Consider the following 123,360-nt stretch of genomic DNA (forward strand, 5'->3'; position numbering starts at 1 on the left):
GGAGAGAGAAATGAAATGGAATATAAGGTGGAAGAAAGGAGATCTGACCCTTATCAAGATGATGAAAAATGGGGACCATGGGCTTCACCAGACTGTCAAAGAAATCTGCAACAAAAAAGGTGGGTGGGAATGGTTTCAGCAACTCCTGTCCTGATTGTCTCAATAATTTTTCTTACTTACCTTTTTCTTGTCATCTACTTCTCCTTATACTTGAATCTACCTCTTTTTAAGTATTACTCTAATGCTTCTTGATCCACATTAATAACTTCTGAAATTGTTCTTTATCCTATTTCTCTTATAACCCAGAGGTAAAATCTGGACCATTTTTTTTGGCTTGGAGATTATGCTTCAAAATTTTCTCAGTTTCTTCCAAATTTGGCTAAATTTCTCTTCTTTAATTTCAGCCTCTGACCTACTCCATTAGCAGACCTGTTCAATTCATCTACACCATATTTTTCTTTTTTCTTCTTTGGTTTAAGTCCTTCTCTCCTCTCCCATTCTTATTATACAATCTTCTGCCACAGAAGCTGGGAATAGAAAGATTCAGTAAGAATTACAAAGACAGAGGAGAAATTCTCTTATGTATGCAAAAAATATTTTCAGCAGCACTTTTTTGTAATAGCAAAGGTCTGGAAACAAAGTGAATACCCATTGGGAATATTAGGGAATAATTGAAAAAAAAACCCACTATCAGTAAATAAATGTAATGGAATATTATTGTTCTGTAAGAAATGATGAAAATTAATTTTGAGAGAATTAGGAAAATGTGTATGAATTAGTATAAACTAAACAGAATCAGAGTAATAATTTATAGAAAAACCATAATAATATAAAATAAAACAATTCTGAAATGCAACAGAACTCTAATCAGTGCAGTCACCAATCATATCTTTTTTTTTTTTTTTTTAATTTTATAATTATAACATTTTTTGACAGTACATATGCATGGGTAATTTTTTACAATATTATCCCTTGCACTTACTTCTATTCAGATTTTTTCCCTTCCTCCCCCAACCCCCTCCCCCAGATGGCAAGCAGTCTTATATATGTTAAATATATTACAGTATAATTTAGATACAATATATGTGTGTAGAACCGAATTTTTTGTTGCACAGGAAGAATTGGATTCAGAAGGTAAAAATAACAGTTTACATTCATTTCCCAGTGTTACCAATCATATCTTTAGATGACTAAAAGAGAAAACTGCTTCCCTCTTCTCAGCAAAAAAGGTGGTAAATTTTAGACTCTGAATGAAACACACATTGTCCCAGCATTTAGCACATTGCCTACTTAGCACAAAGTAAGCCCTTAATAAATTGCTTATTCGTTCAGCATACTAATTGGTTTGGCTTAATTGTAGCTTTTTTTGCTACAAAGGAAATTTTCATTGGGAAGAAGAAAGGAAAGGAGGAAAGAATCATTAAAAATAACAGTGAAATTAAAGAAATGACATCAATAAAACTTTTTTTTTTCAAAAAGGCTTAGAAGCCAGGCTTATTATATTTTCACATTACAAGAAGCTAAAAGGGCTAGCTAATATAGAGTCAAGTTTCAAAAGGATCTTGATGACCTAAATTGATGGACTAAATCTAATGAGATAAATTTAATGTAAATTTAGCATTTAAAAAAGTTAAATATTTTTATTATGACTTTTTGTTGAAAGAACATATGCATGGGTAATTTTTTACAACATTATCCCTTGCACTCACTTCTGTTCTGACTTTTCCCTTCTCTCTCTCCATGCCCTCCCTAGATGGCAGGCAGTCTTATACATGTTAAATATGTTAGACTATCTCCTAGATACAATATATGTGTGCAGAACCATACAATTCTCTTGTTGCACAAGAAGACTTGGATTCAAAAGGTAAAAATAACCTGGGAAGAAAAACAAAAATTCAAATAGTCCACATTCATTTTCCAGTGTTCCTTCTCGGGTATAGCTGATTCTGTCCATTAGTGATCAATTGGAACTGAACTGGATCTTCTCTTTGTCAAAGATAACCACTTCCATCAGAATACAACCTCATATAGTATTGTTGCTGAAGTGCATAATGATCTCCTAGTACTGCTCATTTCACTCAGCATCAATTCATGTAAGTTTTTCCAAGATTCTCTGTATTCATCCTGCTGGCCACTTCTTACAGAACAATAATATTCCATAACATTCATATACCACAATTAATCAACTATTCTCCAATTGATGGACATCCATTCATTTTCCAGTTTCTAGCCACTACAAAAAGGGCTGCCACAAACATTTTGGCACCTACAGGTCCCTTTTCCTTCTTTAGTGTCTCTTTGGGATATAAACCCAGAGGAACACTGCTGGATCAAAGGGTAAGCACAGTTTGATAACTTTTGTGGCATAATTCCAGATTGCTCTCCCGAATAGCTGGATTCGTTTACAACTGCATCAGTGCCCCAGTTTTCCTCATGTCTTCCAACATTCATCATTATTTTTTCCTGTCATCTTAGCCAATCTGACAGGTGTGTAGTGGTATCTCAGAGTTGTCTTAATTTGCATTTCTCTGCTCAATGGTGATTTGGAACACCCTTTCCTATGAGTAGAAATAGTTTCAGATTCATCTTCTGAAAATTGTCTGTTGATATCCTTTGACCATTTATCAACTGGAGAATGGCTTGATTTCTTATAAATTAGAGTCAAATCTCTATATATTTTGGAAATGAGCGCTTTATCAGAACCTTTAACTATAAAAATGTTTTCCCAATTTATTGCTTCCCTTCTTTTTTTTTATAAATTTTATAATTATAACATTTTTGACAGTACATATGCATAGGTAATTTTTTATAACATTATCCCTTGTACTCCCTTCTGTTCCAAATTTTCCCCTCTTTCCCTCCACCTCTTCCCTTAGATGGCAGGCATTCCCATACATATTAAATATCTTATAGTATATCCTAGGTACAATATATATGTGCAGAACCGAATTTTAATGTTGTTGTTGTTGCAAAAGAAGAATTAGATTCGGAAAGGTAAAAATAACCTAGGAAGAAAACCAAAAAATGCTAAGTTTACACTTATTTCCCAGTGTTTCTTCTCTGGGTATAGCTGATTTTGTCCATCATTGATCAATTGGAATTAGATTAGCTCTTCTCTATGTTGAAGATATCCACTTCCATCAGAATACATCCTCATATAGTATTGTTGTTGAAGTGTATAATGATCTCCTAGTTCTGCTCATTTCACTCAGCATCAGTTGATGTAAGTCTCTCCAAGCCTCTTTGTATTCATCCTGCTAGTCATTTCTTACAAAAAAATAATATTCCATATACCATAATTTACCCAACCATTCTCTAATTGATGGGCATCCATTCATTTTCCAATTTCTAGCCACTACAAAAAGGGCTGCCACAAACATTTTGGCACATACAGGTCCCTTTCCCTTCTTTAGTATTTCCTTGGGATATAAGCCCAGTAGTAGCACTGCTGGATCAAAGGGTATGCACAGTTTGATAACTTTTGGGGCATAATTCCAGATTGCTCTCCAGAATGGTTGGATTCTTTCACAACTCCACCAACAATGCATCAGTGTCCCAGTTTTCCCACATCCCTTCCAACAGTCATCATTATTTGTTCCTGTCATCTTAGCCAATCTGACAAGTGTGTAATGATATCTCAGAGTTGTCTTAATTTGCATTTCTCTGATCAATAGTGATTTGGAACACTCTTTCATATGAGTGGAAATAGTTTCAATTTCATCATCCGAAAATTGTCTGTTCATATCCTTTGACCATTTATCAATTGGAGAATGGCTTGATTTCTTATAAATTAGAGTCAATTCTCTGTATATTTTGGAGATGAGGGCTTTATCAGAACTTTTAACTATAAAAATGTTTTCCCAATTTATTGCTTCCCTTCATCTTGTTTGCATTGGTTTTGTTTGAATAAAGGCTTTTTAATTTGATATAATTAAAATTTTTTATTTTGTGATCAATAATGAGCTCTAGTTCTCCTTTGGTCACAAATTCCTTCCTCCTCCACAAGTCTGAGAGGTAAATTATCCTATGTTCCTCTAATTTATTCATAACCTCTCTATGCCTAAATCATGGATGCATTTTGATTTTATCTGGTGTATGTTGTTAAGTGTGGGTCCATGCCTAGTTTCTGCCATACTAATTTCCAGTTTTCCCAGCAGTTTTTGTCAAATAGTGAATTCTTATCCCAAAAGTTGGAATCTTTGGGTTTGTCAAACACTAGATTGCTATAGTTATTGACTATTTTGTCCTATCAACCTAACGTATTCCATTGATCAACTAATCTATTTCTTAGACAATACCAAACGGTTTTGGTGACTACTGCTTTATAATGTAGTTTTAGATCAGGTATAGCTAGGCCACCTTCGTTTATTTTTTTTTCATTAATTCCCTTGAAATTCTTGACCTTTTATTCTTCCATGTGAATTTTGTTGCTATTTTTTCTAAGTCATTAAAATAGTTTCTTGGGAATCTGATTGGTATAGCACTAAATAAATAAATTAGTTTAGGTAGTATTGTCATCTTTATTAGATTTGCTCAGCCTATCCAAGACCAATTAATATTTTTCCAATTATTTAAATCTGACTTTATTTGTGTGGAAAGTGTTTTGTAATTTTGCTCATATAATTCTTGACTTTTCTTTGGTAGATAGATTCTCAAATATTTTTTGCTATTGATAGTTATTTTGAATGGAATTTTTCTTTTTATCTCTTGCTGTTGGATTTTCTTGGTGATGTACAAAAATGTTGAGGATTTATCTGGATTTATTTTGTATCCTGCAACTTTGCTAAAGTTGTGAATTATTTCTAAAAACTCTTTATTAGAATCTCTGGGGTTCTCTAAATGTACCATCATATCATCTGCAAAGAGTGATAATTTGGTTTCCTCATTACCTACTCTAATTCCTTTACTCTCTTTCTCAACTTTTATTGCTGAGGCTAGCATTTCTAATACAATATTGAATAATAATAGTGATAGTGGGCAACCTTGTTTCACTCCTGATCTTACTGGAAATGGTTCCAGTTTATCCCCATTACATATGATGCTTACTGACAGTTTTAAATATATTCTCTTGACTATTTTAAGGAAAAGTCCATTTATTCCTATATTCTCAAGTGTTTGTATTAGGAATAGATGTTGGATTTTATCAAATGCTTTTTCTGCATCTATTGAGATGATCATATGATTTTTGTTAATTTGGTTATTTATATAGTCTATTATGCTAATAGTTTTCCTAATATTGAACCAGCCCTGCATTCCTGGTATAAATCCTATTTGGTCATATTGTATTATCCTGGGAATGATTTTCTGTAATCTTTTTGCTAATATTTTATTTAAGATTTTAACATCAATATTCATTAGATTGGTCTATAATTTTCTTTCTCTGTTTTCAATCTTCCTGGTTTAAGTATCAATACCATGTCAGTGTCATAAAAGGAATTTGGCAGGGCTCCTTCAATCCCTTTTCTTTTTTCTCAAATAGTTTATATAGCATTGGAGTTAATTGTTCTTTAAATATTTGGTAGAATTCACATGTAAATCCATCTGGTCCTGGGGATTTTTCCCTAAGGAGTAGATTAACAACTTGTTCTATATCTTTTTCTAAGATGGGACTGTTTAACCCATTTACTTCTTCTGTTAATCTGGGCAAGCTATATTTTTGAAGGTATTCTTCCATTTTATTTAAATTATCGAATTTATTGGCATAAAGTTGGGCAAAGTAACTCTTAATTATTGGTCTAATTTCCTCTTCATTAGTGGCAAGTTCTCCTTTTCATTTTTAAGACTAACAATTTGATTTTCCTCTTTCATTTTTTTAATCAGATTTACTAAGGGTTTATCTATTTTGTTGGGTTTTTTCATAGAACCAACTCTTAGCTTTATTAATTAATTCAATAGGCTTTTTTACTTTCAATTTTATTAATTTCTCCTTTTATTTTTAGAATTTCAAATTTAGTGTTTGGGGGTTTTAAATTTGTTCCTTTTCTAGCATTTTAGTTGCAAGCCCAAATCTTCTCTTTCTCTATTTTATGCAAGTAGGCCTCTAGAGATATAAAATTTCCCCTTATTACCACTTTGGCTGCATCCCACACCTTTTGGTATGACGTCTCATTATTGTCATTTTCTTGGGTGAAGTTATTAATTATGTCTATGATTTGCTGTTTCACCCCATCATTCTTTAGTAGGAGATTATCTAGTCTCCAATTATTTTTTGGTCTATTTTCCCTGAATTTTTATTGAATATAATTTTCATTGCATCATGGTCTGAAAAGGACACATTTACTATTTCTGCCTTACTCCATTTGAATTTGAGGTTTTTATGTCCTAATTTTTGGTCAGCTTTTGTATTGGTTCCATGAACTGCTGAGGAGAAAGTGTACTCCTTTCTGTCTCCATTTAGTTTTCTCCAATGATCTACCATACCTAACTTTTCTAGTATTCTATTTACTTCTTTGTCTTCTTATTTATTTTGCGGTTTGATTTATCTAATTCTGAGAGTGCAAAGTTGAGATCTTCCACTATTATAATTTTTCTGTCTATTTCTTCTTGCAGCTCTTTTAATTTCTCTTTTAAGAATTTAGATGCTACACCACTTGGTGCATATATGTTTAATATTGATATTGCTTCATTATCTATGCTATACTTTAGCAAGATATAGTGCCCTTCCTTTTCTCTCTAAATTAAATCAATTTTTGCTTTTGCTTGATCTGAGATTAGGATGGCTACCCCTGCTATTTTTTTACTTTACCTGAAGCATAGTAGATTCTGTTCCAACTTTTTACCTTTACTCTGTATGTATTGCCCTGGTTCAAGTATGTTTCCTGTAAACAACATATTGTAGGATTCTGGTTTTTAATCCAGTCTACTAACTGTTTCCTCTTTATGGGGGAGTTTACTCCATTCACATTTATGGTTAAAATGACTGTTCTGTATTATTAGCCATCTTGTTAACCTCTGTTTTTCTTCCCCCTTTCCTTATCCCTTATCCCCTTCTCCAGTATTAAACTTGTGATCACCACTTGCTTCTCATAGACCTCCCTTTTTAGGATCCCTCCCCCTGCCTTAGAGTTCCTCTCCCTTTCTTACCCCTTTTCCTCACAATTTCTGTATTCCCTTCCGCTTAGTTTACTCCTTCCCTTTTCACTTTCCCCCTCCCACTTTTCAATGAGGTGGGAAAAGTTTCACTATAAATCGAATATGTCTAATATTTGTCTCTTTAAGCCAATTCTGATGGCAATAAGATATGCAGTATGTTCATGCCCCTCCATTCTTTCTCTCAGATATAATAGGTTTCCTTTGCCTCTTTGTGAGATGTAGTACCCCCACTTTACCTTTTTCCAGGTACAATTTCCTTTCTACCTCTAGTTTCTAGAACAAAGTATACATGTGTTCTTTATATATCTTTATAAAAGAAATATAGTTCCCAAGATTTCTTTTTACCTTTTCAGGTTTCTCTTTAGTTCTTATTTGTAGATCAAACTTTTTTTTTTAGTTCCATTTTTTTCATCAGAAATAGATGAAATTCATCTATTTCATTGAATGTCCATCTTCTTCCCTGGGAAAAATGCTCTTTTTGGCTGGGTAAATTATTCTTGGCTTCATACCAAATTCCTTAGCCTTTTGGAATATTAGATTCCAGGCCCTGTTCCTTCTTGGGTATAGCTGATTCTGTCCATAATTGATCAATTGAAACTGAACTGGATCTTCTCTTTGTTGAAGATATCCACTTCCATCAGAATAAATCCTCATAAAGTATTGTTGTTAAGGTATATAATGATCTCCTGGTTCTGCTTATTTCACTCAGCATCAGTTGATGTAAGTCTCTCTAAGCCTCTTTGTATTCATCCTACTGGTCATTTCTTACAGAACAATAATATTCCATAACATTCATATACCACAATTTACCCAACCATTCTCCAATTGATGGACATCCATTCATTTTCCAATTTCTAGCCACTACAAAAAGGGCTGCTACAAACCTTTTGGCACCTACTGGTCCCTTTTCTTTCTTTAGTATCTCTTTGGGATATAAGCCCAGAGTAACACTGCCGAATCAAAGGGTATGCACAGTTTGATAACTTTTTAGACATAATTCCAGATTGCTCTCCAGAATGGTTGGATTCGTTCACAACTCTGCCAACAATGCATCAGTGTCCCAGTTTTCCCTCATCCCCTCCAGCATTCATCATTATTCTTTCCTGTCATCTTAGCCAATCTGACAGGTATGTAGTGGTATCTCAGAGTTGTCTTAATTTGCATTTCTCTGATAAATAAGTGATTTGGAACACCCTTTCATATGAATAGAAATAATTATACTAGGGAATTTCAAGAAAGTTATTACTCTTCCCATAAGTACTTCAGTCTTCTCAAATCCTATGACCTACTCTTTAATTCTACCTTAACCACACACAAAGATGGTCATACCCTGCCAATCAACATTAACTACAAGTGTTCTTCTTCCAAAACTTCCAAAACTCAACTCATATTGCTTTATTTGATAATAACTTTCTTTCATGTCTTACTCCTCCTAAACCTATTCTTTGTTTTCATTCTCATCTCCAATTTTTCCATTGCTTAGCACTTTCAGTGATTATTCCATCTGCTCTGACTTCATTTTTCTTCCTTTCCAATCTCTACCATAAATTTTAACCAATTCACTTACAATTCTTTTTTTTTTAATTAATTTTATAATTATACATTTTTTGACAGTACATATGCATGAGTAATGTTTTTTATAACATTATCCCTTGTATTTATTTTTCCAGATTTTCCCCTCCCTCCCTCTACTCCCTCCCTAGATGACAGGGAATCTCATACATTTTACATGTGTTACAGTATAACCTAGATATAATATATGTGTGTAAATCCAAGTTTCTTGTTGCATGTTAAGTATTGGATTCCAAAGGTATAAGTAACCTGGGTAGATAGACAGTAGTGCTAATATTTTACATTCAATTCCCAGTGTTCCTTCTCTGGGTGTAGTTGTTTCTGTCCATCATTGATCAGCTGGATGTGAGTTGGATCTTCTTTATGTTGAAGATATCCACTTCCATCAGAATACATCTTATACAGTATTGTTGTTGAAGTGTATAGTGATCTTCTGGTTCTGCTCATTTCACTCAGCATCAGTTCATGCAAGTCTCTCCAAGCCTTTCTGCAATTCACTTACAATTCAACTGCCCTTATAGTCTTGAATCTTTTATCCTCTTAACCTGTGGTCTTTCATTCTTTGTCAAACCCTAAGGCTGAATTATTCCATTAGGCTGACTCCCTTTCCTCTGATTCATTCAGATGTAGCTAAAGAGTTGGAGAAAATCATACAATTGTGCTGACTGGATAAATTGCATATGTATGTTATTTAACTTCAAGAGGACCTTCAAAAGGTTTCTCTCTTCTCTCCCTTTTCTATTTTCTCATCTGAACACTTCATTTCTTACTTATTGTGAATTCCCTTTTTTTCCCTCTTCATCATCAAAACCCTTTCAGGTCATCACTGACTCTTTCCTCCTCTATTCCAGTTTCTGTTAATGAGAGGGCCCTACCCTTTCTCAAAGTCAACTGCTCTAATCCCATATTTTTCCATTTATTCTAACAGATTTCCCCTTCAATTGTCTCTCCTCTCTCTAATTTTGGGCATATTTGAAGGCATACAAGAATAAACCAATGGAAATGGAAAGGTTGAAGATTAAATCTTCAATACACCTCACCATCTTCTTAAGCTTTCATCTTATTTTCCTTCTCCATGTCTTTGAAAAAGGTATGTATATGTTTATCCATTTTCTGTCTTCTCAGGAGTTCCTTAATATTTTGCAATTTAGCTTCAGTATCATTACTCAGTTGGATCACCCACACCAGGAATGTATTTCTTACTCATATTTACCTTATACTTTCCCTTTCTTTCTTTTAATATTCAGCTCAAGGATCATCTTCATTATGGAAGCTTTTCTGATATAATAGCCATATTTTTTACCAGAAATAACAAAATTTGGCAACTAATTGGATTTGCACTGTTGACAGATTATTACTTTAAATGCCTTTGCTTTGAATTGTTTCCCAACTTTCAAGTAAAAGTAAAAACATTAGGGGGCAGCTAGGTGGCACAGTGGATAGAGCACCAGCCCTGAATTCAGGAGGACTCGAGTTCAAATCTGGTCTCAGACACTTAACACTTCCTAGCTGTGTGACCCTGGGCAAGTCACTTAACCCAAGCCTCAGGGGGGAAAAATTTAAAAAAAAAAAAAAAAAGTAAAAACATTGATAGGGCTCATCAGTTATGAGGTTTCATATATACCCAGAGGGCACCATGGACCTGCAGGAGCTGTGGGTAGAAGAAACACATACATGAGATGAAGTATACTTTTCCCTCCCTAGATTCCAGGTATCCCAGGTACTACTATCATCAGTTTTCTAGGACCAAGTTTGATATATTGATATATTTCAAATGATGATCTCAGTTTAGGGAATAGCTTTAGAGAAATCATGTAGTAGAGGTGCTATTAGAAAATGACATCACATGGCAAGACTACAGAATAATGGACAGATAATTAAATACACTCTTGGCATGAAATTTAAAGAAGCCCAGAAAAAGGTTTCCAGAATTTGGGGTGAATTCTTTGTGGTGAACATCTGAAAAGACAAATAGACAAATTGTAAATCATGAAAAGGCATAGATAGTGTATAATCTATATTGATGGAAAATCTAAATTGATGAGAGCAGAGATCCATTAAGGTATTTAAGCAAGTAAGAAAAAAACACTTATAAACTACTGCAAGACTGAAAATATGACAAAATGATAAAGTCCATGCCCTAAAAGACCTTAAATTCTTCAGGCAGATCCAATTTTTATGGAGAGTGAGAGTAAGATAAATTTAGGAGGGAGAAAGCATTATAAACAAGAGGTATCCAGAATGGCTTCTGTAAGAAACAAAATATCTTACCAAGAACTCCACTGACTCACTGATGAATACAAGAAAGATTTATTTTATATTCTTGTAAGAATGGTACCTAGACGAGTAGACACTCCAAAGGCAACATTTTATTTCCTATTCTGAAGCACAAATCCGCCCCCTCCCCCTTTCCCCATTAATTGGATATTATAGAAATTACAGGACATGAATCTCCACCCTTCATCACATAGCTTGTCCCTATTCCCAAAGAGCTTACATTTAGAAGGAAGGAGGTAACAGAAGAGGGCAAGGGTCAAAGAACAAAAGATTCTTTTCAAATTTCAGGTCTCCACCTTTCATTACAAAAGTCAATCTCTGCCTCCAAGGAGCTTACATTCTTTTGGGGGAAGATACACTCCACCCTTGATGATTCCTTGATGTCCATATGAATTTCAGTTTTCTAATTTAAGTTTCATTTCTCCAATTTAATTTTCATAACTGTGGAAAACAAATGCCCATCCATTTCTCACAGTTCTTAAAGGAGACTGTACCTGAGCTAAGCCTTCAAGGAACAAAAGTATGCAAAGAAGCTGAGATAAGGAGAGAGTTCATTTTAAGGACAGAAGATACTTCCATGGGATCACAAAGGTAGGAAACAGAATCATGAACTCAGAATAATAAGTAAGCTGGTTGACTAGAACTTGTGAATGGAAATAATATGAAATTATATATATATATATATATATATATATATATATATATGTAGAAGTTAGACTATAAAGGGCTTTAAATAACAACTTGAGGAGTTCATATTTTACAGTAAAGGCAAGGAAGACCTACTAAAGAGCCCCTCTCCTCCATTTGGGAGTGGGCAATGGGGTAAGTGGCTTGCTCAGAGTCACATAGCTAGTAACTTTTGAAGGCCAGATTTGAATTCAGAATTTTTTTACTCCATGACTGTACTCTACTATATTTATAAAGTATATACTATATATATATATATCTTCTATACCATTTTGTTCAGGTCCATGCCTAGGTGAGAAGGCAGGTCAATTTTCCAAGAGCCTCCACAACTCTGAATCATAACAATTGAAGGAGTTGCAAATTAGCGTTTACTAACACAGATGTTGCTTGTAGGCTGGGAATGAAATAAATTGGAGGCAGAGGGAACAGGAGAAAAGTCAGACAATGCAATGCCCTCTCAATATCATCATCATCAGCTTACATGAAGAGATCTATTCTATAGGTCTAAGGTAGACCTCCAGCAGCCACTGGCAGGTGGCTCCTGTATCACAACACAACTTGGGTGTCCTGTTGTGGCCATCTTTTAAGAGCTCAAAGCATATGAACCCTTTGATCTCAGAGGCAAGATGAATGAAGCGGGAGACTCATAGAATGTGAAAAGAGCTCCAGTTTATTATGATGTACAGCCTTGTTGATATACATTTTTGCAAGCATGATCAGCGTGTGAATAGCAAATAATCCCCAATCACCACCATTCAGAGAAGCAGTTTGTGGACTTTGTGTATGCATGGCATCTACCAATGGGAGGAGAGACACTCCAGCAATTGAGTTGCTAAATTGCTGGATTTTAGCAACTCACTCACAGGAGAGAGGCCTTGTCAACTCATCCCTGCTCATGAGAAACTAGCTGTGACCCTTGACTTACTTGTTCCTGTGATCAGAAATTATTGCTCCTTGCTCAACAAGGGCCTTTCTGCAACATGGCAGAAAACTTATTGTGCACCGAAGGTTGAGGTGGCCTCGGGACTCCCTCTTGGTAGAGTCCCATAGCCTAGCAATTCCCCATTTTTAATTTTTAGATAAATTACTTTCTTGAGCTGAAACCTCTGAAAGGATGGTGGAGAAAGATCTATAAAAGCATCCAAATATTACAGGACAACAACAAAGCAGTAACAACATAACACACAGGGCAATCCATGATTCTAATTTTAACCACCATGAAGAGTTATTATCAAATCAATGTATGATTTTTTTCAACAGTTTTATCTGGATTCAAATCTTCATGAGTTTTCTCTATATCAGATGCAAATTTATATAAACTTTTTATGTCATCTTCAATTGTAGTATTGAGAAATAAGCCATCCAAATGCCTCTTGATACTGTCACAATCATAATTTTGACTTGTATGATTATACAGCAAAGGGGTTACACAAACCTTTGTATATCTGTAATCACAGATTGTAATTGAGCCTGGAGTTTCAGTAACTCCACTTTGCTCCTATTTCTAATGATACTTCTCTTAAATCTTTTATCATCTGATACAATTGTTCATTTATCTTAGCTTGTCGGGCAAAACCTACAGAGACATTCCTGGCTAGTTTCTCTCTATATATTTAGCTTGTACTGTTATTTTGTACATTAGATATGAACATTGCAAGAGAGACTGATAAAACTATAACAATTGACACACCTCTTTTTTTTTCTAATGGGTCTAAGGTCTGTTTCCTTCTTTTCTATTATGGTCTTGAACAAATGAACAGTCTTAGTATAATACTGTTTCTCACTTTTGACAGGAAGCATTGATACATGAGCTCTAGTAATCACATATACAGTCTGGTTTCAATTTCAGTATCCAAGCAATCACTAACTGTACAGTTCCAACAAGTAACATTGTAAAAATCTAATGTTTCTTTGGTAACAGTTACAGAGTCTCCCCATATAAATGCATATTTCCCTCCCAGACAGGGTTTAGTATAGAACTGGTATTCAATTCTTGTTCCATTTGTCCAAGAACCAGGGCCCAAGATGTTTTTCCATGTGTCAAATTGCCAGCCCAATTCTTGAGTGACAAGAATGTGCCCTATGGAGCCTTGTGCTTTCCATAAACCTTTCTAGACATTGCCTTTGTATAGAACCCAAATAGGTACTGGGAAACTGTCATAAGTCATCTTTTTAGCCTCATGCCATGATTGTAATGTCCAGTTTGCAATTGGTGGGGGGAATCCTGAAACTATCCTCTTTGAAACTGTCTTTCTTGACTTTTGGGGTGAGCCCTGAAACTCTCTTCTGACAGGGATTCACCCTTTGGGGCAGTTTAGTGGTTTCATTAAGATTAGTCCAGGACCATTCCCTACTTAGCTCATACTTAAGTAGTTTCATTTATCTGGAGATCCAGACCTGATATTTCTATTGAGTAACTGTAGACTCTATTGAGCCGAAAATTAGTCCAGGACCCCTCCTAGTTAGCTGGAACTTAAGTGGTCTTATTTAATTGGAAATCTAGGCCTGGGGGCAGTGACAACATTGAAATGATTTCATTCAATTGAAACTTCAGTCTCAGATTTCCTATTTAGGACAATTTTGGGCTCATTTTTTTTTTCAGAGGCCTAAAAGCAGGAATCATGCCATGCCAAGGGATCTCTCTTTGGCATAGCTTCCTGCCAGAGTCCCTGCCTGCTGTGAAGACATTCTCTTCTCAGCACTAACCCCTCTTTATCTCTCTGCTAGAATTTCTCTGGTAGACTTTTACTTTTCAGTCAGGATCTTGCCACTGAGGAAGTCAGTCTCCTAGCAAAAGGTGACTTCTAAGTGCCAATAAACTTCCTTTTGCCAGTCAAACTTTTTGGGTTTGTGAATTCTTTCACATTGGACCTGTGCTTACTAAAGAGGGGTTCCCACAACTCTCTGCACTGTCACTAGCTTCATCATTTGGTTCCCTGACCAGGAATGACCTCATCACAATCATATAACAAGTATGAGTATGGGTACGGCACATAGATATGAGGGGCCAACCTGATGACCCCTTTATGTAGACACACCAATGAAACCCTCCCTCATGGATGAGGGTATTGCTATGACAGGGCGTCTCCTGCAGGCCCAGCATGTGTGTCATATGATACCCCTTACCTGAAATTGGGATTTGTAGAGTCACATTCTTCACTTGTGCATAATAAGTACTATTCCTTCATGGCCAGACAAAGGAAGCCTATTTGCAAGTCCAACAAAGTTGTACTTTACTTTTGCCATAGTTCCATTGTATTTCTCAAGGTGAAATTCATACCTGATGGAGTTATGAAAGAATCCAACCATTCTGGAGAGCAATCTGGAATTATACCCAAAAAGTTATCAAAATGTGCATACCCTTTGACCCAGCAGTGCTACTACTGGGCTTATATCCCAAGGAAATATTAAAGAAGGGAAAGGGACCTGTATGTGCCAAAATGTTTGTGGCAGCCCTTTTTGTAATGGCCAGAAACTGGAAAATGAATGGATGTCCATCAATTGGAGAATGTGGGTAAATTATGGTATATGAAGGTTATGGAATGTTATTGTTCTGTAAGAAATGACCAGCAGGAGGAATACAGAGAGGTTTGGAGAGACTTAAATCAACTGTTGCTGAGTGAAATGAGCAGAACCAGAAGATCACTATACACTTCAACAACAATACTGTATGAGGATGTATTCTGATGGAAGTGGAAATCTTCAACATAAAGAAGATCCAACTCACTTCCAGTTGATCAATGATGGACAGAAATAACTATACCCAGAGAAGGAACACTGGGAAGCAAATGTAAATTGTTAGCACTACTGTCTATCTACCCAGGTTACTTATACCTTCGGAAGCTAATAATTAATGTGCAACAAGAAAAAAGTATTTACACACATATATTATATCTAGGTTATATTGTAACACATGTAAAATGTATGGGATTACCTGCCATCAGGGGGAGGGAGTGGAGGGAGGGAGGGGATAATTTGGAAAAATGAATTAAAAAAAAATTTTAAAAATTAAAAAAAAAGAAATGACCAGCAGGATGAATACAGAGAGGCTTGGAGAGACTTACATCAACTGATGCTGAGTGAAATGAGCAGAACTAGGAGATCATTATACACTTCAACAACAATATGGGATTTGGGGTCTCAAACTCTCCTCTACGAGGGGCACACCCTTCTACCCATAAAGGATAAGTAATCTCATTCAATTTTGAATTGAATTGAATTGAAAATCAGCCCCTCAGATTCATCCAGAGATTAGCTCCCCCCTCAATGGATTTGGGGTCTCAAACTCTCCTCTTATGAGAGGCACACCTCAATCAATGCTCGCAATCAAAGATCAAAGCAGCCCCAATATATCTAGCGCTATATGCCCAGAATCTTTGCAGAAATCCTAACAGGATTTTGCCCACTGATGAAGATATTTTCTTCTCAGTGTAAACACACCTTTGTTAATTCCCTAACAGGACCCTGCCAAGAAAGCTGTCTTCTTAGTGTAAATAAATCCCCTTTTGCCACAGACTTTGGGTTTGCAAATTCTATGGCAAGGGATCTGAGACATCGACCAAAGGGGATCTCTTACCCTCAATTCTTACACCTCATCAAAATCACTTAATACTAGAGAACATAAGCAAAACCCCAGAAGAGAGAGACCAATACCCTAATAGGCCATGACAGTTCCATCAGAAATACACAACACTAGGCAAAGTTCCCAACCAGAAAATTAGGATAGAAGATGAATAAACAAGCACACACACAAAAAGACTTGCACAATAAAAAATTATTGTGATGCTAGGGAATAACCTAAACACAAGCTTAGAGAAGAGAACAATTCTAAAACATCTATAAGCAAAGCTTCAAAAAAGAAAAAATCAACCTCAAAACAAAAACCGCCTGATCACAAGCTCAATTAGAATTCCTAGAAGAAATTAAGGAATAGGTTTTCCTTTTTAAGTTGTAAAAATAAAGATATAAATGAAATGAAAAAACTAAAGGGAAAAAATGGAAAAGAAATGAGAAATTTGGAAGATAGTCTTCTAAGATAATTAATAGCTTAGTACAAGAAATACAAAATGGTATCCAGTCAAAGAATTTTTGAAAATTAGGATGGACTAAAGCAAAGATTAGCAGAGTCTGCATCAATATATCACAAATATTTTATACTATGACTAGGTTAGGTTAGTGCTAGGAATTTGCAATTGATTCAATGTTATAATTGATCACAATAGCAAAAGAACAACAAAAACATGATTGTCTCATTAGGTATAGAAGAAGCTTTTGACAAAATGCAATATACATTTCTATTTTAAAAAAAATTCTTGAAATCAGGAATAAATGTACTTTTCCTTAATTTTCTAAATAATATCTATCTAAAATTGGTAGCCAACATTATATGTAACAAGGATGAATTAGAATTCTTTCCCATAATGTGGGGTAAAACAAAGATGTTCATTGTTAGCACTGTTGTTTTATTGCTAATTATAGCAATAAGTCAAAGGAAAAAAAATTGAATAAATACATAAGCCAAATGAAAAAAAAATTATTCACTGATATAATGGTTTACTTATGGACATTTAAAGAGTCAACTAAAAAACCAATTGAAACAATAACCAATAAGATATAAAATAAATTCATATAGTCATCATTTTTGGGTATTTCTAATAACCCCCCCAAAGAGATAGAAAAATAACTATAGAATACATAAAACACATGATATTCTAATAACCAATATACATACAGAAACAATACAATTGTAAAACACTATTTAAGTAAAGGCAGCTAAAAAATTGGAGAAATATTAATTGCTTAAAGGTAGGCTGAACCAATATAATAAAAAGACAATATTACATAAGTTAATTTACTTATTTAGTGCATGCAAAAAAAAATGTCAAAGGATAACTTTATAAAGCTAGAAAATAAATAACATTCATCTGGAGGAACAAAAAGTCAAGCATTTCAAGAAAAATAATGAAAAAACAATTGAAAAGGAAAGGGACCTAGCACTAGCAGATTTCAACTATACTATAATAGTAATCATTAAAATAATCTGGTGTTGGTTAAATAGAGAATTTGATTATAGTAGCAGATGAAATACATAAAATACCAAAGTAAATGAACCTAGTCAATTAGTTCAAAAAGCCCAAAGACCGCACTTACTAGGATAAAAACTTACTATCTAACCAAAACTGCTAAGAATAGTGGACTGGCAGAAATTAAAGTGAGACCAACACTTTATGCTTTATGGAAAAAGAATTTCTAAATAAATGCATGACCCAGCCATGAGGTTATTTTATACACAAATTAGAGAACCAGTTTTCAAATTTTTTGGCATCAAGATCTCTTTATATTTTTAAAAATTATTGAAGACGCCAAAGAGAATTTATTTTTATGGGTTATAACTTTTGATGTTTTTCATATTCAGAATTAAAACTGATAAAAATTTTAGATATCTGTTAATTTATTTAAAATAATAATAAACCCATTACATGTGAATATACATACTATATTTTTTAAAATTAAGATTTTTTCACACCCCCAAAAGATCAATGGGGAGAATGCCATTTTTTCCATATTTTTGCAAATCTCCTTTATGTTTAGCTTAACTGAAAACAATTGGATTCTCCTATCTGCTTGCAATATGTTATAATATATATAATGATTTGTAAAAATACATAAGAAAATCTGGCATCATATATATTGCTAGAAAAGGGAAGAATGCTTTAATAAGCAATTAACATCCTAATATTATTATGAAATTAGTTCTGACTCTCTGAAAGGGCCTCAGAGACCCTCCAGGGGTCCTCTGACTATACTTTGAGGAACAAGGAAGAAATTATTTTTCAAATCTATAGACAGGGAACAAGTTCAATTGATCAAATATGGTATAGAAATGATCAGAGAAGAAAATTTTGGTTACATAAAATTTAAATGTTTGTGCACAAACAAGCTCAATCCAACTAAGATTTGAAGGAAATTGTTAACTGGGGGAAAATGCTTTGCAACAAGTTTTTCTGATAACGATCTGATGTCTAAAAAAAAAAATATATATATATATATATATATATATATATATATATATATATGTACATATATATGTCAACATGCATACATCAGACTGACAAAGTTGGCATATGAGTATGCTTGTTGGTAGAATGGTAAATTGATCTAGTCATTCAGGAAAACAATTTGGAACAATGCTCTAAAAGTTATTCAACTGTGCACATTCTTTGATCCACTTATACCACTTTTAGGCAAATAACACTAAGGAGATCAGAGAAAGAGGAAAAAGTCATATATGTACAAAAATATTTATAACTGGTTTTTGTGGTAGCAAAGAACTGAAAGTAAGGGGGTGATTATTAGTTGGAGACTATTTGAACACATTATTGGTTATGAATGTTTTGAACTATAAAAAATAAAACTTAGGCAGAAACGTGAACTGATAATGAGTAAATAGCAAAAGAATAATTTATAATATCACATCAAATTTATAAAAATCAACAATTTTGAAAAACTTAAGAACTCTGAGCTAAACAATGATCAATCCTGATTCCAGAGACTGATGATGAAGAATGTTATTCATTTACTGACAGAAAGGTGATTGACTAACTATATAGAACAAGACATATATTAGTCTTGGTCAATATGGGAATTTGTTTTGCTTGACTATGCTTATTTGTTACAAGATTTGTTTTTCTTTTTCTTTGAGGGATTTGAGGGAAAGAAAAAATGCTTGACAATTGAAAAAATTAAGAATAAAAAAAATCCAACTTAACCTAAAGAATTGGATTGGAAAAAAGAACATGGATGCAAATTACGCTATCTTAAGGACCTGACCAAAAGAATCTGGAAACACTTTAGTCAGCATCCATCCAAGATTACAATTATTTTATAAAATTTTACAGAGAAGGATGTTGGAAGATTACAAGAGGGATTTCCACATAAAACCACAGGTAATAGAGGGAAAATAAAACAAAAACTTTAAAGCAAATTTTGTGAATAACTCAAATGAGCAAAAGGTTAGTATATATAGTTACAGATTTGAAATTTCTTTGAGGCTTTTAAGAGCATTTCCTCTTAAAGTCTTGCACATTCCATGTTGTAGGATTTTATTAAATGTCTATGGTATGCTTAATGAATTATTCTTGTGAATCAAAAAGAACTTTATCACACTAACAGGAAGCTGAATAGTATGTGATTTTAATCAGGAATCTTGGCACTTGAGATGAATTGCTTTTTCCTTGGAAATGGTGGACACATAGAAGCAGACCATTAGTATATTTTGTTCTACATGGTCCTGTGTCTTTTGCATTTTCTTCACTATGTTTCTTCATTACAATGGAAAGCCCATTATATCATGGGTAGGGATGGAATTCAGAGATTATTAATGAAATCAACATTACCTTTACTACTGTGAAAAGTTATGACAATATATGTGTATGTGTGTATACATGGGCGTATTTTTGAGATTAACATATAAAACAAGCATTTTCATAGACAAAGTAGAATTTTTTTTTTTAAAGATGATTTTTTCACATACAGTTTGTTTTTTCCTTTTGTAATAAATTCAACACGAAACTTTCAAAGCTCCCTTGTTTGCTATCTGTTTTGGCTATAACAATTTACTACCTCTGGATCTATTCAGAATCCTTGTAATTCTGATTTGTAGACTGCCTACACAGATGCTCCCTTCTCTGATCATCATGCCAAGTTCCTTTATACATCCTATCAGCCTATCTATCTTTCAAGTGTCCTTTTCTACTTTTCACTATGTCCTTTGGATATCCTCTGTTCTATTATTTTTTATTTTGTTAAATATTTCCCAGTTACATGTAAACAAAATTATTAGCAATTAATTTTTAAAATCTGAGTTTTAAATTATTTCTCCCTCTCATCCCATCCCTCTCCTTGAGAAGGCAAGCAATTTTATATCAATTATAGACATGAAGTCATACAAAGCATACTTCCATATTAGCCATGTTACAAGAGAAAACACACACACACAAAAATGAAACTAGAGAAATAAAGTTTAAAAAAAATATATGCTTCAATCTACATTCAAAGCTCATCAGTTCTTTTTCTGGTTGTGGGTAGCATTTTTCTTCATAGTCCTTTTTGACTTGTCTTGACTTACTGTCTTTTTCAAAATAATAATAGCTTTTTAATTTTCAAAATACCTGCAAAGATAGTTTTCAACATTGTAAAACCTTGTGTTTCAAATTTTTCTCTCTCACATTCTCTACCCTTCCTAATACAAGTAATCCAATATAAGTTAAACATGTACAATTTTTCTAAACATATTTCCACATTTATCATGCTGCACAAAAAAAAAAAAAATCAGATCAAAAGGAGAAAAAATGAGAAAGAAAAAAAAGCATCAAAGGTGAAAATACTATACTATGATCTACTTTCAGTCTCCATACTTCTATTTCTGTAAGTCTATTGGAATTGCCTTGAATCACCTCATTAATGAAAAGAGCCAAGTCCATCACAGCTAATCATCACATAATCTTGTTGTTGCTGTGTACAACATTCTCTTAATTTTACTCATTTCACTAAGCCTTAATTCCTGTTAGTCTTTCTAGGCTTTTCTGAAATCATTGGCTTATTGTGTTGATAAGAAAGAATCACCAAGTCTTTTACTGTTGCTCATTTTTAACAATATTGTTGTTACTGTTTATAATGTTTTCCTGGTTCCACTCACTTCATTTTGCTTCAATTTATATGTAATTTATGCATATTTTATACATAATTTATACATATTTTTCTGAAACCATGCTGTTAATTTCATCACATTCTTATTCTACATCTTATTTGGCCATTTTCCAAATGTGGAGCATTCCCTTTCTGTTCTAATATTAACAAACTTTCCTCCCTGTTAGACTTCTGTTCTATTCTGTGCCCCAAATAAGTTTATATATATATATATATATATATATTTCTATCTACTTAGATATGTGTACATTCGTTTTCCCCAAAAAGCATGTAAGCTAGATGGTATAGTGCAATGTTACTATCAAATAGAAACTATTAGATTCACATAAGATCCCTGCAGGCTACATATTGATACAGAAAATTTGATATTAACATTATCTACCCTCTATTGTGACAGCTAGGTTTCAGTATAGTGGATAGAGCACTGGACTTGGAGTCAAGAAGACTCATCTTGTGGATTTCAAACCTGGCCTCAGATACTATGTATCTATATTACCCCGAACAAATTACTTGAACTTGCTTGCCTTAGCTCTTCATCTGTAAAATAAGATACTGAAGCAAAAAGTGAGCCTGTCTAGTACCCTGCCAAGAAAATCCCAAATAGGATCGTGAAGAGTTAAACAACTGAACAACAATATTCTCTTATATTTTGCGTTAAATATGTCCCAGTTATATTATAATTTTGCTTGACTGGACTCTGACTGGAATGGCCTCATATTTGACATCTCTGAAGTGAATAGTGTTTGCTCTGCTATCAGGAGGACCCCCGTTCAAATCCTGAATCAGCCCTAGCTACCTACTTGGGCAAGCAGGAGCTTATTGGCTTAACTGCTCTAAGTTTCCTCACATGGAGATTAGGTGTACTAGAGTTGCTGTGAAAACAAAATGAGGTAATATATGCACAGCCTTAAATAATGATATAAGCACTACCTATTTATGTTAAAACAAACAAACAAAACTACTTGAAGCCTGGAACGAAATAATTTTGGTTTTGTATCTCAATTATCAAGCACAGAGTCTGACATAAAGAAGGTGCTTATTAAATTTTGGTGGAGATAAAATCTATTGAAATGACAGCAGTGTTTTTTTTTAAAAAGCATTAATAAAGTAAATGTTCATTAAAAAAGCAAAACAAAACAAACACTACCAATAAGGTTTTTAAAATCTTGGTATTTGGGAGCATCCAGGTTTTTCTGAGATTTGTGGGAAAGTCTTCGCTTCGAGAACGCATCTTAATAATCAATTCCTACGTCCTTTGGAGGGCCTCGGAGAAACTTTATGCGCACTCTCCCTTTAAACACAAACCAACTTTAGCTATTTAAGTGAAAAAGGGAAAACTTTACAGCATTTCCTAGCTCCAGTTGCAGGAAATTCTTCCCGGCTTTTAAAAAGAAAAAAAGGACACTTTCGCAAAGGACGCTAGGAGATGTAGTCCCGAGACGATGAGATTCGAAAGAGAGGTTCGATGCGTCGGACTCCAGTTCCGAAATGCCTAGCACCTGAGGCCGATGCCCGGAAGTGGAAGGAGCAAGTCGCCATCTTGCTTTGAGAGTCGAGACGCTGCCGGCCGTGGACGGAGCCCCAGGGGTTCACCCACAGCCGCCAGCCCGGAGAGCCGAGACCTCCCGGGTTTGCCTTTATTTTTCTCACACACAGGTTGGTTTCTAACTACGAGAGGGTTCTATTGGGAGGGGAAAGTTAACGCAAACTTTTAGGGCCCGGTAATAAGGCGTCCTAAGGTTAGTTAATGTGGCTTGTGTTCCGGCCTTTTTTCCTTTCATTGCCTTCCGCCATGGGCCTTTTGGGTTTATTCTGGCCTGGCAGTCAAAAAAAGTTTGGAGAAGGAAAATCTGGAAACCACTGACCTGAGGAGACCTCCGGGACTCCTAGAGAGGACCCGGAAACACCCTGGGGGGAGTGGGGGGAGAAGCCAATGACGTATCCTCGGTTCCTGTCTGTGAGAGTCCGGCATTCCTCAGGCCCTGACCTCCCATTCTCCCTCTTCCTGCCGATGTTTACTCTAGCGTTCTGGGTAAGGAGCTAAGCAGTGACTGAGCTGGTAAAAGTTCGGCGAATGGAGCTTTTGACAGGCGACATTCTGGATATCCCTTTTTCCTCCTCTGATGTATTGTGCCCCGGGGCGCAGTATTGGTATTTGTGTCCCTTCTGTTTATCTCTGGGTCTTTCAGGTGTGTGTGAGAAGGAGCCAGTAGCTCTTTGAGGGGCTTTCTTTATGCCAGCCTGAATTGGTTTCGTTCATTCAGTACATAGTTGTTCAGTAAGATTTTGAACACTCCATAGAATGCAAAATTGATGAAAACTTAAATTTTCCTTCAGGACTTTACCGGGTCGTTGGTAGAGTTAAGACAATTAAGTGGATTTTTAAGCCACAAGACAAAATAATAATGAGACTTGAGAGATTTTGTATAGGGAAGAAAACTAAAGAGGTCGTGGACTAGAGAGATGATGGGGAAAATTGGACAAAATTTTGAAGGGTTCATTGTCATCATCCCTTTCAGTATGACAGGCAATGATGAGAGAGAGAGGCAGAGTGCTTTCAGAATGTTTATCTTCCCATAAACTTTACCTCAGAGAAATCAAAGATTTCACCATGAAACAGATATCAGAATTGTAACTTACCGAAGGCAATAAGACTCACCAGGTGGTCTATTAAGTTCTTATTGCTGTTAAGTTCTGTATTTTGTGATTCTTCCATATGGTTTGGGGGCATGGTGGACTTTTGAAATATGGGCCAGACTGGACCCTCAAAGGAGATTGGTTGGAAGGAATACACATTGGAATGAGGTGAGAGATGGTATGTTTAGTTTAGGGTTCTCAGAGCATCAGATGGAAAATACATGTTGTAGGAAAATTACTTGAAGGAACCCCGTCTACTTTGGCTGAAAAAGAGAAGACTTAGTGGAGAACTAGTATTTGAAAGACAGTCACACAGGAGGAGTTAAACTATTGTGCCTCCAAAGGACAAGGGAACTAGCACAAATTGCAAAGAAGTAAAGTTGTTTAAAATGAACAAGTATTAGAGCTATCTGCAAGAAGCCTGCTTTAACAGGTAGTGGATTTTCCTTTCCCTGGAAGTATTCAAACAAAGGCTGATTGACCTACTTCTTGAGTATGTTGTTGGGTCATTTTGCTATTTAGATATGATTTGGACTAGAAGAGTCTCTGAAGCTTATTGAGAGACCTTGAGACTCAATGACAGGTGAAAAAAAAGGACAGTGTGATTCAAAAAGACAGCCATAAAATATTTTTTCCCCCTAAAGTATACACAGCCATCAAATATGAATGTGACTAAAAATAAAAATCAAACTATGTGTCTTTACTAAAGTTAAACATATTAAGTAAGTTAGCCAAATATCCATTTGTCTTTTTTTAGGATTTTGAATATGGCAACTGCCATGTTTTTTCCTTAACATATAATGTGTGTTATTTCATGTGCTACCAAAAAAAAAAAAAAAAAAACCAGCCCTGAGGTTTTGTATTAATTTGATTTGTAAACTAACTTTTTTAATACTTACTGCATAAGTTCTTTAAATAATTGGATTTCAGTTCTAACACTTAGGAACTGGAAAGGTCTTTGGCTAGTTGATTAGAACTTATGAATTTGTCATTACAGCTGTAAAATCATGCAGGTTTTTAAGTGGAAAAAAATGAGTTATGAAAGTTATCTAGAACATCTTTGGCAATAAAGACAAATTAAATCAGTGATATCATTACAGTTCTCGTAGATAAGTGTCTACATCATAAAGACCTTCATTGTTGGTACACATTTCGAATTTTGCTAATACTCTACTTTGAAAAAAAATAGTGAATTATGCTTCTAGACTGAAATTGACTCTCCATTTTGGGGTGAGAGATACTGAAAAAGAGGGGATCTTATAGAAATAATTTTCTGTTTAAAGAATATTCATGTATCTTTAATGAATTCTATTTTAAAAAGTGAAAATAATATTTAAATACAGACATTTACTAAATGTGATCTTTATCTTTTTTTTTTTTTTTTTTAGATTTTTGCTTATTAAAACTTTAGAGTTTAGATTTTTCTTTTAAAAATCAATTCTACAGTCAATAACATAGCTATTAATTGTATGAATTTTCCCTCTAGATGCCTTACTGTGAAAATTAAGCTAAGTCTTTGGGACATGGTTTAAAAAAATCTAGCAAGTGAAACATGCAATAAAAAACTGAAATCAAGAGAAGAAACTTATACCATATTCCATGATGGTGGTGACCATTTTCACAGATCCTAAGAGAAAACAGAAAATAACTGGATATCTTTATCCATCTCTGATTATAAGGAAAATGGAAAAACTCAGGAGAGCAAGACTGAAACTACAATTTTGTTGAAACTTTTAGGGGACATACATAATTCCTTATAAAAGGCCAGATATTATTGAATCATTTCATTCAGAAGATCTATCGCATGAAATTTCTACAGTAGGATCCATGAACATCAACGAAATATCTAGAAATAACTATACTTATGTTTCTGGAAATAGTAAAGAAATTAGAATGGAAAGAAATCACAACATAGCTATCCCAGTTAGTGGAGAGGAAGTGGAATATAGCACAAGCAAAGCATTCATAGGACCAATTTACAAAAGTCCTGAGGAAAATGAACGAGATGAAAGAAAACATCACACAGAAAAAGTCACTGGTGGATTAGAAAACAAACAGAACCCTTCTAATAAACTGGATATAGACAATGAGTTATCTCAGTTTTACAAAGAAATTCAGGAACTTGAGAGTGAAAAAGAAGATTTGGAAGGTAATTGTCAGGAATTTAAACCTCAGGAACAATTTAGTTTATATTATCAAGGTCATTCTAATGACGATTTAAAATCTGATGAAGAAAAGGAAGATACTTGGTTTAGTACTCTACATTCACTCCCAGGTGATGAGCAATATTTTAGTAATGAGCCAGTTGGTTGGAACACTGAATATGCAGTTAATGGACAAATGGAACCTATGTTTTTTAACAACCCAATTCCTACCTTTAGGCCCGAATGGCAACCAGTGGAATCCTCTTTAGTTCCTCATAGCCTTTTTCCTTCTGGGTTCAATTATCATTTAAATGTTCAAAGATTTAATCCCTCTCCATCTCCACCACCAAATGTTTTCCATGGTCAAGATGTTAAATTAGGTGAAATGTACAATGGATATAACATAACCAGTGTTAACACAAATTGGAATTGTCCAACATTTGATCAGACTAACAGATATTCTGATTGTGATGGGAGGAACAGTAGCATACAGCCCTTTAGAAATGGCCGCAATGAACAAGATGGACAAGAAAGTAATGGTTTTTGTGAAACAAGAGAAGAATCTTGGGAAGACCCTTCTTTATTCCAGATGGAGAAAACAGATAGGCTTTTGAACCAGCAATTCCAAGAAGAAAAGCTAAAGAGGCTGCTTATTCTTTTAAGAGGTCTGCCTGGCTCAGGGAAAACAACACTGTCTCGGTAGGTGAATAGTGAGTGATAATGGAATATTCAGTCATCTTAATGGTCTTAATAATAAAAATACTACTGTAATCAATAGCAGTATGCTCAACATTCCAAGTGTAATAAAACATGTCTCAACTGAGGAGGTGAGTTATAGACTATTTTAAGGAAATACAAATTTATTACTTTTAAGTACATAGAAAAACACTGCTGGTATGGGAAAAGGAGTTAGGTTTTATTTGAAAAGAATCTTAAGTCCTTAAAATAAATATGCTAAATGTAGCTAATTTTATGAATGGATATAATAAGGATGCTATACATTTTGGGCAAGATACTTAGCTAAACCTAGCTAAAAGCTAGAAAAACTAGATTTTAGTCATAGCTTTGCCAATTATTAGTTGTGTTATTTGGGACAATTCACTAAGCCTTCTTATTTTACAAAAGACTATTTGCCCAGTATTCTTATCGGTTAGTAAACATTTATTAAGCCCTTAGTATGTGTCAAGTGCTGTGCTAAGTTCTGGGAATACAAAGAAAAGCAAAAGACAGTCTTAAGGAGCTCACTATCCTGTAGGAGAGACATTGTGCAAACTATTATGTATAAACAAGCTATGTCTAGGAATCAATAGAGGGAAGGCTTATTCTCTCTGTTGGGGAGATCAAGAATTAAGAGGTATCAAAGGATGGATTGTAATGGAGTGAGACTCATGACATTGACAAAACCAGAAGACTATTGCAGTATAAGTCTGAGGAGAGAGTCTACTAACAGCATTGAAGGAGAGAAAGGGGGTAGATGTGAGAGATGTTAGGTAAATAAATTCAACATGACTTTAGCAACAGATTGGATAGAGTTGAAAAAGGAGGGGTTGTGGACACTTAGGTTGCCATCTCAGGGGAAAGAATGGTGATTCCCTGAATAATAATAGGGAAATTAGGAAGAGGGGAAGGTTTGGAGAGGAAAGTAATAAATTCACTTTTGAAAATGTTGAATTTAAGATGTTATGTCATACATGTCACTTATTTGAAGATATCCAATAGCCAGTTGGACGCATAAGACTAAAGATCAACAGAGAAGTATTAGGCTGAATAAGTAAATCTGAAAATCTTCTGCATAGAAATGATAATTAAATCCATTGTAACTAGTGAAATCACCAAATCAAAGAGAAAAGGGCCCAGGTCATTGTGGGACACCTACCTTTACTGGGCATGACCTGAATAAAGATCTAACAGGAATAAGAGTGGTCAATTAGATAGAGAACCAGGAGAAAAGTTCTGAAAATCTATAGAAAAGAGAGTTATCAGTGTTGTTAAAGGCTAAAAAGAATAATAAGATTTGAGAAAAGTTCTTTAGATTTGTCAGTGAAGGAATTGTTAGTAACTTTTGGAATGGTCGAATGATGCATTTGGATACCAGATTATAGTTAAAAAGAGAGTGAAAAGAACTAAAGAAACCTTTGTTAGATGGCTTTTTTTTTTTTAATAAATTTTTATTTACAAGATATATGCATGAGTAATTTTTCAGCATTGACAATTGCAAATTTTTCGCCTTCTTCCTCCCACCCTCTCCCCCAGATGTTGACCAATACATGTTAAATATGTTAATGTATATGTTAAATATGTTAATATATATGTTAAATATAATATATGTATACTTATCTATACAGTTATTTTGCTGCACAAGAAGAATCAGACTTTGAAATAATGTACAATTAACCTGTGAAGGAAATCAAAAATGCAGGTGGACAAAAATAGAGGGATTGGAAATGCTATGTAGTGGTTCACATTCATTTCCCAGAGTTCTTTCATTGCGTGTAGTTGATTCTATTCGTTCTTGAACAAATGGAACTGATTTGGTTCAGTTAGTTGGCTTTCTTAAGGAATTTATCCTTGACATAGGAGAGATGTGGAATGATCAGGGGATAGAGGGATCAAATCAGGATTTTTTGAGGGCGAGGAAGATAGGAGCATGATTGCAGCTGGAAGGTAGGAACAGACTAAGTAAGGGAGAGTATGGATGACTGGGAGTTTGCTACTGGAGAAGACTTGAGATTTTTAATGCAATTAGCTAGAGAAGGGCCATTTCAATACTTGAGATTGGACTGAAGGCAAAGATAATGGCAAAAGCTTCTGGGACTTATAAGTTAAGCAGTGGGGGAGAAAAATAAGTTGTAAGAAAATTGTGATCACTTTATGTAGGATCTTATTTGATCTGCATTACAACCCTATGAAATAAGTGCTATCATCCCCACTTGACAGATGAGAAAACTGGGGCACAGAGAAGTTTAAGGGACTTGCCTAAGGACTCCCAAGACCTTCACCAAACACTGAATAACCTAGCTACCTCAAATTAAATATATATATTTGCATAGTTCTGTAAGATTTGCAAAGCTCTCTATAAATATTGTCACTTGTTCCTCACAACAATCTTGTGAGAAAGGTGCTGTCATCCTTGTTTTAAAATTGACAGAGTTGAAAGTCAGATATAGCTACCTCCCAAAGATCACACAGTGAGAATGTTAATTCCTGTTACAAATGAGGATAAACTATGGAATTTCTTTAACTTTGATGCTTTTGTGGTGAATTTGTGAGTTTTGTGTCATAAATCGTATTGTAAAATTTTGTTTATTCTAAATATTGTTGTCTCAATTGTGTCCTGTTGTCTCAGTTGTGTCCCATTGAGTCTTCATAACTATTTGGGATTTTCTTGGCAAAGATACTTGAAGAGTTTGCCATTTATTTCTCCAGCTCATTTGACATCCAGAAATTGAGGTAAATTGGGTTAATTAACTTGTTTAGGGTCACACAATTAGTAAGTGTCTGGGGCCATATTTGAACTCAGATCTTCTGACTCGAGGCTTAGTGTATACTCCTGTGTATCCGTTGTATCATCTGCCCCATTTCCTAAGTAGTATGTTTGCTGAAATTAAATTTGAGTACATATTAATTACTGAAGGTTTTGTGATTTCAGCAGTGTTCATAAAAAGAATAAATTACCTAGCAAAGGCATTTTATGTTCTAGAACTCTAGAATCTTTAAAAAAAATTAATACTTTTTAAGTAGGAAATTTGATTAAGCAAATTGATTAAATTTACCTGAGCATAATGAATAATTATAGTTGGGAAAGATAAAAGGTTAGGTAAACTGGGAAAAAAAATAATGGATTATTTTAAAATTGAACATAAGTAGAAAGAAAAAATAGTGTTATACTTTGTTTCAAGTCTTTCATAGGCATTGTATGGGTGTGAGTATATGTGTACATCTCCCTTCCTCTACTTTGCCCCTCATCCCAGCATTGCTGCCAAAAAGTAGATTCCCTAATTGAAATTCTCCCTTCCCAGACAAGGTCTTAACTTCTTAAGGTATTTGCAAATAAAAATGAACTTCTACTCCACTATTAAGATTGTCAGGCTATGGAATTTAAGTAAAGGTCTTTGGTTTATCAAACAGAACAATATTGACAACTTTTCCTTCATCCTGGAGAAGCACCAAAAAAACCATTCAATCCCAGCAAAAGAAGTATTTGGGGAGGAGAGGTATATAAACATGCTAATTTTGGGTTCTCTGGTATCTCAGAGTTCTTCCCTGAACTTTGACTTAGTTTTCTATTTAGAAATTAATTTGACTTTTACTAAAGAAATTCAGACAAGGACACTTTATCCTTGCATGTTGTTATTGAGTCTTTCAGATTCTTCCTGACCACTTCAGGGGTTTTCTTGGTTATTGAAATGGTTTGCAGTTTTTTCCTTTAGCTCATTTTACAGATGAGGAACTGAGACAAAAAGTTAAGTGACATACCCAAGATCACATAGCTGTAAGTGTTTGAAATCAGAATTGAATTTATGAAGATGATTGCCCTGTACTCTATCTCCTGTTGCCACCTAACTGCCTTGCTATATATTGACAAAGCTTATTTCTTTCAGATGAGTCCCAAGACTCAAATGACTAGGATATGGAGAATATAGGATTTCTTATTATTTTTAAGAGAGACAAATAGAAGAATTTTAAGGGGGAAAAAGTTCGTCATAGGAAAGGATTCAAATTTATGAAGTTAAGAACCATTCCCCAACTGAGAAACGGTTAAAGTTTTTGAATAATTGTAGAGGGCCCAATATTGAATAAGTCCATGTACAGGAAGAGTCTGGTTCAGGTATTACTTGAGATCTGCTCTCTGTAAGATCGAGCAATTCCAAGCATTGGCTCATCACCTCTCAACAATCAATGAAAGACATACTTGAGATAAATTTTGGATAATCTTGATGGAGAATGCCCGAGACAGGAATAAGTTAGCACAACTATGCTATTTACAACTCTGTTTTGAGAAATATCTTGTTATTAATAGTTCCTATTATTTACAACCCTGTTATGATATAATCTTGTTATTGCTAGTTAAGATGGAACTGAAATGTCGAAGTATGATCTATACTTTAACCCTGGAATGTACATGGTGCCACCTGGAGGTAGGCTGGTGTTAATGCAACACTAGCTTAAGAGCATATAAACTCTGGCTCTCAGATTATAAACAAATTGCAAAGCAAATTTTTCTGCCTGGTTTTGTGGTATATTTGATTCAGATTTGCACTCTTGGTAGTCACTGAGCTGAACTCCCACAAATAGTCAATTTTTAGAAATCGAAGTTATTATTAATCCTACACTCTTAAATTGCTGTTAAAGAAATGCATGTAAAATAGCTCTTAGATAACCACCTTATTATGCCTGTCAGATTGGTTAAATTGATAAAAAAGAAAAATAATATATGTTGGAGAGAATGGGGAAATCAGTACAATAATATATTGTTGATACAGCTGCTAAGACTATATGCCAAGGGGGTGGGGGAATAGGTGGTAATTAAAATCCATTTACACCTCCCAAAATAGTAGCTTTTTCTAGGAGCTTCTTTGTAGGAAAGAATTATAAACTGAAGGGATATACCCATCATTTAGGAATGGCTGAATCAATTATATGTACAAATGTGATGGAATCCTATTATACTGTAAGAAATGCTGAAGGAGATTAGTTTCAAGAAAAATCTGGGAAGACATGTTAGGAATTCATGAAAAGCAAAGTGAGAAGAACCAGGAGAACAATGAGAACAGCAATAGTAATACTATAAACAAAATTGAAATTGAAAGTTCTGATCACCACTATAACCATCATATTTTCTAAGGACTAGTGAAGAAATATATTATCCACCTCCAGTTAAACAGTTAATGGACTTAAGAATGCATATTAAAACTAACTGTATGACCTTGGGTAAATCACTTTATCTTGTTTGCCTCAGTTTACTCATATATAAAATGAGCAGAGAAAAAAAATTACAAATTACTCCAATATCTTTGTCAAGAAAACCCCAAATGGGGTCATGAAAAGTCTTGACACTATTGGACTGTGGCAAAACATTTGTCATGGGTTTTCTTTTTCATGCCATCCACAATAGATGGGGGAGCATATGGAGGGAGGATCAAAGTTCAGAATGGAACATAAAATTGAATGAAGTAAATGAATGAATTGAATGAAAAAAAATCAGGACATTAGCAATTTTGAAGAAATGTGCACGTTATTCATAAATATTGACAGTATGCATTAGAAAAGCCATAATGTTAGTAGAACATTAATTATTATACAAAATAAATTTATTTGTATAAATATATAATTCTATTAAGTGTGAATATGGTTCAGTGAGCTTCTTTGGAAGAAAAGTTACTAGAGGAAGTTTGAGATGGTTTTTAAGAAGGAAGGTGGATTTTAAAGAAGGAAAAGACAGATTGAGAGGATTTCTAAATTATTTTTTAGAAATTAGAAGATAGTGATGTTTAATACTTACAAGTATGGGAATAAAGTTTGATTTTAACAAACACTATCCTACTCAGCATAGTACTAGGATAAAAGGAAACAAATTCAACCTTCAGAACATAAACATGAAGACATATAGCTATGATAAAATGTTGGAAAATGGTATGTACAAAGGAGACCAACTTAATGAGGTAAAGGAGGAGTAGAAAAATCGCTTTCAGCTTGAAGAATAAAAGCAAGAGTGAACTTTGTAAAAAAAAAAAAAAAAAAAGGTAGCAGCAGAATTTGGGCTTGAAGGAAAAGAACAGGAATCTTAGGTCTTTAGTGCAAGTGTTCCATTCATGACATGGGCAAAACCTGAGATGGAAAAGCAGTGAAAACATTCCTTATCTTCCCATCCCTATTTTCCTATCTTCTAGGTAGGCCCTGCCTGAAGTCTCTTGCTCTCCCAGAGACTTTCCTTCAAACTTCTGCCCATTTGGCACTAATATTGAAATTTTATATTTTATTTTTATGTTATTTTGGCTATCCAACTATAGAAAATAAGTTCTTTGAAGTTAAAACCTAAATTTTATCCTTACCACTTGTAGTACTTGCATTTAACACAGTTCCTTAGAATCATTAGATGTTTAGTAACTGCTTGTTAATAAAATAGATTATGAAGAGGGTTTTTAATGTGGGTAGATAGGAGATTGTTAGTATCTGAAATAAAATTTGGTCTCTAAGGCCTTGCATACAAGAAGGTCATCCATATGAAATTGGAAGTAGGACTGATAATTATGGTAAAAACATTTTGGTGTTTATCTTTCTTGCTAAAATTTTATTTAAAACTTAAATACAAAATAAGAAAAAATAAAATAGAAAAAAAGGGGAGAAAAAAACAGTCATGTGCCCAGCAGAACAGGGAGGACTTGAACAACTGTGATGGACTAAGCTCTTTTCAACAAAGAAGTGATTCAAACTAATTCCAATAGACTTGTGAAAAAGAAAAAGCTATCTGCATCTAAAGAGAGAACTATGGAGATTGAAAATGGATCAAAATACTTTGATTTGATGGTGGTAGTGTTTGTATTTTTTTCTCTTGTGTTTTCTTCCCTTTTGATCTTATTTTTCCTGCATAGCATTACAAATGTGGAAATATATTTAGAAGAGTTGCATACCTTTAATTTATAGTGGGTTTGCTTACAGTCTGGGAGAAGAGGGGAAGGAGAGAGGAAAATTTGGAACACAAGATTTTGCAATGGTGAATGCTGAAAACTACCTTCATAAGTGGATATCTTAAACATAGAGAAGATCTAATTCAGTTCCAGTTGATCAATGATAGACAGCTACACCTACACCTTGTGCTCCAAATTTTTTCTCACTTCCTTTCTCCTACCCCTTTACCTTAACAGCAAGCAGTCCAATATATGTTTAACATGTGCAATTCTTCCATGCATATTTCCATAATTATCATGCTGCATAAGAAAAGTCAGATAAAAAGGGGGGGGGGAGAAAACAAAAAGCAGGCATTCAACAATAAAAAAGGTGAAAATTCTATGTTGTGGTCCACATTCATTCCCCATAGTCCTCTTTCTGGATGCAGATGCTTCTCCATCACAAGTTGTTGCAATTGGCTTCAATCACCTCATTGTTGAAAAAAGGAGATGGCTTTTTCTATCCAAAGTTTATTGGGATTATAGTGGATCATTAAATTGCTGAGAAAGAACAAAGTCTTTCATGTTGATCATCACACAATCTTGCTGTTATGTACAATGTATCCCTGGTTCTGCTTGTTTCACTCAGTATCAGTTCATATAAATCTTTACAAGCCTTTCTAAAATTGGTTGTTCATCATTTTTTATAGAATAATAATTTTCCATAGTTTTCATACACCATAACTTATTCAGCCATTCCCCAATTCATGGGCATCTACTCATTTTCCAATTCTTTGCCACCACTACCAAAAAAAAAAAGTTTGTTGCTGCAAACATTTCCTTTTCCCTCCTTTATGATTTCCTTGGGATACAATCCCAGTAGTATTAATTCTGAATCAAAGGATCAAAGTTATAGACTATTGAGCATAATTTCAAATTGCTCTCCAGAATGATTTCGGCACTTCACAACTCCATCAACAATGTATCCCAGTTTTCCCACATCCCCTCCAACATTTATCATTATCTTTTGCTGTCTAATCAATCTGAGAGGTGTGAGTTGTTTCAATTTGCATTTCTTTAATCAGTAGTGATTTATAGTATTTTTTCATGAGTAAAGAAGGCTTTAATTTCATCATCTGAAAATTGTTCATATCCCTTGATGCTGATTTTAAATTACTTTTAAATTGCTTTAAAATTATTTTTCCCCCTTTTTTCTCTTCTCTTCCCCAAATTCCCCGAAGCAGGCTACAGATTTAAGCATGGGTATATTTATGTGTGTGTATACAGACACACATACATGCATGTAAACTAGTATTTGTAATGTTCTTTTGTCTAAATTGTAATCCTTCTCTTGGAGCAGATTTCTTAGGGAACTTCTGGAGGCAGCTTTAGTTTCAGTTCAGTTCAATAATCCCAAATGCAGCCAGGAGTTAAAGTCCAAATCCTTTATTGTCTCTTCCAAAATCTTATCTCCTTCTCTTGGGGCTCTGCTAGTTTTCTGGAGGCCTTCCTCTCTCCTTGGTTCCCCAGAGCCCTTGCTGCTAGTCCTTTGTCTCTGCCAGCGTCAGCCTCTCTTCTTCCCAATGTCTCCAGCCAGCACAAGGTGGAAGTGGGGATGAATCTTGACTCTGAATCTCCCAAAGTTCCCTTGAAGTTCTCCTGAAGTTCCCTGAAGTTCTGCGGAAGTTCTGAGAGCTTCTCACTTATATGTTGTTCCACACTGAGTATACACCAATCATTATATCACAAGGAAACCATTATTTGTTGTAGGATTAAATCAATGCTAAACTAGATTTAACCATTGTCTCCTAAATTCCACTCAGTATTTTGGTTCAAGTTCTGGCCCATAATATCTCCTTGTTGGGTCAGATCAATCATATTGAACCATGCTAAATTAGATAATTATTGTCTATTCATTCCAATGACTTAGTACCTTGTAAGAATACTAACAAGTATTAATATGGCTGACATAATGTAGCTTTCTCTTCTGATTGAGTCTTTAAATTTGATTTTTGAGATCAATGATTATTCCTACATTTTTTTCCTAATAAATTACACTCTTGATCATTGTTATTATGTTTGCGTATATATCTGTTATTTTCTGTTTCTTCTAACTCTTCTACTTTAGTTCTTTCTAGTCTTTAACTTGCCTTGGGCACATGTGCCTTTGCACCTGAGCCTGCATGTGTGTATACACTTAACAACCTTCCCCCTCCCATCCCTCCTTTATCTTCTCCAACCCCCCCCCCCCTTCCTTCTTTATGCCTTCCATTGTGGGGGAATAAACACTCAAATTAATCTAACTAACCTTCTATATTCTACCTGATCTTTTTCTCTCCCCCCTTATTTCTTTACAGATTTTAGTGAGTGCTGTATCTATCTTGGTTTGTATATGTTATTCTCTATTTAACAGATTCCTGATATGAATAGGTTTTCAGAACTATCATCCTTCCTCCCCATCAAAATATTCTATGGGATTCTTTCTTTCTACCTCATTTATATAGTATCATTAATATTTTTACCTTTTTCCAAACAGTTTTGCTTATTACAATTAGATTATACTCTGCTCTGCCTTATTCTTTCTTTTGGACTACTTAATCATTATTGTCAGTGGCTTAAATTTTCATATAAAAAACAATTTATCCTTACTGAGTTCATTTAAATTCATTTTTGATGTTGGCTCTTATATATTAAATTTTCTATTGAGTTCAGTTTGAGACAAAATCCTAAAAAATCTGAGAGTTCATTGAATGTCATTTTTCTTCCCGTACAATATTATCTTAATTTTGCTGGATACAATATTTTTTGCTGCAGGCCTAGTTCTTTTGATTGTGTGTGTATATATATATGTATATATATATATTTTTTAAAATATATTTTATTTATATGTAATAAATATAATAAAAATATAATATAATAAATATAATAAAATATAAATAAAATATTTTTATTGTAGCTGCTAATAATCCTATATAATTCTAATTGTAGCTTCAGGATATTTGATTTTTGTTTGTTTCTTGTAAAATTTTGTCTTTGATCATGGGTTTCAAAATTTAGCGGTAACATTTATTGTTTCCTTTGTAGATTTCTTTAAGATGGTGATCCATGGATTTTTTCCTATTTCTGTTGTGTCAAACCCAGCTAACCTCAGGCCTTGGTCTCTTGCTGTTTCTGTGGAGCTAGCTTGGAGGTGTTTACAATTCACACTTGTTAAACCTCCCTTTTCCCGAGGTTCTTATTCAGGTCTTATAAAGTTTTTCCAGGGAGACCCCTGCCCTAAGTTTTTCACCAGTTTACATTCACTTTGTTTACACTTACTCACTTTTGTTTGGTTTGCAAGGAAAATCTAGAGCACTTTGAATTTTCTAACTATCCTACCTTCTTCCCAGAGTCTTCCCCTCATGTTTACCTTTCTTACAGAAGAAGGAAGTAGAGGAAGGAAGCTGCCAATATATTGGCATTGAAGCTGCATTGAAGACATTATGAGGGCCCCTTCCCTTGTTCTTAATGCAGGGAATATATTTTTAAAACAGTTCATTGTGGCTCTTTTCAACAATGTGATGATCCAGGGCAGTTCCAATGGTCTTGTGATGAAAAGAGCCATCTGCAAACAGAGAGAGCACTATGGGAACTAAGTGTGGATCACAACATAGCATTTTCACTCTTTTTGTTGTTTGCTTGCACTTTCTTTTCTTTTTTTATTTGATTTTTCTTGTGCAGCACAATAATTGTATAAATATGTATGCATATATTGGATTTAACATTTTTACCTTGTTTAACATTTATTGCCATCTAGGGGAGTGGGTGAAGGAAGTCAGGGGAAAATTGGAATACAAGGTTTTGCAAGAGTTAATGTTGAGGGGCAGCTAGGTGGCTTAGTGGAGAGAGCACGAGCCCTAACGTCAGGAGGACCTAAGTTCAACTTTGCTCTCAGACACTTAACACTTCCTAGCTGTGTGAACCTGAGGAAGTCACTTGACCCCAATCGCCTCAGCAAAAATAAATAAAAGAATTAATGTTGGAAAATTATCCATATATTAATATTGAAAATTAAAAAGCTTTAATAAAAATAATTTTTAAAAAACATAGAAAATTACATCTGGTAATGTTTTAATTAGGCTTATTGAGCATGTTACTAAATTCATTACTTGTTTTTGGTATTGTAGTATTCATGTAAGGCTTCTGACAACATTTGATCAAAAGAACTTTGAAAAATTTTTGTTTTTCAAAAAGTACCTTCAATATTTAATTGAAATTCCTATTTGTTTTAGTTATTTTTGCTTAAAATGTTTAATTTTATATTCAATATCTTTAGAATATTTTATTCAAGTGCAAGAGCTCATTTTGTTCAATTTTTTTTATTTTTTTCATACCCAAAGGTACACCATTATTTTGGAGATTTTTAATTCAAAACATTTTAAAATGTTAGCTAAACATGTTTATTCTGCCCTCTGCTGGGGGGGGGGGGATCCTTGCTAAGCTAAAAAAAATAAATAAATAAAATAGAGGTGGTAAAATAAAATAGCTTATTTATTCTATTGTTAGCAATATTTATTAAGTACTTCTTGTGTGAACGCAATAATAAATGCTATGGGAGCAAATTAAATTACATAAGAACAACAAATAAATTATAAGATAGTTTATCATAAGCATATGAAAGTACTAAACAACTTTTATAAGCATTAAAGGAAGTGTGCATTAGGGTAATGAAATGTAGTCTAGATTTCTCAAGACACTTAACATTTGATTCTAATAGTTTCTGGTATTATATTTTCTTTTTGAAGTTTTCAAAAACCCTGTGAAAGAAAATTGCGGATTTTTCAAATGCAAGAAAAAAAGGTTTGGGACAAGAATCACTTCTTGAAGTTTTGGAAGTAAAAAACTCAAGACAGGACCTGTTTCATACATTTTGAGAGCTATTTAAAATAGATTTTTTTATTGTGTTACCAAATTGTAGCACGCTTATATTTCATTATTAGAAGTGAGTATATTGGTGATAATAAGATAAGAGTATTTTACTAGTCTAGTATTTTTTTAGGGAACTTATATCCTGTTACTTTTCTGTGATCTAAAGTGCAGGGAATGATGGTAGTTAGAGAAGAGAAGGAATCCAGGTCTTTGCCAATCATTCCCAGTATTCCTTCACCTCCTTTTTCTGCTATTGGCTATATAAAAGACTGATATATTCTCTATTTAGAACTTTGGAGTTCTGGGTATATTGTTAAATGAAATAAATTTCCTCCTTGTCTCCTAAGTGAAGTTTATTTAATTCCCTCCCCACTTACTCCCAACTGAATTCTATTTTAAAATTTTGTTCCATTTTAGGGGTTCAGATATTTTATGCCACAACCTCTAATCATGAAATTATTCTGCATGATATTGTTTTGTTATTTAGAGTTGTTTTGGATCAAATGTAGGATTCTTTAAAATAAATATTCCTATAGTGTTCATTTTCAGGTTATTAGTTCATTGAAGGTAAAGTCAAGGTGTCAAACTGTTACGGTTACTGACTTTTAATAGGCTTGAAAATATGGTTTTCCCTGATATGTTCAGTTTATTTTATTAAAGCCAGTAACATCTTAAAAGCAACATAAAAGTTCTTTGAAGTAGCCTGTGGCAATAGCAAAATATGACTGTGTTGAGACCCCGGATCTCAGAATCGGCAGGAATCAGGATAAGCAAAAGTCTTTATTCTTGGTCTTTTGCAGTCAGGGTCAGGAGATTAGATCTAGCAATCTCCACATCTCCTTCCTCTCTCTCCACCCCCAAGAGGATGAATCAATCTTCTTCTCCTCCTATTCCGCCTACTGATCTCACTTCCCCTTCTTTGTCCACATCCACCTATTGAGTCAGCCCAGAGTAGTTAAGTAGGGTCATCCTCCAAATTTGTGGTAGTAGAGAATTGTCCAATTGGTAATTAGCCTCAAGTGCCAGGTTACCCTGCATCTGCTCAGTTCTAGCCCTCTACATGACTGTTGACACCAAAGGAAGAAAAAAAATAGAGAATTGTGTGTTTGTAAGTATTTTGAAGAGGGAAGGACAATGCTAACTCAATTCAAGAACTCCTGATGGTGTTGCTGAAATATAGAATAGTTGATAATTTTTAATGAACTTGAAGGATTATGTTATGGTTATTTACTAAGACAAAGGTATGTGTAATTCATTGTAGAAATATTTCTATAAAATATATATTAATAAATATTCATTCCTCTGTGTTACCTCCTCTCCAAAAAAAAAAAAAAAAAAAAATTTTTTCTGATTTGTGAAGAGTTTAAAAAGTGACAGAAATATTGTGTATATTTAAATCCATCTTGGATTTTGACTTTAAACAGATAATATTTCTTCAATGAGGTGATGTGTCCAGAACTGAATTATCTCATTTCAGTATCATTTCAATTAAGTATAGCTAATATGATTTTGAGTGTTTTTAAAAATGTATTTCTAGATATGTAGAGATTTCTATGTATAACATTTATAATTTTTTTGCTTCTGTTGACAGCATTCTGCTCGATCAGAATCGTGGTGGCATCGTCTTCAGCACTGATGATTATTTTCGGCATCGAAATGGGTACTCATATAACGTTAGACAACTTGGTGATGCCCATGACTGGAACCAAAGCAGAGGTGTGATAACATTAGATGACGTCTCTCTGTTTTTTTAATAAATAAATAAAATACCTCTGTGTACCTGGTCAAATCAGCATAGAGATCCCAGCATATAGAATTTCAGAATTGGAAGGAATCTCAATAGTCAGTTAGTTTACCTCATTTCTGAACAGGAATCCTTTCTGTAGCATCTCTTCAAAATAATTATTCAGCATTTGCTTGAAATCATATAATGTAGGGGAAACCTGCCTCCTGAGGATCCTTTTCTTTATTAGATTTTCCCTTATATTCACCTAACAATCAAGAACTTAAATGTAAGAAGCTAGAACTATTTTTGTGTTTTCCCCTCCCCCTACCAGCACTTCCCAAATTCTTTTATTCTTCAAACTAAACAGCTTTATTTACATAATTGATCCTTGATCCTTTCTGCATATTGGTGTCTTGCCTCTGATCCTGTCTGATTCTTGGAAGAATAGAGGTGTCCAGTAGATAAGAATGTTATATTTGAAGTAAGGAAATTCAGGTCCTGTCTAAGGCACTTATTTAGTTCTGTGACCCTAATGAAGACATTCAATCTTTCAGCTTTCACTTCTTTATCTGTAAAATGGTTATAATAATACTACAGAACTTTAGACTATCAGGAGATCCAAATGAAATGATAGACAAAGGGAATCTGACACCTTCTTACCTTTCCTAATGGCTGCCTTGTTTCTTCTAAGCATCTTTGTTTTCCCCATTTTCCAGTACTTTCCCTTTGATCTTTGGCTGCCAAAAGCCCAATACTGTAGTACCACATTTATATCTGCCCTTTCTACTTCTGATTTATCTCTAAAAGAACTTCCCTTTAGAAAAGCATTTTGATCATCTGATTAACATAATATTCAATAAGTTGATAGGATCAAAAGATTTAAAGATCCTCCAAGTCTAGTCCTCTCTTTTTGAGATCCAAAGAAGTTAAATTGGTTTTTCCCAAGATTAATGATAGTGAGGAAGGAGGGAATAATTATTAAGTTTCACCCTCCCAGAATTACCTCCATTTCAGAGGTCTTCATTAAAATCTAGCCAACAAGCATTTATTAAGCATTTACTATGTGTCAAATCTTATGTTAAACAGTTGAGATACAGAAAATATGCAAATAGTAACAGATCAAAGTAAGGTAACTATATGTAGGATAAATAGAAAATACTCAACAAAAAGAAAAAAAAAAACTAGAATTAAGAGGGATTGGGAAAGACTTCCTATAGAAGGTAGGATTTTTAATTGGGCCTTGAAGCAAGCTAGGAGATAGTGATGAGGTAGAACATTACAGGTGTGGACAAATACCAATGAAAATACTTGATGTTAGGAGTGGAGGTTTTTGTTTGAAGAACTGCAGGGATGCCAGTGTCACTGGATCACAGAGTACATGGCAAGGAGTATATAAAGTATAAGGAGACTGAGAGGGTTAGCTTATTAACAGCATTGAACACTAAGCAGGAATTTTTAATTTGTTCTTAATATGTGATGAGAACAACTGGAGTTGATTGAGTAGGGCAATATGGTTTTACTGTGTTTTAGAAAAATCACTGCGTGGCTGAAATAAGAGTAGACTAAAATGGGGGAGGCTTTTGGATGAGGGGGTGCCAAAGTAGTGGCAATGGGGGGGAGGTATTTGAGAGATGTCACAAAAGTGAAATTGGCAAATGGGGTGTACAAAGTGAGATAGTGAGGCCTTAAAAGTGAAACTGCTCTTGGGAGACTAGGAAGTTGGTGGTACCTTTAGCAGTTATAGGGAAATTTGAAAAGGCTAGGGTTTAGGAGGGAAAATAATTCAGTATTCAACATGTTAAATTTTAATTGTCCAAAAGGCATTTGGAGATAGACTGGAAGTCAGCATAGAAGTTAGAGCCAGATAAGTCAATCTGAGAATTGTCTGCATAGGCATGATAACTGAATCTATAGGAGTTTATGGGATCACCAAAAGAAATAGTATAAAATGAAAAGAAAAAAAAAAAATAAGGGAAGTGATATGATCAGACTTATCACTTGGGATGAATAGAAGATAGATTAGAGTGACAAAGATGAGGCAGGGACACCAAGTCTTGGCATGAGGTGGTGGGGATTTATGCTAGGAAAATGATAGTATCAGTAAAGAGAAAGGGTCGTACATGAGAGAAATTACAAAGGTAAAATCAGCAAGAATTGATCACAGATTGGAAGTAAAAGAGGAGGAGTAACTTTTTTTTTTTGGTAGCTATTTTGGTATTTTTTTTTATTATAGCTTTTTATTGACAAAACATATGCATGGGTAATTTTTCAACATTCACCCTTGCAATCACTTCTTTCCCTTCCACCCCCTCTCCTAGATGGCAGGCAGTCTCATACATGTTAAAGTATATCTTAAATATAATATATGTGTACATATTTATACAGTTCTCTTGTTGCACAAGAAAAATTGGATTTAGAAAGGTAAAAATAACTGGAAAGAAAAACAAAAATGCAAGCAGTCCACACTCATTTCCCAGTGTTTTTTCACTGAGTATAGCTGGTTCTGTTCATCACTGATCAATTGGAACTGAATTGGATCCTCTCATTCCCAAAGACAGCACTTCTATCAGAATTGATCCTCATATGGTATTGTTGTTGAAATGTATAATCTCCTGATTCTGCTCATTTTACTTAGCATTAGTTCATATAAGTCTCTAGTTTATATAAGTCTCTCTATTCATCCTGCTGGTCATTTCTTACAGAATAATAATATTCCATAACATTGGTATACCATAATTTACTCAGCCATTTTTCAATTGATGGGCATCCATTCAATTTCCAGTTTCTAGCCATTACAAAGAGGGCTTTTTTTGCCCATACAAGCCCCTTTCCCTTCTTTAAGATCTCTTTGGTTTCTAAGCCCAGTAGTAGCACTGCAGGATCAAAGGGTATCCACAGTTTGATAACTTCTTGAGCATAGTTCCAAATTGTTCTCCAGAATGGTTGGATCTGCCCACAACTCCACCAACAATATACCTAGTGTCCCAGTGTTCCCACATTTCCTCAACAATTGTCATTTTCTTTTCCTGTCATCTTAGCCAATCTGACAGTTGTGTAGTAGTATCTCAGAGTTGTCTTAATTTGGATTTCTCTGACCAATAATGATTTGGAACACCCTTTCATATGAGTAGAAATAGTTTCAATTTCATCATCTGAAAATTGTTGATATCCTTTGACTATCAATTGGAGAATGGCTTGATTTCTTATAAATTAGAGTCAATTCTCTATATATTTTGGAAATGAGGTCTTTGTCAGAGCCTTTGACTGTAAAAATGTTTTCCCAGTTTATTGGGAAGAGTAACATCTTGATTGTGAACCTAATGCTAGAAGGATCACTGGGTCTTGACCTAAAATATCTCATGACCAGAATTTTCAGGAATAGGACATATATTTTAGACCTGAGGTGGTCTTTTTAGTGTTGCTACTTGAATTGATGGGTCCTTTCATTTTCCCTCAAAACACACTACAAGCATAGTAGTAGATTAGCCATCTGTTTCTGTGATAGGGTTTTTTAAAATTTTTCTGTCCTAAACCTTTTACTCTAGGCCATATTGGTAGATGTTGTAGTCATTTATATCGTTCTGATTTATTGATTAAGCCTATTCATAAATTATTTTGAAATTTTAGTTAGTATGGAAATAACCAGATTGACAAGTTCTTTTAAATACAAGTGCTTTATGTCATATTCTTCTTAAAGGAAGGCACATGCAAATATGTTGCTATATGACTCAAGTAGCTAAGTGTGAGATATACATAGAACTTTTTGGTCCCAATTACTTGGCTAAAACAACTGTAGCAAGCAAGCTAGTCAGAGTATATTCACAATTCTGCCTGTTTTAGAACAAAGAAATTCTTTTCTAGAAATTTTTAATAAAATGATTGCTTATTACCATTTAATTCTATGCGTATTTACTTTGTATTCCTGAAATGTTTTTATTGAAATTTGATTTTTCTTTCAGCAAAGAAAGCTATTGAGCAGGGAAGATCTCCAGTTATAATAGATAACACTAATACCCAAGCTTGGGAAATGAAACCTTATGTGGAAATGGTAAATATGAGTAATAGAAAATTTTGATCTAGTCCTTGTTTTCTGTCTGTACTTTCATTCACAAATACTAAAAATGTGGATGCTTTGATCTTTTTATTTCTTCCTGTTTCAGAAAAGATTATTTTAAAATTGTAAGTGATGATTCTCATGTAGCTGAAAGTAAATTTATCATGTCAATATTAATTAACAATTGAAATAAAGTAAATGAATGCCAAAGAAAAAAATTTTAATTTATTTTGTATAAAAATGTGAAATTTACAGTGTTTCTTGGGCATTTAAAGTGCCACTTAACATATATACAATGGTACAGCTTTTCTCATTTTAGGAAATCTAACTTCACTTTTAACTTGACTTTTTTGTAGGCTATAGGCAAAGGATACCGAGTAGAGTTTCACGAACCTGAAACATGGTGGAAATTTGATCCTGAGGAATTAGAAAAGTAAGAAAACACTTTTAAGTTCTCAAATTAGTATTTTTTTATGTTGCTAAGTCACTTGGCAATAATAGTTTATATTGATCTATACAATTTGTAAGGCCTTTTGCATACATTAGTTCTAAATTCTAACTTCTAATTTCTGAAGTAGGTGAATGTTACAAATGTTGAAAGACTTACTCAGTCACAAACTAATAATTGGGATTAGCATTAAGATTTTCAGATTAATTTAATACTTTTCTATTATATCTTGCTGCCTTTCTTAAATTGCTTTTCTCTCTCTCTCTCTCTCCCTCTCTCTCCCTCTCTCTCTCCTCTCTCTCTCTCTCTCTCTCTCCCTCTCTCTCTCCCTCTCTCTCTCTCTCTCTCTCTCTCTCTCTCTCTCTCTCTCTCTCTCTCTCTCTCTCTCTCTCTCTCTCTCTCTCTCTCTCTCTCTCTCTCTCTCTCTCTCTCTCTCTCTCTCTCTCTCTCTCTCTCTCTCTCTCTCTCTCCTCTCTCTTTTTTTTTTTTTATTTTAAGTGACTTGCCCAGGGTCACACAGCTAGGAAGTGTTAAGTGTCTGAGGGCAGATTTGAAGTTGTGTCCTCCTGAATTCAAGGCTGGTGCTCTATCCACTGCGCCACCTAGCTGCCCCTTGACTATATACATCCAAGGAACATTTTTTAATGTTTAAGCATAGTTTTTTTTATTAATAATAAAAAATATAAAAATATAAAAAATAAAAATAAAATAATTATAGTTTTTTTATTTACAAGATATATGCATGGGTAATTTTTCAGCATTGACAATTGCAAAACCTTTTGTTCCAACTTTTCCCCTCCTTCCCTCCACCCCTTCCCCCAGATGACAGGTTGGCCAATACATGTTAAATATGTTAAAATGTAAGTTAAATACAATATATGTATACATGTCCAAACAGTTGTTTTGCTGAACAAAAAGAATCGGACTTTGAAATATTGTACAATTAGCCTGTGAAGGAAATAAAAAATGCAGGCAAACAAAAATAGAGGGATTAGAAATTCTATGTAGTGGTTCATAGTCATCTCCCAGAGTTCTTTCACTGGGTGTAGCTGGTTCAGTTCATTACTGCTCTGTTCGTGGCCACATCCATCAGAATTGATCCTTGTATAGTATTGTTATTGAAGTATATAATGATCTCCTGGTCCTGCTTATTTCACTCAGTATCAGTTCATGTAAGTCTCTCCAGGCCTTTCTGAAATCATCCTGTTGGTCATTTCTTACAGAACAATAATATTCCATAATATTCATATACCACAATTTATTCAGCCATTCTCCAATTGATGGGCATCCACTCATTTTCCAGTTTTTGGCCACTACAAAGAGGGCTGCCACAAACATTTTGGCACACATAGGTCCCTTTCCCTTCTTTAAAATCTCTTTGGGATATAAGCCCAGTAGTAATACTGCTGGATCAAAGGTTATGCACAGTTTGATAATTTTTTGGGCATAGTTCCAAATTGCTCTCCAGAATGGCTGGATGTATTCACAATTCCACCAACAATGTATCAGTGTCCATGTTTTCCCACATCCCCTCCAACATTCCACATTATTAAAGCATAGTTTTTAAGACATCCTGCCTTTGATTGCATTAACTATCTTTTATTGACTTTAATTTATTTAATTTATAGTTTATCTCATGTGAATTCTAAGATATTAGAAGTAATCATTACCTTTATTGTCCTCTTTAAGCAAAGTAACCCCACTAGGCCATCTCTGCATTTTGCTTCTATTCTCCTGTCACCTCTAGTATACTTCTTGGCTTCCCTTTGTATTTCCTTCTTTAGACCTGTTTCTTTCATTTTCATATTTTCAGAGAAGCAGTCTTCCTTCCTTTTTGCGTGTGATCTTCTCATTGCATCTTCTACAAAGCAACATCAGTTATGAAAGGAATTCTTTACACTTTTCCCTAACATGTCATTGTGACAGGGAAAAATGAAATGAAAGTTAAGAAACTATGGATATTAAAGTTAAGCATCCTGGTATTTTTTGACGTGGCATATAATTTATCATATAAAAATTTGAAGGAAGAATGAAGGAAATGATACAATCTTCTACCAGTGTTTGAAAAATAATTTAATTTTCATTCTTTTGTAAATCTAGTCTGGCTTTCAGTCCCATAAGACTTTCTCATCCTTTGTAATTTTTGTCAGATTTTTTTTTTTTAAACTAATTTTTCCTAGAAAGCCTAATGTGCAAAGTCTATCTTTTTGTTCTCAAAGATATCATTGCATCATTTGGGCTGCCCATAACTTATATTTTATTTATTGTAAAATAATTGGTTTTATCTTCTTTTTTGGTCACATATTTAATGTTACATAATTCAGACTCATAGAGCACCATTAGAAAAATGTTGGTTTTAAAGAAGTGAACTTTTATAGCAACATATATGCTATATACAATAATTTGGGATCATTCAAAGGAGTTTGCAAGATTACATAATTGGCAAGTTTTCATAAGTCTTTGTAACCCAGAAACCTCAGAAAAAGGAATTATGTGGTAGATGTAATGTAACCAAAAAATTGGCAATCCTTTATTTTGCTTCTGCTATGTGTTTGTTGATGGAAATAAAAAGACCAAAGATGAAACCAGAGAGCTTTTTTTTTTTGGGGGGGGGAAGAGGAGGGGAATTTATATGTAGAAGTATATATGAAGTAAATGTATACAGAATAAGTAAGAAATAAGCAAAAAATAAACCAAATAATTATGAAATTAGAGAGGACAGTAACAATTGGAAAGATCAGGAAAAACATGATGTGAAGTAGTGCTTGAGCTCCATCCACCAGACAGAGCCAAGGAGATGGCATTCTTGGGTGTGGGAGAGCCAGGACAGAGGTAATAGTGTAACTAAGCCATCCAGGGAGGAAAGGAGAGTAATGTAAAACTTGGGCCAGAGAGCTAGATTGCAGCCCAGCTGTGAAGAGTTTTAAAAGCTAAATGTAGGAATTTATATTTTATTTTAGAGGCCATAGGGAGCCATAGCTAACTCTGGTTTGTATCCCAGGTTTCTAATCTCATCATTATTCTCTCTCTGTAGGCCCCTCAGCTCTGTATATCCAGTCAGTTGACAAATCTTGCTATTTCTGCTGGAACAATACCACCTGAATCCGATCTCTTCTCTTTCCTTATATAGATGCCATATGGTCTAATTGCAGCAGTTTCCTAATAGGTCTTCCTGCCTTAAATTTCTCTTCACCTATCCTCTAAATATTAACAAAATAATGCTTCTTAACAGACCTGACCATGGTTCAGAAAAAACACAAAACTTTTATGTGATTTGAATAATTGACTTGCATATTCTCTCATCAGGAGAAATAGAAGAATTATATAGATGTATAATTGTCGAGGAGATCATAGTATCACAAATGTAGAAGGGATCTCAAAGACTGCTCAGACCCTTTCTTGTCATACATAAGGAAACTGAGGCCTAAGGACGTTAAATTACTTATTCAAGGTCACAGAAGTAGTTAAGCAAAAACAAATAATAAAATCAATGGTTGTGTTTGTAGGTTCTTAAAAAAATTCAAATGAAGGATTATTGAGGGTTAAAAAGAACCCAAGAAACTAGATATTTTAAAGGGAAGTTAAAGAATCAGCATAAGTAAAGGAGGAAGAGCTGAGCTATAGCAATATTCCAAGGACTAAATGCCATAATACTTCCTATAAGTAAAACAGATTCTTTGAGTGGTAATGGTAACAGTGGGTAAAAGTATATAAAGTGGCAAAGAGGATGTTTAAAAAAAAAGGGGTAAACTGAAGCCACATCCCTACCAAATCTATAAGTGGATAAAGGATCGTAATTTCTTCAGACTTAAGAATAAGAGTGAAGGTTTTGTGGGGGGAAAAAAAAAAAAAACAAAAAAAAACAATCAGTGAAAGGATTTGGAATGGGAGGAGAGTAAAAGGAGAGTCTCACTCCAAAATGGGAAAGGATTAGGTAGTACTAAAGAACACACTGGGAACAGGGAAATACATATCTATGCTAAGAGACAGGCCTTTGTAATTAATGGGTTTTATCTACAGATACTTGAACTTGAAGAGATCACCTTTATATTTCCCAAGGACTACATCTCATCCAAGGATAGCGAGATCTCACTTAGTTCAAGGGAAGTTAGCACTTAGATGGTGAGAGGAGAAGGGCAGGGATAGAATAGAGATAGGACAACTAAGCCTTAATAGTACTAAAACATCATGGTAAAGACAGGGAGTATGACTAAGAACAAAGAGTGGTTCCAGCTGCTCTTATTTGATACTGCTTCCATAATTTCCATAATAAGTTGGTCTTTTAAAACTAACAGCCTTTTTTATCCAGGGGATCCCCCCCAGAAAAATCAATCTGGGAGGGGAAGACCCTCAAGGTTTCTGGCTAAAGCAAAAACAGTTGAGACCTGCTAAAGACCTTAGTTGTAAAAGCCCAAAGTCTCCCATTGCATTCAGAATTATCTCTGATTGTCCTAATCTATATCTGGCCACTGGACCCTGATGGTTCTAGAGGAGAAAGGGAGGCTGGTGTAGCTTACTTAGCCATAAAACAACAGCAAAATTTTTCCATCTGTTCTGTTTGTTGTCATCCTTTGAGATTCAGAAAATACTTTGAAGATAATCTGTTTTAGCTGGATCTCCTCCCATACTGTTTCCAGACTGATTTTTCCTCAACTGTTTAATAAAGTATTGAAATTAAAATATTGAATTATTAAAGTGATTGTTATGTAGAGCTATGTATAAAAGACATAGTTGAGACATCCTTTTCTTTTTATTTGGTACAGTAGGGTTTCTGTATCACACTCAGATATCCTAGATGAAAATATCTCCCTTCTTTATACTCCATTTGTTGTCTGAAGTTAGTAAAGTATTGAATTATGAAAGTGATTTTTAACATTCCAATAAATTTACTTTCCTAATATTAATAATTAAACTTATTAAAAGTAGTAGAATTATATTAAATTCAGTAATCCTTCTCTTTAGTATTCCTTATTTCCATCAAATCTCAACTCAGTTACTAAATGAAGTTTCCTTATCCTCCCAACTTCCTTCCCTTACAAAAACTTATGATACTCTTTACTTCCAATCCAGTGCCTTTATCATTAGGACAGTTTGCCTTTCTGTTAGGCTTAAAAAAATAATGCCCCTAATTATATAATGAATTATATGGAGCTATAGAATTTCTAGTTTCTAATCTTTGAGTGAATCTTTTCAATGTATTCAATCTTATAGTAGAGTTTTTAGTTTGTTTAACAACAAAAGGTAGTATAATTATTGATTTTGCTTAAATAAAAATTTTCACATTACTAAATTTTAGTCAACAAAGTAGCTTAATATACAGTTTACTAACAAAGGATTGTTTTTAGTTAAACTATTAAGCTTTTTGTTCTATGCAGTGGGTTTAAGAGTTTAAGTAATACGTTTCAGATTCTTCAGATAGCTTCATGAGATTCCTAATAATGATCAGTTTTTAAATTGGCATTTTGTAAACTGCAAAAGAATGGATTTTTGTGACAATTAATTTTTTCTTGTGAATTGCTCTACACTTTTAATTATTGTAAATGAACTTTGAGAAAGCAGAGATAAATAATGACATAAAATGTATGACCTGTCTTGTTTATTTCAGTTTTTAAAAATTAATACGTGCTATAATGCTAGTGTCTAATATATAAGCATAAAAATATATATTTTTACAATTATAATTCTTCTTTTTCATAGGAGGAATAAACATGGGGTATCTCGTGAAAAGATTGCACAGATGTTGGATCATTACGAATATAAAATGTCCATCTCTATTGTAATGAATTCAGTGGAACCTCCACATAGAAGGTCTGAGAGACTTCGAAGACAGAGGTGGGGAGGCTGTCTAGACTCATGGAATCACTTTGATGTTGCAAAATAACTAATATTCAGTCTGCTTTCAACTAAAATGAGCTGTGGCTTACCTCTAAAAAACAAGTATTGAGATTTTCTGGAGGTTTTTAAATAGGTTCAAGTCTAATAAAAAAGAACTATCATTACCTTACAGAGTTTGTTCCCAGAAAACTGTTTAAATTTTAAAATGTAAATAAAAAATAGTATATACAATTGTACATTATTTTTTAATAATTTTTATTGTACTAGTTTTGGTTTTAGTAAAACATCTGAATAGTGTGGTGTGATACAGAATTCTTTACTTTGGTTGAATCTTAAAATAATTTTCATGTCCAAAGTAGGAACGATTGAGCAGTTTTTAATAAGTTTATTGTAAAAATTGGTTATAGATAAAATCTTGACTATTCTGCTCTCCCACAAGCAACTTGGAATATGCAAAACATAGCTAATTTGTTACAGTGTATTCTAATATTTTATATGGTACTTATTTCTTTATATGGACAAAATATTGTTTCTACAAATATATCCACATAAACATTTCTAAAACTACAAACAATGGCTTAATTATTTTGAATAGATTTTAGTTTTTAAAAATAAATTTGAATAGTCCCTTAAATTGATTATAATAAAATTTTACCATAGGATATTTTGCTTTTGCCACTTGTCTTTATACAGAGTACCTTAATTTTTTTTTTTTTGAGCAATACTTTTCTGTTGAATTAGAATTCCATAAATTAATATTATAAAATGATATTCTTAAGTTAATATAATTCATCCCCCTTAATTTCAGGCAAAATTCAATAATTATATATGGAGCTAGGAAGAATGAACAGATAAATGAAAATGCATTTATAAAATGTTTACTAGGTATCAGGTTCTGTGCTAACTCAGGATATGAATAAGTTCAAACTAAGCATGGAGACCCTTTGCAATCTGACATCCTTATAAACTTTCCCATCTCTAATTATTGCCCTTTTATTCACTCAGTAAGAATCATTTACTACAGTTTTCAGTTTCATATATGAGAAAACTGAGTCCCAGGGAAATGAGGTGTTTTGTTCACATAGCATATAAAGCTTCAAGCAAGAGAGAAAATTCAAACCCAACTTAGTCTCTTGATTTCAATTTCCCTTTCTACTGCCTCTGTACAATTTCCCTGGATATGTTCTATTCTTGAAGGTCTCCAGCAAGCTCCTTTATGATTTCTTTCAAATGTTTAACAGTTTAACCATAAGAAAACTTTTGTTTAAGAAACCTGTGATTTTACTGGCATACAGGGTGTGTATCAAAGGAATTATAGACCTTCAGTGCCATAATAGATAGTTTCTGAGTTGCTATGCTCAGAACTGTATTATCACCTAGTGGCTAACTTCATAATATGAAGTCCCTTCCCACTTATGGAGGAAGTAGAGCTTTATAAGAACTTGATGGCATTGTACATTTATAATTCCCCTTCATATGTTATGTCACATTATATGACATGCATTACCAATTAATTACTGCCTATATCCTTAAAGCCTTTTTTTCTAAACCCAAGGTTCCCAATTTTTGCATCTTTTTTTTTTCATTTGCTTCTCAATATTTTGCTGTTCTCTTAAACTTTCCTTTCAATTCTTTCCTCTTTCTCTTCATCATTCTTGCACTGTAGAATTTTAAACCAGGTGTAATATTCAAGCAGTCTTTAGAGAAGTTATCTCAGGATTACAAATTTGTACATATCAGTACCATGTTTAGTTTTAAACAAGTATTAACCTCACTCTTGTTCTTGTTCAGCATGTATCTGTGTATCTGCATTTATAAAAACAGGCATATGCTAATTCATGCTTTCTCAGAAGAGTAATTATTATAGTCTTATTCCCAAAGTACAGTTTTCTAAAGTACACTGTCATGTACTGGAATCAATAAAAACAAGTTTGGTTTTTCTTCAGGGAATTAAAAATAATTGATGATTTTTTTTTTTTTTTTTACTTGTGTCCCCTTCAAAATTTTTCTTAGGAAAAGGAACATAGTAATACATACTTCCTTTTAGGATTAAGAGGAAAGTAACAGGGGAAAAAAAAAGATTATAGGGTATGTCTTGTGATTACTATTGATTCATTACACTTTTCTGCAATCTGTAGCCATAATCTTCCATTCCATAGTCTAATTCTAATAAATCTTACTTAGAAAGATCATTTATATTAGTGAACTGCAGCTATAAAGTTTACTCACAGTTCTTAGCTACTTTTTTCTTAATTTTTATATGAATAATTGCGCCTCCTGAATAAACTAATTTGCAAGTTTTTTATATGACACAATCCTATTGGTATTTTATTTAAAAATCCATTTGCTTGATTTCTCAAGTGGAATTTGGTTATATTTGTTGTTTATCTTTGTTTTGAATTAATATTATTTATTCTTTGTGCTTTCCCTGCTTAACTGGAACATTAGTTCTGTTTATAAAATCTCTTAAAAAATATTTTGTATAAAAGACTGGGTTGTATTTTTTGTGGATTAATGGAGTTGAAATCTTTGGAAGCAGATGCTGCTTAGTATGTCTTTCAATTAATATAATCTATTTGGGATTTTCCACTTTCTACATAGGGTTAAGCTTCTGAGAGATCATGACTAATTGGGTAGTTATTGTTTGCTATTAGAGAAATGGCTGGGTTTTTTCCTGATACTAATTTTGAAAATATTTGTAGAGTCAATAGTGGGATATAATTAGTAGACAATGTTAAAGAAAAGCAGTTTTTAATTGTTGCCAAACTATCAAAGTTCACACCTTGAGCCATTGGTTTGCCAACTTTTGTTTCTTTTTTTAGTAAAAGAGATTGGTTGAAATAAGTATATATTCAGTTTTCTGAACTTAAATGGTCAATTAACTCGAGTAAAATATCTATACCGATACAAGGAAGCATTAGGTAGCTTTGCTGTTAAAAAGCCAGATATTGAGAGCAAGTAGATTGGATTAATTTTCAAAGTGAGGTTCAGAATGAGAAAATCTGATGCTGTTAGAAATTTGTGAGATTTTTTCCCCACATTTCTAATGAAAATAGAAACTTGACAACAAATAGGAATTAGTTAGTAATGGCTGAGTAAAACAGTCCTGCCTTGTGGTCTTATTTTACCTTTGGAAAAGAAGTTCTTAAATATTTTGGTTCAAATTGTAAGTTGTTTTTTACTTTGGTGGTAGCTGAATTTTCACAGGGAATGCCTAAAAAAATATTATATTTTACTTTCACAGGTCAGAAAACTTGTAATAGGATACTTGCATTTTTATATCAAACTGCATAAGTGAAGTGATTTAGTGTGAGAATATGCAGATTTTTCTTTTGATCTAATCCTTGAAAGCCTGAGATTGATGAGTTAAAATGCATCTCCCTTGGAAATAAAATTTTATTCTCCCATTCGAATGAAAGTATGCACATGCTAGAAGGGAGGCAGCCAATACACAACTATTTCAGAAAAAGTCCTAAAAGGAAATAGAATTTGAATTGACTAATTCAATCTTATAACAATTTTGATTTACTTTGACTAGGTATCTTTTGGGTAACCAAGGTTTTAATCAAAGATTATCTTTCTAGTTGTGAATGTCTCATATGGTTTTTAAAGTGGTGAATTAGAAAAATCTTTGAAAATATACTTTGAATTTTTAAAGAAGTTGTTGCTTTTTAAAATTCTATCATCAATTTTTAAATAGTCAATACATTTATGTGCAAAAAAAAGATGTATTCTCTTTATTATAATGATAATTGAAATGGCCAGTTTGGAATATTTGTGCTTAGAGTTCTAGTTGTTTTTTCAGATGTGGGGACAGGTTAAATAGTTAACTTTTTCAAAGATGATCATTTTTGCCTACAAAATTGTCTCTTTTATTTGTTTATTTTTTTTTTTTTTTGATACCTTATATTTTCTCCTTTACTCCTGAGTAGGACAAATTGATGGAAAATTTTGGAGGAGCTTGTGTATTTAGTTTTTCCTGTATTTTCTAGTGATATGCCTTTACTCATGTCTCATTTTTCTGGTTTATTCATTATTTGCTTTTTTACTCTTCATTTTAAAATTTCAGTTGATTCTAGGATATGTTTATATTAATTTCTGTTTCTAGGCAAATTTTTTTTAGGGTGTCTATTTGAAATGGACAGATAGACCTTAGGACCTTTAGATACTATAAATTAAATCAAGATAAACTGTTATAATTAAAAAGTAGATGACGAAAAGGGCAAAAAGTTTTTAGCCACTATTTAAATCCTGTTCACATCAAAAAGATTTCTTTGGATATGTGGCTCTTACAGCATAATAATGAGTGTTTCTGATGCAGGATATTTCAAAATAATAAAGTAGGACCAATGTTTTGGTTACATCTGATTTGTCAACTACTTTTAATCTCAAAAGAAAGAGAATGGAATGGTACATCCATATTTGAAGACCATTAGGTAATCTCTTTGCCCTTTGTTGTCAGCTCTACTGATTGTATCTTTCTTGATGAGTTTAGGATTGGAGTAATGAATTATAGTAAAGCATCTAAATATATGGAGCTTCCTGACTTACAGGCAAACTCCTGGCATGGAAGTATTTTGTAAAAAAAAAAAAAAAAAGTTTTTAAAGACTTTCTAATATGTTCATTGTTAGGAATTACAGATACTGGGTTTTTGTATTTGGAATAGAGATAAAATATTTACTACATTAAGTATATTTGTTTTGATATTTTCCTCTAATAAGTTGCACCTAAAGTGTTTTAAAAGATTGATGAGCTTCTATTACCTTTTAGCTTCATTAGTTAATATTTAATTCTTTCCTAAAATCTTAACTCTCAGCACCATTTGTTTGTACCTATCATTTTTTAACTTTCATTATTCATCTAAATGTACTGATAAAAGTCATGGAAATCATTTCAATCTGCTGAATATGTGTAAAAATAAAGTTTTATATATATGTATATATATATAAAATATATATTTAAAAAAAAAGAATTGGGAGCATTTTGTTATTTACAACATATTGCAATCATTTCCTGTTCAAGAAAAAAAGGATTTTTAAAAATGCTTTTAAAGAGCTATAGATAAAATAATAGTGTTTTGGTATTGTTTCATAAATGAGTAATGTGCTTATTTTTATAAGAAAAAATTTAAATGTGGAATGAAGACTTATTAGCTGACAGTTAAGTGATTCCTTTAATTTTAATATAAAAATGTGGGAAAAAGCAAATGATTTAATTTAGTTGAATTTTGTTTCATTTCCTTAGAGATCAGCTTGGTTTTTCCTTTTAAGTCCTTGGCATTTATAAGTGAATAATAAATATTTGTTGTCTGTGTCAGGCTACCAGATCAGGGTGGATGTCTTTAATTGTGAGCCTAGAGAGTCTTATCTTGAAGTAGTATTTAAAGAGGAGGGAAAGCATTAATCTTATGGATTATGATTGTTCCCAAACTAGTAAACTGAGAGACATGAAAAATGTAGAATTATAAAATTTTAGGACTGGAAGAGAGATCATCTAGCCACTATTTTTACAGTTGAGGAGAACTATATCATTTGTGATAGGGACAAAAGGGGCATTTTAAAAGATTTTGTATCCCTGCTTTGCACATCATAGTTTCTTAATAAAAATTAATTAACTATTATAAACAGATTGGCTAAAATTGGCAGTTAGAAACAACATGGTATGTGATATTGATAGAAATGGAGTTAATACGGGGAGGGGGGGGGGAGAATTTAATTTTAGTCCAATATGAGATTTGATCTAGGCATTTTGCATTTGATTGATTCAAGAACTAATTTGGTTTGGGTTTTTTTTGTTTCTTTTGGTTTTTTCCCCCCTGAGGCTGGGGTTAAGTGACTTGCCCAGGGTCATACAGCTAGGAAGTGTTAAGTGTCTGAGACCAGATTTGAAGTCGGCTCCTCCTGAATTCAGGGCTGGTGCTCTATCCACTGCGCCACCTGGCTGCCCCCTCAAGAACTAATTTGAATGGTGAATTTCTCTTCTGGGAATTGAGATATTGGGGGAGAGACCTCATAGTGTTTTAGGATTGGAAGGGATTGTTAGACAACACCCTTTCTAATTAGGAAAAAAGAGTTCTCTTTTTTTCTATAAGTTTTCTATTAAAAATTATGCTGATGTATTGAAGAGTTAAGAGGCTACTGAATGCTGGAGAATTAGTGGGATAATAATTTCATTAATCCTGGATAGAATATGCTGGGTTGATAGATATAGGACATTATTTATTTTCCAATTTATCCCTAAAGTCATTTCTGATTATGTGCACTCATCACATAGCCTTCAGATCTGCTCTTTTGTTTCTAAGAACAAATCCTAGATTACAATGATCAAATTTAGCTTCTTTTGCCAGTTCATATACCTTTCATTATGACAAGTACTTAATCTTTTGTGATCTTTTTAAAATTAAATTTTACTTGTTTCTTCTTCTCCTCCTCCCCCTCCCTCCTCCCCCTCCCCCTCTCCCTCCCCTCCCTCCTCCTCCTCCCCCCCCCCCTCTCCCTCCTCCTCCTCCTTCTCCTCCTCCTCCTTTGCTGAGGCAGTTGGGGTAAAGTGACTTGCCCAGGGTCACACAGCTAAAAAGTATTAAGTGTCTGAGGTCACATTTGAACTCAGGTCCTCTTGACTTCAGGGCTGGTGCTCTATCCACTGCACCACCTAGCTGCCCCATTTTGCTTGTTTCAAACACTTTCCTCCCTTCTCTCTGCCACCATCTTCTGAGAGAGCAAGAAAAACAAAATACTTGTAAACTTATAGAGTCAAGCCATACAAATTACTACATTAGTCATATTCAAAGAAATTGTCTCAAACTGCGCTTTGGAGTTGATCGTTTCTTACAGGAGGTGAGTACCGTTTTTCAATCATGAGTGTGATTATTTAATAACTAAATCTTAAGTTTTATCCTTCAGTTTTTATCCATCATAAACTCTACTGTTTGATGTTATTGATATCTATTTCTCTCTTGGATATTGTTTCTTCTCTAAATTTTCATGCAATTATTCTTTTGTTCTTGTTTGTTTGCTGCCTCATCATCCCTATCATTATTATTAGCTTATGTACACCACAAGATCTTAGCCTAAACCTCCTCTCTGCTCTTTCACTTGGTGGACCCTTTGTTTCCCTTAGGGTTGATTAGCATCACTTAGAACGTGATTTATACATTGATATCTCCTGTCCTATTTTGCCAAGCTCTAGTTTTACATCTCCAGCTGCTCATTGGAGATTACAAACTAGGTATCAATTAAATAATTCAAATTTCACATGTTCAAAACAGAGGTTATTATCTTCCTCCCCACCAACATCCCTATACCTTCCCTACTTCTCAACTTCCCTATTTCTATTGAAGACACCACCATCCTTTCGGTCTTCCAGATTCACAACCTTATCATTATTATTGACTCCCTCATCTGAGATATCCATTCCATTACCAAATGTTGCCCTATCTACCTGTACAAAAATACAACTTGTATTTTTGACTCCTCCTCTCAATTCACATGGATTATTGCCATCATCTTTTCTCACCTCGTAATTAATGGCTTGCCTAATTGGTCTCCCCTCATATTCATCAAGCACTTATATTAAGCCCATGTTATGTGACAAGCACTGTACAAGGATGGTGATGATAGCCTTTGTAAAGTGCTTTAAGATTCGATTAGATTAAGATACTATAAGATTATAGTATTTTACCTGATCTTCAAAGCAATCCTATGAGGTAGATGGTCCCATTTTATAGAAACTTTAACCAAGTGGTTAAACTTGCTCCAGGACATATATAGTTGGTAAGTTGTCTGGGGAAGGACAAAGATACTTAGAAAGATAAAAAAGTGAGAAACAATCTTCATTGAGGGGACTCACATTCTTTGAGGTTGCCTAAGACAGTATATGCCAAATGAAAACAAAATTTAAAAATAACAGTCAAAAGACAGGACATTACCAGCTAGAGATGTCAGAAATGGTTTCATGTTGAATATGGTACATGGGGGAAAAAAAGAAAATAGAATTTTAAGAAGTGTAGAGGAAGATGAGCAAGAGCATTCCAGATATGGACCACAACAGCCTGTGTAGATCTAGGAGCTGGAATTTTGTGCCTGGAAACAGTAAGTAGGCTACAGTTTATTTAGATCACTGAGCGTTTGAAAGTGAACAGTGTGTAACAAGGGTAGAAAAATAGATTAGGGACACATTGTAAAGTGCTTTACAGATTAAATAAAGGAACCTATATTTGATCCTAGAATCAATTGGGAACTATTTGGTCTTCACCAATAAAGAGATAATGTGGTCAGATCTGGACTTGAGGATCATCACCTGACTTGAGGAAGGTTGAGACAAATCAGGGAAATCATTTAAGAAGCAATTTTAGTATCAGATAAGAGGTCCTGTGAGTCTGAACTGTGGATGGTGGCCATGAAGAGAGACAAGGAGATGTATGTAGCTAAAGAAATGACAAAATTTGAAAACTGGCTTAGAAAAGTTGGATAAGAGTGAGAGAATTGAACAAAACAAGGGTGAAAAGAATGATGAGCACATAATAAATACTATATAAATGTTGGCTGCTATAATTATTATTTTGGACATGTTGAATTTAATATACTTATAAGTTATATAATTCTATATGTGCAGTGAAATTTAGATATCCAGATCTGGGGGTTAGGAGAGGTTAAGAATAGATCAGCAGATCTGAAAATCATTTGCATAGAGATGATAACAGAGTCCAAAGAAGTTAGTAGAGAAGGAGAATAAAAGAGTGTTTAGGACAAAGCCTTTGGGTCACCCACTGTTTTGGCTATGACCTGGTTAATGAGCCTACAAAGGAGATTGTGAAATATTCAGGCAGGGAGGAGAATCAGGAGACAGTAGTATCCCAGAAACCTAGAAAGGAGAGACTCAAAAAGGTGATTGGCAGTGTTAAAGATTAAGGAGAGGTCAAGAGTGGATTAAGGTCTAGAAAAGAGTTAAATTTTGACAATTAAGACTGCATTGATAATTTTGGAAAGAGCAGTTTTAATTGTATGAGGAAGTCAGAAACCAGATTACATAGAGTTTTGAAGAGAGAGAGAGAGGAGAGGCAGTGAAGGCTTTGATTATGGAAGACTTTCTGCAAAGGAAGTTAGCTGCAGAAAGGAGACACTGGTGACATCTAGCAGAGATGGATGCATCAAATGAGGATTTTTCAAAGATGAGAAACTAGTGTATTTGTAGGCAGCAGAAAACTAGGTGATTTAGTTAGAATGAGAATGATAGAGGGGATGCTAGAAATGATAGCTTTATGGGAAATCCACTTTTTAAAAAATCTTAGTATAATAGAATTACTGTCTCTTTTTAGTATGGATTTTCTGATGATTCTGGATTTAAACTAATTCCTGATAGTGGTCAGTATATTCTTTTTACTGAATCTGCACATTGAGTTCCTGAACTGGAGCTTTTTCTGGTGCCAGTCTCTCACCTACTGAGCTTTTGGGTGAGCTAGTCAGCCTTTTATCTTTACCAAGATCACCCAATTTACTGTGCTGACCTCCATCTCCTGGGATGTATCCGTGCTAAGAGTGCTGACAGATTTTATACTCTTCTGTGTTTTTGTGGTTTAAGATACTGAATCATGTGGGCCTTCTCTTGGCATCAGAGTTCTGGGAAACTTGGAGCCCTTGGGCCTGGGGAGCTCTAGGCTGAACTTCACTCATAGTAGTCTTTGCTACTTCAATTTGCTTCCAAAATCCACAATATGGATTTCTGATAGGAGCCCTTTATTCTTATTGCTTCCATATAACAAGACTTGTAGACTATATAGTTGTGTTATTGTTGTTATCATTATCGCCATTGTCTTTGTCATTGTTATTGTTGTCATCATTTTCTTCTTTTCCTCCTCCTTTTTCTTTTACTTCTTTCAGTTCTTTGGTAGGTGAAGGTCATAAAATAATTTCTCATGTAATGATGGTTTTAAGTTTTTATTGGAGTAGCCATGTATAAAAAACAAATTCTGTTCAGTCTCTTTTTTATAGCTATAGTCAGTATCTTAAATCTAGAAATTGGTATTAGACTTCTTTTTCAGTCTGTTCTAAAACTTACACAACAGCATCCAAGATTTTTAGGATAGCCGTGTATGTCAGTGCTGTTCATTCTGTGGTTAAAAACTACATATTTTAGTCATACTAGAAGACATGCAGAGAATCATGCATACATGCATGGCATGAATATTGTGTTAAAGGAATGATACTGAGGTCATGAAAATCCTACCTACAGCCCAGGATTTTCACTAACATTATGGAGTTAAAATGTTACTAAATTTGTCTAACTGGCTTCCATGCTGTTTAGTATAATTATTGATAGTCAAAGACATAAATTTTTTTTTTTATCTCACTGCAAAATTTTTTATTTCCATTAAAATCGCATTTTTAAAATTCTAAAGTAGAAATGTTAGAAAACAATGAGCTCATCAACTTGAAGATAAACAATGTGGTATTAATACCACAAACTAAATATAGTTGAATGTCTATTGAGTTATTATATTATCTTAATATTATGGTTAAGAGACCTCAACCTGCCTCAGATGTCATCTTCTGTTTCTTAATTTCTTGGAGGCAATATCCTATTTGATGTAACAGGATTTCCATTAGTATAGCCTGTCTGTCAGCATGAGGTCATATAAATGCTGGGCCTGATGTGTTTGTTCTACAGCTAATGGTATTAGAATTACAAAACAGATGATGTAAATTAGACAATCTAAGCAGAACCAGAGAGTCACAGAAACAGACTTTAAACATAACTGGATTTGAATCTTGGCTCTTTGTGACATTGAGCAAGTCACCACCTCTCTAGGGTACAATTTCTTCATTTATAAAAGGATTTTGTACTGGATTGCGTTTAAGGTCACTTTTAGCTCTGAGTGTGTATATATATATATTTTTTTTTCCTTTTTTTTTTTTTTTTTCTTTTCCTTTTTTCTTCCTGAGGCTGAGGTTAAGTGACTTGCCCAGGGTCACACAGCTAGGAAGTGTTAAGTGTCTGAGACCAGATTTCAACTGCGGTCCTCCTGAATTCAAGGCTGGTGCTCTATCCACTGCGCCACCTGGCTGCCCCTCTAACTGAATATTTTTATGAATCAAAAACAATGCAACTTAGCCATATAATATTGCAAAACAACAGATACGACCACATTCAATATATTAACTTGTAAGAGATGGAGTTCTTTCTGATCAGAGTTAGGTATTATGCATCCCATTTGGCAGAATAGGAGGGAATGCCATCAACAATTGTAGTCATTTATTGAAAGACAATATCTACACATGCATGGAGTAAAAGATACAAATGATCATTGACCACTTTAATAATGTGCATTACATACATTTGTTAGCATCATCAACTTTGAAGAACAAGGATGAACAATTGAAGAACTTAAGTTCAAATGCTAAAAGCTGATTAGAGTACCCATACCTATTCAATGTCTGACCTGTCAGTACCACAATTTAAATTTTTCTTTGTATCTTCGATTGTCAGCTTGGAACATTTATTGATCGACAAAGCAAAATTGTACTTGGGATGAGATTCACAATGACACTAAGCTGAACACCCGAATATAAAAGTGGCCAAAGTAGATTTCTTAAATTTGGGTCCTTTGATTTGATGGAAAATTCAAAACAATTTTAAGTCAAAAGAATTCTTGAAAACCAACATGGCATAGTGATAAGAGCTGACTGGAGTTAGGAAGACCTGAATTCAAATCCTAAATCTGATATCCATTGACTATGTGGTCATGGACAAAGCATTAATATCTGAAAGCTCCAGACAAAACTCTAAATTAAAAGGTGACAGAAGGCAGTTTGGACATCTACAAATGTTAATAGTATGAATAGCTGAAGCATTTCAGAGAACATTTCTTAGGGTGGATGTTATATTGTACATGTGAAAGGATAGGTTTGTGAAAATTCAATATTGGAATTAAACAAAGTACTTATTGGGACAGTAATCTAAAAAAATTTCAAACATAGCAAACTAATTTGATTTTTATTAATAGTTCTTTGGAGGAAAATTATGTAGACTTTACAAAATGTGGGACAAAAGCTTGTAATTTAAGTATTTTCCTCTTTTGCCTTGGCTTTTAAAAAGAATATATACTGTGAAATATTAAATACATTGTTATGGGTGTACTAGATATAATGTATGTAGACACATTTGTCAGAAAATAACATTAGGTTGTGGAGATAAAGTTAAGTAAAGCTTTTTTAACATCTAAAATAAAGTCTTTTCTATATGACATGTTTTGAAGAGCATTGGAGTTTACCCTCAGGTGATATTTCAATCTTTCAGTGTTGATATTATTGAATTCTTGGGGCAGGTAGTTCATAATGCAAGAAGAGCTTGAACTAACTTGTTTTGCTTCCCTTGAAAGAGGCAGAATCATTATTAGCATAAAAGTTGTAGCCAGATGTCTTAGCAGAAATCAAAACAAAATTCTTTTGAAGACTAGGCACCTTCACTCTATTTGTTCTGCTGTTCCTGCCCCAGTACTTCAGCTTGATTCCTTCTACACTTGTCTGATTCCATTTTTGCTTTACAACTTCATCTCTTCAATTCCTGCAAATTCTGTTGCTGACCTCTGACTTGCTCAACATACTGCTTTCTCTGGCACATCTTATTTAAACTGCTTTAAGTCCTTGTTCTCATCTCACTGAGACTCCAACTTCTCTCTTCAAACTGTCTTCTAGGATCTCTCTTGATGGATTTCCAACCAACCTCAATTATAGTGTTTCATCCAACTTTTACAGACTCCATTTTCAAGATTTTCTTCCTCTAGGAGGAATCTTCTCATGAAACTCGGACTGATTCATGTTCTAGCCAATTAAGTATACTTCTCTGACCACAGGGAATTTTTCTTTTCCCAGATAGGCATAGAGTATTCATCAGCTAACATCATAGCATTAGAAGCTGAATGGAGTGGGTTGATTCCAACAGAGAGGTTCATGCCTTGTCAGTTAATTTGGACCAATTACAAGCAGAGAATACAAATCTACAGCACTATTAGCAAATTACAAGAAAGAGAAGTATGGCTCTCAGAGCACTTCAAGAAAGGTCTCCTTTCCAAAGCCTGGCCTATCAGCTCATGCAAAAGATTATTATAAAGTGCAAAAAAGACTTCTTAGTTTTTCTACAGTACCATTCCTCATTCTCTGGACCAAGGTAAGGTTCATTTTTTCCTGCCACTTAGATCACTCTAGTTATGCACCATCCCCCCCTTAACTAATCACTTAATACTGGAAAATTTTGTATACTGTCCTCTGAGTGGTTTGGCAAATATTTGACAGGCAAATATCTATGAGCAAGATATCCATTTAAGGTAATTGTAGTCTCAGTGGAGCCAGGGATTAGATATTATTTATGCTGATTCCTTCTGAATCTTCAGTCAATTCAAGAAGGATAAAGCTTTGCTTTTCAAACAATTCCTGCAGTGCATGAAGTTCAAAGGCCATCCATAATTTCTCCTAAACTAGTATATGAAGATTTGAATTCATCTATGTTGATGGACCATGCTTCTTGACCAAGGCACCAATAGAAGACAGTAATCCTACTGTTGAACCCTGAAAGATGTCTGCAAGTAAAACTCAAAGCTTATCTAGTTGAATGCATACCTGCTTGGCAAGAATTTGCTTATGCTTCAGCTTGCTAAGACACGGTTTCACAGACTGCCCTACTAAGGATCTAAGAACTGAAAAACAGGAAATGGGCAAGTTCTTCAGTGACTAGCCTTTCTGTGATACTCTCTCAAGTCCCAGTCTCTTTTGGTAGGAATCTAGCTGGTAAATCAGTCTTTCCTACCTGAAGTTTTTGTAGCTAACAGAAACTCTGGATATAGATTCTTATTAGCTGGAGGAGGCCACCAGAAAAACCTATAGATCAAAAAGTCATTACCTCTGGAATCACCAAATATCTCTTGCTCCTGGCAGTACTCAAGGTCCTGAGGGTTTTTTCTTTTATGACATCCACTGGAGTTTTGAGGTTTTTCTTGTATGTCTACATTTTTTGGGATTCTAGGTAAGTCTTATTCAACTCTTACTGCCTCCCATAGTACTTTAATACCCATTCTAACCTACCACTATCCACACTAACCCCTGAACTATCAGCCCTTTGATTCCTCAGGAAATGTTGTTTAAATGGGAAAATGCTATAGAATTATTCTCCCTGACACTGTTTTGCATTAGACTTCGTTTTTACATGCACTTTTTGTGTGATTTTAGGACTTAAGATCTAGATCATCTGAGTTTTTGGAGAATAACCCACACACTCCTGCACACTTTCTGCCCTAGAATCCTAAAACTCCATGAAAAAGAATAAGGTCTGGTTACATCCCAATTATTGAATTGCCTGTAAGGGGTTAGTTTTTGCTACTTCTCATCTCGTACTTTCTGGACCAGTTAAAGTGAACCTCTTTTTATCAAGTTGGAGGTCTATTTTGACACGAGAGATGAATAGAAAAATTATTCCAAACTCTATACATACATATTGAAAACATAGCCATGCCCTTTAGCTTATCTAATATTTCAGCTGTGTTTCCATATTTTGTGAACTCCATCTTCTAAAATATAATTGAGTTGTAAAGTGGTAGTGTAGCTACATGATACCTTCAGCTACTTATAGGTCCCTAATTTCCAGAACAAAGTAGTCCATGTAATTTCAGTGTATTTTCATGATCACCATCTCTGTGAAGTTCAAAATGTACTAAATCACCAAAGAGCTAGAATTTCCTGGGCATCTGGTAGGTGGACATGATGTTAGAAAGATTCACTGGATAGTACATCACTAGATATATGTACTTAAATAGGAATACTATCAATAAGATGAAGGATATTGAACATTTCCTATGGAATATTATCATCACCTCATTGTAGGGTTCCCATTCCTGATTTATTGAAAATTCCCAAGTCATTAAAATGACCTGATATCTTAGAACAAACCTTCAGGTCCTTTGTAGGTAATCATCACTGAACTCCTCCTATTCTTGGATCCTCAACAACTGTGGCTAAATTTTTTGTGGATAGAACACTGGGGAGCCTTGACATAATCACTCAGCACCCTATTATTACCCTACTTGTCTTGCATCTTCTATGTTTCTGGATTTTACCACTGATCCGGCTACTTTTTAGAATCGGGTTTCTATCTTGGTGTGGCACAGTACAAACAGAAGAGGGCACTTCCTCTTTTGTCTTTCCCCTCACAGCTCCTGAAGCTTTGAATGTATTTCCAGGAAATGTTACTTCTTTTCAAGCTCCTCTTTCACCCTCATCTATAATTGAAGACTGATTACTCCAAGTCAAGATCAACCTGTCTGCTTCCTTTGGGTGAATGGAGAATACCAAACTGCTTCTTAGATCAATACCTAAGCTACACCTCTTCCTATGATGATTGGACCACCATAATCCTCACTTTGAAGTTTTCATCTTTTCATCTTTCTTTACAAACCTTCATTATTATTGTTTTCCCCAGTTCCCATTATGTGGATCCTGATCTTAGTTTGCAGATGGTTACCTAGGAGAATTTGAAATCATCAATCTAAACAGCAAACTTCTCAGAAACTCTCAAGATAGTCTATAAATAGTTGCTGCCACCATTGTGCCTTGAAGGAACACTTTCAGATAGGACAGGTTAGCTGTCTACCAGGAACCTCTGCTTTACCTGCTTTCCAGAAAATTGGAATATTAGTCCTTTGGTCATCATGCAAGTAGTTGGCCTTGTAGCCTTCAGATCCAAGATCCTCTACTCAATCTGAATCCATTCCACATTTAATTTATTGCTATTATATCTAGTTCCAAGTTTCATCCACTGCCCTTTCTCCCACCCTCTTATGTTTCCCCAATTTTTTGAAGGCCAAAAGAAGTCTGTTATAGGGAATCCTGTTTTTTTGCTGCAGCAAATGCTGCCTTCAGGACAGGACAAATGTTGCCTGACTAGATAAATTAGAAGACCAGTCCTGGGCACCTTCCAGCCACCTCCACATTCTAACAGTAACTAATCTCAAAAGATCTAGCTCCAAAGTTTGTGAAGGCCTTCCAAGGAAAATGATAGCATGAAAGCTTGACCAGTTCACTTTTTATGCTTCTACTAGGTGAGATAGGGTTTAGTCATCATAAGTGGTAGTACCCTACAAATGCCAGGGACAAGAGTAAAATATTTGTTGAATGGAACTAGTCAGCTTTGTTTTCTATGAATCTCAAATGCCATTAAATGTCTTGCCTCTACCCTGTGACTTCCTTATTGTCTTTCGGAAATATTTTCAGTGTATTGTTTCTCTCTTTTTGGTTTCCTTCAATTGAATACATTACTCAGCTGGAAATCACCTCAAGCATATTGCTTTCTCTGGTTAATCCGATCTAAGAACCTGCCTAAGAACACCTCGGGGGTAATTCCACTATCTGGTTCTGGACTTGATCTCCCAGCCTCCACTTAAGAGACTTCTGGATGATCTCCATCACATGAAGAATTCTAAACAGCCCCTCCAGATTACATTTCACTGAATTTCATCACTCAGCAAAAAATTTTGGCAGGACCAAATCTCTGCCCACCAGGATGCACTCTCTAGCTCACAATCCCATAGGATAAAAGTGGCTTAAAGGGGTTTTATGGTTATTGACCATTTTAAAAAACTTTCTGATTGTTATTTAAAATACCCTCAATAAGTTTTTCATATTATAAGGAAACAAATTTACTTAATTTTAGCCGTCAATTCCCTACTTGCTGAGGTATAAACACAGTTCTGGCCTACTTGAGACATTTTTCCTTCTGAGAAAAGTATTATTTCTGTTTTACACATCAGTGAAATCCATAGTATATTGGATATTCTCCATTTGGGAAGAGATTATTTTTGTAGTAAATAACATTTCTCATAGTTTTTCATATATACTTCACAATGGTAGACATACCCTGGAATTTAAGATTAGCTATAGAACTTAAATATTATAGCTATTATCAGTTATAATAAAAATAATAATGAACTTTTATATAGTGTTTTAAGATTTGTAAAGTAGTCCGTATACATCTCACCTGAATCTCACAACAGCCCTTTTCAGTGAAGTACGTACTACAAAATATCTCTATTTTACCAATTAGGAATTTGAAACAGGGAGAGTTTAGGTGACTTGCCCAAGTCATATTGCTGTAAATGTCTAAGATAGGATTCAAAATCAGCTCTTCTGATTGATTCCAAGTCTTAACACGCTAGCCACTGCATTGTACTCCTTACATTACACCATTCACATAATGCTTTTTGCAACTACTTTCAGTTTTATATCAAGTAGACTTGTTACAGATTATTTATGCCCAAATTCTATTAAATGTAAAAGGAATAGGGTTAGCAGAGGTATTTGAATATGAGAAATCCCTGTTTAGGATCATGATAAATGATGAACCACTGAGTAAAAAGATCGTTTCAGTGCTATACTAGAAACCCAGAGTATATAAGAGCAGTATGTAGACTACTGTATCCATAGATTTGTCTGTATTCAATTTCTGAAAACTCTCCCCTCTGTCCTCTCTAGGGTCTCTCCCAAAAGAGGTCTGGGTATCTGCTCAGAGTAAAAGGCAATGGTGGTAAGAAGGCAGGTCAATGGAATCAAGAGAAAGAAAGGGCCTTTCTTTCCTTAGCAGGACAGCAAATTAAAGAAACTGTAAGTCATTCTGTGATGAACCAAAAAGATTTAACTTTTTACAGATTTCAAATGTTCACTCCATATCTGTTTTTGTTACTAGTAAAACAGTTTTTGACCCCAACCTATGCTAGATCTACAACTTATATAGAGGCAGATTAATTCTCCAGTTTATTTTGTCTTTAATTATAGTTTTATTAGGTGTGAGAAACTTTATTTTTAATATTAGACCTATGAATTCTTAGGAATGCATGACAGAATTATTTATGTTTGTCATGATATTGACTGTACATGCAAAATGTATTCATCTATTTCTTGGCAGTGAAAATGACATAAGTCACATTTTAATAAAGGAACAGAAAGTGAATTGAGTCTTGGCAGCTAAGTAGTATATCAATAGCATGAGAAAGATGTAATGTCATAGATTGAATTATCACATTAGAACACTGAATCCATATTTCATCAGCTTTTGTTCTACACAGATGGCAAGGCTGTTAAGGTAAAATAAAAAGCTTTTTGTATTTGACCTAGTCAGTTGAAGTAATTGGGATTTAGCTGGATTTGTTGATAAACTGTTGAGAAGATATGGCTTAAATATTCATTCCAAGAAATTAAAATGTCAAGAAAATGCTAGTTTTGATTTAAAATTTTTTTTTAGCAAGTTCTATATTTCTTTTATAAGGATAGGCATAATGAGTATGATAATTACATTTAAGAATTTAAGAATAATTTACATTTAAGAAGGAAGGAATGAAAAGGTGGGCAGGTCTATTATGTGTCTACCAGTATACTAATCACTTTGGTATGCTGAACTCATTATTATTGATAATAACAATTCATTTCAAATAGTATCTGTTATCTGAAATAGAGAATTTATGATGCAGAAAAGTCATCTCAGGTCATCATTTCTAGAAATGAAATTTGTTCTTCTAATAACTGGCAAGGAGGCTATGAGATCATCAAGTGTTGCAGAGGACTTTTCAGATGGAGGAAATTGTATGCAATGACTGGACTAGATTTACAGGTTGGAATGTCTTTGTAAGTCACCTAAAACCATGCTTATGTTCCCAAATTAATTGATTATGTTTAACCTAATTTAGAGTTTTGATAGTAGCTAAAACTTTTAGCTCAAATTTTATCTTTATTGTTTTCCTTCATTTTGCTTGGCTTAAAAAAAAAATGACAAAGGATGCATTAAGGATGCTTCTTGACAGTTTGAGTTTCCCTAAAACATGCTTCTCCCCTCCCTTTTTTTATGTCATAGTAACATTTGGTTTTTAAAAATTCACATTTTGGTTTCCTGTTTTTATAAACTGTGGTTTATAAAAAGACCTAGAGGAAGATTGGGTAGATCCTCTAAAGCGAACTGATGGGAGGCATGGATTAGTTATAAGATAAAAAGACATAAATGGGTTGTCATTCACACAGATATCTACCTTCAACAGGTGGTTGTAATAAGCACAATTTTTGATTTCCACATCTGCTTATATATAAATCCTCATTATTAAAAAATGCTCACCAGCAGTTTATATAACATAGGTATCCCCTGAGTTACCAATGTTCACCTTTCTAAAGTACTTTCCATATGCACAATTGACTAGTTTCATAGTACTTTTAAATCCTTCTACCTGCCTTCTGGAGGTCCTTCCAAACAGCAATTAAGCTCACCCAGCTCGACAATGTTACTTACATCTTATACATGGAATTGTCTGATTTAGTATTTTCCTACCACCGTGTCCCTTAGAATGATTGTGTAAACACAACACTCCTTGAAACTTTTCTTTTTTCACTGATTATTACTGCTCAATCAACTTCAGTTCACTCAATCTCATTTTCATCTTTATTTTTATCCATTAACTTCTTTTCTACTTGGTCATCATTTCCAGCTGTTGCTGAGTTTTCTCAAGAAAATTGTCTCACCCCAGTCAATTTGTGATCCCTGAAATGGCCTTAATTATGAGTTATAGGCATGAGTATAATCCTAAAAATACTCTTGCATCAAGGAAAAGGAAAAATGTTTGTGAAATTACATGTGTAAAATTAATTCCATCAAACTTTAAAAACTTTTAAAATGTTAAAAGCCCCTTCAGATTCTCTCCAAGTCTTCTTTTACTTTCTCATTCCTTCTCTAATTAAATATATTTTATTTCAAGCATTAGCTTTACTCATATTTCTGCAGATTATCACATCAGTGTGTTACTGTTAGACATTGCAACCCATCTATTCATTCTCATCTTTTCCCTATTCCTCCATAATTACTTACAGAATAGAAACATTCCCAGTATGTTTTGAGTAAGCTGTATACTTAGATCTATGACAATTTTTTTCTTTTTAATTTCCAAGCTAATAGCTAACAGGGGACCATATCAATTCATATTTATAACAATTGTTTGTTAAAAAGGTATTTTCCCAAGAACAAAATGTTATCAAAGGTTATTTTTGGTACAATTAATCAATTAATCACTGGGCAGTGAATGAACAGTTCGAAACTATAGTGAAAGACTAGGGCAAATTCTTTAAATATTTGATCTTTGGTATGTATTTTTTGCTTATGGTAGCTAATATACGTTCATTAGATCCTGGAAGGCCTCAAAATGTAATTGTTGAGTTACTTTAGTGTTTTAAACTCAAGGTATGGTGTCTTTTTAAAAACAAAAGTACTAATGGTATAACCGTAGTATGTGGGTATCTGTTGTGGAACTAGGCTGGCTCTCTCAGTAATTTGATGGTGAGCTACATTTTATAAGACAAAGTAGTGACTGATAAGAAAATCATTTAATTTTTTTTTTCATTTTATATTCATTGTAATATAAGGAATTTTGTGCTTCTTCATTGATCTTAAAATTAGTGTAAATTTAATTGCCATGTTTTTATAAGTTAAAAACTCTCAAGGTGTTCTTCAGTTATCTTAATAACCAAAATCTTTATTCCTAGAAATTGAAGATTTTGTAATAGAAATTTAAGGTTTTTAAGAAGAAAAGGCACAGATAAGTAAACTGAAGGAATATAATTTATATTATTGATTTTATAAATGAACTGTTGTGTGTTTAGAATTAGAGTTTAGAATCAACTCAATAAATCTCTCCTAACTTCCTATATCCTTACCAGGGAACTATGGAGTTCATTTATTCATTAAGTACCTAATATGTATAGGGCACTATTTAGGAGCTAGAGTAAATAGTGCACCAGAAAGGTAATATAACTGATCCTGGGAACTAAAGACTCAAATCAGTCTTATTACTTGACACAAGTTGTGCAGAAGGACTGCAGACTGACACAATTCATTATTTATTTTTGTTGATACATAAAACTTTTTCCATTTATAACCCTTTTTGGCCTGAGAAAATTTTATATGACCCCAGTTATATAGGCATGTAAGATAGGTATACAAAGCAAACATTTACTCATAATAAATCATAATTTCATGACCTCCACATTCAGTTATGAGACCCCATATGGAGTTGTAAACCACAGTTTAAGATACTTGAGGCATTAGATTTATGTCTTTATGCTATGAGTATATGCAATGACTTTCTTATATAACACCTAGAAAGCAAACATTAGTTCTCCCAAACACTATTTTTAAAAAGTATTAAACACATTAGGTGAAGACATAGCAAGACCATTAAAGAGCATATAATTAAGAAGACCACCTGAACTTGGTCAAAGAGATGGAGAAGTAATGTATGCTGAATGTGACACATTTTTACAGATTTCCAGGAATTGATTTTTGAGTCTACAAGAGAAGAAGGCAAAAGAATGAAAAAATGGAAATGTTCAAAGGAGATTTTTTTTTTTTTTTTTAACCACCTCCACCACCAAAAACAAAAGGAAAAAAGAGATGTCTAAAAAGATAGCAACCTTGTAAAGGGCTGAAACTCTGAATAGGTGCACTGGAATCAGACAACCAAGCACTTAAGACTAATTACCTATTGGACAATAACTCTATTAGCATGTTTGGAATTTCTCTTCTCACAGTTAATGCTATCTCAATGCTTGAGGTTAAGAGAATTGTCGAGAAGGATTAGGGAGTGGAGTGAGAGAGGCAAGAGAACTTTACTTGGCCTCAGAGAAAGAGGAGAAAAGTGTGGAGATTCATAGAGATTCTGAACTCTAGAATCAAGGAAGGATCCTTGGCAAAATTCCTGGCATTTTTGTCTGTCTCCTTCACTTCTACCCCTAAAGACCAAGGACTTTTGCTTATCCTGACTCTGGCTGATTCTGAGGCCTCCAGGGAGCTAACACGGACTTCACACAGCCACTCACCTTTTTTTTTTCCTATCTCTAAAATCTTTATGAGCATCATCTAAGAAACCTATTGAAATCATCTTTGATTAAATATATATATATATATAGATGAGAAGGAAACAGGCTTTTGCTGGCAATTTCCTACAAATATAGAGACAGCTAGGTGGCACAATGTTACTACTTGTGTGACTCTTGGGCAAAGTCTCGTGAATTTTTTTTCACATGTGAAAATTTCTTTTCACATTTTCAAATTTCTTTTTTCATATGAAATTTATCTCTACCATTATGTTCAGGTCCTTTAAATTTCAGTGACATATCATAGAGAACCATGGAGATAACTTTGCACAACAGTCCATTGAGCAATGCCAAAGAAAATGTGACAGGGACACATATGCTTATCAAATGGGTTTGCCAGCAATGTGGAGAATCTCCTATGCAGAATTCAAAAGAAGGTTGCTTCCCTATTGATGGTGATATTCCTCAAGTGTTGGAATTCATGGATGACATGGTGCTGATTACATTGAGCCTCAGAAGTTTCTGTATCTTTCCCAGAGCCATAATTATTCAAAAGAGATTGATCTAGTTATCCAGGAAGTAAGAAAGGTGAAAGATTTTGTTGCTTCTATTATGAACTCTGGAGAATCATTGTGGGACATTTTTAACTGAAGATGAGAGAGTTTTAAGTGGAACAGAGTGGCACAGCTAGTAAGTATTAGGTTTTGAACCCAAATCTTCTTGATTCCAAGCCCAGGATCCTGTCCACAAAAATATATTGCTCTTCAATGTAGCAAAATATTCATAGTAGCATTATTTGTAAGCACCAAAAGCCTAGAAACAAAGGTGTCCATCTACTGGAAAATAACAAAATGTGGCATATGAATACAATTTTCTATCATTAGAGATGTCAACTATGAGAAATCTGGGTAAACATGGCAAGACTTAATATAAAATAACATAATGAGAAGAGTAGGACCAAGAGAACAATCTATACAATGACTACAATAATCAAATTTTAAAAAATGGCATCTGAATTCAGATTCACTGCTATGAGTAATCTTTTCTACAGTAGATGATGAAATACTCTTCCCTCCTCTTAATAAATGCAAATCCCTTAAGAATAGAGATGGTTTCATTCTTTGTATTTGTAAGTCTAGTACCCAGCACCAAGACTGATACACACAGAATAGATATATAATAAATGCCTGTAGACCAATTATATAGGTGGATGACTAGTTGTAGAATGTTGCGTACTCTATCAGACATCGATTTTTCAATTTTATTTAACTTTTCTTTGTTAAAAGAGAATGTTTAAGTGGAGGGGAGAGTATTGTAAATTATCAGTGCTTGGAGTGGGAAAGGTCACCAATAAAGATACTTTAAAATGTATATTTCTTAAGTTGCAACATATATTATTTATCCATCGAAGTTCATTGCATGATTTCATCAATTTATGTCTTAGACTGCCATTTCACATGGGTAATGTGTTGGATACAAAATGAAACAGAAAGAAAAAAATGATTGTATTATATTTAAAAATTTTCACAGCTCTTTTAGTAATCTTATGCTGTTTGCTGATCTAAAAGTCCTTATTTTACTAGGAGTTTTCTTTTGGTACTACAATAAAGTGTTAAGTCAAAGAATACTATAAATTACAATGGCAAGTAAACCAAAAGGAAATAGAAAAATGCATGATTGATGTGAGCATACTGTATTTTACTATCAATAAGGATTATGTTGGCAAGCGGAAGTATAAAAGATTTCATCCTTTATATTCCTAGTGAAGGAAGTGAGCTGGTCATGTAGCAAAAGTAAGGAATAATAGGTGGTCTAAGTGCTTCACTGGTGTACAAAAATAGAAGAAAAATAGGGAGGCCTTTAGGCCATGAAATAACTCCTCTATGAATGACTCATAGAAATATGTCAAGAAGAATTGCATAAAGTGTAAAGGTACCAATGGATTACTTTTTATACAGAGAGAGAAAAGTCCCTGGATACCTATGAAATCTTGAACTAATCAGATAATGACATAAAGATCATAGACAGTTGTTCTCCAAAGGTTGTGTCAACTGCCTTCAAGGTTACTGATGGCTTATTTTTTAAATCAATATTATTTTTACATCACCTACATTTCCCAATGTATGTCTTTTCCCCCTACTCCTGAAAAGGATATCTTATAACAAAGAATTAAAAAGCATCACTAAACAATAAATCAAAAAGTCTGAAATTATTTACAGTATTTCAGAACCCTTCTGCAAAGAAGGTTAGAAAGATATAATCTTGTTTCTCTTCATGGGGCTAAGTTTGATCATTATTTTGTTCTTGTTATCCCCATTTCCATTGGTGTAGTCATTGTGTATATTGCTTTCTTAATTCTACTTCTATAATGTTCAGGCTAGCTTTCTGGAAAGCCTTGGGACCAGCTTTGGTTTCAGCAGAATAATCACCATGAGAATAGGCAGGAATAAAGTCCAAAGTTTTTATTGTTTCCTTCAGTCTCCCAGTCTGAACCAGTCTGCTCCAGTCTCTTCCAGCAGTCTGACTCACAGTCTGACTGACTGTCCCCAGTTTCTTCCAACAGTCTGCCAGTCTCCCTCATAGTGTAGAAAGGAAGAGAGCCACCACAAGGATAGCCAATGATAAAATATTTGTCTTCCAATCCTTGTTAGTCCTTATATACCTTATTGTAATTACATCATTACAGCATACTGATTATATGTGAACTCAGAGAACCATTATATCACCATGCTAAGTAGTAAATACATATGTGAACTAGAGAACAATCATCTCATCAATTCCACTGAGTTAACTCCTTATTTCAAGTATACTTCTCCAGAGTTCTGGCTCTCTACATCTCCTGCTTTCTTTTGTTTTAGAATACAGGTGGTCACACCCTCCCTAACTTCTCAGGAAGAGAGGTGAAAACACCAAACCAGATATTGTTAGCAGGTTTTCTTTGGACTGAAGGGTCTTACTTGAAACAGATATACACAAATCCATCAGCATGGGAGGTATTGCACAAGCACATAGTAATATAACACAAACTAGTAACAAACAATATGAATCAACATGAGGAATTATATATGTCCATAAGTCCTAGAAGTAGTTCAAAACCAATCTATTGTCCATTACTTCATTGCAAGTTTTGAAGTCCTGCAGCAGTCTCATTGACAATTTTTATTGTTCATTGGCACACATAATCAGAGATGGAACCATCTGATGTTTCTTGGGTCATTTCCTTCATTTCAAGTGTCTGCTCAGTCTTTCTCCAATGGATAAGGCAAATACAGCTCATTGGTACTCATTTGATTCCTTCTCCATCTGTAGAGATACAAGCAAACCCTTTCCCCCAAGCAGTTAACCCATCTGATCCCTTCCATTCACCACTTTCTGGATCTCTCCACATCATCTGGCGATTAAAGACATCAGTTTTCCATTGAATGGGAACAGGTGAGAGTACAGGAAGGCCTTCAATAGCAGGCCTGCCTAAAAAGCCGAAGTACTAAATTGTAATCCTCACTGTTGTAAGATGTCTCTTCCCCATAGAATGATGGTGATTTTTTCAACTACAACAAGAATAAAAGCTCCTGTTACCGCTAACTTCAGCTGCTATTGGTCCTCCTATGCCAGACATATAGGTGTCTGCCTTAATCTTTGGTCAGTGATTGGGCCAGCTGGCACCTCTAATGGTTATACAATCTGCACCTGTGTCTACCAACCTTTCCAATAGTATGCCATTTACGTAGGTAGTGAGCATAGGGTGGTCAGCGGTAACAGCTGCAGTCCAGAATATTCCTGGATTCTGTTGCTTGGAGTCAAAATCTGGGTAAATATCACCAGATTGCTTATTAGGAATCTGTATCAGTAAACCTGATGCTACTCCTTCTCCTGATTGATAAGTCACACATTGTCTACCTGTATTAGTGACTGTAATATTATCTACACATTCCCCAGTTTCCCACATCAGTGTATGGATAAGCACTGTTTTGTAAGCATTCTCAAGAGGTGAAATGGTCAAGCCTAGTATGCCTGAAGGCAAGGGATCCATAGGCTGGAGAGGAACAGATTTCACCTCTCCAGGGGGTATCTCAGTTGGCCCAGCTGCATACAACTCTATTCTCCCCAATTGTAATCCCTTTCTCCCAGAAGATTGCTTCTCAGCTGATTGGTCATGTCTGAGTATTGAACTTCTAAAGACTCTGAGTGTAACATCAGCTGCCATTATGCCCCCAATTTTTTTTGCCTAGAGCCCTGGAGCTGGGCCCAATTTCCCATTTCCCTGATTCAATCTACATTTTGATGCCCAATGGAAGCCTCTGTTGTATTTTGGACATGGGGTTTTGGGTCTTGAGTCTGTCTGAAGGAAGTAGCTGAGAGAAATTAGAGAGATAGGTATTCCTGAAGGGATGAATGGACCCACCCACCAAAAAGTACAAAGGAGGGTAAGAATGGTTGACAGCCCTGCTTAATCTTAGGAAACCACTTCACTGTCCCATTCTTTTCTCACAACTGCCCTATATGAGAGGTACTACAGGTTAATACAGATGAAAAAAACTGAGATTCAAGAGTATAATTGTTGAAAACATTTACTCCATTGACCCCTGAGATAATAATAATAACCAATATTCAATTAAATCAAAAAAGACTTTTGTCTTCTAGTTAGAAGATAAAATATTGAGTTGTTCATCTCTTACCTCTCGTAAATTACTCCATAATCTGGAAATGAAAACAATTAAGTAAAAGGTCAGTAAAATTCTGCTTTACTCTTTTCAGCTCTTAAGGTCAATGATGTATTTGCTTCATTTTGTATTCTTTCTTTTTCTTTCACCATGCATGGCTTTTTTTTTTTTTGGGGGGGGGTCTCTATTCCTATTTCTGTATTCTTTTTTCTCTTTCTACTTCCCTCCTTTATTCCCTATACTGTCCCTTTCCTATTCCTTTTTACTTTCTCATTATTAGAAAAAGGACAATCACATTTTTGTATAAAATGACACCAAAGAGAAGTCCCTTAAAACAAAATGACTTCCACCAAATATCTAAATAGGGTAAATTTGTTTTATAAGCTAGACAGAGAAGGAATCATTGTCATTTAGGGTATTTGCTTACCCCACATCTTGGAAACAATTGCAGGAATGGCTATCTATTGATATGAAAAGTCAGTATCACAGATCAATTTTGTAAATCAAAAAATGAGCTCCTTAAAGGTAAGTGTTTTTTGGGGGGGACTTTATATGCCTAGCATTAGTACAATGCCTGGCACATATTAGGAATTTAATAAATGATGTCGAATTTGGTTGGGTTGATCCATTAGGAAACATTGATGTTCTGAGAATGAACAAAAATGTGTCTCACAATGAGTTTACTTCTTGACTTTAAGAAATCTCACTTGTTTATTGATAGATTAAAAGGCAATATTAAAAAGATAAAATTTCCTTGTTTCAAGAGACTGCCACTAAAGCTATTTTGTAAAATTCGTTGATTTAAAAAATTATTTGAGAGTGGAATTTTAAACCTAAATTTATTTTTTATGTAAATTGTTCAGTTCCATGCATGAGGATAGTCCTGGAAACCTGCTAATATTGTTACATGATACAAAACACCATCATTTTGTCATGCATAGTAAATTAAGTAGCATAGTCATAAATTTTCTAATTTCTGTTTTCTATATTTAGAGAAGAAAAATTGAAGAAACCTAGCAGAGCAAGTCAGAGGAGAAATAGAAGAAGAAATAGGAAACTGAAGAATAGTAATGCTAAATCTATGGAGAAAAAATCATATGGAACCCTAAATTATCCTGTGCCAGAGGATGAAGGCATATCTGAAAGTGAAGAGCATTACTCAGAAGAAGAGAATGATGGAAATTTAGTCTCCATGTCTATTGGAGATCTGGGATGTACATCAGTAAACTCTGTAAATAGGCACAATAAGGAAAGTAGTAAAAGCATAACATTTGAGCTTGGAAAAGAATATATTTCAAATGCTCACTCTGTCACGTCTGTAACTTGGGAAAATCCACCAAGGTGTGACTCGACTGCAGAAAGTAACAATTTGTATCAATTAAGTTTGACATCCATTCCCCATGAAAATGCACTTGGATATATGTATAATCATCAGACAACAGTTCAAAACTTTGTAGGAAAACAGAATAATCTCTATATACCAGGTATCAGATGCTCTGAAACGAAGGCTGATAGTCATGCTGAACCAAGTCACTCTGTGGTGTTCGGCATTAAGGATAGAATTGTGTCTGCTAAGGCCACTTGTGTTTTCACAGAGGAGGATAGCATGTCAGCTGAATGCCTCAGTGATAAAGAAATGTTGCCTAATCAATGCAGATTTAATTCTTCATATGAAAATTTAAAATATGGGCACAGAGCAAATAGGAATCAAACAAATTGTTGGGCTTTTTTCTCAGCCACATTATCTGATGAAAAACTGGAGTGGGATTTGGACACACAGACTTCTTTTACTGGTTGGCCTGAGGGGCCTCGTAACTTTATAAACCCACAGAGACAAAAGAAATCTAGGTGTTCCAGACAGACTTGTCCTGATGGCCCTAGAGAACTGATGAGACTTGTCTACAGAGATAAAGGCACGGATTCAGGAAACCATCTGCAAGCACTGATGGAGGAGAATGCTGATGCATTAAGAAATGAGGAACTGGCATCTTCTCCAAATAAACTTACAGACCTAATTCCATTCATGGGGACAGAAGCTAATGTTCTTAGAAGCAACTTGCCTGAAATATGTGTCCAAAGGAAAACATCAGCCATAATTACTAAGAAGGGAAGACCCAGAAGGATTTTTAATTTGGCTCCAAACTTTCACCTGCCAAGACAAGCTGTGGTTACTGTAGAAGAGAAGAGGGATGCTTTGATAACAGATAGTCAAATATTTAAAAACATTTTGGTTGTAGAAAATGACAGAAGTCCTGAAGTGAATCATGAAGAGAAGAATAAGCTAGAAGGGATGACTCTCCAATGTAATCTATCACTAGGTTATCCCATAGATCTTCCAGCCAACCCTGGAGGAGAACTGCAGTCTCATGATGTATCATTCAGTCAGCTGAGACAGACTTTGTGTCTCCCTGAAAGGGCTGTTCTGAAGTTTTTGTTTACAAGTGAGAAAATAATTTTGATGTTTAAATCACAAACAGTGGGAAATAGACTAAATGAGGTAGAACTAATTTCTTCAGAAATTTCAAATCATAAGCCCAAAACTTTATTACCTGCTAAAATTTCTTCTGAGCATCCTAGTTTTGGCTTTGATGTTTTTTCTGGAAGTTTTGGTGCCAAAGTTCACAAAGGAAATGAATCCAAGTCCATACAATGTGTACAAGCTGAATATAGTCAAGATTCACTAAGGGTCATGCCTAATTCCTTTGGTCTGGCCTTATCTCAGAGATTTGCTTTCCAACTTGTAAATCTGTTTGGATCTCCTGGAATGCCAATAGGTAACTCTTTTGGTCACTTTCTTAAAATGAGTTTTCTAGTCTCATCCTGCACGTTGTCTTATAGTCAGTTATTACATGGTGTTTCACTTATTGTTTTCATATAGTTCAGTTTTGCAATCAGAAGATTCATCATGAATTGTGCTTTTTCTTCACTATTAGTTATTTTGAATGAATGAAATAAGGGTATTTTTAATCTGAATAAATTCTGGGAGAATGAAGAGAGAAGATTGAGAGTCTGATTGGATAAATAAGTGATGTAGGAATTATTGAGGAAATTTAACTCTTATTTCCCTCACAACCTGTCATCTTGTCAAAATTCCCAGTTGGTACATGATCCCTACTGTCTTCATTCAGTTATAATAAAATTGTGCAGCTCAGGTTGAAATGTAACAATACATTAATCTTTGGGGGAAAAAAAAACAGGAATAGGAGCAACATTAACAATAACAGTCTTTCAAGATGAGCTTTGATAACCTTCTTTGAGAAATGTTGTGAAAGAAAGGGAATTTGCACTGAGTGACCTCCAAGTTCACTTCCCAATTTTGTGACTTGAGTTGGAAAGAAAAATCCATTTATATAAACAATGGTATTCATTATAAGATGGACTAGTGTACACATCTAAATAATTTCATATGAAACTTGTTTGTCTTTTTAAAAAATCATATACTGTCAGGTATGTTTAAGACATTAGCTGACATGAAGTTAAGATATGCATATCCAATTTTTGCTAATTGGGCAGTGGGTCTTAATGTCATGGATCTCATTGTTAGTCTAGCTAAGCTTACAGACCACTTCTCAGAATTTCTTTAAGTGCATAAAATAAAATATATAGGATTACAAAGGAAACCACATATTAAAACATAATTATCAAAATATTAAAAACAAAAACAAATTCATGAACCCCAGGTAAAAATCCCTAGGTAAAACAGCAACTATTATCTCTCACCTTGCTTGCTCACTTTTCTACTCTGATCTTAATCCTTCTTTTGCAATTTGGTATTCTCAGATAGCTTAGCCCCCAAAACATCTTACTAAAAATTAGCAACAAATTTTATGGCCAGATAGGCAGAGTCAGTGACTTGTTTGGGACATTTTAAAATCCTATTAATGCTTTAAAGTAGTGATTCCCAGCTTTTAAAGAATTGCTATGGGTTTTCATTTTCTGTCCTCTAAAATATGCTATATGGCACATTCATTCACTTATATTTGGTTTTTTAATTTTAAAAATTGTAAAATCTCATTGATCTACACAATCCAACACTGTTAAGTGCTATTATTATTATTCCTATTTTACAGATGAGGAAACTAAGCCTGAGAAAGGTTAAGTGATGAGGATCCTGACTTAAAAACCTCCTAGCATTGTGACCCTGGCAAATCACTTAATTTCAGCCAGTGTCAGTCTCTTTATCTGTATATTGAGGATAAAATTAGCATCAACCTTCCAGGATTGTTGTGAGAATCAAATGAGACGATGTATATAAAGCACTTTGAAAATACCAAAGCTACATATATGTTAGCTATCATCATTGTTGGGTTCCTTTTTTTTTTTTTTTTAAATTACTACTTCCCCAGGCCATTCTCTTTAATTTCTTAGTCTCTTCAAATTCTATAACTTATTCCTTGACTCTCCCTTAGTACCACACAATGATGGTAGCATCCTGGACTATAAGTATTCAATTTCCATGATAAAATACTTATCAAACCTATATCTGATCATAATCTTCCATCTTATCTCTCCTTTTGAGTTACCTCTCCTGACCCTGTTCTTTGTTTCCAGTGTGCCCTCTAATCCTGGACTTTCTGGGGCTGTTATTCCTGTTTTAACTTCACTTTTCTTTCTTTCCAATCTGAATTCTCAAATTAATCAGTTCAATTCTACTGTCTTCTATTCTCAAATATCTTGTGTTTTTCTCTGTCCTATTTCCACTCCTGCCTTACCAAACTGAAACTTTTGATTACTGCTCCCAATCTTCTTCACTCTACTTAATTTGCTGCAGAATGAAGATAGTTCAGCCAGCCAACCTAAGGTCTCCACTTACAAATTTATGTTACTTAACTTCACTTGGGCGCTTATACTAGCAAAGAATCCTATTTTGCTCCTCTCTAATAGATTGCCCATCCCACTTGCAAAAAAGGCTATTTAAAGCCTTTTCTCCTCAAATCTTCTATATCGTCTCTTCCTCCTTCCCCCAATTCCCTTACTTGAAGTATTGTTTTATACTTTACTGAAAAAGTAGAGGGCATTTTGCTAAGGCTTGGCTTATTGACATAACTTTCTGAAGTCCTAAGTACAAAAGCCAGCCCATGACAGGACAAGAATTGCTCTCTGTCTCTCTGTCTCACACACACACACACACACACACACACACACACACACACACACACACAGAGTATATCAAGATATTCGATACAAAGGCAGGGAATTTGGCTCTTACCTCTTTTCCTCCAGTTTCCAATTCCTCTTCTTGCTAAGGTCAACTCTTCCACACGTGGTCTTTATTCCCTCCTTTTCCTCTGATAGATTATCCTCTCAATCATCCCCCCTCACTGTGTAATCTTCATTCTTTCATTTACCTATTCCGTCACCACTATCTTCAAACATTCTCATCTTCCCTGTCCTTTAGGGAAAAAAATAAATAAATAAAAAACTTTATTAGACTCTATCATCCTTTCAAGTTATTTTCCTAAGTGCACCTCCCTTTCTCAGTCAAACCCTTAGAAAAATATATCTAAACTCATTGCCTCTATTTCTTCCCTTCTTGTTTCTCAACTCTCTGTTGTCTGGCTTTTGACCTTATCACTCAACTGAAATTGATCTCTCCAAAGTTTCCAGTGTTCTCTCAATTGCCAGTTTGATAGGCTTTTCTCAGTCCTTATCCTTCCTGATCTTTCTGTTGCATTTGACAATTTTGACCACCCTTTCTTTCTTGTTACTCCCTCTTTAGATTTTTGTGACACTATTTCCCCTAGCTCTCCCCCTGCTGAGACTCTTACTGATTCTTAGGCTCCTTTGCTAGCTCATCAAATATGTCATACCTCCTAACGGGGTTCATCCCCAATACTCTTTCCTGGGACTTCTTTTTTTTTTTTTTTTTTTTTATTCATTTTTCCAAATTATCCCCTCCCTCCCTCCACTCCTTCCCCCCGATGGCAGGCAATCCCATACATTTTACATGTGTTACAATATAACCTAGATATAATATATGTGTGTAAATACCATTTTCTTATTGCACATTAATTATTAGCTTCCGAAGGTATAAGTAACCTGGGTAGATAGACAGTAGTGCTAACAATTTACATTCGCTTCCCAGTGTTCCTTCTCTGGGTATAGTTATTTCTGTCCATCATTGATCAACTAGAAGTGAGTTGGATCTTCTTTATGTTGAAAATTTCCACTTCCATCAGAATACATCTTCATACAGCGTTGAAGTGTATAGTGATCTTCTGGTTCTATTCATTTCACTCAGCATCAGTTGATGTAAGTCTCTCCAGGCCTCTCTGTATTCCTCCTGCTGGTCATTTCTTACAGAACAATAATATTCCATAACCTTCATATACCACAATTTACCCAACCATTCTCCAACTGATGGACATCCATTCAACTTCCAGTTTCTAGCTACAACAAAAAGAGCTGCCACAAACATTTTGGCACATACAGGTCCCTTTCCACTCTTTAGTATTATTTCTTTGGGATATAATCCCAATAACAGCAATGCTGGGTCAAAGGATATGAACAGTTTGACAACTTTTTGGGCATAGTTCCAAATTGCTCTCCAGAATGGCTGGATTCTTTCACAACTCCACCAACAATGTATCAGTGTCTTCCTGGGACTTCTTTTCTCTCTAAACTTTCACTTGACAACTTCATCAGTTTTGTCATAGATTGGACTTGGTTCAGGTTAGTCTTGTTATTTTATAATTGAAAGTGCAATAAAATGAGACATTGGATCATCTAACAATTGTTCATCTTTTTTTGAGAGGGTCAGTGACATCACAGGGATCACCCTGTCTTTTCTTGCTCCCAAACTGGATTTAAGGAAGGCAGAGTTACACAAAGTCATCAACCTCACTGTTTCTTCCAGAGTCATTGAAGTCCAGTGGAAAGACAAAAATGGAGATGACTGAGGATACCATGGGATGTAATTGATGACCCAAGCATCTTCAATGTTTGACCAAGCTATACATGCTCCACAGCTCCACAGGTGCTTCAGACACCATTGCCAAAGGAAATCTTCATTCATACGCTTGGGATAGATATCCCCCTAACTCACTGACAGTTTAGAAGCCTCTTGGTTACTCTTAACCTGATTTAGCCAAGATGTTTTACCAGAGTGTGGCTTCTATGCATGCTGCAGCTTCTTGGAGCCACAGGTAAGAGTTGAATAAATCAGATGTGGACAAACAGCCCTAAAAAGAGCTGAGCAGGTCCTACACCAGAAGTGTTAGCCCTTCTGAACATCCCATATACCCCCATTTAAGAGTTAAAAAGAGGTATACCTAGCCATAAGATAGAAATAATATTCAACAAGGATGTAAAATCAACTAACTTGACTAGCTTCCCTGCTTCTGTATTAACCATCCTGATCTACCAGTAAATTGTGACAAAGCAACTTTCACCCTCCTGTGAGTTGACTCTGTACCTAAAATAATCAGTAGCACAAGTCTTAAGTCTCCTGAGCCAATTAAGTCTTGAAGATGTTTCTAATACTACTTAAGGAAAATAAGCTAGCCTATAGATAAGGCATTAAACATTTACCATGTGTTTAACACTGAAAATACAAAAAATAAGAACACAATATAGCCTCTTCTCAAGGAGCTTATATTCTAATGGGAGAAGGAAACGAGATGGAATGGATGCAGATGACAGCTTGGAGTTGTAACTGCATGGAGTCAAGGTAGCTAATGTGGAGAGTGAGTTAAGAGGAAACTGAGCAGTGTAACTGGGACTTCTGATCATGATGAGATGGTTCTGGATTCACCACTCCACAACTCAACCTTAGTGGGGAATGGAGTCATTTTCAGGGATACAATATAGCCAATGTGATACTATATCCTAATCCTTATCCCTTTGAAAGATAAGATAGTTTTTCCTTAAATGGTATTGAGACTATCCTTGAAACTTAGTTGGCTCAGGGATTAAAGACTATGGCTAGTGTCACCATATTTTGGTTACCTGAGTACAAAGCAGCTATGGGAAGTTCCAGATGTTCATTGATGCTTGGCTGATGGAAGACAATGGACAACTGAAGCAAGTAGTAACTCTGCTCAATCAGCTTGAGCTGTACTGAATGCCTGTCCTTATTGTATACGGTTCTCTTTCTATGGTGGCTCAGTAAATCTCCTTTTGTTAATAATGAGTAATCTTCATGTTGTTCCAGTACCAAGTTTAAACTATTAAGAGGACTCACTATTAGGCCCAGCTCAGAACACCTACATAACAAAACATCACTCCTTACACAATCTCCCATGGGCTTAATTATCATATCTGTTCTGATGATTCACAGATCCATGGTATCCATTCCAGTTTCTCTCTGGACCTCTAGCTGTGAATCACCAGATGTATATTTGACATTTTAAAGTACATGTCTTAAAGACATCTTGAATTCAGTGTTCCCAAACTAAATTCATTATCTTTTCCTCCAAACCCACTCACCCACCCCCTCCATATCTCTATTGAGGGAACAATCATCTTTCTGGTTCCTAGATTTATAATCTTGACATTAATCTTGACTCTTTGCTTTCTCTCACCTTATATAACCAATTAGCTGCCAAATCTTGCATCTACCTTCAAAATATCTCTCCTATCGAATCTTTTCTCATTACTCAGATTGCTTCCATATTAGTTCAGGCCCCCATAATCCTTACCTGTAGTATCACAATGGCTTTCTAATTTGTTTCATTGTCTCCACTGTCTCCCCATTCCAATCCATTTTCCCACATAGGTGCTAAAAATGACTTACCTTGAACACATTTCTAACCATATCAGTATACTCCAGTGATTCCTTTGGTAAGAATTTGGGATATAAGTTACTAACAGTGGCTTGGTCAGAACACCTTACCCCTGGGAGTCCTACACACAGAATCCAGATGAGTATCTTTAGGAGTACTTGCTAAATAGAAAAAGTCAAATTACAAGGATGATGTAAGCATGAGAAATGTTAAGGGGATCATTGAAGGGGCCTGTGATTTTGGTTTAGATTTCTGAAGTGGCTACATGGGAAAATCAAGTTTTGCTATGTTTTTTAAAGAAGGTAAAAAACATACTTAGGGAAAGGCAAAGTAGGAAGGAGGAATGACCAGGCTGAGAATTGTCAGTGAAGGAGAGTAAGGAGAGAATGTCAGTGAAGCAGTATGAATAGATTTGTTTGATAAGTCAAACTGAAAGTGGCTAGAATTTTGTAGCAGGGATACCACACGACAAAATTACGCCTCACTTATATTTCATTATAAAGATATAATATTCTGCATATTTGTTACTCACAGATTAAAAGTGGGTGATAAAGTCTTGACAAAGATCTGACTATGGCTCTAGTCCTCTAGACTTTATCCAATGCACAACCTTGTTGCTTCTATATACCATTAGAAATGATGCTTTTGTTGTTTTTGTTTCTTATGCTGTTTCTACTTCATATATATAGCCACACACATTTAAAATTTACACATGCATAGGGTTGGTTACATGTGTGTAATAACCATTTTCAATAAGTCCAAGTGTTTTTCATTAATCAACATCTTCCTGTTATTCTGATATCTGGAAGCAGTTCCAAGTTTTAATTCACATTTTTAGAGGATTTTTAAGGTCAAAGCCTATCTTATATTTGTTCGCTATGCCTAGTTACAGCTACATCTAAATCTGTTTATTTGTTTTTATCTCTATATCTCTAGTTAGATCTATACCTACATCTATATATCTATCTGTCTCTATCTATATAGTTAAATATATCTCTATCTATCTATCTATACATATATATATTCCTATATAAAGTAAAAGACTTCTGTGACATTAGTGACTAAATATATCCCATTTCTTTTTTTTTTTTTTTTCAGAATCTTTGTTGCTTGATGACTATGTAGTTAGCCTAGACTGGAAAACATTAAAGATGATCTATTTGCAATGGAAGACATCAGTAGAGGTATATTGTCTTGTTTTAAAAAAACATACAAAACAAACAAACAAACCAAAAAAAAAAAAACCTTCTCTAACTTATATTCTAAACACACACCCACCTTAACCAAAAGCAGCTGGAAAAAACAGGCATCTATTAAATTTTAATATTAAAATGTGTTATTACTAGATAAAATAGGAAATTATATGAATGGATAATTGACTGTATATGCTATACAACTAGCTAATAAAATAGAGTAGCATTTATTTGCTTAGATTTTCTAAGCAAGCTATTTTGTGGCTATCCATAGCAAATGATACAGCAACTATCTTTTTAAAAGGGTTTCTCCACTAATTTGGATACAAAGTATCCCAAAAGTCATAATATAGTTTAAAAATATTAATTAAAACTGAACTATGCCTTTTAGAACACCCTGTATCTATAAATCCATATATCTATTCCTGTGTCTAGGTGTGCTTATAACTCTATCTATATATCTATATCTCTCAAGGCCTATACTTATATCTGGAAGTATCTATTTGTATCTATGTATCACTGGCACTATATGTATCTGTATCTTTCTGTATCTATACCTGTATCTACATCTATCTGTATAGCTCTAACATTGTATCTATGTTTGTACCTTTATCTATTTGTATTTGTATGTTTCTCTATGTCTACAGCTATACCTATATATCTGCCACTATATCTCTATCTTTCATTAACCATATATCTCTATCCTTGAATCTGTATCCATATAAATACATATATCCATATGTTATATACATGTGTGTATGTGTATCATATTTCCTTTAATTTCCCTGATTTTATTCTGTTTTGGGTGCCATATAAACTGGAGAGGCAATGTGGTATATTGGATGGAAGGCCAGCTTTGGATGATCTAAATTCCAATTGTAGAATGATATCTACTAATTCTGTGATCCTGGGTCAGTCTTTTAATCTTAGTACAGACAGCTCTTTATGACTATAAACAACAGAAAAGTTGCTGGTACTGTGTGAATAGAAAGTTTTTCTACTAGCAGCTTCCAAACCTATGAAATTACAGATCTTTTCAATTTATAGTTTTGGAGAATTAGCTGTTTAAAGCAGTGAGAAATTATGAGATTGTCCAGGATCACATAATCTGTCTGGCTCTCTCTATATTAATGTGGCTATCTATGTGTCTGAACTAAAAATTTGACACTTTATTTTACAGATTCAGAAATCACTCATGAGGCTTCAGTGGTCCTCTATTGTGATACAAGATGTCATTGATCCATTTATTTTGTCAGGAAATTTCACTGATGGATATGGGTACACTGGCTGAGAGGGTAGAAACCTTATAAATGAAAATTCTAGAAAATACAATACAATATTGGGCCTAGGGAGGGATCAGTTAATGTTAAGTGGTGATGATGAAAGTATAGGTTAAGATTATTCTGAAGATATGAGCTATTGCCTCTGATGTCCTCAACCTGTGCCTTTTCTCAAACCTAACACAGCTCTTTATTTGTACCTGTTTTATGTAACTTGTATTATTTGGTTTTATAGGGGGTTTGTGTGTGTGTGTGTGTGTGTGTGTGTGTGTGTGTGTGTGTGTATGTCATATTCCTTCCTACAGCACTTTGAGCTCCATGAAGACAGGAACGATGTCTTATCTAAACTTTGTATCTCTCCCATGCTGCACAGTGCTCTGCACACAGTAGGTGTTTAATAAATGTTTATTTCATTGGATTTGTTATTGTTGTATGTTAAATTACATGTGCTCAGAGGCATTGTTAATGCATCTTGAAATCAAAATTATAATGATGGAAATGTAATGGAGCATTGGAAATCTAAATGCTCAGGATAATAAATGCTTCTATTTTTCTTCTGTTTATATAAATACTTCAATGAAAGCAGTAGTTTATTCTTCCATTTATTCAGATAAAATTTTTTTTTTCCTAAAGATTTCTTACAGTTTTTCATCTCCTAATGACAGACTGAAAAGTAGCAATATTTTAGCAAGTTGAACCATCATTCTTTGTGCTCCATTGGGAAGTTTTCAATTCCTCTTGGCTCTGCTTCTCTTGAGAGTTCTCTGATTTGGAGCTTAATGGCAATGTAAATTGAATACTGAATGCTGACTGTCCCTTTTCAACATATGCATTTTATCATGATGATTTCTAGGAACAGCAGAAGAAGAAAAGACAGAAAAATGAAAATTCCTTGATTGGTAAGTATAATTTATCCCACAGGACTCTAAACTCAAAAGGAAATAAATGTTGACGTTACTTGGTATTTTAAAAAATGTAATTGCCATGCTATTCTTGAAACTAAAATACAAGAAAATTAAATTTATTTCTATAGCAACGTTTATCTGCTGTTTCAAATGTAAGATTCCTATAAATTTATTTTTTTGGGGGGGAACCATAACAATGCTGGTATTGTTGGTGCTGAATTTATTTTCCCAGCTTTATTGGGTTGAACATATTTTATGACATTCTCTCAAGAGTTTGAAGAGATTTTTTATTTTATTTTTTGGAAAGAATTAGGAATGTGGGTAATGACTAAGTAAAAAAAAATTAAAGCCCTAGGAAAATAGGTTTAAAATGTAGAAAAGCTCATGTTCACATGAGAATATATTTTAAATGTGATATCAAGTAGATGTTATATAAACACATTACACATTTGTTTGAATGCCAATTGTTGAAATAAACACAGCTGTCTTTATTCTGAATGCACAGAAATAGAAGACTGCTTCTAACTAATATGAAAATTGTGTGCTGTATATGCACCATATATTATCTTCAGTCATTTTAAACTAATTTATTTAAGCTAATTTATTTCTCAAATCACACTGTATATCTATTCTTCATTTTTAATCATAGAATCTTAGAAGGGGAGGCAATACTTGGAGAAAGAGGGAAGAATTAAGGCATTTGAAAAAAAAAAAGTTTAGAAATTTTGGGCCACTTGGGAATAGAGGCTATACTTTATATGCCAAAAGACGAGATGGGAATTGTTAGGAAGATAAGCAAAGAAATTATGGATGTTGGGGAAGAGAGAAAGATCAATCAATCAATAATCAATAAACATTTATTAGCTGACTACCATGTGCCAAGCATTATGCTAAATTCTAGGAATTCAAAAAGAAACAAAAGGCAGTCCCTGCCCTCAAGGAGTTTACAGTTTAATTGGGGAGACAATATGAAAACGAATATATATAAAGAAAGCTAAATGCAAGAGAAATAGAAAATAATAAACCAAGGAAAAGCACTGGAATTAAGAGGGATTGGGGAAGGTGTCCTATAAAAGGTGAAATTTTAAAAAGAAATAATTTTAAGGTGAAATGAAGAATGTTAAGAGGACATAATGAAAGGTTAGTTCAGAGAAACAAAACTAAGATATAAGTTACAGAATGTTGAAAAAAGATAATTCCAAAGGTACTAAGAGTAAAAAGAAGATTAAGGTTGACAACAGAGAACAAATAAAAATTCAGGAAGGAGGGACTAGTTAAGAAAAGCTAGCTAGCCTTGGTGGGATACTCTTAAGGCCTAGCCTGCTACAATATATCTTTCCATTGACCTGATGCAGTTATTTAAATTTCTCCTACTATAACAGTTCTTTTTTTGCATGTTAAAACATTACCTCCATATGGCCTTTGGTTTAAAAAAAAAAAAAAAGCATATATATTACTTGCATGTGTGCATACATGATATCAATATATGATTAATAAATTTTATTAGTATGCATTAATATGATTACATTATCATACATTATTTGCTAATTATTATATTCTAATTTAGTATATCTACAAAAACATTTATCATATCAACTTATTCAGTCCTAAAGAAATAGGACATTGAAATGACAAACTATATTTGGCTGTAAGAGGTATAGAATGAAAGGGATACTACATAAGAAGGATAGTTTCTGATTTGGGGAAGATGGTTGAAGGCAACTAAAGCTGTAGGTCAAGGGAGGTTGGGAGGCATTATGGCGACATTAAGTGCCAAAAATAGGGTACTAAAGATGAATTTCCCCGTTTTAGAATTTTGCCTATGGCTAGTCCTAAATTATAGTTTTTTCTTTGTAGTTGATGTGACTAGCCTTCATGATAATGAGAAACCTGATCATCAAGAGAGTCAAGGATATTTTAAAACACTTTCAGAAACAAACTTTTCTAAAGCTGATATAAAGGATAATTTCCAAGCCAATACAACACTTATTTTGGATACCATACCCAGTCATTCTTGAAGAATTATATGAATAAAATGCCACATCAAAAAAAAAGGTAACAATTTGAAAATGTTTTGTTTTACTAGCTTCTAAATCCCTAAATGTTTATCAGAACTAATAATTGCTCTTTTAAAAAAGGAAATAGGACTTATAGGCTTCTAAAAGGGTTTAAAAATTAAGAGGAAAGGATAATTACAGAATCACAAAATTTTAGAGTTGGAAGGCATCTCAGCTTTCCCTTGTTCATCCTTGGCCTGAAGAGCTCCCAGTGATGGAGAACACATTTGCTACCTGAAATAGCCTTACCCATTTTCATATAGCTCTGTTAGAATATTTTTCCTGGTGTCAAACCTCTTTTAGTCTCTTCACCCTTCCCACCTGGTTCTGCCCTCTGGAGCCAAACAAAGAATAAATCCAGTCCTTCTTCCTCTTGATAAACCTTCATATCCTTAAACAAAGATATGAACCTTGGCCTCTCTGAATCTTCTCTACTTCAGGCTAAATATCCCTAATTCTTTCATCTGATCCCCTTCTGGCATAGATTTAAGGTCCTTCCTAGTTGCTCCCTGAGCATTTTCCCATTTATTAATGTCCTCCTCAAACTATGAAGCCTAGAACTAAATACAAAATACTTAGAAGTAGTGTGGCCAGGGCATACATATGATACCTACTTATCCCTGTAGGGATCCCTGTAGCCTAAACTCTGGAGTTCCCTCCCATCCCACATCTGGACTAATAGAGCCGGTCCCCAGAGAAGCTATTGCTCTGGACTTGAAGAGGTTAATAACAAATCCCCATCTTATGTATTCTTTCCATTATTAGTTGACCAATTAACTTTAGGTAATTAGCTTTTACAAAGGGGTATTTATTGAAAAAATACAGCAAGAACAAAATTATAAAAGTTTGCAGACTGCCACCTTAGTCTTTGTGGAGATTAGACTCAAACTTAAAATGGTTGCTATGAAACATTCCTCCCTCAGGTTTACTTCTAGCTGTAGTATAAATAGGAGTATACTGGAGCTGATTTGAACTGAATTAGAAGAGCCAATTATTAAATTTTCATTGTGAGCATTTATTCCTCAGAAATTAACAAATCAGGACTTATTGTTTTATTAATTATTTGGATTTAAGAAACCATGGATAAAATGTTAATAATGCATATTAAATTTAAAATTACATTATATGTATATATATATAAATAATATATAAATATATAAATTTATTTTGGAGATCTGTTAAACATTTACCAGCATGCCCCTGGGCATACATAGCCTGTGTAGAGATAGAACATAGTGTTTTTTGGCTGAATTGATTCATTGCTGAGCTGGATTAAGCAGCTCATTCCTCAGGGCTGATTTCTCACTAATGTAACTAATGGTAGATTCTACTATGAACTCCAGTTGCTAGACTTCTGCCTTACTCATCTTTTGAAACCCACAAAAAATCAAACATGTATTCAGCCATATAATGGCCAGGTGGAGAGATAAGGAAGCTGCCATTGCTATTTCTGCTCCTGTTTCCTGTCCCCACATTGGCATACTTACAGCTTATAGAAGTTTTTGCCTAGTTCACCATCTCTGGTGGTGAGGCAGAAGAGGGAGAGATTTTGTCATTCAAGCCTTTTGTGTGCATACAGTCATTTGTTTTGACTCAGCAATCAACTTAAAGGCTTTTCTTCATCATCCAGTAAGCCAAAAAGTGACAGTCTGAGAATACCTGTGCCTATTCTGAAACAGAAGGAAAGAACTCCTCCATCACAAAGATAGGCCTCACCAAGCCACCATATGGATATGTAGCAAGCAGAGAACATTGAGTGCTCCAAAGACTGGACAGCCAGTTTCCCCATTATACCTGGAGAATCATGCTTTCCTTAACACAAGGTTACATTAGTTTTTTTTGAGTGCCACATCACACTGCCAATTCATATTTAGCTTATAGCCTGGTGAAAACCTCAGGTTCTTTTTAAACTGTAGTCTGATCATCTCTTCTCCCTTCTGTGCTTATAGAAAAAAAATTGGTTTTTAAAAATCCTTCTGTGAGACCCCTGCTGAATTTCATCTTACTTCATTAAGTTCAGTGCTTTAAGTCCACCAAGATCTTATTGAAAACCTCTCCATTATTCTCTGTTTTGGCCAACCACTACCCCTTCCATTCCAGCTTTGTGTCATCTGAATATTTAATAAGTATATCATGTCTCCTTTTGTCCAAATTGCTGATAAAAAAGATAAATAGTAATGGATAGGGACAAGTCAGATTGCTGTAGCCAAGTCCTATTGTAATATCTTGTGTTCTATCCCTCACTTTATTTTGGTATAAAACAATAATAATAACCAGCATTTTTATGGTCTCTGTTATATACCAAGCACTATGCTAAGCACTTTACAAATATTAACTCATTTCATCCTCACAACAACCCCAAGAAGCAGATGCTATTTATGATATCCCCATTTTATAGTTGAAGAAACCCAGGCAAACATAGATTGCCTTGGTTGCCCATGGCTACCCAGCCAGTCAATGTCTGAGGCTAGATTTGAACTCAGATCCCCTAAATATGAAAAATATTTTATATTTTACCCTTAAAAAGAGAAATTAAAAGTAGTTGACCAGTTTACAAAAGAATTTAGTCTATAGGATTTCTTTTTGCACAGATTATCTAATACCCAAGGAATTCATCTCTTCTGCAAAGCAAGGTGCTTTAAAAAGTACAGAACCAATTTCTCGTTCTTAAGGGGTATATCATTTTACTACTCAGGTGCTGAATCCAATAGAGCCTGGAAGATCAAATAGTTCTTGTTTATGTGGTTTCTTGCTATCAGTTCTTATAATTCTTATGTGTATATTTTTTTATCTTTCCAGCTTCATTAGACACTTCTTCAGAGCTGAGACCATTTCTGGATTTTCTGTTCCTCATTTTCATTTGGCTAAAGTTAATCTAACTGAAGACTGTACTCTTCATTAGTAATATTTTATAAATGGCTTTGCTCATTTCCTTCCATTTGAGAGAGAGAAAAAAAGCCACAGGGCTGTTTCTAACTTAAATAGGAAGCAGGTTATTTGAGGAACTACCCCATTTCTGATAGACTGCAAGCTTAATAATAACCAGCAGTGCAATATTATAACCTAAAAAAGCAAGTTGATCTTAGATTTCATTAATAGTGGCAGTCCCTTTGGCCAAACATACCTGGAATGCTGTATTCAGTTCTGGAAAAGAATCTGGAAAGCATAAGCAAAATTGTGACCAGGATGGTCAGGGACTTCAAGATCATGCCACCTTTATATTTTCTCTCTTTGGATTCTGATCCTTATTCCAACTGGTAGAGCTATTTTTGGAAGCAGCATGATTCATCTGACATATTAGCCATCTTCCTCCAATTCAGTGTTTGCTGCAGATTCCATAACCATGCAGCCTTTGTCTTCATATTAGTCACTAAAAAATGTTAAGTTAGAATAGGGCTGTGAACTGAGCCTTGACATTGATTGCTCTCTTGGTCCTCTCAAATAAAGCAGTTATTAATTCATCCAATCCATCCAATTACATGATAATCCTGCACACAGCTCTCCATTTGTTAACAGAAATATGTGGGCTTTTATCAAATGCTTCACTATAAATGAGTTAATCTATATATATGTTATTTCTTTGATCTTTCAGTCTGGTAACTCAATTTTGAGAAGAAATGAAGTGATAGATGCCCTATTCAAACAATGTTTAGAGCATTCAGTTCAGGTGCTATATTTTAGAAAGAATATTTACAAATTGGAGATAGCAGGGCATAGTAGACCTTATCTCAAAACTAGGAAGAGCTGGATTCAAGTTTCACTTCGAATACATAATGACTTTATGACCCTGGGAAAATTACTTAATGTCTCAGAAATCTGGACAATTCTCCAAGATTATAAATTACAGAAATGGTAGTAACCTCACTAAATAGAGGAAGTTCCCCCATATCAAAACTGAAAATTCTCTGTGCTAATGAAGTTATAGGCCCAGTCCCTAGCCTTTAACAAATCGGGTCATGTCCCTTGAGGACAAGGTAGAGTTGATCAGAACAAAGATGAAACAGACATCATGTCATATTGGAGTGGGTGTCTGGACAAGGAAACTGTCTTAAAATAATTTATTGTGTTTGGCCTTAGTCATCAGAAGCAGAATAATAAGGTGTAAGACACAGGGAAGTAGATTAAGGAGAGATTTCCCTTCACCAACAGACATTCAACAAAGTTTAGTTGACTCCTTTTTGGAAATGTTACAGAGAGAATGATATTGTCAGAATTAGATGGCTCTAATGTCCCTTCTAACTCTAAAATTCTATGACATGGAGTGAATCTGGCATTTTTTTCTTAGTGAACCCATTCATTATGCTTAATGATTAGTATGTCTATTTCCAAATGTTCACAAATCTGTTTAATAATCTCTTCAGGAATTTTGATGCTATTGGGCATTAAATTCTAGATATATAATTTGAAGAACCTATAGGCCTTCATTCTTGGAAATTAGGATCATATTTGTCCATTTCTAGCCATAGAGTATCTAATTTTTCAAAGCTCACTGACAGCAGTTCAGCAATCTTATCCTAAAAAAATTTTAAGACATCAGTGTCAGTTTCTTTGATCTTTAAGACAATGGGATAGGAGTAGATGATTCCCTAAGTTCTTCAGCCCTCAATTCTATGTACCAGATATCAGATTTAGCCTTCACTCCACTATTTTCTAGTCACATGATTTAAGATAGGCCACCTCTTTGGATCTCAGTTTTCTTATCTGTAACAGATATGTGCCCTCCCTGCTTCATCAACTATGAAGATTCAAATGATTATAAATCAAATGAGATTACAAATGTGAAAGTACTTTTTCTATTATTATTAACATCTGTATTTTACAAAAATAATTCAGTCTATAAACATTTGTTAAGTTCCTGCTATGTGTCAGGCACTGTGCTAAGCTCTGTGGATGCAAATACAAAGAAAAAGAAACAATCCTTGCCCTCAAAGAGCTTGCAACTTAATAAGGGAAGACAAATCCCTGTTCTTAAGAAGCTAATTGGAAAAGGCACAAAAAGAAGCTGAAAAGGGGAGATAGAGGAAGGAAGGGGATTGGAGAAAGGAAAGTGCTCAGTTAGGGTATAATGAAGTCCTGAAAGTGTAGCTGATAGAAAATAGGAAGAAGAAGGTGCTGAGCCCCTTCTTTAAACAGAAGCCCTGGAGTCCAGGATTCTGCCCTCTAGTCAAAGAAGCACAGGGTCCTAATGAAATGTGAGAATCAGGTAGATTGCAATTTTACAGGATAATGAATTATCCAATGATGAGATCATTATATATATATATATATATATATGTGTATATATATATATATATATATATATATATATATATACACATATATATATATATGTATGTATCTCAAAGTGTTGTACAAATATAAGGTATTGTCAAGTAGGGCTAAAAAAAAAAAAAAAAAAAAAAAAAGAATCCCTTTCCTAAAATATCTTCCATCGTTCTTGAAATCCTCATATTGGGCTGGACATGGGGGAAGCTAAGGCTGGAGGAGCTTTTGATTTCCAGAATTGTAAGATACTGCAGGTTTAAAGCTCAAACGGTGTTCATATTAACTCTGGCATAAATATGGGGAACCCTTGGACCTGCCAAAGTCAAAAAAAGAAGAGATAAAAATTTCCTGTGTTAATCAGCAGTGGGATTTGACACATGGGTGGCCATTGCCCTTTCAACCCAGGTGAGATGGAGAGACCTAGTTTCAAAAAAACAAAAACTACTACTGGTTTAAGTTCTTAAAATCTGTTAGAATGCAAATATATACTCTTTAGGGTACTGTGGTTTTGCCCCACATATCTCAGCAGTTGGCATTTCTATGTCTAACATTTTTAGATCTCTCCGCACTTTTCACACAAGCATCATCTTAATTCAGGCCCTTATTATTTACTGCAAAAACTATTATAGTGGCTTTTAAATTATTCTCCCTACCTCTTTCTCCCTACTCTAATGTATAGTATACATGATTCCCAAAGTGATTTCCTTAAGCACAGACTTGTCTATGTCCTTTTTCTTCTCAGGAAACTTCAGTGACTCCCTATTGCCTCTAGGATAAAATAAAAACTATATTTGACTTTTAAAGCCCTACATAACCTAGTGAACCTATATTTCCAGTCTCATTATATATTACTCCTTCCATACTCCCAAACTGGATTTCTTCAATTACTCACACATGGCACTCCTCCTGGCTTAGTGACTTTGCTCAGACCATCCTATGTGCCTAGAATATATTTGCTCCTTCTCCAAGGGCTTCCTTCCTAATGACTTCATGTTGTGTGTGTGTTGTATGTATGTATTTGTAGTCCACCTTTGAGAAAATATAAAGTTCTCCATAGTGGAAATTATTTTGTTCTTTGTATTCCAAGTGCCTATGGCCATATGCCAGGCACATAATAAGTGCCTAATAAATGTTTGTCAACTGATTGGACAATTTGTTGTATGGAAAATGCTTTGGAAATGTTATTGTATTAAATAAAAGTGATTAGGGTTATTCTAGGTACCCTAGGAGTCAGCTAGAATAAATGGTTTGAACTCTTTCAGAAGAGCTATGTCTGATAGACACATATGCATACACACAGACATCTATATATGTACATATATCACCTATGTGTGTAGAGGTGTGTGTGTGTGTGTGTGTGTGTGTGTGTGTGTGTGTGTGTGGAGAAAGAGAGAAAGAAATAGTTCATTTGGATCCTTACAGTGTGGGGTGGGTATAAGACCCTCTTTCCCAAATTAACTAATCAAAGACATCTTCAGGTACAAAGAGAAAGCATTATTTAATACCTGCAGGGAAAGGCCCAAACCCACCTGGGAGTTATCCTGCCATGTGCTCCTGGAACCTTACCAGCAGGAAGCAAAACACCTGGTTAAATGGGAAAAGACTAGAGCCTTTTCACTGGATAGACTAAAAGGATGTAACCATCCTTGACCAATGGTCACCAATGTTGTCTACTTCCTGTGGTTCACATTACTTCCTGTAACTTCACTAACTTCCTGCATCCCAGGGTTCAAGACTGGGTATAGAGATCATGTGACCCAGGCCCAGTCTCAATACTGAGAAAACTTCATCCCATCAGTCCCATTCATTACTATATTCCAATCATTTAATCAAAGTTCATATATAAGGCCCTGGAACTTCAAGCTACAGATTATAAATTCACTTCCTTAATTATAGGAAGTCAATGAGAGTCCCTCCACCCTTATTTTTCATTGTCATGGTGACCAAGTCCAGGGTGACAGAGGTGACAACTACATGAAAAGTCCCCCAAAATATTTTGGTATTTCTGGACCAATCTCTTGGTCAGTAGTGACTATCTTATCACCACTTAGATAACTGACTATGATAGCTTGTACCATTTTTTCCTGCCCAACCTAAGGAAAACTCTATGTTATGTGGAGATATTTCTTTCTTCACCCAACTTGTGACCCAGCTGATATAATATTTTGCTTATTTTAGTTTATGCATAACCTGTCAATCAATCTGTATTTGGTATAGCTGTTCTTGAGTGACTGGATATCTAGCCCTATAAAAACAGGCTCTGGAAGAAGCGATCTCAGATTATGAAGAAGATCTGAGATCCACTTCATTGGAGGGAACCATGGACCCTTTATTAAAGTGTCATTGGCTTAAGAATTCTGCCTCAGTCTCCTTTATTTTAGGTGGGAAAATTTCAATCATATACATGCATATATATATAAGGTTCCACTTTCCTCTTAATTTTTGTTTCACTGTTTTTTCGTTCAGAAGCTAATTTACTTTTTTATAAGAAACACTGGAAACAAAATGGAAGTTAATTAGTTCTGCTCTCTCTCTTGGTCAGCCAGTAACATTGTCTATGTACAGAAACATATTTTTCCCAGATATAGTAAAAAAAACCCACAAACCCCAACACATCTCCTTTTCTTGTCCACAGTATTTTTTTCATATCTCATTTCATTATTAACTTTGTTCTTTTTGACATTATTTTTATTGGTTCATGCCATACCCTTTGGTTGTGTGCCCCTACTTTTTGTTACATGTTTTTTTAAATTATAAGCTTATCTATCAGAGAGCTTTTTATGTAGCCAGATGGTTAATTATAAGCTTCTTAATTCTTTAAAATGATTATTTTATAGTGTTGATGGAATTTTTTTCTTGAGTATTCAATGTTTGTTATTGTTGTTTGTACTTCGTTCTCTAAGAGGACCATAACATTGGGGATGAGATGCCATGACAGGCAAGTGAGTTGGATTTAAGTGAGGGAGGCCTGTGCACTTTCCCCTCTGGAGCCATCTGGGTCCAGTGGCAAGATATAGATTAGGATGACTGCAGATGGCCCTGGAAGCAGTGGGAGAATAGAGTCTTTTTAGGGATAAGTAAGAATTGAAGCAAAGAGTAGCCTCTTTTAACCAGTCCCAAAAAAAAAGTCAATTTGGGAAGAGAAGATCCTTAGGGTTTATAGCCAAAACAGAAATTGCTATTTATATTTACTCTGAAATAATGGAGGTGGGGAATTGGGAGAGTGTAACAATGACAAATTAGGGCTTGAATCGAAACTTGTTAGGCAATCAGTGAAATCCAGGGTGATTTTATAAGGCTTGTTCCTCAAGAAATCTAGTCAGTAAACCCCAAGATATCTTGGGGCTGTTCAAACAGGAAGGATGCTGATATGTTGTTGTTGTTCAATCATCTCACTTGTGTCCATTTGGATTTTGTTGTTTTTGTGTTTTGGTTTTTTGGGTTTTTTTGGCAAAGAGATGGCAGTGGTTTGCCAAGTCTGGTTAGTAAAAAGTCTTTATTAGATAAAGAGAGAAATACACCATAAGTGGTGGACAGAGCAAAGTCTGTGATGCAAAGCATGATGCTAGCATGTTTCCACCCTCTGCAAAGAGATGATTCCAGCTTGGCCCTTTTATTTGGTTACAGGGGCCCATGGGTGAAGTCCCAAGTTGGTCCCTCATTGAGGGCTAGAATTTGCTAGGTGGGAGTTGGGAAATCTGAGCAGATCATTAGAATGGGGGCTGGGGACAGCCCAAGTTAGCTCAGATCCAGATATCTCTTTGGAATTCAAAAGGGTGCTTTTGACAAGACTTGTAAATCAAAAGTCTGTCATGGGGGTTGGGGATCAGAAAGGAATCTTAAAGGGGACTACCACCCGAATCAATACTGAAATCCCAACAGTATTTCTGAATGTCATACCTTAATATTGAATGTTCTGTTGGTAGAAAAAAGAAATATACACACACACACACACACACATAGTAGCATTGGGATAGGATTAGAATATAGGCTCACAAAATGAGTGACTTTTTGTCTCTTGAAAGGGGCAATACATCAACCTTGCTGACCATAAACGGTAATACCAGAGAAACTAGCTGACTGAATGGGACTACAATCCAAAGCATTCAATGCAGATAAACAGAGGCATAGAGCTTATATAAGGTTTTAGCTAACTAGGTTTTGTAAACAAAATACACAACCTGAGTATACAATTTTAACCTAACATATTGCAGCTTTAGGGGAAATAAAGGCAGGTGGTGCAGAGGGGTCGGAAAGGACACTGGGAGGATGGACAAGCCATAATTCCAAGAAAGGATTATATCTTTTTTTTTTTAATTATATATTTTTTTATAATATTATCCCTTATATTCATTTTTCCAAATTATCCCCCCCCCTCTACTCCCTCCTCCCGATGACAGGCAATCCCATACATTTTACATGTGTTACAATATAACCTAGATACAATACATGTGTGTAAATACCATTTTCTTGTTGCACAATAAGCATTAGATTCCGAAGGTACATGCAACCTGGGCAGACAGATATTAGTGCTAACAATTTACATTCACTTCCCATTATTTCTTCTCTGGGTGTAGCTACCTCTGTCCATCATTGATCAACTGGAAGTGAGTTGGATCTTCTTTATGTTGAAGATTTCCACTTCCATCAGAATACAGAAAGGGTTATATCTTAAACCTGACAGGATAAGGGTCAAAATAAGATCAAGGATAGGATTCAATGAGGCATGGGAGGTGAGGTATTTAAAGGAGGGGGAATTATCCTAGCAAAGATTGAGGTAATCACCTGGACATTTATGATACAATGATTTGTAAAAAGGGGAATCAGAGCTTCAAGGCTCTTTTTTAAACTAAATTTTCCCAGTCCTAATTGCAAGGGAGGGGAGTGGCTATGGCTTATTATCCAGGGCTCAACAAAACCATGAATGAACAATTCTGGAACAAAATATTACCTAGGATAAAAACCGTTTTTAATGAAAACAAGGTCTCTCTGTCCCCTTCCCAAACCTCTTTGTTAGCTTGTCATAATTTGTAATTCCCAATCCATAATTTGGCAGAACTCAATCTGCAATAGGTTACCAAAGGTTTCCCTATCCCAGCTCCAAGATACCTAAGTGCTCTATAATAATCTTTTATTCAGTTTTCGAACTCGTTTATATAAAAAAGAAACAAGTGTTTTCAAGGCTAAAAGTGAAAGAGGCTAGAATAGAGTTTTTCTACACAAGTTCATACCATGGGAAAGCAGGAATATCAGTGATAACTCCATATTTTGCAGTTTGGGAAAAAAAAAAAAAGGTGTATACATGTATTGAAGAGTAAAGGTAGAACTTTTTTGGGAGGGAGTGAGGCTAGGGTTTTCTCTCTTACTATTGTACCATTGTTTTAAGAAGGGTAATTTCTTGTTATATATTTTCTTTTCTCTTTCTTGCTGTTACTACTTGTTTTGTGTTGGATAATATTATGGAGAGGGGCAGTTTAAATCTTTTTCTCTTTGGTTTGGAGAAAAGCTCAAAAAGTATTTTTGCTGCTGTCATTTTCTCTTTATTGTCCTGTCCTCTCTTTCCAAAAGTAGTTAGATGGCAATAATGCGTTTGAGGTTCAGCAGCAAATATTGAAATTGATATTCAAGCATCAAATGATGTGCTTTAGGAGAGTAACTGGCATCAAATGTTGGGATTTGACATCAAATGTTGGGGTTCAGTCATGTGATAAATTCACAATGGCCATTCTCTTTGACAAAAGGTAAGTTTATTTGTGAGAAAAGATTACAGACAAAATTAAGAGATACAATAGATACCCAGGAGTGGGAAATATGATATAGAGTTGCACTCCATGAGGCTTGCGGTTAGGAGTAGGGGATGAGGTAAGGTGAAAGATATCAGGAGGCATGGTGAGGGAATGAGAGGCAAAACACTGTGAGACATGGGGGGAGAGGAGAGGAGAAAGACACTAGGAGGCAGAACAACCTAGAGGGCTAACCCAAAAGGGATTTAGCAAGATGGTATGGACCAGGGACAGATTTATGGGATTTGACAAAACTTGGCTTTCTGATTAGATACAATAAGGTTGGGTTTATCCAAGATCTCCACATAATGGGCTATAAGGTTGAACTGAAACCTAATCAATGCCCTTCCCTGCTTGCTTCGTGGAGTAATCTTAGCACTTTGAACTTTCTCTGCCAAGAGAAAGCATTTTCTCACTTTGTTACTCAGGACCTCATCAGCAAGTCAGCCTCCACTTCTGTCCCCAGTATTCTAGTTCTGTGTGCCTTTCCCTTCATATGAACCTCACCTCTCTGTTCACCCCATCTAGTGGCCATGTCTTCTCTACACAACAGTGGTGTATATGTGTTTACTATTAGAAATGGGTACATATAACAAGGAATTATTTGGTTGAACTAATTTTTAATAATGATTTACATACTTGTCAATCAACTGAACTTCCAATAAGATCAATATATCTTAATTCTATAAACATATTAATTTGTATAACTGTTTTCAAAGAGAGATGAGTTTGGAGATACAATATAGTAAGCTGCACAATGCCAAATAATCCTAAATTCATAAAATCTGCAGAATAGTTATACAGGAAGCACACCTGTGAATGGGGTCTCTCTGATATGATAGTTTTCCATCTTCCATTTTTCATTCTAGACTATGAAATTACACTTATCTTTTCTCTTAAAGTCTAGAGAATAGAGCCATCATTTTCTTTGGCTATTAGGACCTCTATTTGATTTGATACCAAGTTCTGTTTATTTTCATTTTGGAAACAAGTTCCTCATTGTCATCAAAAAAATCAAAAAAAATTTTTAAAAGAAAATTTATTTGTTTAAAACTTAAATGCAAAATAGAAAAAACAAAGAAACAATCACTGCCATGTGCATATCAGAACATGAGAGGATTCAAAATATGAAACAATAAATTTCCATCTCAAGAAAATCTATATAATAAAGATTACACATTGTGTTCAGAGCTGTCCATCTCACAGGGTTTTTTAATGTGTTTCTTCTACTTTCTGAAGATTAAATTACCAAAAACTAGGTCAAGAAAGCTTCAGATGCTCTGCTTTTAATGAAAAAAAGTTCCAAGCAGATGCTTGGATAATTGCAATACAATTATATCTTGGTTCTGTTCTATTTTTTGTGATGCTTCTAGAATTCATTTTCCACTTCTCCAACCTTCCCCTTCTTCTTGGCCAATGGTCTATATATAATGTTTTCCTCCACTAGGATCACACCTGTATCTCCCTACTATACCCTCACTAATAACCTCTACTAGGCTTTCCCTAGCAAGTTGATGGCATTTTCTATACAAGTATATAACATCATAACATGTAGGGCTATTTTATTGCCTTTGTATCTACTCTCATTCTTTTGAATAAGACACAGCTTTCTGTGGTTGCTTTTTCACTTACGTATCCAGTCTCTCAAAGCCTTTTTGATTCCTTTAAGGTATTCTCACTTCCTTGTTCTAAAATTATCATCATACCAGTTCCAATGATCTTGTGATGAAGAGAGCCATCTGTTTCCAGAGAGAGGACTGTGGGGACCAAGTGTGGATCACAACATAGTATTTTCACTTTTTAAAAATTGTTGTTTGCTTGCATTTTGTTTTCTTTCTCTTTTTCCTCCCTTTTTCACTTGATTTTTCTTGTGCAGCATGATAATTATCGAAATATGTATAGAAGAATTGTACATGTTTAACATATATTGGATTACTTGCCATCTAAGGAAAGGGGTGAGAGGGAGGAAAAAAAATGGAACACAAAGTTTTGCAGGGGTGAATGTTAAAACTTATTTATGTATATGTTTTGAAAATAAAAAGCTTTAATAATAAAAAATATAAAAATATGACCATTGACAAGGTTGAGTCTGGCCCTAAAGAAATTGTCATTTCTCAGGGAGCTCTAACAACATTTCCAGTTTCTCTTTGTGCTGTACTCAGTTATTTTTGTAGTGTGCTGATTAATTTTCATACTTCCAGAGATATTAATTGCTATATCTTATGTGTTCATTAAAAGTTGGGTCTTCCCTTCCCCTGTCCTAATTTATAGAACCAATCACTGGGAAAATAGGAAAAACTACTTCTCCCCAGGATCACCTCCCAACTAATTAAATTAACATCTGCAAATTCCAGGTAATCTGTATTTGTTGCATACCTACTTGTAAAGCAGATGGTGTGCTGTTCAGAGATAGGATTGTAGTGGAAGGCTTGGAATTACTGGAAGAGGTATGTGTTAACATAGCTCTGCACTTAGTATGACTATTTGCCCTTGTTAATTTTAATCATTCTAGACCTGTCCTTCCATCACAGCTAGGGTAATCTACTTTAAGGGTTTCTTAAACTTGTTATACTTGTAACTCCTTTCCACCCAAAAAATTTTATGTGACCCTGGGTATATAGATATATAAAATAAGAATACAAATCAGACATTTACTGATAATCATGATTTTTGTGTTCTCCACATTCATTTACAAGACTCCATATGGAATTGTGACCCATTAAAGAAACTGGGCTTTACTCTTTATTCCTTTTTTTCCTTCCTTTCCCCTCTACTTTCTTACAACTAAAACATTGCTGTGCCTATAGAAAAAAAGTGAAAACCAGGAAATTACTAAAGATATACTAGAAGGGTGTTTTAGATGCTGAATGATATATCTGTGCCCCAATCTTTAACAAGATTGTAAATAATTTGGCAAATTGTGTAGGTTTCAGACATTAGACCAAAATTTTGTGGATTTAGTCCATCCGCAAAAATGGAGAAAAACATTATTATACTATGATATGCTTGTATCACTTTTATGTTCTTCACATTTCTTTATTATACAGGATTATGGCTAACTCTTTATAATTAACCCAAGTATCCAATCAACATGAAAAAATAACTTTTATTAGGAAGAGTTAAAAAAAGTCTACTACAGATGGAAGAAAGGATTTCTTAACCTTTTATGCTATGAACCATTTTGACAGTTTGGCAAGACTATGGATGGAGCCCTTCTCAGAATAATGTTTGTAAATGTATAAAGTAAAATACATAGAATTGCAAAGGAAACCAGTTCCACTGAAATATATTTATCAAAACATGAAAGATTTTTTTACAGCCCCAGATTAAGAACCTCTGGAAGAGAAACTATGTAAATTAGAAATTATATTGCATAATTTTAAATGATTTGATATTTTCTGCTAACTTTTTGGTTTTTTGTTCTGCCTCTGAAGATTATTTTACATACTTTTATCAATCTTGGCATTATCATGAAAGGATATATTGATGGGAGACTTCAATTGATTAGAAGTCTGCACTAATACTTTCTGTGAAAGATGATAGAGTTAATAATTTCTTGAGTTGCTTTAATGATAATTTTAAACTTCCAAATATGGAGAAAATAAACAAAGGGAAATTCTTTTATGAATTGATTCTTATCATCTGGGAAGAATTGATTTCTAGAGCATTAATTATGGAAATATTGGGAGCAAGTGACCACTCTTAGGGTTTGTAATAGAGGGAGAGGAAAGACTATTCTGACGTGCCTTAGATTCAGGGAAGAATAGATTTCTATCCATAGAAACATAGCTGAGATCACATGGTTTACAATTCTAATGGAGAAATCAGTATAGGAGAAATGTTAAGCTCTCAAAGATGAAATTCTGAAATCACACACACACACACACACACACACACACACACACACACAACCCACTTCCAATAAGGAGGAAAAAAGTTGTCTAAAGAATCTGCTGTGGATGTTTATAGAATTCATCATATAATAAAGATTTAAAGTGGAGAAATATAGACCATGGAAACAATGACAAGTTAAAAAGAATGGATACAAAAGTATGACACAGCACTGTAAATGTAACTTCAGGAAGATTAAAGCTTAGATTGAGGTTGTTAAGGAAAGTCAAAGATGACAAATTTTTAGTTACTTTAGGGAAAAGAAGGTATAGGACCTCTGGTAAAGGGGAGAGGATATTGACGACAGAAGACAGAGCAGAGCTGCTCTTATTTTGCTTTTGTTTTCTTTTCAAGAACACCTAGAATTATTTCATCAATTCAAGTCACTTGATATACAGGTCATCTTCAGATACTGAAAAGGCTGGTACATGTGACTGTGAGACCATTGTTAGTGTGATCTCTGAGACACTCTAGGCAATGAAAATTAGAGAAAGAAAATATTCTCTTTTTTAAAGAAGGGGGAGTAAATTGTTTCTACACACTATTGATTAGTGAATTTAACTTAGATTCCTAGAAAGATTCTGAACTAAATAAAGAGATTAGTGAGCATCTAAAAATGAAAATGATAATCCCATTAAGCCAGCTTGTCTTCGTCAAAATTAGTCATAACTAATTTCATTTTCTCCTTTTGATAGGGTCACTAAATTGTCAAGTGAAGAGAGTGCTATAAATATATAATGGTACAGTGGGTAGAATTCTGGACCTGGAATCAGGAGGACCTGGGTTCAGATTTGGCTTCACTATGTGGCCCTTGGCAACTCACTTAATCCTGTTTGCCTCAGTTACCTTATTGTAGAATGAACTGGAAGAGGAAATGGCAGACTACTTCAGTATCTTTGCCAAGAAAACCCCAAATGGGATTATGAAGAGTTGGACACTATTTAACAACAACCTATCTTTTATCCAAATACTTGATAGAATTTCTCATTCTTGTAGACAAAGTGGAGTAAAAAATAGCAATAAAATCAAGGGGACAGAGGATTGATCAAATGGCCAGACTAAAAGAATACTCATGAATGGTTTCATTTGGATATGGAAAGAGCTCTTTAGTAGAGTGTCTCAGGTATCTGTGCTTCTCCCAATGTTGTTGCTTAACATTTTTATAATTGGCATACTTATTCAATATGCAGATGACAATGCTAGGATGGAAAACCAACACAGTAGATGATAGGGTTCAAAATCATTTTACAGACTAAAATTGTGAGTTAAATTTAGGAGAGCTACACTTGGATTCAAAGAATCACTTTCTTAAGTCATGTTTCATTAAGTCAGTATATGTCTGAGGAAAAAAAAAAAACTGGGAGTGGGAGAAAGGTTTTTGCAGTACAAGGTCAATATAAGTCAACTATTCTGGGAAAAGCCATTGCTAAACTAGAGAAGATACAGAGTAGAGCATACAGAATAAAGATCTGAGCTAATGCCATATAAAAAGTTGTTAAAGGAATTAGGATGTTTAGCCTGGAGAAGAGATTTAAGAAGAACTAGGATACTTTTCAAATTTTTGAACACAAGTAGAAGAGGGATTTGGGTGATCTGCCTATGCACAGAGGACAGAACTATTAGTGATGGGAGGAGATTGCAAAGTTGCAAATCTGAGCTTGAAATAAAGAAAAAACTTTTCTTGTGATCTATTTTTTCCCCCTCCTGAGGCTGGGGTTAAGTGACTTGTCCAGGGTCACAAAGCTAGGAAGTGTTAAGTGTCTGGGACCAGATTTGAACTCAGGTCCTCCTGAATTCAAGGCTAGTGCTCTATCCACTGAGCCACCTAGCTGCCCCCAAGAAAAAAACTTTTCAATAATTACAGCTATTTAAAAAAAAAAATAACAGACTCAGGAGATTGTAAGTTTTCTTCTTTCTTCCCTCCCCCAGGCCTTCGAACTCAGGCTTCTCAGGTTTAATGCAGAAGATGTGCTTTGGGGGATATGGTTTAGAGTAGTATGTCACTAAGTTCCTATCAACTCTTAAATAATGTGGTTCTGTGAAGGACTTGAAAAGGGGTCATTTGATTCTATCCAAATACCAGCTATACTGGGGGAGATGAATCTATAGGATTAGGTGGAAAATTTCTGGTCTCCATTAGTTTTTTTGTTCTATATGCATTTTCTTGTGTCCTTCCCCCACCATTAAACAAATTTTTAAAACTGCACTTCTTAACTTCTTTTCTCTTTTATGAATGAATGAATGATATGGTTTTTATTAAAGGTTTACTATGTGACAGGCACTGCCAAAATACAGGAGGAACTATAGAAGCAAACACAACAGTCCTGACTTCAAGGAGCTTACAATCTTTTTTTTTTTTTTTAATTTAAAAAACACTAGTTCAACATCCTTTGAAGAAATCCTATTTCATTATCACAGCATGTAAATGGCATTGGATTCTCAAGACTATGTTTTTATAGTATTATCTCTACCCAATTCTACCAATATTGAAAAAGAATTCTTATTTCTATCTTTTGTTTTCATATTATCTTCATTTTTTCTCAGTACATCCCTTTCCCCATTTTCCCAACCATCAAGCCATCGTTTATGATGAATTTTTAAAAAGAAGAGAAAAGAAAAAGCAGTTCAGGAAAATAAATCAACATCTCAATTAGCTTTAAAAATTTATTCAATATTCTATATTGAATAGAACACTATTCTATTTTTACAGGAGATATGTTATATCTCTTCAGTGGGGCCAACCTTGATCATTCTAGTTACCTAGTATTTAATTTGTATTTGTTGTTTTCATTTACAATATTAAGGTTGTTGAGGTATTTTTTCCTAGTTATGTCTATACTCTTCATGAGTTCCTCTAGGTTATCCCCTATCATCCTATATTCTTCCTATTCATCATTTCTTTTGATGCAGAAATAACTGAAAAGGATTTAAGTCCACAATGTGTCTTCTGTTAGAGTACCAGCCAATCAAAAGTTGGAAAGACTTATTACCAGACTATGTGCTACCAGACGATCAATTATTTTGGCTATAGTAGATCATGAAATGGACAAAAATAAATGTCTTTCACACCTTTTAGCTCCCTACTGTGTGGTAGTGAAGATGACAGAGTAGAAAATGAGCAAAACTCACAGAATTGTGCATTAAATTTTGAAACTATTATTGTATAATCCTTATCTCAGAAGCAATGATTTGATATCCTACTTCAGGAAATGATCCATATTACTATAAGTATTTTCATTGCAAATGAAATAAGACATTTCAAAAAAAGTTTCAACTAATTGGAATAATGGCTTCTCAGAGTGACAAATAAAGGAATTGGGAGAATTTTTTTTTTTTTTTTTTGCTGAAAGTCCAAAAAGGAAAAGTCTCCTCATAGTAAAATGCATACTAGTGAGGATAAGAAGACCTCACTTTGAGTTTAACTTCCAAAATTTCTGGTCTGTGTGACTTCAAGCAAATTATTTAATGTCTCTGAGATTCCTTTTTCTCATCTGTAAAATGGAGACATGACCTATGCAGGGTTGTTGTGATAAAAGCACTTCTTGTAAATCTTATGTAAACACATCCAGTCTTTGTATTTCTTGGGATACCTGGTTATGGTTTGTAGGGCACAGTGAACATTAATAAAAAAAAAATCATGATGAACCTGACTGCAGTTTATGTACTAGGTAAAGGATGAAGAACTGTATAAAGAAACTGACAAAGTTTTCTAAGTAAAAATATATATTAATATGTGGTGGTATCCATGGAGTGACAACAGGAGAAGATGAGGGGAAAATAATAATAGCTTACATTTATATAGCACTTACTATGTGCCAAGATAGTGTGATAGATTTATTACAGTTATCTCATTTCATCCTCACAACAACTCTCTGAGCTAGGTTCTATTATTATCCCCATTTTACAGATGAAGAAACTGAGGCAAACAGATCGGGTGACTTATTGAAAACATGGTAATCATTTCAGATTTTGCTACTCACATGCAATTAACTGGTTAGAGTAAAGGTCTAAGTAAGTAGCACACTAGAAGAAAGGATGAATTAAAGAGCAATTATAATGACTTTATAATCCAGACCCTTTTGTTAAGGTTTGTATCATTAGGTCATTAATATAAGAAGTAGGCAAAAGTAAATGTATTTGTCACAATCTCTTAAAGAATTTTTTAAATTGTGATTTGTTACTTCACTGATCTAGAGAATTCTCAATGTAGAGAACCTCTCTACAAAAGTGCAATGTATAGACTTACAGAATTGTCTAGGGGCAATGATTAGGTTAACAAACTTGTCCAGATTCCCATAATCAGAAGAGCCCATAATTCATCTCATTTTAGAACTTGTCAAGAGTAGAGACCAAAAGGCTACAGCAGCACCTTTTTCATATATAAGATCATGTCAAACATTCTAGAAGAGGAAGATGAAAGGCTAAGCTAGATTGCCTCAAAAAACAATGAAAAACAGTTGAGAAAAAAAAAAATGAATGTGCAGAAAGCCTTCAATGAGATCTCTTCTATACTTTAAACTTTTAAGTAATCCTTTCTTTGGCTATGAGTCATTGTGTTGAAGGGCATGTTAGTTTCTCGGTAAACCAATATGCTATTTTAGAATTTACAATGTTATCTTTCTTCCATAGAGAATAGAACTTTCATAAAGGAAATAAGACTTTAAAACTTTTTTTAAAGTCAAAAGTTCCAGAGGACCTGGAAAGTCCTCAAAGAATTTCCAAGATAATGAGACTTTCCAAGGTCTTTGGACTTTCCCCAAATACGAAGTAATCATCATTATTATTTTTATACCAAAATACAGCCATTTTAATAATACAGTTTTAATCCACACACAAGGACATCATCCTATAAGCAATAGTCTCTAATAAATGAAAGGTCAAATTCATAATTTCACAGAATTCATATCAAAATTTGAGATAATCTCATGACAATTCAGTCTTGCTAAGAAATTTTGTTCAAGCTGTTATATGTATGTGTATTCTTTGATTTATTGGAGTATAATTGATGGACATCTACTAAATTTTAAAGACACTATTCTGGGTTTTATATATGTTAGTCATATGTTTTTGTTACATAATTACTATAACTCTTTTTGGCCCAAATTGTTTATTTTGCTATATAATACAAATGTATTATACTATAGATATTATGCCATAAAGTAACATCATTTCTATACAATAGTTTCCCAGAATCTCAATGCAAGAAATTATAAGCATAATACTAACATAAAACAATGCCATGGATTTAAAAGATAGACATAATATCCTAATCCAATTAAATAAATCTTTGAATTATTTTACATGAAAAAAAATATTTCATTTGCCTACTTACTAATTTTGGGATTCTATCCTAGTTACATTCGGTAACCAGAATAGAGTAGCTATCTTTTTTGCTCTTATCCTTATAAAGGTAGCACCAGGAGTTACTATTCAGTGCAAAGATCAATTTATGAATAATAATTTATTTGCTTTAATAGTTTACAGTAAATAATTATAGGTACATACCTGTTAAATTGTATTATTAAATATTTGTACTTCTAAGGATTTGGTTAAATTCTTTATTTCCTTTATATATTGACAGAGGGTCAGTTTTAATTGGAGCCTTGCTAAAAGAGTATTTGCACTTGACACTCTTCTTGCCTCTGAGTTTCAATCCTTTTTTCCCTTTTTCTCATCTCATTTGCTTTTTGAAGAGTTCCTCTTCAATCTAGAGGATTCCAGAGAATTGTTTTTACTATCCAGAGGCACGGTAGCAGAGAACTATTGTATCATTCTGTAAAGGAATGAGATACTATGTCAGCAGTGCTTGTATTTCTAGAGGGGGCAAATGGAGAAAAGTCCTTCCATGGTCTATTCTTAATACTCTCTATTCGAATGACAGAAAGATCAGGGTAAAGCTGGCATTAAGAAGGAAAAGTCAAGACTGAAGAGGCAGTTAAAGTCAGGGAAGATGACAGTGACAATGAGAAACAGAAGAAGGTTGAAGAAAAATTACATCTAGTTACACTAGATGCTAAAGAAGGTAATGGTGACAAAGAGAATGTATTTTTTTCTTTTCTCAATAAGGAAGAATCTTTTTGAAAAATATAATTTGACAAAATGTGTGCACCTCAGGATTTATCCAGATAAAACAGTAACTCATTTGTTTCAGGAATTGAATCTCTATTTTATGCTTTAGAATTTTCAAAATTTCATGGTTGAAAGTAGTAGGCACAGCCATTCAAAAACATAAAAGATTGGTCATTTAGATGGACAGTTAAATGAGTATGAATTTAGACCAATCATTCCTGGAATTTTTCCCAGTTAAATCCCATAATGACACTGACTGCTCAAATGGATATTGAGATTTATGTCAGATGAATGACCAAGGGATAAAGATTGACTACTCACCACTTGAAAATTATATCAAGTTTATATTCCTAATAAAAGTGAACATTAAGAGATAGAGATAGATGGATAAATAGATATCTAAGATTTGTGTCAAATTTACATTCACACCAGAAGTTTAGGTAAGGGCTAGGAGATAGATTATTAGACAGATAATATCAAAGGGCAAAAGTAGAAAGTATACAAAATACTAACCTGTCCCTGTGAGTTAAAATTTAGATCACAAAAATGCTAGACTGAAATGTTATCCACCCTCCTCTTTTCCCTTTTCCAGTGATATCCAAATAGGTTACATGCTACAAAGGTACCAGAGTTGTAGATGTGGGAAAGTATGAACAACAGCAGTATCATCTAGGGTGCTAAAATTGTCACATGATTTCTTATTTTTGTTGATTAGCCAAAGTCAATAGAGCAACAATGAGACTACTATAGGAGACCTGCAACTTGATTCATTCAGAGTGAAACAAACTTTGAAGATGGCAGATTAGAGGCAACCCACCTGAACTCTTTCAACATTTTCCACCAAATAAATTTAAAATAATGCCTCAGATCAAATTTTGGAGTAGCAGAGCCAACAAAAAGATGGTTGAGACATTTTTCCAGTTCAAGACAAGTTAGATGTCAGCAAGAAAAATTTGTAACATTGGAGTGAAAGTTTGTCACAAACACTCCAGCAGCAGTTTCAAAAGCTCTAAACTCATAGATGGTAAGGAGATTAGACAACTAGTCAGAAAGAAATTATAGGAGACCTGCTGCACTGTGTACAGATGGCAGTAATTGGCACTCTTGCCCATTTTGCAGTTTTGGGTCATAGTTCTTGAACAGAGAGGAGCATTTGAGAGTCAGTTACAAGGGAGCAAGGGCCCCAATTGTAGTTCTAAGACAAAGACAGCACTAGTGCTTATAGTTGTCTTTGGGTAAAGACCTGGGTACAAACTAGGAGAGCAGTGACCATACCTCTCTCCAGATCACACCACTTTGTAAACACCAAAAATTTGCAGATCCCCAGAACTAGTTCTGAAAACAGCAGCATGAAAAATCCTAAAGCAAGACAGTGCCTCCCAACCCAAGCAATGTGAAAACAGTTAAACCAAAGCCTCAAAGAAAAATGCTAATTGAACATAAGCCCAACAAGAATTGCTGGAAGAGTTCAAGAAAGGAAAAATTGGGAAAAGAAATGAGTGATGTAAAAGAATTATATCAAAGGAGGCACAAAAAAAAATGAAGAAAAAAAATCCTTCAACAGAATTAGTCAGATGGTAAAAAGCATAAAAATCTCACTGAAGAAAATAATTCCTTAAAAATTAGAATTGGGCAAGTGGAAAATGATGACTCCATGACACATCAAAAAACAATCAAACAAAGCTAAGAGAAAATGTGAAATATCACTTTAGAAAAGCTACTGACCTGAGAAATCGCTCAAAGAGAGATAATTTAAGAATTATTGGACTATTTTAAAATCATGAACAAAGAAAGAGGCTAGACATAAAATTTAAGAAATTATCAAGAACAATTGCCTTTATGTCTTAGATCTAGAGGGTAAAATAGAAATTAAAATACTTTACTAAGTATCTCCTAAAAGTGATCTCAAAATGAAAATTCCAAGGCATATATTACAGCCTAATTCCAGAGCTCCCAAAAAACAAATATTTCAAGCAGCCAGAAAGAAACAATTCAAATACTGGACATAATTCTTCAGAGAAAAATGGATATGGATAAGAGTGCTTTCACAATAGTAAAAAGACCAAAGATAAATAGAAATTTTGACATTCAAACACAAGACTCAATAGAAGCATAAAAAAAGATAAACATGAAAGTTGAGCTATTCATATTCCTATACGGGAAGACACATATAACTCCTAAGAACTTTGTCATTATTGGGACAGTTAAAAAGAGTTTACCTAGACAAAGGATGTGAATGTGAGTCAATTAAGTTAGAATGATCTCCAAAATAAATGAAGGGGTGAGAAAGATTTAACAGTACCACTAGTAGATCTGCATCCCAAAGAGATCATAAAAAATGCAAAAGGACCCACATATAAAAAAATATAGCAGCTCTTTTTGTGGGGGCAAAGAATTGGAAATTATGGTGATACCTATTAATTGGGGAATGTCTAAACAAGTTGTAGTATATGAGTGTAGAATACTATTGTTCTATAAGAAATGATGAGCAAGCAGATTTCAGAAAAACCTAAAAAGTCTTATGTGAACTAAGGCTGAGTGAAGTTAGTAGAACCAGGACAACATTGAACACCATACCATCAACATTGTACAGTGATCAGCTAAGATAGACTTAGCTCTATCTCAGCAATACAAGGCAAATTCCAAGACAATTCCAAAACATATGATGGAAAATCCTAGCCAAATCCAGAAAAAGAATCTGAATGGAGATTGAAGCATACTATTTTTGCTTTTCTTTGTTTTCTGATTTTTCTTTTGGCTTTTCTCTTTTGTTCTAATTCTTCTTTCACAAGGTGAATAATGTGGAAATATGTTTAACATGATTGTGCAAGTATAATCTATGTCATATTGCTTTTTTAGGGAGGGGAGAAAAAGAAAGAAAAAAATTTGGAACTCAAAATTTATTTTAAAAATTAAAAAATAACTATCTGTATAAATTGGAAAAAAATAAAATATTAGTAAGTGCAAGAAAAAGAAAAGGAAGAGGAATACATTGGGAGAGAAGGGAAGGGAGAGATTAGAGGTGTGCAACAGTGGATAGAACACCAGTCCTGAAGTCAGGAGGACCTGAGTTCAAATGTGACCTCAGACACTTAACACTTCCTAGCTGTGTGACTCTGGGCAAGTCACTTAACCTCAATTGCCTTAGGGGGAAAAAAAAGAGGTATGCAAGAAAGAGCTTTTTACAGTGGAAGGAAAATGGGGGTGGTAAATGTGAGCAATGCTTGAATCTCATTCTCATTGGAATTGATTCAAAGAGGGAAGAATATATATATATATATATATATATATGCCACTGTATATAGAAATGTAACTTACCCAATAGAGAAATAGGAAGGAAAGGGTACAAGGAAAAAAGGAGGATGGGGAATAATAAAAGGGAGAACAGAATAAAAAAGGCAATAATTATAAGAAAAATAAACTTTTGAGGAGGGATAGGATAAAAACAGAAAGAAGGAGAAGAAAATGGGATGTACAGAAATATAAAGTCAATAAGCATCATTATGAAAGTTAATGGGATGAGCTCACCCATAAAATGGAAATAGATAGCAGAGTGTTTTAGAAACCAGAATTCAACAGAATGATTTTTGTAAGAGACAATGCAGAAAGACAGAGATAAAATAAAAAAGGTTTGTAGAAGAATCTAATATGTTTTGGAAAAACTAAAATAAAAAGCAGCTCTTTTTGTAGTGGCTAAGATTTAGAAATTGAGGGAATGCTCATCAGTTAGGGAATGACTGGACAAGTTGTAGCATATGATTGTAATGTAGTACTATTGTGCTATGACAAATAACAAAAAAAGTGGTTTCTGAAAAACATGACAAAGATGTTAGGTTCTTACTAAGTGCTAATGAGATAATGAGATATTAGGTTTTTACTAAGTGCTAAGTCAGTACTTAACAATTTTCTAGTTTCTGGCCTTTCCTGGGAGTTTGACTTGTGAATTCCTGGGGAAGAGCTTGCATGCTTAGAAGGAACAAGTTCATTGATTAAAGTAACTCTTCCCAGAAGCTTTTGCATTATCCCACGCCCATTCTCTGGGAGGATAAAGAGGGCAGTTCTGGAGGAAAAAAGTCAGTCTCTGCTCTAGACCAGACTTGAGGCAGCTCTCTGCAGGAAGGGAAATCACTTCTCTGGAGCAGAGTTAACTGCAACTGTCTGGAGACAACGGCTCTCTACAGGAAGAAGAATCTGTCCGAGAGATTTGAGTTGACACAGCATATCTCCTTTGTTTTGATTTAGAGGCACTTAGTAAGAACCTAACACAAGACCTATAGGAACTGATGCAAAGTGAAGTAAGAAGGAACAGGAGATCATTATGTACAGTAATGGCAGTGTTGTAATGATCAATTGTAAGAAACATAGTTCCTCTGATTAATACAATAATCCAAGACAATTCCAGAGAACTTATGATCAAAAAATGCTGTCCACCTCCAGAGAAAGAACTGATGAACTCTGAGTATAAATTGAAGTATAATTTCTCACTTCCTTTTTCTTGGTTTAAAAAAATATGGCTGATATGGAAATATGTTTTACATAATTCCACATATATAATTGATATATTGCTTGCATTGGTTGGGAGAGGGAATATGAGACAGGGTAAGAATTTGGATGTTAAAATTTTTAAAAATGTTATATATGATTTTTTTTTTAAAAAGGAGAGACAAACTCCACCAACAATGGATCAGAATGTGTGTCTCTTTCAAATCATATATATATGTATATATATGTGTATATATATGTATGTATACATAAATATATGACATTTCTTACATGACACAAAAAAGATGGTTGGTTGTTACAAAACAGCTAGTTACATAGAAAATTGTGCTTGTTAAAAGAAAATACATATCACTTAATTCAACAGATAAATGGATTGTATGCTTGTTAAAACTGTAGAGGGCTATAGGTATTGGGGGAACTCTGGGTGAGGTATAAGAGCCTTCAGCCCAGAGGGAACCTGCTGAGCTCCCTATCTCCCCTAAGGGCTCTCACTCTTCCTGAGAAGTCAGGGGGTGGTGACAACCTGTGTTGTTTTTGAAACAGAGATATACCAGGTTGCTTTCCCAACTCCCATATTTACCACTCCTGGTGCCTATTGTATCTCTTAGTTTTGTTCTTCTAAATAAACCTACCTTTTTGGCAAAGAGAAGTCATTTTGAATTCTTCATATGACTGAACTCCAACATTTGCTGCCTATATCAATCTCATTTGGTGCTAAACCCCAAACACATTTGGAACTAGCAATTGTTCTCCTAGACCACATCAGTATTGCTTAATTGGAAATATATTCAAAACAAATTAAATTTATCCAAATAATTAGAAGTTGAAAAATGTCTAATACATTTTTTTCATTAAAATTATATTGATGTCTTTTGCTTTTTACATTTTTTGATTACTTCTAATCTTCATGGAATCCTCCCTTTTATCAAAAATAAAGAAATTAGCAAAACTAAGCAACATAGTCATGGAGTTTAACAGCCCAGCAACATTCAACACCTATAATTTCTCACTAGTTCTGCAAGAAACAGGAAGTGTTTCATCTTCTGGTCTCTGAAACCAATTGTAGTCATTGCTTTTTACTTGAGTTTAGGTATTTGGTTTTTGTTGTTGTCATTTGTTTTTCTTTTTCATTTACATTAGTGTAGTCAGTTTATCCAAGTCTTCTGCTTTCCAGAATTATTCATTCATTTCTTTGTAGACCTAGTGTTTAAGAATAATGCCTGAAATACAGTAGGAACTTAATAAATGCTGATAGGCTTGACGACTTATGGAATTACTTATATTCCATTATATTAATACATAATTCAGTCATTCCCCAAATGATGACTTTGTTTCCAGGTTTTCTATTACCCCCAAAAAAGTTTTTTGCTATGAATATTTTGGTCATTATGGAATCTTCCTTTACTTGACCTCCTTAGGTAGGACAGCAGAGGTGTCAAAAGCTATAAATTATTAAGCCAATTCTCTTGAAAAATTCCAAATTGTTTTCTAAAATAGTTGGACCAGTTAACATCTCCACCAATGATACATTAATGTGTCCAGTTTCATACATCTTTTTCAACACTAGTTCTATTTTTCATCATCTTTGTGAATTTGACAATTGAAGAATGAGAACTCAAGAGCTATTTTGATTTATATCTCTCTCATTGTTAGAGATATGGGGAAGTACCTAAGTTCAATCTTAGCAGATAAATACAGGCAGTCTTATTATTCACATAATATTTAAGCAAACAGTATAAAGAAAAGGTTTGCAAACAAAACAATAACAGCAAGCATATATTATGTGCCAAGCACTGTACTAAGGATGGGGGTACAAAAAAGGCAAAATTCCAACTTATTTTTACTTTTTTGTATAACCAGGATATAGCAAAATCTAAAATGCTGGATGAAGTTCTGATTGCTGACTCCCCAACACAAATAAAGACATTAGGAAAGTTGGAAACATTCTCTCAAAAAGGTCTAAAGTAGATTACAACTGAGGGAAAAATTTCTGGGCAGTAAATGGTTAACAGCATAGCATTAGTACCAGTAAGAAATTTATAGGATCATATGATCTAGGCTTGAAAGCATTTAATACAACTCCCTCATTTTATGGATGAGAAAATTAAGTTTTACAGAGGCAGAATGACTTATCTAAGGCCACACAGATTAGACTCAGAGCCAAAATTTTGATTCTGGATTCTCTGAATCCAAATTCATTGTTTTTTGACTACACTATTTTGCACCTCTAATTAATAATATATCAAGTATAAATACATTGCCCTCTTTTTTTTTTCACAATTTGATTTTTTTCAATTGATAAGCATTCATTTTCTTTACCTACCTGCCCCCATTTTAAAAAGCGAAAGGAAACCTTTTATAGTAATATACATAGTTAAGTAAAAATAATTCTTACATTAGCATTTCCCCAAAATGTATATATCATTTTGCATTAGTCTAGGGTTTTGAGAAGAACCCACTGAACAAGTGACCTACTTGGTCCTATCCTGTACCCATCATCCCACGACAGAATCCATCTCAGTCCAGCATTGAGCCAGTGACTGAGTAACCTTTCTGGCTCATCTAAGAAATATCTGAGCCTAACAATTAATCCATCTGCCTAGTCTAGATTGAAGTCAAGCAATCTTCTTGACAAACCCCAGAAGAACTACCCATCCATTAGAGAAACCATGCCTGGAGAAGGGCCAGACCGGGAGAACCCATTCACCCATAACTGATGTCACATCCTGCAGCCAACTTTATAAGGACCTTCGAGAGGAAAAAAAAAAAGATATTGAAGCTCTCAAGTTCTAGAGTTGTGAGTTGCCTGGCAATGTATGTCCATATACATGTCTCACTGTACTTTATCTCCCTTTGTACCCTCTCATTACCTCCCATCATCGATTACTTGATGGGTTTTTATAGGAGAAGATGTCCTGGTTTTATGTAATAATCATTGATTATCCTTGCTAAGCCATGTAGTAAATGCCTTTACCAAAGAATTGAGTATACTTGCTGATTGTTAAGAGAAATACACCAGTGGGAACTCATAAACTAGTGTTAGGAGGATAGCCACCCATAGGTGAACCCTGAACCCCGTGGGACCTAGACTGCTAGCACCAGTGTCAGTTGGGGGAGGTTTAGAGAGTGGGGCAGTATGATAACATCCACTTATTGGAATCATCAGTGAAGGTTTGACAAGGGAATGGAAGGCTTTCACAAACAATATTTATCTATAGCAGACCATAATCTGCTAGTGGCACAGTGCCTAGTCTACATTCAAATTCAGCCTTTCACATTTACAAGTGGTGCTACCCTGAATGATCACTTAAACCTCTTTTTGTCTCAGTTTACTCAACTGTTAAGTAGCACCTGATAGATAAAATATAGGATAAAATAAGATTAGTAATTACAAAGCACGTAGCTCCTTGTACATAGTAAGTGCTATGTAAATGTCATTTATTTTTTATAGTTATTATTATTATTTTTACAATCACACAGTTGACCAAAAGGTATAAAGACTACAAGATGTCAATATTTCTTGATTTTTTAAAAATGGATTCTATAATCATATTTACTTGCATTTAAAGTTTACCTGACAAAATGCCATCTCAAAGGCTTTCTTCTAATAAGTTGCTTCATTCTGTTTTTAGAATCATGAAAGATTCCTTTAAAGATCTAACAGAAATAGCTTTTTCTCAATGACTACTTCTATTTTAAGTTTGTCATCATTTTTATAAGTTTTGCAAAGTTTTAAAGCTTTTGTGTATTTTTATATACAAGGTGCCTCAAATATCTTAGTGCAGTTTTGAATTACTAGAGCTTAAAATTTCACCAAGACTTTTGGGACTTTTCTTATTTTAGCTTCATAATAACCATGTAAGATAAGTTATTGAAGCTTAACAAATGAGGAAATAGAGGCAGAGATGTTAAGTGGCTAGAAAGAAGTGGTGGAATTGAAATCCATGACAAGTAGTGATGTTCTTTAAACTATTAGCAAGGTGCTTCTCAAATTGATTATAGTCATTTTTCTACTCTCTTTTTAAGGATAAAATGTCCTGATTTTCATGTCCTTTGACTCCTTATATCTTCATTTGCAGGTGTTTTGGAGGGGATTACCCGGAGATTTTATCATCACATAGACATTTTAGAACATGTTAATTATGAGCTATCTTTCAGAGACGATATTAGGCTAGAAGGAACACTGATATATTCCTTATGTGATAGCCTTATGAAATTTTACTGATTTTAACACTCCACAAGTTGCTTCCTTTTTTTTTTTTTTTTTGTCTTGTCCATAGTACCTATGACATCTGTATTTATATTGACATGGGGAACTCTCTGTGTAAAAGCTTCATCTCTCAGAGTGTATGGGCAATTCCTTTGTAACTTACAGTAACTTAAAGAGTTTCCTGGGAGGAATGAAAAGTTCATTAACTGGTCCCATTGTTACAAAACCAGTATGGGTGGAGTTTCCTGAATCTCTTTATTATCTCTGTTTCTTCTCTCTCTTACTTTCTCTGTTTTTGTCTTAGTCTCTTTCTGTCTCTTTCTTTCTCCCAAGTCAACATCTCAAGAAGTAAAGTCCACTTTTTATACTTAAAATGATCCTCATTTTCCTGTGTTGTTTCCTTTAGAAATGCAAGTGGTGCCTTGTTTATGTCTTCTTTTGTGACTTTTGTCCAAGTTTTACCACAAAAACACTAAAGAGGAACTAAATTTGGTGGAGGCCTTCCTCTTGTTCCCTATCTTGAATATACAATTGCAGTCCTTTGGTTTTTATTTGGTTGGTTTTTTGAAGGAAAAGGGACATGTTCACAATACCTTTCCACTATTTTCATGTCAGAAAATGAAGTTGAAATTGTATTTTTACTTATTTCTAGTCTCAAGTATGAATTTACTTTTTAGAAAACAATATAAGAATACTATTTGTGCTCACCAATTCGGGGAAAGTCTGAATTCTGGGTATTTGCTTATATAAACAAATGCATTTTTTGGACTTTGTTACATTTCCCTGGCAAATGCAAATAGTTCAAAGTATTGAAAGTGAAAGGCAATCTACCCAGGTTTCCTGCCCTGAGCCTAAAAACCTTTAAGGTTTGAGCAGGGGTAGTGGTGCTAAATAGTGGAGTTAAACATTTATTAAGGATCTACTCAAAGACAAAATTGAAAACAGCCCCTGTCCTCCAAGTGTTTGTTATCTTTGAGGGGAATTTAACAGGTGTATGTGTGGGGGAGGGTATGGGTGTATGTAAAGACAAGGAGAGAGAAAAAGAGAGAGGGGAAAGAGGGAGAGAAGAGAGAGTAAAGAGGGGAAGACAGAGACAGAGATAAACAGAGAAGACAGATCAGACAGGAGAGAGAGGGAAAAGGGAGAGGAAAAGGAGGAGAGGAGAGAAAGAGGGAAAAGAGAAAGGGAGAGGGGAAAGGAGAAGAAGAGAGAAAGAGGGAAAGGAGAGAGAGAGAGAGAGAGAGAGAGAGAGAGGGAGAGGGAGAGGGAGAGGGAGAGGGAGAGGGAGAGGGAGAGGGAGAGGGAGAGGGAGAGGGAGAGGGAGAGGGAGAGGGAGAGGGAGAGGGAGAGGGAGAGGGAGAGGGAGAGGGAGAGGGAGAGAGGGAGAGAGGGAGAGAGAGAGGGGGGGAGACAGACAGAGACAGAAAGACAGAGCTAAAGACAGAGGAAAGAGAGAGAGAAGAGGATTAGCTTGTAAGGAGGTGTCATGCTGGTAGTCCCATTTTAGCCTGACCCTAGAGTATCCCGAAGGGAAATAAAGTAATATGTATCTGGAAAGTGAATCTGGAGTGAGAATTCGAAGTTTAAATGCTGGTCTGAGAAATTAGCTTGGAGAGCTATAGGGAACAACTGAAGTTTCTGAGCAGAGAGCAGAGATGGGTCAGACCTGTCTTGGGAGGATTATTTTGGCAATTGTGTGGAAAATAGATTGGAAAGGCAGATTGATCGCGGGGTGACCCATGAGGCACCTGTTGAAATAATGGAGACAAGTATCTTAAATAGGGTGGTGACTGTGTGAGGGCCAAGAAGGGGACAGATGTGAAAGTAGAGTCAGCCTGTCTTGGAGGTAGGATTGGAAGTAGAATAGTCTAGACATAGGTTTTGAGCGAGGGAGAAGAGACTGAGTGATGCTGACTTTACCGTGTACCTAGGAGATCCTGGAGCACTTAAATAGGAAAAATTGAAGGAACGTGCTTTAACGGGCAAAAAACCAGAATTCTCTTTTGCAGAATAATCCAAGGAAAGGTGTCCAGCAGCCAGTTTGGAATTTTTGTAGACTTGGGGGTGAGTTGGGATGGTGAGCGGTATGGAACTATTAATTTTGTTTTTCTTTTTCCTGAATCACATCCCCGTTTTATTGTTAGGTATTTCGGACGTTCACTTACTGGGTAAGAACGAGACTGGGGTTAGGAGCAGCGGCAGTTTGGGGTCAGGAAAATCTACATTCAAACTCCACTTGA

The 123,360-nt window shown here is 34.5% G+C and overlaps 1 protein-coding gene across 11 annotated transcripts; it reads left to right on the forward strand.

Moving 5' to 3' along the window:
- The first annotated feature begins 22,850 nt into the window (after window positions 1-22,850).
- LOC141563008 (NEDD4-binding protein 2-like 2) lies at window positions 22,851-104,154 on the forward strand. Of its 11 annotated transcripts, XR_012488304.1 has the most exons (12): window positions 22,854-22,992; window positions 25,460-26,816; window positions 40,224-40,348; window positions 44,318-44,406; window positions 44,769-44,845; window positions 50,558-50,692; window positions 68,210-68,338; window positions 78,235-80,015; window positions 84,098-84,386; window positions 87,063-87,148; window positions 89,291-89,336; window positions 91,200-91,396. XR_012488304.1 is itself a non-coding variant. In XM_074303514.1 (10 exons), the coding sequence occupies exons 2-10, from the start codon at window positions 25,801-25,803 to the stop codon at window positions 104,137-104,139; spliced, it is 3,378 nt and encodes a 1,125-aa protein (XP_074159615.1). In that variant the 5' UTR covers window positions 22,854-22,992; window positions 25,460-25,800; the 3' UTR covers window positions 104,140-104,154. The 11 variants fall into 11 exon arrangements, 9 of the variants coding, with proteins under 9 accessions (XP_074159620.1, XP_074159615.1, XP_074159613.1 ...); XR_012488303.1 differs by lacking the exon at window positions 68,210-68,338; XM_074303514.1 differs by lacking the exons at window positions 68,210-68,338; window positions 84,098-84,386; window positions 91,200-91,396 and adding an exon at window positions 104,117-104,154.
- The last annotated feature ends 19,206 nt before the right edge of the window (window positions 104,155-123,360 follow it).

Source organism: Sminthopsis crassicaudata, chromosome 3 (assembly GCF_048593235.1).
Source record: "Sminthopsis crassicaudata isolate SCR6 chromosome 3, ASM4859323v1, whole genome shotgun sequence".
Taxonomy (NCBI): Eukaryota; Metazoa; Chordata; class Mammalia; order Dasyuromorphia; family Dasyuridae; genus Sminthopsis; species Sminthopsis crassicaudata.

Coding starts and splice junctions, on each gene's coding strand:
- LOC141563008 (XM_074303510.1), top strand. CDS start 25,801: ATGAACATCAACGAAATATCTAGAAATAACTATACTTATGTTTCTGGA. Junction 80,016..87,062: donor ATCTCCTGGAATGCCAATAG/GTAACTCTTTTG, acceptor TTTTTTTTTCAG/AATCTTTGTTGCTTGATGAC. Junction 89,337..91,199: donor AAATGAAAATTCCTTGATTG/GTAAGTATAATT, acceptor TTTTCTTTGTAG/TTGATGTGACTAGCCTTCAT.